Consider the following 140,775-nt stretch of genomic DNA (forward strand, 5'->3'; position numbering starts at 1 on the left):
TTTTAACATTCTTTATTGATAGAAATTTAAAATTGTGATGGGTATTCTGCCCCTTTTACTGTGATACCCCTGAATAAACTCTTTTGTGCACTCCACAAATCTTTATTAAAGGGTGTCAAGAAGAAAGATATTACTGAAAGGATGTCACATAAAGTCATGTTTGCAGTTTGCAACATGCCATGGGGGACAGAGCCAATATGCAAAAATGTTTTCTGGTCATTTAAGAACAAGATTACACTTTTTGACCTACATGCAAAACTATCTATCTCTGGCCAAAAACAATCACTATGACTGACCCTAAAAACACCATCCCTACTGCAATGCCATGTTGTGACTATGAATCTGAAAATATGATTTAATATTTAATATTAATACTTTAATATTTTATCAAATAATATTTTGGTCTGTTAAGGATTGTCCTGTGAATACCAGCCCTGTAAGGCGATGGTATTAGGACAAAATCAAAAAGGGTGAGCCAAGCTCTGACATTATTGAACAGCAAAACTCTACACACATATGGAAGTAATTCACACAATGTTTGCCATCTACACAGTTACTGTAACCACGGTGATGCGGTCCCTGTTGTCCTCCTTTCAGACTGGGAAACTGCTTCACTCGGCGTCGTAGAGACAGCGTCTCTGCTGGGAAATCTCTGGAACACAGTTTGCCTCTGCAGGCCTCAGAGAGAAAGTCAAGCAATGCTTGTACCTTAATTATCCTGTTCATGAATGAATATACCGGATACACGAACAGTATTTCATTACGTACTTGACTTAGTACATATGATCGATGATCGTATGACACTCTTGGATCCAGTTAGAAGAGTTTATGTCTGTTTGCCAGCAAAGAGACATTAGCGCACTGTGTCCCTCCTGTCGAGGTCGATTCCTTGGAAAGGGGGTGCTTTTATACAGACAGTGGCATCATGGGAAGTACCCCTTTTCCTGGCTGTGCCGGAAGTAGGTTAATGCAATTTATTTTGAAAGTTCCAGAAAAGTCTGTACCGGACTTCATGTTGTAATCATGAAAGTGGTCCCAACAGCCAGCATACTGCTTTAGGGATTTTTCTTAAGGGTAGGAAAGCTCGTCAGATGGATGATGGATGAAGCTATATACAGGAGAATCTTCGAAAATAAAAAGCTGTAAGAGGCTACAAAAGACTTGAGACTGGGGTGGAGATTCACTTTCCATCTGGATGACAACCTTAAACATATAACCAGAGCAACAAAGAATGGTTATGGTCTCCATTTAGTCAGACTAAGCTTAATCTGTTTTGCAAAGAAGAATTGGCCAAAATTTTCACTCACTTATGTTAGAATGCCCCAGTCAAAACCCAAGCCAGAATTCAATTGAGAACATTTCTTAATCCCATCTCAGAGTTTGAGGTGTTTGCAAAGAATTGGCAAGTAAGAGCTGGTAGAGAAATACCAAGCCCAGCCTTTTATTATTCAGATTGGTTAAAAGGTTTTCTATCTAAGGTAACCAAGCAAATTGCATCAAGTCAATGACTTGCAGCATTCACTCCTCCTGGATGAGCATGTAGCGACACTGGCTTGCATTGACTTTGCAGCAATCCCTCATACTGAGCATGCATGTATCGACAGTGGAGAGGAAAACTCCCTTCTAACAGGAAGAAACCTCCAGCAGAACCAGGCTCAGTGTGAGCGGCCATCTGCCACGACCGACTGGGGGTTTGAGAGAACAGAGCAGAGATACAAAAAGAACACAAGGCACGAATCCAGTTTTTCTTTTTATAGGAAAGAAAAATAAAACATTAATGGTTATAGCTCCTAGAGCTTCATCTAGGAGAGAAAGGCAGCTAAGCAGATGAACTCTGAGCCAGTTTTCAAGAGTATGAAAGAAAGCACATACAATTAGTCTCAGTATCAGCTCAACTAGTAGCTACAGGTCCTTCTCAAAAAATTAGCATATTGTGATAAAGTTCATTATTTTCCATAATGTCATGATGAAAATTTAACATTAATATATTTTAGATTCATTGCACACTAACTCAAATATTTCAGGTCTTTCATTGTCTTAATACGGATGACTTTGGCATATAGCTCATGAAAACCCAAAATTCCTCAGTCAGTCAGTCAGTCATTTTCTACCGCTTATTCCATAGTCCAATTGAGCACAGTGATACCATGGTCAGTAAACCATTTACCAGTGGTTTTGGCACTGTGAGCAGGTGCCAGGTCGTGCTGAAAAAGGAAATCTCCATCTCCATAAAGCTTTTCAGCAGATGGAAGCATGAAGTGCTCCAAAATCTCCTGATAGCTAGCTGCATTGACCCTGCCCTTGATAAAACGCAGTGGACCAACACCAGCAGCTGACACAGCACCCCAGACCATCACTGACTGTGGGTACTTGACACTGGACTTCTGGCATTTTGGCATTTCCTTCTCCCCAGTCTTCCTCCAGACTCTGGCACCTTGATTTCCGAATGACATGCAGAATTTGCTTTCATCTGAAAAAAGTACTTTGGACCACTGAGCAACAGTCCAGTGCTGCTTCTCTGTAGCCCAGGTCAGGCGCTTCTGCTGCTGTTTCTGGTTCAAAAGTGGCTTGACCTGGGGAATGCGGCACCTGTAGCCCATTTCCTGCACACGCCTGTGCACGGTGGCTCTGGATGTTTCTACTCCAGACTCAGTCCACTGCTTCCGCAGGTCCCGCAAGGTCTGGAATCGGCCCTTCTCCACAATCTTCCTCAGGGTCCGGTCACCTCTTCTCGTTGTGTAGCGTTTTCTGCCACACGTTTTCCTTCCCACAGACTTCCCACTGAGGTGCCTTGATACAGCACTCTGGGAACAGCCTATTCGTTCAGAAATTTCTTTCTGTGTCTTACCCTCTTGCTTGAGGGTGTCAATAGTGGCCTTCTGGACAGCAGTCAGGTCGGCAGTCTTACCCATGATTGGGGTTTTGAGTAATGAACCAGGCTGGGAGTTTTAAAGGCCTCAGGAATCTTTTGCAGGTGTTTAGAGTTAACTCGTTGATTCAGATGATTAGGTTCATAGCTCGTTTAGAGACCCTTTTAATGATATGCTAATTTTGTGAGATAGGAATTTTGGGTTTTCATGAGCTGTATGCCAAAATCATCCGTATTAAGACAATAAAATACCTGAAATATTTCAGTTAGTGTGCAATGAATCTAAAATATATGAATGTTAAATTTTCATCATGACATTATGGAAAATAATGAACTTCATCACAATATGCTAATCTTTTGAGAAGGACCTGTATGTCTAGGAGAGACAGGGTTAAACACTGAAAGACAGGGCCAAGTGTATCATCTGTATAAGGTGAGCATTAAGTTGTTGGCAGCAGCAGCTTGGCCCATGTCCCCCTCCAGGAAGGTGTAACAGTTAAACACAGAGCCAGGCCAGATGTAGTTTCTAGAAAGACAAAAAAAAAAAAAAAAAAAAAAACAGAGAGAGAACAAAGAGTTAAAAGCTGAAATAACAGCAAATAATGCAGAATTGGAGAGTAGTATGAGAATGAAGCTGAGAGGGAAAGTGGTCATTATGTTCTCCAGCACTCTAAGCCTAAGCAGCATAACTACAGAGATAGCTCAGGATAACATAAGCCACTATATAAGCTTTATCAAAAAGGAAAGTTTTAGGTCTAGCCTTAAAAGTAGACAGGGTGTCTGCCTCACGGACTAAAATTGTGAGCTGGTTTAACAGGAGAGGAGCCTGATAACTAAAGGATCTGCCTCCCATTCTACTTCTAGCGACTAGGAACCACCAGTAAACCTGCAGTCTGAGAACGAAGTGCTCTGTTAGGAACGTATGGAACAATCAGATCTCTGATGTATGAATTGGCCAGAAGGAGAATTTTAAATTATGTTCTGGATTTAACAGGGAGCCAATGAAGGGAAGCTAAAAAAGGAAAAATATGATCTCTCTTTTTAATTGTCATCAGAACTCTTGCTGCAGCATTTTGGATCAGCTAAGGGCTTTTAACTGTATTTTGTGGACATGCTGATGGTAAAGAATTACAATAGTCCAGCCTAGAAGTAACAAATCCATGGACTAGATTTTCAGCACCACTCCCGGATAGGAAATTTCTAATTTTGACTCAGAAGTTTTTAGTTCCTTAACAGTTCCCACTCCCCCTTTTGCAGCCGGAGTCGCAGCAGCAAGAGTTAAACTCTCAAGAGTGTTTGTCCACTGAGCTGGTGAGACTGGTCCGCTTCTCCATGACCGGTGGGGGCTTATTTAAGCCAATAGGCAGGGAGGAACACTAATGTAATTTCGCTGTGACCGTGGAGGAGCAGCACAGCGCTCACAGTGCCCAGCTGAAGTGACTGCGATACGGCGACGGTGCGTAAAGATCGTTTCTTGTAGCCAGTTCCTGGGCTTTCAGCTTATCGCTCTGCACAGCTCTTTGTTCTTGTACAACCACCGCAGAGCAGTGGAGCAGCTTTTCTTTTTTTTGTTTTGGACTTTGCATATATTGCAGATGAGAGGCTCTGTGATCTACTTTCGCTACATCAGGAGTATTAGTTCTGGATACTCGGTTTGCTGCGACTAAACTCTTCTTGGTGAGTGGACAAATGCATTTGATCGCATATTTGCCGTCTGCGTAAATAGATGGTCATATTAAATGGCAAACTGCACAAAAGCAGACTAAATGCGTCTTCGTTGTCATGGTAAAATGAACAGTTCACACCTTCGTAGTCAATGGCATAAATATTATGCTTCTTGTATATGCTCACAGTATACTGGTTTCTCAGTCCCTTGTGCGCTTTTACGCAGCACGTCTCCAAAGAGACACGAATCCCTTTCCGTGCGCGTGCCGTAAGAGTAACTTCATACCCTGACGGTGAAAAAACTCATTTCGAGCCGTCGGGATTGCAGGAGTGTGGACACTGCCCCTCTCCAGATGTATGGACTCAGCTGTCGGCTGTCACTTTGGTGACAACTGGTCTGCGCTTCTTGACCGCTGCCTGTCCGTCACGGGTCCATAGCTGTCAGGAGAGCTGTCGAGTGAGGGGGAATGTGGTCTCACAACACCACATCGGCCACAAGCAGTACAGTATGAGAAGTTTATTTTACTTTTTTCAAACTCTAACCATGATAGATCGGGTAAGAACGACATTAGAAGTAGAGGGGCTGTCAAAAAAGACATTTTACAAGACTTGTAATCTAAAATGTTGCTTTTGACTGTTTTAGATCTCTGCAATAACATTTAATAAGCAAATACATCACTCTTTTCTACCCTTTTCAGATCTGTTGATATTCCCGCGCTGTTTCTGAAACTGGGCCAACACTAATAAAGATATGTATAAACAGATTTAGTTTCTTGAAATAAAGAGAAAACCCAACCCAGCTACTCCACTGGATTTATGACTCCTTATAGACCTCTTTATGAACAGAGGTGAACATATCATAAAGTGTTTCCTCAGGGGGTCACTGGCTCACCCTCTAGAAGACATTTACATCCCCAGTTGAACCTGCAAGACACACGAAACGGGAGCTATTATGTTTAACCAAGGATGTCTGAAATAATATTTTGTTCTTATTAAGCCGTAGCAAATATCATCACAAGACATTTGGACACTTTGTAAAGCAGCCGTGTGCAGACAATACAAAGGAGGACACCTACAAAAATAACCTTTTAATGGTACAACTTAAAAGTTATTCATAATTAACGCATTTTTAAAAAGTTTATCTTTTTTAACTTGGTTCAGGAATATTTCACATGAGGAGAGAGTTTAAGTGAAGCAGGGTGAAATATGGTGAAGACAAAGAACAGGAACATGGTGTTAGTGTCACCTAGTGGGCGAATAACAGGTTGACAGCTTTACAGTCTTTCAGTCCCAGTATTCATCAAAGTAAATAAGCTCAAAGTTCTTGTTTAACAAGCTCACATTGACCAAAGTGAGTTGAGTGAAGATATGAATTTTACAAGTTCAGCCTGTGGTTGAATAAATGTTATGTGGTTCTACATCCATGGTCTTACAGCTAATGCAGGCTCCGTACAGTCCCACAAAGCCAAATACCGGTTTTATTCTCATCAAATGCAGAGCCTAGCCAGTGCAGCCTGGGTTTCCCATTCCACAGCTGCTGGCTGCACTGTTGCGATGATGTAGCAGAAAAGGCATGCGCTGGGGGAGATGTGAGCTGAGCTAAGTTCTTCTGTGATCTGCTGCAGGTGAGAATTTTGTCAGAATGTTGTGTTAATAATAGATTTCCAAGAGATGGATTTGCAACAGCTCACCGAAGCCATGTTAATGTCTCTTTTTCAGTGTCTTTAGACAAATAAAAACATGCCGTTAATAGAACTGAAGGACTTTAAAACTGAGCTACTTAGGTTTCTACGCAGACAAAAGAGGGAAGTAAAAATAGGTGACCTCATTGTTTTTTCTGGAGACAGAAATGGAAACGGCTCTGTCGCTTCTCAGTCATCTTGATGTTGACAAGTATTTGCTTATTAGATCAGGACCATACAGAGTCTATGGTTTATTTCAACAACAGAGGCCATTTACACCACCTTGCTAAAGTATTCACACATCTTGAACTTGAACTTTTTCCCTGCCCGTTTAAATCAATACTTTATAGAACCACCTTTTGCTGCAATCACCACTAATAATCTTTTGGGTCATGTTTGTACCAGCTTTGCACACCTAGAGATGGATATTTTTGACCATTCTTTGCCTAACACCTCACTCTCATTGAGATTGGATATAAAATCTCTGTAAACATTAGGTTTTGCTGAAGATTCTCAATTGGATTTGAGTCTGAACTTTGATTGGTCCATTCTAAAGGCATGAATCAGCTTTGAACTAATCCATTCCACTGTGGTTCTTGCTGCATGTATCTAACCATAATATGCTGCCAGCCTGTCAATGTGTCTTTAGAGGGACGTGCTGAGTGTGTTTTCCGCCAGACCCTGTTTTTGTAGGCCAGAAAGTTCAATTTTGGTCTTATCTAATTAGACTACCTTTTTCACATGCTTGCAATGTCTCTCACACAACTTATGGCAAACTTTACCTTTTATGGCCTTCTTAAAAATAACTTCCTTCAAGACAATATTTCTTAAGGGCCAGATTTGTCACATGCACATCTAACAAATGCCTTGTGGACAGATTTTTCTACCTAAACTGGGGATCACTGTAACTTCTCTGAAGTTACCATGGGTTTTTTGTTTGCTCCCTTAACTGTCATTTAAGGTAGTTAACCATGCTTTGGTTGGTTTGTAGCTGTAACATACTCTTTCCATTTTCAGGTGACAGACTGAAGAGTGCTTGATGACATATTCAAAGCTTGGGATATTGTTTTATACCTAACCCTGCCTTGGACCTCTGTACAACTTTATCCCTGATCTGTCTGATGTTGGTTGCTCAGGATTTTGCTCACTTCAAATACAAGCCACACTTTTCAGATTAGTGTTTGTGAAAAAAAAAAATACTTTTAGTTGATTTGTCACATAAAATCTCAATAAAATAAATAAAAAATGCGATTGTGTTTAAAAAAAATTGTGAAAGGTTCATTGGTATGAAAATTTGGCAGGGTCTAATGTATTGTATATCCGGGTACAATACATTAGATGAGAAGTTAGATTCATTCAAACTTCACACTTTTCTGTAAATGGAAAAAAATAATTGAAATGAAAAGAGTTTCATACATGAACTATGAGCCTTGTCTTTGTGTGTATTTTTCTCTTGACATGTACAGTGACAAACTTGTCTAGATGTGAGTGAGTGCAAGCACTTAAAGCAAGAAACTGAGCTGAGTTTCAATGGGCAGAGTGTAAGACCTAGTACCAGTGTGTATACACTCGCCACTGTTGATTTAAGTGGTCAGCGTGGATGAAATGTTCATACAGGCCTGTTTGTGCAGGGACAGAATGAATCACCTCGCGTTTTGTGTAAATCGCCTGCAGGCCAAACACGCTGGCAAACTTTCATCCCCCAGACGTTCTCCAGCTTACCGCAGCGTGGCTAAAAGCAGCCCAGGACAGGGCCGAGTGTTGTGAGGAGCTGTCAGAGGAGGCAAGTCTCTTCATGGTTGTGGACGAAGAGCTGTGGCCTGGAGTCGAGTTGCCACAGACAAACTCCAGAGGGACGAGCCCACTCACTGTAAACTGTTTGGGGAAGGGTGGCAGATGGCTGGATGAAATACAGCTTATTTAAAACGCCGGTGGTCCCTGAATGTGTAGTGTAGTCACTGTGCCTTGCGGAACAGATGGTGGCTTGGATGGTAGAAATTTAGGACCGTGTTACAGTGTGGTCATTTAGAGGGGGCATGACTGTTGTGAACCTTGTCCTAACTTTGTACATTCATTGTGTACGAGATTGAGCGGCATTTGCCTAGAGCAGAGGCACACACTAGATCCACATGCTAAGCATTATTCTGAAGTGATTAAAAGTAACTATGGTTACTTAGCGCTTCCAGGCACAACTGTGTTTATGAGGAGCTACAGGATGGAGCTCGAGAAAAATGGGTTTGGCTCAGCAGATTTCTTGTAACCACACAGCATAATTGCGGGACCAACCGTCAGACCACCGCGATGATGAAAGTCATGCTCGACGCACATGTTTCATTATCACCACCATGTATAGGCATGATGCTCAGCTCTGGATGTATACTACTTAATAAGCATTGGTGCAGTTGCACAAAACTGCTTATTATCACTAGGTCTGTCTTTGATAAAGGGGAATAACAGACATAAAGATTTGTCAGCAACTTTAGCGATAAAGGTTTGGGAAAGTTTTTTCTGAGCTAAATTGACAGACTGGGATGTTAAATGGAGGGTATGTTTTCTCCTCTACTTCACTCAGATACATCCAAGCTATGGTATCAACTTATCAAATACATTTTAATACAAAAATAAGATAATCTGAGTAAATACAAAATACAGTTTACAAATAATGCAGAAAAAGTATTTTGTTAAATCATGAAATTACTGTCAATTAACCATATTTTCTGTAAAGCTGCATTAAATTTTGCAAGCCGCATTCAGGTCCGATTAAATCCAGACCTGTAGAACCGAGGAATAACTTAAATAGTATCTGTCTGACAATATGAAGTAGGATAAAAGATCTCAAGAAGCACCACATATATGTCTAGAGCTGAAGAAATTTAAGAACATTTCTTGAGAAAAACAAGTAAAACAACCCATAACAATATCAGTGTAGGCCTCACTTCCCTACGTTTATATCCACTTAAAGATTTACGTTGCAAAAAGAAAGAGACTAAGCAAAACTGGCTCTCATGGGAGAGTTTTTAAGACAAAATCACTGCTTTCCAAAAAGAACACAGTAAAAAAAAGACTATGGACAAAAGTGGATTTTTTGGAAGGTTTGCATCCTGTTACATGTAGTATAATACTTACCTACAGTCAAACATGGTAGTGGTTGGGTGACAGTCTGGCGCTTCTCTGCTGTAGTTGATGAAACCATGATATCTGCTCTCTAGTAAAATAATCCTGTCAGAGACATCTTTTTAATTTTTACCTTAAGCCCACGTGCACTCGGGTTCTGCAGCGGAACAATGAACCAAAACACATGAACAAAACCACTTCTGAATGACTCAAAAAACCAAAGGGAAAGTTTTGGAATGTCCTAGTTAAGGTCTGGACCTTAATCTGATTTAGTTGCTGTGGTATGACCTTAAAGACAGTGTTCATACTTGAAAACCCTCCAGTGTGGCTGAATTAAACAATTTTGCAAAGAAAAGTATGTCAAATTCCTCCACAGTGATGTGAAATACTGACTAGTTTTTTCCCTCAGTAAACGAAATCACCATTTGAAAACTGCTCATTGTAATTACCCAGATTTTTTTCAGTTTGACAGTAAAAATTATTTATTGATCCAAATCATTTAAGTGTGGCAAAAAAGCAAAAACAGAAAAAAAAAGGGAGGAAATATTTAAATAAGCACATATTTACGTCAATATAACCATTTAAAAGCCCTACTTATTTCCCCCATCACATAACAACAGTGGATCCAGCTAAGTGTTTCAGGACCTTTAGGGAGAAATATCCTAAAAATGCACCTCCTACCCCCTCTTCCTGTGGCTCTGGACTCTCCTGTGTTTGCATTATTACAGGGGTGGTTCAGAAATCAACTTTGGTGGGTAGGGGAGTTTTGGACTGACAATAATAATGTTTTGTCCAATTTTTGAGAAAGGATACAGAACTTTAACACACTTTTTTGAGATAAATAAAATCAGATTAGGCTTAGGGACATGTGCGTTGATGAATAAATGGGGATACTGTTGTAATTTCTTCATTTTCTTTTGGACTTAAACCTACCTTTAACCTCTATCAAAGCTACTGCTGTACATTGTATTCGCTTGTATTATAGTCCTTAAAAACAAAATTGGAATTGGTCAAAATGGAAATCTTCAAGCCAGATCTCAGAGAAAACCAAGAATCATTTTGGCCACAGCCTCATTGGCGCATCTTTATTACATTCAGACAAAACATACTTGAGTTTGTTTATCATAGAAACCATAAAAATTCCTTGAAGGTATAGTCCATGGTTGCTGAAGTAAAGTTTTATTAACAGGTTGTAAGCAGTTAATATCTTACCCACAGTGGATAACTCTATTGGAGCCTTTTTTTAGTATCACTCCATATTAGCATGTATCAGAGGAGGAGGGTCAAGACCAAAGTGGACTTGTAACATCTTAAACAACACCACAACCTCAAAAATATCATGAAGATTTATGCAAACACTACTTTATGAACCTTCTAACCAAAGTTATGTTATTTACATTGATGCTGATGATTAGTTACTTGACTAATCCAGGGGGGAGATGGTGTTAAATACATATGGAGAATGGAACATGCAAAGCATATCCAGTCAGAAAAAACTGTCTCGTAGGAAAAAAACGGGAGGTGTAAACAACTGAAATATTATATTTTATATTATTGGTTTTTAAAAAGCTTCATTCTGACCAAAAACACTTTAAATGCACCTTTCTCAGTATGTATTTCACAAAGGAACATGATAATGCATCATCTCCTATCTCCATTTCCTAAATAAATAATAATTTGCCTCTGTTTAAATGAGCACCAATACAAACATAACTTTAGTTTAAATGTTCATAAAATCATGTTCACAAAAACTGTTATGATGTTTTTGACATCTGAGCTGTTTTACGGACTAAAAAAAAACAGTTGGTCTAATTAGTGGCCCAAAAACTGGCACACAGATGTGTATTGGTCTTAGATCAGATGCTAAAATAGGGAAAAATTAAAAAAATAATGCAAAAGTTAATGTGTGAGAAAAAGATGATATTTCTGCTCGATATTCCAACTACAGATTGGTTAATGTTGACAAAAACCACTTGAGGATGTGTCTTGCAAAGCAGCAGGCAGAGCTGGAGTGTGGGCTCTCTGAGTGACACAGAAAGAATTCGTTTGGCCATAACAACCTGATGGGAGCTCCTGGGGAGTGCCAGTTCAATGACTCAGACTTTTGTTCACTGTGCTTTCACTATCTTCCTGTTACGGGGGCTGGGCTCCTAAAGAAAACAAGCAGCAGTGCAACACATGTGCGCATCTGGATCCATGTGTCCTGTCAGCAGAGTTGCATGTTGAATTTTACCTCCTTTGACCTTCCAAAAAAAAAAAAAAAGAAATCTCTTAATCTATTTTATGGGAAAGTAGATTAATTTTTAAACTAAAAGAAAGACATGTATCAATACCTCATTGCAAGTTCCAGGGCTAAAAGAGGTTTGTTAACATTAGATTCCTCAGTGTTAGCAGTTCCAAAAATAACACACTGACTGAAAGAGACACATTACATGAATGGCCTCTAAGAATAAACTCCGCTCTGGGAGACTGCTATCCAAAGTGATAAGATGGCTGTGCTCCTTTTTCCATCCCACACATGCATAATGCCAACAGATGGATGCAAACCTATTTGCAGAGAGAAGCCAATGAGTAACATCTGGTTTGTATATCTGATAAACTGACAGAGACCTCTTTGGTCACATAGGCTAGACCCTAGGTTTAACATGCACACAATAAAAATACCATGCTTTCCAACAGTAAACAACTTTAATGTTTTTTTTTAATAACAATTCACAACAAGGGAAACAGTTAGGTTATTTATATAGGGCCAATTAACAACAACTGTAATCTCAAGACATGTCAAATTATTATCGCAGTCTATTAGTGCAGTCCAAATTCAATTCAGATCAATCAAAATCATTCCAATACAATCCCATCACATAGTCAGAATCAGGAGACAATTACACTAAGTCCAATTCATTTCTAAATATAATTCAGTACAGGCAGATTCTGTTGATCATATAATGCTAGTTGGTAAAAAAAAACTAAACATTTTGTCTAAGGATACCCGGGAGATTGCATTGAGTCACTCATTTTGCAGTATGATTATGAGCTTATGGTATTTATTGCCTGAGGTGTGATATAATTTAGTTATGGTGTGGAGATGGGGTGTAGTGGAAGTTAGGTCACCCAAACAACAACACCAATTTATTCCCCAAAATCTGACACATAATAGTGCTCTGGGGCGACGGTGGCCCAGGTAGTTTGTCCTGTAACCGGTGGGTTGCCGGTTCAAACCCCCATGCAATCTGTCTCAGTTGTTGTGTCCTTGGTCTAGACACTTCACCCCCCTTGCCTGCTGATAGTGTTCAGATGGCCTGGAGGCGCCGATTGTATGGCAGATTACTTCTGTCAGTCCGCCCAGGGTGGCTGGGGCTACTACCTGGCCTACCACTGTCAGTTTGTGAGTAGGTTGATGAATGTGTGGATGACTGATTGTATTGTAAAGCACTCAAACTTGATAACATGGCATACAAGTGCAGTCCATTAATCATGTACCATTTACCAATTACAACAGCCTGCATTGATTAAATATGCAATGTCAGTTTAAGGCTAAGTTATGAGAACTGCTTAATTTTTTCTCTGTCATCTTTAGGGAAAACAAAGACTCGGAAAAAATTGCTGCCAGAAATCAACTGTTGTTAGGGCTGAAAATATTTAACATGACTACCATTGAAATAAAGAACACAATTTTCTTTGTGGCCATGGTGACATGTATGCATCAGATCATGGTACGATTAGACTCTTGTGTTTCCTTCTTTTGTTTTGGTCATGAAGCTATATTATTGGGTAAACTATTGGGTAATGGCAAGATGTTCAACCCATGTTTTATGTATACTACTCCAGTAAATGCTGCTTAGACCATGCCACTTTGGTTCCACAATCCCATCTCCATGCTCTGTAAGCATGCTCAGCCTTGTAGTTATGTAATTGACATATATCACTTGAATACCAAAATTAGCATTCATGGCTGTGTGTTTGTCATGAAACTATTATCTGAAAAGATCTATAGAGAATGTTGTTTTTATTATTATTATTCTTTCACATCATTTGAGCTTCTCATCAGACAACCTAACTGCCTGGTCAGTAACTAACTGTGATGAGGAAGATCAAATACAGACCACTTGCTGTCATGGTCTGTAGGCTTTGTTTTGGATTATAGTTATTGCATTTATTCATATGGTAGCTTGTGTTCAGTTAGTTTTCATTGTTTTCATGTATTTGTATTCAAATCCTGTTTTCTTTTGTAGCATTCACCCCATTTTGTTGCAATGGTGTGTAAAATAGACATACATTCCCTTTGTTTGCTGATTTCTACTCACCTGTTGTTCATTTGTAATTAGTTTTCCCTGTTTATATTCAGCCCGGTGTTTGCTTGGCACTGCAAGATCAGTCATTGTTTCTTGTCTCTTTATTTCTCTAGTCTTCTTTCATGTTAATGTTTGCTTTTTGTCTTTCACCAGTGACAATTTTTGATTTGTGCCATTTGGGCTCAGAGGGACACTAAAAAGGCAAGGGATGCATAAGAAGCAGACAAAAAAAAAAAAAAAAACCTTTTTGTCAATTACATCTTGAACAAATTTTCTATTTCTTCTTTGCATGTGCAGTCAATGGAACCTTCGCACACTGCTGCTGAGAATAGGGAGACTATTTTATTTGCATTTTATTCCACTACAGAGCTTAGATTTTTTCCTGCATTTTCATTGGGTCTGGAGCCGCAGAAGGAGGGGCTCGCCCGGGGCACCATTCATACAAGAGCACCACCGTCTGCCACTATCTGCCTTCAAATGAATCCTTCATTCTTAACTTCACCCCATTAAACACTCAACTGTACACATAATAAAGCCAAACAAATTGCAAAAAATAGATGAAATACTAGCCAGACCTTTCTGTAACACCATTCACACTCACTTTAGATATAGTTTGTCACCTATAGAACATATGCCATGAACAGTTGTGTTATTTGTTTTGATTCATTGTCTTAAATCTTACTGTAATCCAGATTAAATCCACCCTTTACGAAACAAGTTCCCACATTGCACATGCCTATGGTGATAACACATAAACTATAAGGCAGCTAATTAGTTTCTATGAGTTAATTTGTATTTTAGTATTTTTTTTTCACTTTTTTAAAACTTTGCATTTTGTGATAAAACCTGCTACTTAGGTAAAAAATATCTTACATAAAATATGGTTCATTTTGCATAACTACTTGTTAATTGTCATTTACAAAAATACATTACTTACATGCTAAGTTAAAAAATGCTAAAAGGATTTACATTGTAATAATAACATGAGCACACACATCTTCAAAAGTAAGAAATAACAGTTTTAAGATAATGAAATACCTGTCCAGTCATACAGCTAAGGTAAACAACCAAAACCAATAATGTAGTTCCGAAAGTGTATAACTTTTTTATCTTTGTACAAAACCCAGACCGATCTCTTTACATCATCTTTACAAACATCATCTTGTATTTTCTTTCTGGATTTTTTATTGTGAGTCACATGTGGAGGTGAAAGGGTCAAGAGCATCGAATCAACTGGGAAGTTTATGGGGAAATCACAGGGCCTCTCCTCTGCTCTTTATGCTGTTTTACTACCACCTTAATGACTTTAATTGTGTCCATTTAAGCAAAGTTAGAAAGAAGCATCCTTACTTGCAGTTGTCAGAGTTCCTTCTATCCTCTGGCACTGGAGCATGTGTTTAATTAGAACACACTAAAAAGACTGTAACAGAGCATTCCTTCAGGAATGTTAATGATTAGTGGTATCCTGACGGAGCAGCTCTTAAATGTCTGAGCATTGTCGGATTCCTCGGATTGACTGAAGTCACCCAGTTCATGAAAGTGTTTCCACATGTGGGAATTCACAACCTTTTTCTTTTTCTGCTTTCCTTAAAACTTAATTGTTCCCTTCTACAACTCACACCCAAGTATTCCCTGTTTTGATATGTAGGCCTCCTTGGTGTGCAATTCGTGTAAGCCCAGGGCTGGATACTCACAGGAAATGGTTACGTTGAAGGATGAACTGTTCGATCTTTTAAGCAGGGTTCAGGTAAAAATTCCAGATGTGTGTTACACTCAATGAAGTTTGAGGATATTAAACCTGGATACAGACAGATGACTTTTTTTCAGAATTGTTGAAACTTTGCAATACTGCTTAACTTCAATTAAACAGATTTCTTTTTTTAAAGAAAGAGAGCTGGTTGAACATATTGGTTTGAGCTGTTAATGTCCTGCTTTGTACATTTATGTCTGTATACATCCAAGTTTGTCCATGAAGACCACACATTCTGCCAGTCCCATGCTTTTGTTAATAGCAGCATGTAATGTTAAGAGCAGCCCATTCATCCAGCGACTGCTTTGTGAGTAGACAGCCTCAGGCTTTTGTTGAGTTGTAGCATCCTCAAATAAAAGAGCTTCCTCCCTTTAACAGCCCCAGGAGCTGTGTCGCTCCACTTCCTATTGTTCCCAATGAGGTCCAGCTTTTACAACTAGGTGAGAGGGTGTCAAATCAAGAGTGAAATATGACCCATCACAATCAAAGAAATGTTAGGTAAAGCAGTTGGACAATAGAGTACAAATAGCATGATCAAGAACATTTTTTACACTATAAAAACAGCCGGGTAAAAGAAAACAATTTGGTTTATTTTGTTAACACACTCATGGGTCAAAAATGGTTCAATCCAGGGTTGAGTGAATTTGACAGAACAGGGTTGGGTCATGAATTTGACTCAGTATAGTGGGTAAGGTTTAGATTATTTATTAATTATAATTCTATAAATATGGATTAAAAAGTCAAATGCGCAACACGATGGCTTTGAAAGCGTGGACTGGAGGAATCAGTAAGTTTAATTACTAAACCAGTATTATTTAGGTAAAAATCAATGCTTTTTTATTTTATTCTGCATTGAAAATTTTACATAAAGCTGAAATGGCTCTTTATAGAGTAGAATACACATACAGTCACATTTTCTTTCTGGATTTTTATTAGTCACAGGGAGATAAAAGAGTCCAGAACATCAGAGCAACAGTGAAGCTCTTCTCTGCTCTTTGTGACTTTTTACTACCATCTTATTGACTTAAATTGTGTCCACTCAGGAATACTACATAGGTCGTATGTTGGTACTTATCAGTATCAGCTAAGTCCAATCTCAAGTTCTATTTTTCATTCGGACATTTTTCAATTCCGGACTCAGGAGAAGTGCATTAACTTTTGGATCTGCATGGAGTTGGTCAGTATTAGTCTGTAATTCTTAATGCCCCTTGTGAGAAACTTTCAGATGAGATCTAAGCTTTCCCTCTCAGCTGCCTTCAGTGTCAGAGTGGAACAGTTAAAAGGGGTTATATGAGGGTTACAGGGCTAACAAGACCACAGTCTGACCTGAGTTTGTCAGCGCCAATCTAGCTAAGTCAATATCAATGCACTGACTGCTCCACCAGTTGACCTTTTCCTCCCTTTTTCAAGGCGTAAAAAAGGATTGTTGTTACAGTAGGGTGATAGGCTTTTATTGGGCTTTATAGCTGAAGCTTTTGTTGGGACTGTGTTCTGCTAATACCCGTTGGCAAGTCATTCAAACCTTGAGAATGCCTGCATTTTATAGGTAGCTCACACACAAGTGAGAGCTTTTCTGGGCAGCAATCATCAATGACTGTATGTTGGGGGCTGACCTTCCCTTTGCCCCCTTCAGAATACCAGTTTATGAGACATCTTTAAAGCAACACTTTACAAACCAAACAGATTATACAGAGTTTCTGTGTCAATGGAACATTATGATACAGGCTTACAGTAAGTTATAACTTTGACCAGATGTTTGTTTTTTATGGGTCAGTATCTTCTTAGACATGTTGGAACCAGAGAAGAATGCAGCTTCATCACTGGGTGTTGGATTTGATGATCATCATCCTCTCGCTCTTTCATTGTTGGGGCATGCTGGTGTCGGACCTCCTCGCTTTTAGCAAAGGGCATATTATGCTCTTTTTTTACAACGGTGAGAAGGTGCAGACCAGGTGTGAGACGAGGTTCAGGTCGTTGTAAGTTTGACTGGGGAATGGGCCGTAAAGCCCAGAGGCCACAGATTTATGGGTCATCTGCTGTTCTCTAAGGTCGAAGTTCAGGGATCCCAGACTTGTTCAGCTTTTTGTTGTTCAACTATTCAAGGTGAACCTTGAACCAGCCGTGTACGTCAACATTTACAGTGGAATGATCGTGGAGTGAAATTAAGTGTTGATATTCTCAAACAGATTCCTGTGACGGTCTTCAAATAAATGTATGCGCCTTAGTTCACTGTCAACATATCAACATGAACCACTAAGTTTGTGGTTGGCACTTTAAAACCAGTCACATAGCTAAAAAATGCTGATCTAAAACGATTTGTTTGAAAGTATTACATGCTGGCAGCATTCTGCTGTAAGAAAGAAGTCTGCTTTTGTTGTTGCTCCGCAACTCTTTTGCAGATATGCTGGTCAATTTAGCTTTGCATTTCATGAATCTTGCCTTTGGGGGAATCCATTATGTCTGTCTTCCTCTCAAAGACTTGCTAATAGAGCAGGGTGCTGAGTCTTTCTGACCGACACAATGGGCTCAAGTTTGTTTCGAAAGAGTGGCTCTTCTCCCTGGCCTTGGCTGCTGCAATGGCTTTGTCTACATATGTATGCAACACAAGAGTGTATTCTCTAAATGCACACCTGTCATCAGTTTGCTCTGCTAAATTCTTCAGTTTGAAAAAAAAGTTTAATTACAAGGAAGATCGGCAAAAGTAAGACTTATGCAGCTCCGTCAGAAACATTCAGAAAAACTTTAGAAATTGCTGATACGGATTCTTTCTATCTTGCATTTTCACTTTTGTTGTTTAGTTCAGCTGAACCAGAGAAGGTAGTTCAATGATTTTTTTTTACTCAAATGCATCATAAAAATTGCACAAATTATTAATTTCTTACAACTTTTGCTTTTTAGCCGTGTTCAAATTTGTTGCTCACTTTTGCTAAAGTAATTTCCACCACCAAAAGAGAGAAATATCTAAAAAACAACATATGGGTACTAAAGAGAGCACAAGGATCCCAAAAATGCTTCACTCTCAGAAGTTGCTGAAGAGAGTTAATAATCCATAACATAAGGGCCACCAGAGACAATAGTCTCCAGTTCAAAATGTGAGTTCGTAAGTGAGGATTTATTTGGAAATTTATCCAGAGAGCAGGAGGAAACTGGAAGAAATGCTGTCTGAGTACAGTAGCTTGTAGACCTAACAAACCAGTGCCCTACAAGAGTGATTTAAAGGTACTTTATGGTGAGCCCAGACCACAAAAATGCAAGGCAATGTTCAGGTTAGACATTGCAGTTCCTTCTCCGGTTCTGACCAGCAAAGAGAATAAGCACTCCCTTTTCTCTAAAGAACAACTGTCACCAGAAAACTTTATATAAGGAAGTCTTGTGGTAATTTTACAAAGAGTCTCTTTTCTCTAAATAATCAGCCTGTGTTTCACTTAGAGTAACTCGAGCAATGTAACTGTTGTTTCAATGAAACCATCTGTTACACCATTCAAACTGTACTGCTAGTTTTCTCACAATAACATGTATTAGTCATGTTTGGTAGTAAAGTTACTCAGATGAGAGTTTTTTTTTTTTCTTCACTTGGCTTGAACACAGATAAAAAAAAAAAACAATGCTGCTACAGCTAATTATCATTAAAAGAAGGCATATTCTTATCTGATTAACTTTGTGCTGACAAACAACAGCTGCAGCCGTCTGGTGGTCTGGTTGTTCATTCCCTGCTCGAACTATCCCAAATAGCCCACACAGTAACTGTGTTGCATCCTCACCCCCCAGCTTTGTGTTTTTCCTTCTCTTAAATTCGAAATCCTCTGAATCCTGGGTCAAAAACAGTTTCCAACAGAGAGTGTTTTTGAAGGGTGAAGGGAAAAGCTGCTTCAAATAAGTCCTCACTACATCCTTCCTGTGTGTCAACAATAAGCAACCACACACCCATTCAACATTCAACTGTAACTAAACCATCATGAAAAGCGGAATTTGCACCAAAGAGTAAAATCTTTGTCTGTTTTGATTCTCCTGCAGAGGGAATGAAGAGGCAGATATCAACTTTATTCTTTGCAGTGAGATTTATTGGACAGGCTGAAGTGTACATTTTATGGACCATGTCTATAATTAACAGCTGGGGTTAGTCTGAGATACAGTTTAAAGTAGAAACTTCTCTTGCAGGATAAATGAAAACATTTAATTATTTTCATCTGGACATCACTCATCAATCTTTGAGTCAACAGACACCACCCTCTTACTTGGTGACATCTCAGCATAAGAGAAAGGAAAGGCAAACCACCAGATGAACCAGAACCTAAGTCCAACATTTGCTTGAAATAGTGGGGGAAGAATGTCATGTGAAAGCAGTTGTGGTTTTGAAGCGGTCACAGTGGTAAAATGAGCTCTACCATCACCGATGTGCTACTTTAAAGCTCTGTTCATGTGAGCTCCGCCGGTGTTTCTAATTTGCAAGCGTGTGTTTGAAGTGCGAGGGATGGGTTAGCTAACGGAGAGAAACGCCCTGTTCTGCCACACTCTGCCTTGACTGGCTGCTGTGAGGGTGAGGGGCTGGGCTGGGTTTCAGAAGGTTGGAAAGGAGTTGGAAAATGAGGAGGAGAAGTGATGGCTCAGACAGAGAGAGAGAAAAGTGAGGTGGCCATCTGGTTGGACATCTCTGTGACTTCTTACAGTCTGAGCTTAGATATGGGGTGTTATGCGGACAGCTCTGATAGACTTGCTGCTCTTGTCTCGGATTCAGAACCCACAGGATCTTGCATAGTTATGGATCCTATAGGCTGGAAAAGAATCTAGGACTGGGTAGTGGTGATAAGATCTGTTTCCTGAGTGCCTTTTGAGAGTTGGCCGACCCTGAGGTAAGAACAGTTGGAAAGTGACCAAAGATGTGAGCTGTTTTTAAGCAGTCCTTGTTGCAGACACTTGATGAGGTGCAAATTGTTGTTTTGTTTTAAGTGTGTTGACCTGATGAAGTTCTTATTTTGGTCACTGTCAATCTATATTCACAAGTGTCACCGTTTGAAGAGTTAATCTTAAGCTGAACCATAAGAAGTAACCTGCACTGATGTCTTTTTTACAACAGTTAATGTCAGTTCTGGTCAGGGTTGGAGGTCTATTAATTGTATATCCTTGTGGAAACATCATTGCCATTCGTTTGGTTTTGGAAAAATTTACTCTCGGTAGGCTAGATTTTATCCTCAACCTTTCCATGTGTTTTTAACTTGTTGCATGTTAAAGCTGCAAATGAACATCCCCAATTTTGTTTTTTACTTCACGTTATTATGAGCATCTATTTGTTTGCTCATGTTAGGAATATAAAGATAATTCAGTTACAAGTTGGGGATTTACCTGGGATTTGTACACAGGAGTGACTACTGTTTTACACAAGGGTGTTACTGTTTAACAGATCTGCACTTGCCTATAGCGTATTATGCTATAGGGTTTTAACAACTACAACAAATTAGGTGCCAAAAGTTGACAGACTCACCTTTGAAAGTATTTGTGTGGTCAGGGAAATTATGTACTGCTTATTTTTCTATCTTGTATGACATGAAAAATAAACCCATTTTCCTAAGTTTAAGCTCAAGCATGCAGCCGCATAGAAGAGAAATTCTTGTATTTCTCTCCAGTTAGAGTCGATCCAGCATCACTGAGGTAACAGAGGCCAAGTTAAACATGCTAGGCTAGTGCAAAGTGACAGAGAGCACTGTGTTTGGCGACGCACATGTCCATCACCCACTTCCTAGAGGAATATAGACAGTAATTCAGACCAGAAGCTGCTTCACTCTCTCAAGGGTTGTAAATCCAAAAGCTCCAAACGGTGGATTTTAGTTGGTTCTAGTTTAAGTTCTTTGTCCACTTTGTCTCTATGTACTGTTGTTTCTCTGCGTAGTCCTTTGAGAGCTTATCCCACAAAGCGATAAATAACTTGACCAAGTGATGGTGGTGCTGTGGAGTCAGACAGCACATTCTGGCACCAGTCCTCTACAGGGGTCAATACATGTAAAGGGGTTATTTTGTTTCCTGGTAAACCATTTTTGCAGCTACATTGTGGAGATCTTTAGTAGAATTAAAGCCTTCATTCATACTTTACATAACTTATAGGTTGCTTACTCCCATATCTGCGTTGGCTAAAAAGCAAGATTTTTCAGCTAACCAGAATCCAACTTCCTCATCTTTTGTTTAACATGACATTAACATTTTCATTCATGTTTGTCACCCTGCTTTAGTGTCAGTCTGATCGCACCCCCACCGCCCTCCACCGCTACGTTGGCAGATCAGTCAGATATGCAAGGCCTGCAGCCCAAAGCCATGTTAACAAGCACCTTTACAAAAGAGTGAGGACTGCAGGGGTCTGGAAAGTGTGGGAGGAGGTCATGGATGGGGGGGGGGGGGGACAGAGGCCGATGGGAGGGAATTTTAAAAGTACAATCAAAAACCATGGATCCTTTGTTTGAAACAAAACTCTAAAAGACCTCCAAAAGTGATGAGTCGGTGAAAGCCTCTTGAAGTTTGCTGGCTCAGTGCTTCTCTCATTGATAGTGGAGACGATGCATTCTGGGCAAATTCCAAAGAAATGAACTGGAGGACATCTTCAAGAAAAATTAACATGTGGTCAACTAAGAAAAAGGCTTTGAGGTGAATACATCTGCTGGAGAACTTGGCTAAAGTTCAAGCCTCCCATTCCTGTGATTCAGGTCCGACTGTGGGAACCATCCTCACCAATACTCACCCATCTAAAAGTGGAGTTCATAAAGCTGTGAATACTCTCAATTCCAGACAGAACCTCCCTGTAGTCAGGCATGTTCCATGTGCAACCCAAGCTGCTTTTAAGCAAGGCCACATTTTTTGGTCTCATTTGCAAGTCAAGAAATGTGACTAGAACAAGAAAGGACTTTATTTCCTGACCCACAATTTCAGATGAAGACAGGTTATCTCTCGTGTCACACCTTCAAAACAAAAAAAAAGACACGAAAACATCCAGACTCTTGGCTAAGCCCGTAGATTCATTCACAAAGGTGCTATTGTTGAGAACATCAGAGAGGTTTCATTGGGATATGTTATGACAAAATGCGCCTGACCTAAAACACTCAGGCACAATGCAGTTCTAAACGAATCCACAACCACCATCATCCATCACACTTGGAGCTGAGAGAGAATCAGATAGCGTTGAGGCCACCATGGCTGACTTGTCTTTGACGAAGATAAGTTGATCTGATTGGCCAGTTATTGTCTGGACTGTCTCGACTCTGTCACAGCTTATAGCAGCCTGTTTCTATGTGCCTGCACACCTGGATTCATATGTGCATTCCCTCTTCAAGAAGCAGCAAGACATAAATATTTCATTCTTTGAGAAAGAGCACAGATTTGTATGCCCTTTAACTGCGTTCAAAGGTTGCGCTTGAGTGTGTCTGGTTTTCTCAGCTGTCTCTGCGGCTCTCTGTGCCCTGGCCCGCCACAGGGGGGTAATGTTTAAGGGGGATGTAGAGTAAAGGCCAGCTTGCTGGGTCCTGGTTTGAACTCCCATTTGATCTCAGCTAGAAACCCTCAGCCTGTGAGAAATGACCACAACTGGACACACACTCATTAATGCCATGTTTACTCAGTTCTAAACAGCTTGATTAACAATGAATCATATGTAACCTCCAATAACATGCAGGCTTGCTCTGTCCAGGATTCTATAATGACCTTAGGAATTAGGGCTGAATGTACGTAGTTATTTATTGTATGCACTTCAGTGAATCACAAATTCAAAAGTAAATATTACAGAATCTGTTTGTTTCTTTCATACGTCTTGTACTATTGGTTGGTAATGAGCATTGGCAGTTATTTGCAAGGCACAGTGCCGCCACATTTGTTTTGCAATGCTTACACTGTGAACAACACGGGAGGCTGCCTACTGGCTGCAAATAAGCAACTGAAAATCTAATACAGATGCAATTGACAGATATCTTCTTCTTTGAGTCTTCAAGCTGCTCCCTGATGGAATGGCATCCTGAGCAGTGAGCCATACCCACCAAAGAAAGAACTGCCAGTGCTCAAAAGCAATGTTTTAGATTTCAATTATATTTATCACTGCTAATTGTGAGCACAGGTCAAGCTATCTTCTGCTCCGTGGTAATAATATGCTGGACCTTAAAGAATAAGTTCCTTCAGTGAGACTATTGTGTTGGTTTTGCCCCGGGGTGGACACTTCTTTTCACTGTTCATCTAAAGAAATGTATAAGTAACTGAAGTTACCACATAAAAAATACAACAATGGTCAATTCTTTGATCTTCTTCCTTTTTTACTTTGCCTGGTGGTGAACTGTTAGCGTCAACTAACCCCGACCCTCCCCTTCCCTACTACTTCACCTGTCTGGTATAGCTTTGTTCAACTCAAAGATAAGAAGAAGGATCAGACACTCACTGCAGGTTGGAAAACAAACAAGTCAAAGAAAAAAGGGAAATGAAGCCACAGAAGCAGGCTTGTGGACATTCCTCATATGGCGGGCCTGCTTTAAGGCTAGGCTAGTGTTTATACAGACCTAAGACTCAACTGATCAGCCGGGCTTCAGATCCCACGTGGTGGTCCCTTTTGGGAAACAGAATGATGTAGAATTTCAGCAGAGGGAAACAATGACCCATTGAAACCTACACTACATCAGTGATGTGAGACTTTGAAGATGTACTTCAGAATTTTTATGTACAGTTCTGTTAAAAGGTAATACACAGATACCTTACCTAACATAGATAACCCTTTCTGCATCTCCACATAGTATGAATCCAGATGAGTTAAACCAGATGGCTAAAACTAACTGTGAGTTTTAGACCAGACCAAAGTGGACTACTACTGTCTTCAAACAACTTCAGTCACAAACAGGTTATGGTAATTAATGTGAATGCTGTTTTATGAACCTTTAAACCAATGTCATTTTTGCATTGCGTGGTTAATTACTCAGTGACTGGTGATTACATAATAAACAGAGTTAGGAGGCAGTGTGCCACCAAGTATCTTATCATGTGAAACACATACAGACAACAAAACATATGAAGCTTTTTTGGTCAGATTAACGGTGTGACATAAGTAATATGATGTGAAAATTTTAAAGTATTGTTTTGGTGAATGCTGTTTTACTAAATTTTACACCACTAGTTTTCTATCAAGTAATCTTTCTGGCTGGAAAAATGTTGGTGGTGCACTGGCTTCTATGTCCATTCCCTGTTTTAAAACTTGATGATAGTTTTAAATTAATAAAATAGCATTTGCATTAGCAGCTATAACATTTTTGAGATTAGAGTTGTTGTAAGATGGTAGAAGTCTGCTGTGGTCTTGGCCCCTCTCTGACTAGCAGTTTGCTTCTGCCTCCAGGACCAACTATGGTAAATTCATAATAAATGAAGACAGTATGAAGCCTGTTCTCAGAGTGGTCATAAATATTTAAATGTTTCATTTGAGTATGGTACTGCTTGTTATTGTTACTTTGATGACACTGGTGATTAACTCATCAGGTTTTGGGAATTATCGTAATGGTTTATATATCCGCAAGACCCACATGAGAACGTCACATATTAAGCTGCCACCACAATAACTGTGAGAGGCTGTAGTTAGTTATATGAGTGTCTTTATGAAGTTAGACTCATCGGCAGAAGTGAGCCAAGAAACGCTGGCTCAGATACTAAAATGGGCTTTTGAGGGAAAGCTGTGGCCATGATTATAGACTCAATGAGTGTGATTCAGCTGGTTAACCTGCGGCTGAAAGGAACTGAATTATATGACATGTGTACAGTACTCTAACTTCTAACTTTTCATGCTATTTCAGTGAACAGAGTCTGATGAGCCTGGCGAGTGCAGTGGGACCAGCCATCCACATCCAGCGTGGGACACACCAGAGGGACTTTATGATGGACCAGAAAGTCAGTAAGCTAACTTCTGGCTTTCAGCGCAGCTCCACGTCTGATGACGACTCAGGTTGTGCTCTGGAGGAGTACGCCTGGGTGCCACCTGGCCTTCGACCAGAACAGGTAAGAAGAAAATGGCCGATAAGAGATGCTTGTTTTCTTTAATTGGTTTAGCATAGGCCATCTGACTAAGAAATAACAACACTCTCTTAAGATGAGATTTCGCCACATTGAATAATGATCTATCCTCCCGATGGAGAATAAAAAGAACCCTGACCTGATTCTAACTCCCTTATAGCCCATTTAACTGTCCCAGATAAATGGTATTTAGCACACTTTGTGAATAACACATCAACTCTCAGGAGAATGGTACCTCTGGGATGGACAGCACATTTCATGAAGCCTGCTTGGCTCTTTTATAAAACATACGCTAACAGGCTACCACGGACAGGAGGAATACAGATAATTGAAAAAAATATTCCTACCTCTTGAACATTTTCAAATTTTGTGACTTTACAACCAAAAGCATCAATGTATTTTATTGGGATTTTGTGTGACCAACACAAAGCAGCACATAACTAGAAGGTGGAAGGAAAATATGCCAAGGTTTTAAAAAATCTAAAATGTTGTATATGTAATCAGCCACCTTCACCCTAACACCCCTAGAAAAATCATTGCAACCAACCTTTAGAAGTCACCAACTTAGTAAACAGAGTCCACCTGTGAGTAATTGGATCTCATTATATGTATATACAACTTTTCTTTTAAGGCCTCAGAGGTTTGTTAGGGAACATTAGTAAACAAATAGCATCATGAGGACCAAGTAACACAGCAGACAGAACAATTAGACAGTTGTTGAGAGGTTTAAAACAGGGTTAGGGGTGTAAGAAGAAGGTTATTAAAAGTGTCATATAAAGTTTGCCAAAAGCCATATGAGGGAACACCTCAAACATGTCGAAGAAGGGGGTCTGATCAGTTGAGACCAAAACTTAACCTTTTGGCCTACATGCAAAACAACATGTGTGGCAGAAAAGTAATATTCTACATGCTCCTGAGCACACTATCCCCATGTGAATCATGGTGGTGGCAGCTGGGACAGGGTAGCAGAGATGATGGACAGAGCTAAATACAGGGTGATCCTAGAAGAAAACCTGTAGGAGGCTGCAATATACTTGGAAATGGGGCAGAGGTTCACCTTCCTGCAGGGCAATGACCCTAAACATACAGGCTGAGCTACAGTTAAATGGTTGATGTGGTAGAATGGCCCATTCAAAGAACCTTTTTGAAAACTACTGTTCATAGACTATCTCCGTTCAATTGAATTGAGTTTGAGCTATTTTGCAAAACTAGTAGAAATACACCCTTGGAGAGTTGATGTCATAATAAAAAGATGGTTGTACAAAGTACATACAATATAAATGCAGGCTGCACTTTTCAAATTTTATTTGTAAAACATTTGAATACTTGGTATCATTTTCTTTTTATTCCACTGTATGTGCTATTTTGTGTTTGTTCGTTAACAAAACATCTCACTGAAATACATTGTCATTTGTAGTAATAAAGTGACGAAGTGGGAATAAGTTCAAGGCATATGAACACTTGCAAGGGGAAACAGGCTCTCTTTCAACAGGTGCTGTTAGTTGTGTCTGCAGGGCAGAACTCCTCTTTATATATTCCACACTTTATCTTTCTTCCATTGTTTCCCTCGTTCTCCTAATCTTCCTGTGCCATCAAACTTTGCTTTTCAAAAAAAAAAATGTTAAAACAGTGAGTGGCAGGTGATGTGCAAGAAAACATCAGAATGCAGCAAAGGAGATTCCAAAGGCCCTAACATGCACAGCCTTTTATATTGGAGAAATGCAGAGGTCAACTGTAATGCCTTTACTGCAGTCAATTGTCTAAATGGGCTATGTATTAGGGGTCATCACTACAGTGCAGAAACAGTTAGGTCTTGGGTGATAACTGACTTCGTTTGCCCCAGGGGTGCTGGATGAGGGGTAATAGTAGCATAAAGATGTGCATAATTTATGGTGTTGGTGTTTGAGGAGGTACAGCGGGTGGTTGTGAATGTAAATTGCCTCATACCCCCAGATGCCCCAAAGCTGCAGGAAGTCCCACAACACACAAAACAGGCACAACCCACCTCTTTATCTGGCTGATTGTAATAGCCCCTCACTCATAAAGTTTAGATTTCATTGGTAAACCCCAGGGTCAGCATCCCTCCGTAACGGGCTGCTTTTGTCCTGCACCTATAGAGACAAGCTTATTACTGGAAAATACAATAGCTAAACTGATCTAACCTGCTGTGGCTGGTGTAGTTTGTAAGGACTGTAAAACCTCCAATGGAATGGTACTAATGACTATTTGAGCTGTCATTTTAAACAAAAATTTTTCAAAAGTCAATTCTCCAAATATTTTGGATAACTCTGTCCTATATGCGTCTTTTCCTTCCTTTTACCTACCTTTGCAATTTTGTTCATTACTTTTCCAGCTTTTTCAGGTATGAAATGAAGCCATTGCTCATTTAGTACAAACTATATGTCAACTGTACCGCCTTAGGTAGGTTTCATATCCACTTTGAAAAGTTATTTTCAATAATCTAGTGTACAGTTAGTAAATGTGATTTTATGACCACAATTATTGAAACAGTCTAGCCCTAAATTATTCATGCCCCTGGCAGATTTAGTTTTAAAATTATTTTAATTCAGCCTAAAAGTTTTTTTCTGTTTGAATTTTGATAACATGTTGAAATTTGTTTGTACCCTTTTAAGTAATTTTTGAAAATATATTCATTGTGTTAGAGCAATCAAACTCTTCTTATAATTGCTGACCAGACCTCTGCATATTTCCACTGGCATTTTAATAATTTACCTTTAGTGATGGGCTCAAAGGCTTTGAGGTCAGAAGGGCTTCATGCCATCACCCTAGTCTTCAAGTCAGATTATCTATCAGATTCAAGCTGGTAATCTGGCTGGGCCACTCCAAAACATTAATATTACTTAACATCACAGGAAACATTTTGGTTCTTTAAATTGGTGTGAAGTCACTCAGTTATTTTCATTTGATCAGGAGTCATAATCTGTCATATCAATTGGCCTAAACAGACTCTATGCAATAATTTGTTTGCAGGTGCAGTTATATTTCTCCTGTCTACCTGAGGATAAGGTCCCCTATGTGAACAGTCCAGGAGAGAAGTTCAGAATCAAGCAGCTACTCTACCAACTGCCACCACATGATAATGAGGTAAGAGTATATTGTGTTCAAAGTACAGCACAGGTCATCCCAGAAGGTCATTATATTTTTAGTAATTCTAATGATGTTGAACCCTTACTATCTCTGTGCCATCTCACAAGTGTGAGCCCCTAGTACCAATGCTGAAATCAAACCAGGGGATTTTTGTTCCACAATCTTGAAGACAGGTAGTGTGGGCACAATGTGACACTAAACTTAATGACTTTATGATATTTGCTGGAAGACCCCACCAGCAGGATTCCGGTCACAGCAGTGGTTTTTACGAGGAGCACTCAGCGGGAGACAGGGCTGCTGGTTGAAAGAGACTTTATGTGATGCCACCTCTGCAGTGGCACCATGGCTCAACTTGACTGTTTCTCTTCCTTTGTTTTCTACCCTCTTGAATCTACTCTACACACAGGCCTTGTTTGTGTAAATGTCTACTTTCTCTCTTGTTAGGGCTTAGGGGAACATCAAAAAGACCAGTTGTAAAAAAAATAGATTCTCAAACAGGGGCTGTGGGTGGGGAATTGTTGTGGGGTGTAGGAAGGGCAAACTGGGGTCAACATTTGCTTTGTTCAACATGCTCTGGTATTCTTGCTTTCTTTTCCCAAACTTGCCTAAGTTCATAAATTTTATTAGTTGGCAACATTACTGGAACACCATATTAACATAAGCATCAAATAAACGATCACATCAGAGCAAAATTTATATTGCCTTTGCTTAGTTATTGTTAGACCGTGTGAATAAGCATCAAATTGTTTTATTATTCATAACTTATCACCTTTTCCAGGTTCGTTACTGCCAGTCACTCAGTGAGGAAGAGAAGAAGGAGCTTCAGATGTTCAGCCTCCAGAGGAAAAAGGAAGCACTAGGAAGGGGAGCTGTGAAACTGATACCTCGCAATCTTCAAAATGGCATTTGTGAACATGTGAGTCATATGAATCATATGTGGTAGTGGTTAAGAAGTTACTTTTTCATCAAGAACCAAGTCACTACTCATCAAAATTGACTAAATCCATACAAAAGTTGTTGTAAAAAAAGCTATATCACATTGCAACCAAAAAGATCAATATATTTTATTAAGATTGTATGTGATTAGGCCTACAAAAAGGTAGTGCAAGGAAAACATGTTTTTTTTAAATATTTTACAAATACAAATTTGTGAAAGTGTAATGTGCACTTGTATTCAACTCAGGTTCAGACAAGGCAGATATTGTAATCACGCCCCTTATCCACAGGTGTGAAGTGCACTTTACTGGAAAGAATTTGTTACATTTGTTTTAACTGCGTACCAAAGCCAAATATGTGACATGCAGATTTTTTTAAGTTTTAGTACTTTTAAAGTACAACTGCAATGAAATTTGATATGCTAAAATCAGCCTGTTATGCCTTTGATCGCAGTGTGGTGACAACATTAACGGTGGAGAAATGGCAGTGTTTGCCTCAAGGGCGAGTCCTGGGCTGTGCTGGCACCCAGCATGCTTTGCTTGCTCAACATGCAATGAACAGCTGGTGGATCTGATCTACTTTTTCCATGATGGAAAAGTCCACTGTGGAAGGCACCATGCTGAGCTGGTCAAACCACGCTGCTCGGCCTGTGACGAGGTAAAACAACGGGTGAAATACAGTAAAATACAACTACAGGACTTTATTATGTTGGTATCCAGAATTTGACTCTCAATATTTGTTTTTGTTTTCACCACAGATCATCTTTGCTGATGAATGCACAGAGGCAGAAGGGCGCCACTGGCACATGAAGCACTTCTCCTGTTTTGAATGTGAGATAATTCTTGGAGGGCAGCGTTACATCATGAAGGACGGTAGACCCTACTGTTGCGGCTGCTTCGAGTCCCTCTATGCAGAATATTGTGAAGCCTGTGGAGAACACATTGGTAGGACAACATATTTCTCAGTTAAACCGCTTATATTCCTAGGTTTCCCAAAAGCAACACATTCTACCTTGCGTAATATGTCAACATTTCGTTTTTTTAGGTGTTGATCATGCTCAGATGACCTACGATGGACTCCACTGGCACGCCACTGAGAACTGTTTCAGCTGTGGCCAGTGCAAGAGTTCTCTCATCGGTTGCCCTTTCTTGCCACACCAGGGGCGCATTTACTGCTCCAAGGCCTGTGCTCTTGGGGAAGACGTGCATGCCTCCGATTCCTCTGACTCCGCTTTCCAGTCAGCGCGCTCTCGCTGCAGCGTTCGGTTGGGCAAGAGTAGTCGCTCAGCTGACCAATGCAGGCAGTCACTCCTCTTCTCACCCTCCGTCAACTATAAGTTCCCTGGCATTAGTGAAACTGCTGAGGACACCTTGACCAAAATGACCCACATGAACTTATCAGATGAGCATTTGTGGCAGGAGCGTGGAGAGGAGGCAGAGGTAGAAGACCAGGAGGAGGAGTGGGCTGAACATGAAGACTACATGACCCAGCTCTTATTAAAGTTTGGCGAACATGGAATTTTTCAGCAAACCAGTGACTCTAGACCAACAGATTTCTGGATCGCTGAAGTGGATGTCAAATCAAAACAGGAGTCATCAAAAACTGGCAGCGGTGGAAGAGCAGGGAGGGGAGGCCTCGTCGGTAAAAAGTACCAGGCCGACATGTACCGGACACAATCACAGGATGGATTGGGGGACTCTGCTTATGGTAGCCATCCGGGACCGGCAAGCAGCAGAAAAATCCAAGAGCTGGAGCTGGATCAGAGTGCTGGAGGAGGTCTACCAGGAGAGGAAACGCAATGGTGCACCACCTCTTTAGAATGCATCACAACAGAGTTCAAGAAAACAGAGCAGAGTGTTCGGGACTCTGTGGAGTCTGTTGCTCTCTCCATTACTGGTGAGTAGACACAAAATAACATTTCTTGACAGTCTTGTCTTCATCTTGAAACCATTTGTAATTGGTTTGTCTCTTCTCCAGGGGCTTCAGTATGTGGAGATTATAAAGCAAGGCCTCAGGTGTATTCCCTCCAGGCCCTTCATGACTATGAGGCAGAAGACTGTGATAAAACCAGCAATATGGGTACCCTCAACTCATCTATGTTACACAGAAGTGCAAATTCCTTAAAAGGTCTTGAGGAGGAGGTAAATGTTACAGAAGTAGTTGAAGTCCCCTTGCCGGAAAGGCCCAAACCACATGTTCCTGCCCTGAGGAGGGCGCGCTCACAGTCTAGACCTCAGCAAGTTAAGTTTTCAGATGATGTGGTGGACAATGGCCATTATGGCAACCTTCCATTGCATCAGCCCCCTATGAGTGAACGAACTCGCAGGAGAGTGTATCACTTTGATAACCAGGGGCACAACCTTCAATCTGGTCGCCATAATCACCACCACAGAAGGCGTCGCAGTCGCAAATCTCGGTCTGACAATGCTCTTAATCTTCTACCCAAGGAGAAAGCACCAGTGTGCTACAGGATGGACCATAGAGGCAGTTCACTTGGGCCACAGGGGCACCAAGTTTTCCAAGGTCAATCCAATCCTGCTGCCATGTTGGACTACAGACTACAGGGCCCACCTAGGGGAAGATTCTTGGGATTGTATGGGGAGGATGATGATGACTGGTGCTCTACATGTTCTTCTTCCTCCTCTGATTCAGAGGAAGAGGGCTTTTTTCTGGGACAGCCTATACCTCAGGCAAGACCTCACAGACATTACTACACTGATGACTTAGCCAGCCCTGTCGCAGGCAAGTCCTCTCCTCCTTATGACCAGTGGACCAAGTCCAAAAAGAAAAAAGGACAAAAAGAAAAAAACTGTATCATTTCATAGGCTTTGCTGAGCTTTATGTAATGCTGCCAATCACATTTGTTTCTTTCATTAACCATTTAAAGTACAATAGTGGTTTGCTTGCTATTTAATGCCTCACAGCACTTTCTTTACCAAGGTGGTTGTGTTGGACACTATACGTCTGTAGCATTACAAACTACCAGTAAAGTATTTTATTGTAATACATATTTATAACACACAACCTAAACAGTGCTTATTTAAAATGCTATTGTGATATATAGATCGCTCAATGGAAAAGGAGATGACTATTGATAGGCTTTGTAACAAAATAGCATAGATCCCAAACTACTGACAGCTGGTTCAGGATCATTTAATGTGGATTTAATAAGTAACCTGTGACTCTTCAAATGTGTTGCTTCCAGGCTTAAGTGCCCACTTCAACAGCACTGTGTGTATTACACTGCTTCACTGAGGAGTGTACTAGTGGTTTCATTGTATCGTAACCATTAAATGTATACTGTATAAATGTACAAACCGGAAAATAAGGCCATAATTGGTAACAGTAATAAAATATCTATATGATGATTTGCTTGTTGCTACAGAAATATTAAATCCTATAATGTAAAGAAATGGTATTTGTTTATTTTAAAAGTTAATGTATCTGAAACACAAAAATGCAAAGGTCAACTTCAATACATAACGAGACAAAATAGATGAAGACTAAAACACACGCTCAGTGTAAACAGCAATTCAATTGTACCCTAATTATTGGTTGGAGTGACTTGTGCTTGCAACTGAACAAGCAAATAACAAAAAATCATTATAGTACATCATTGAAAAGTTCCGCCACAACTTGAATACCACGCCATCTTTAGTAGTTTGGCAACAGAGTTTATGATACAAACACAAGTAAAAGTTCAAAGCTGGTATGAACGTGACTCTTTTAAATTTGAATTGTTTTTAATTATTTAATACTGTATGTTCTTTATTGTAACAACATTTTAGTCAGTCATTTACAAAATATCATCACAACCTTGTAGAATTATGATGAACAGGATATGTGAAAAACATATGAATAAAAGATCAAATGTTTTAGTCCTCAGATTCCCAGCTTATGTCCAAGTGACTTCACATTGTAAATTTAGCAGTCTCCTATTACTATCTCAGGCTGTCGTGTTTGGCTGCTCCAATATCTCGTCCAGCTCCATCACAAAGCTCTTGATGGCATCTAGGCAGTGTTGTCGGATCTCCAACAGGTTCTTATCCAGCGGAGCTTGCAGCAGACCGTCCAAACTGGGTTCTTTTTCTACCAGCATCTTCACCACTGTACGGAATGTCTCACAGTCCTGCCTGTAATGCTGCACATCAAAAAAATAATAGTAGGTACAAGATCATGTACACAGAGGAAAAAAAAAAATAGTGACACTGCAGTTAAATCATAATCTAATCTTCATTGGTCAAACCTAATATCCAGTCAAGCATACCTTTATTTAATCTGAAGGCTAATCATTTAACATGTCACATTCAGTTGTGATAAAAATGGAAACAACAGATTTATTATGATCTATGTGAAATGTGACTATAGCTTTTTCAGGATTTGCAAAATGACAGGGTTCCTGCATGTTTTTATATCAAAACTCCATAATCTTCCAGACTAAATTCTTCTTAGAAAATGTATTTCCATTTCAAAATTGTAAACACCAAAATCATCACCAAAGGTATTTCTAGAGATGCAGGCTTTAAAACACAGAATTAGCTAAACTCAAAAAAGTTAGATGATTGATGCATGGCTAGATGATAGTGAAGACATGGATGGATAGATGAAAGATTGATTAGTACCAAATGGATGAGTAGATAGATGGATAAGACATTTAGATTGTGGGACAGGGAATAAAGCCTGGAAATAAAATAATTTTTCCATACTAGCTTTTCCTTTGCAATAATTATCCTGACCTAAAAAATGCTTAAACCAGCTAAGAAATCTAGAACAGAAGATTGTGCACATGTAGCACACATTCACAACGCAAACATTACATCTACACCAAGGTAGTTAGGATGATAGCTGCATTACAAAAGCATAAGTATCAAGATTTATCCCCAACTAAGCAAAAACCGTTGACCTTTACAAGGGAGTGCTTCAGTCACCCAGCTGTTAAAATTCAATGAACCGCCTCATGTCTAACTACGACCCTGACGAACCCAGGTCTGCTTTATGGACGTATTCCATGAAACAGGTGTGTGAATGAGAATATATGAGCCTATTCAAGGGCATGTCTGCCCAATAAGAAAAGGAGCACAAGGTGTCAGAGTCTGTTTGTAGCATTCTTTCACACCACTTTGCCACAAGCTTTCACATCCTCCACAGTTTTTACTGCCAACCCAAAATGGTTGTTAAGTTCTTTATACAGAGTTCCAGGTGCAAGCTTGCACATGTTTATCACCTGGGGATAGAAAGTGAGGCCCTTTATTGAAGCTGACAAGAGGTTTAGGGCTACACCATCAGGCCAAAGAGGACTATGTGATATCAGAGCTTAAATTAACTCTTCATTTAATATTTATTACTCAAACCTCGTCAATAATTATAAGGCTATTTGCCTTGTAAAAGGTACTATTCATAATATCCAGAATACTTTTCTAACCTTTTACATGCCCTGCTGATAGTACTTGGTTTGGTCAAAAACAACCAACTAAATTTAGGAATTTCATTCAAAGAATACAGATGGCTGAAACATAAATGTCTGTCCTGTTAAGAACAAATAATATTTTATGTAGGACGTTCAAAATAAAGGTCAAACTTTGAGAGGAAGCTCAAAAGGGTGGGCCTTTAAATACACAAAGAGGGACAAAGAAACACAAACAACATGACGTTTAACCTGGAACAACGAGGATGGAAACTGCTCACCACATGAGAACCCTCCTCTGTGTTTGTAACTAAAAGAAGCAGCCAATGTTAAAAAATAGACTATTTAAACAACAGAACCAGGCTACAAAGGCAAGGATGAAAAAAATAACAACTCTCTGTGCATGTGTTTTTTCATATAAAAAAAAATTAATCAAGTCACCAAAAGATCACACATTTCAAATTACTCTTGTGCAATATGTCTGCAAAAACATTTCCTTTTTTAAGCCATCTTTGATTGTTCGCACATGCACACATCAGTTTATTCAGGCTGGCCCAGTGAAACAGGACCCGGCAGGGTTATATGTGCCCACGTCCCACATGCTTGCTGAGTCAGCTCTGTGACCACCTCCCTAGGGGGTTAAGAGGCACAATATCACCGAGTTAACCTTAACCCGCCCTGCTTGATATATATCGCACACCCTTTATGAAACAGTAGAACGGTACTTCTCAAAATGTAACATTCTTTAAGCAGAAGTAGGGACTAGTGCTGACTTTCTGTGTAAAGACAAATATATCATATGGCACATTTTTCTTTTAAATCTTTTGTAAATATCATGATGCTGTGTTATTCTCATTACCCAAGATTTTATAGCTATGTAAGGCCATATGGCTGGAGGACAACACTCACTGTACATGCACGCTGGAAAAGGCCAGTTCAATCAACTCTGACAGAAATATCCCAGACTGGGAGAGATGTTTGGACTCACATGCATGCTTTCATGTCTGAAGATCATGTCAAGCGAATTCACGGCCCAATGTAATGACAGTGTTTAGCGTCACCATAAGGAAGAGGGGCACTCAACACGTGTGGCCATGTGAGCTCAGGGTCAGCTTCACTCAACAGCATAGGTCTCCTCAGTTCTCCCAGTAAGCTAAAGGGAACGGCTTACGCAAGATTGCTGGTCATCTTGATATTTTCACAAAATCAAGTATAAGGACAACAAAACTGGTTTTTGGTTTATGGATGAAAGAGAAAACAGATGCTAAATGGGAGGCAAACATCCTGTCCTACAAACCAGTATCCCCTAAATCACTTTACTGTTGATTGTATGTTTGCCATCTTTTTAAGCAACATTTTCTAATTTGTTCTCCCAAGCTACACTGCTAAGAGTAACAAAATTTGCAGAATATTACTCCCCCTATAAAGTGCCTCATATACAAAAGCTTTCATAAATCTCAAACTTTTTCACATGTCACATTACAGCCACAAACTTCAATGAGTTTTGTTGGGTTTTTATGTGATAGACAAGTATATTCGTGACGACCACACAATCGAGGCATGTGAAATTGCCCCAGTACGGCCGAGCCGGGCTCCCACCCTGGAGCCAGGCCTGGGGTAAGGACTCGTCGGAGAACGCCTGGTGGCCGGGTTGCTCCTTAACGGACCCATCCAGGCCAAGCCTGAACGAGAGACGCGTGGCCATCCCCCAATGGGCCCACCACCTGCAGGGGGAACCATAAGGGACCGGTGCAAAGAGGATTGCACAGCGGACGAAGGTGGAGACCTCGGCGGCCTGATCTCTAGATGCTTAGGCTGCCTCTAGGGTCATGGAATGTCACATCACTGGGGAGGGAAGGAGCCTGAGCTTGTGCGGGAAGTCGAGAGATATTGACTAGAAATAGTCGGGCTTACCTCCTGGCACAGCATGGGCTCTGGAACCCATCTCCTCGAGAGGGGCTGGCCTCTCTTCTACTCTGGAGTGGCACTACCGGGAGAGGCAGCGAGCTGGCGTGGGTTTGCTTGTTGCCCCCCATCTCAGCCATCTTGTGGTGGGGTTTACACCAGTGGATGAGAGGGTTGCCTCCTTGCACGTTCGGGTTGGGGACAGGTCTCTGTCGTTTCGGCCTCCGGATCGAGCAGTAGTGCGGAGTACCGGGCCCTCTTGGCATCCCTGTCGGGGGTGCTGCATAGTGCCCCTCTCAGGACTCCATTATTCTGCTGGGGAACTTCAACACCCACGTGGGAAACAACAGTGACACCTGGAGAGGCGTGATTGGAAGGAATGGACTCCCAGAAGCCGAGTGGTGTTTTTTTATTGGCCTTCTGTGCTAGTCACAGGTTGTCCATAACGAACACCAAGTTCAAGCATAAGGGTGTACATCAGTGCACTTGGCACCAGGACACCCTAGGCAGGAGGTCGATGATCAACTTTGTTGTCGTGTCTTCAGATCTTAGGCCGCATGTTTTGGACACTCGAGTGAAGAGAGGGGCTGAGATGTCTACTGATCATCACCTGGTGGTGAGTTGGATCCGCTGGAAGAGGAGAAAGCCGGACAGACTTGGAAGGCCCAAGCTCATACTGCGGGTCTGCTGAGAACATCTTTCAGAGCCCTCGGCCAGGGATGTATTCAACTCCCACCTCCGGGAGAGCAAAGCGTGCCACGCCCCAGGCTGTGGTAGAGCCACCGAGGTTGTTAGAAAGCTCTACGGTGGCAGAGCTTTGGGGGTGGATGAGATCCACCCTGAGTACCTCAAGTCTCTGGATGTCGTGGGGCTGTCATGGTTGACACGCCTCGTCAACATTGTGTGGCGGTCGGGAACAGTGCCTCTGGACTGGCAGACTTGGGTGGTGGTCCCCCTTCATTAGAAGGGTGACCAGAGGTTGTGTTCCAACTATAGGGGAATCACACTCCTCAGTCTCCCTGGTAAAGCCTATGCCAGGGTATTGGAGAGGAGAGTCTAGCCGGTAGTCGAACCAGTCAAACCTCGGCTTCAGGAGGAGCAGTGTGCTTTTCGTCCCGGCCGTGGAACACTGGACCAGCTCTACACCCTCTGCAGGGTACTCGAGGATGGGAGTTTCATGGGAGTTTGTCCAACCGGTCCACATGTGTTTTGTGGACCTGGAGAAGGCATTCGACTGTGTCCCTTGTGGTGCCCTGTGGGTGGTGCTCCAGGAGTACGGAGTCGGGGGCCCTTTATTAGGGGCCATCCGGTCTCTGTATAAGCAGAGTAGGAGTTTGGTCCGCATTGCCGGCACTAAGTCAGACCTGTTCCCGGTGCATGTTTGTCACCGGTCCTGTTCATAACTTTTATGGACAGGATTTCTAGGTGCATGTCCGAGGCCATGTTTCTCGACGGGAAAACGTGGCTTGTCCTCTTCAGGTTGGAGGGGAGTTCTTGCCTCAAGTGGAGGAGTTCAGGGCCGGAGATTGACAGACGGATCAGTGCGGCTGCTGCAGTAATGGGGGCGCTGTGCCGTCCGTTGTGGTGAAGAGAGAGTAGAGCTGAAAAGTGAAGCTCTCGATTTACCGGTCAGTCTACATTCCTACCCTCACCTATGGCCATGAACTTTGGGTCATGACCGAAAGAACGAGATTCCGGAAACAAGCGGCTAAAATGAGATTCCTCCGTAGGATGGCCGGGCCCTCCCTTAGAGTTAGGGTGAGGAGCTTGGCCATCTGGGAGGAGCTCGGAATAGAGCCGCTGCTACCTCGAGAGGAGCCAGTTGAGGTGGCTCGGGCATCTATTCCGGATGCCTCCTGGAAGCCTTCCTCGGGAAGTGTTCAAGGCACGTCCCACCGGGAGGAAGCCAAGGGGACGGCCCAGGACACGCTGGAGGGACTATGTCTCTTGGCTGGCCTGGGAACGCCTTGTGCTCCCCCGGAGGAGCTGGAGGAGGTGTCTGGGGGAGAGGGACGTCTGAGTGTCTCTACTGAGTCTGCTGCCCATGTGACTGGATGAAGCGGAAGACAGAGAGTACGAGTACGAGTCAAGTATAAAGTAGCACATAACCAAGTAGTGAAAGGAAGGAATACATAGTTGGCAATTTTATTCTTATTTATTATATTATAAATATAACTCTGAAAAGTGTGGCATACAATGTTTAATTTGACTCCCGAGTTAATTCTCTGTAGATAGAAATCTGTAGTCAAGAAATGCTCCACTGGTAAGAAGAAAAAAAAGGGAATGTCGAAAAGTCGAACGGAGGTGGCAAAAGACTGGACCTCAGGTTCACTATGACACCTATAAAGAGAGACTTATATATATAGACAGATATAACTTACAACTGAAATTGCAAGGGAGTTTTCTTTTCTAAAATCACCAATAAAAACGTCAGTAATGCTTGTACCTTGTTTGTCACGGTTGACAGGTTAACAAACTCTCCTATGTCTGTAGCATCTGAACTAAACTTATTTCCCAGCTTCTTTACTGAGAAAATTCAGAGTATTATAAGGTTAGTCTGTACATCAATATCAAGTTCAGCACCAATGTTGTATCCAACCAAAACATATTTTTACAAAATGACATAATTCTACCAGGTCAACTACAAACTCTTTGAAGAAATTATACATCAATTAAGCTCCTCCTCCTGCTGTCCCGATATTTTACCCACAGCTTTCTTTAAGACAGTTTTGTCTGCCATAGCGTCTGATTCAATTCAAATAATAAACTCATCTCTTTTGTCAGGTGTTTTACAAACAGCAGTTATCAAACCACTTTTAAAAAGGAATAATGTGAACAAGTTGCTATTAGAATTACAGGACGATCTCAACTCGGACATTTATCAGTAAGGTTTTTGAAAAAGCTGTGTTTCAACAGTTAAACACGTTCTTAACAATGAGCAGCCAGTTTGACCTCTTCCAGCCAGATATCTGTGCTCAACAAAGTACAGAGACTGCCCTTGTCAAGGGGTTGAATGACATCTGCATAAATGCAGACTATGGAAGAACCAAGGTGCTGGTATTATTGGAGCTCAGCGCATCATTAGACACAGTTGATCAGAGTATATTACAGGAGCGACTGGAGAACTGGGTCGGTCTTTCTGGTACAGCACTTGCCTAGTTTAAATCTTACCTTCTTACTTTCATTTTTCATGCCACTGCAATGTACTTTTTTCATCATGTAAAGCACTTTGAATTGTCTTGCTGCTGAAACGTGCTATACAAATAAACTTGGCTTGCCATGGATGGGGAAAACCACCAATTTGACTTCCTATAGGTTTCTTTCAATAACACCTTTCGTCTTGCCAATGGGCAGATCTATGGAGTGCACCACTAACAGTGGTCTTGTCAGAGATTTTCCCACTTGAGATGTTGATCTCCTCCAGAGTTATTGTGAGCCTGGGTAATGTCCTCCATTCTCATCTTGTCAGTTTAGGTGGTCTTCTTAGGTGCCATACTCTTTTAATCTTCAGGTCACCACAACTTGAACCCTGATCTGTCTGCTCTTTTCCTAAGTCTTCATGACGCTGTTTGATTACTAATGTTCTCTAACAAACCTCTGAGGCTTTGACAGAAAAGTTAATATTAATAATGAGATGCAATTACACACAGGTGGACTCTGTTAACGAAGTAGGGGACTTCAGAAAGAAATTGGTTGCACTACTTTTGCTTAGGGGTGTTAGGTTAATAGGAGCAAGCCAAATATGTTTGTTCTGTTTTGTGTTGGTCACATGAAATCTTAATAAAATACATTGAAGTTTGTGGTAACGTGACAAAATGCAAAAACAATTCAAGGGGTAGGAATATTTTTTCAGTTATCTGTATTCTGTCTGTCGGTGGCAGCCTGTCAGGGTCTGTCTTACGTATAGACGGTGTTTACTATTTAGGTGACTTCTGAAGGCACACTACACTGGATTTTGTAAGGGGTGTCAGAGTGAAGGGGTATAAACACAAATAAACAGAGCATTTGCCAGATTTTAATCAGATTTCAAACAGTTTTTAAACAGTTTTAAAAGCGTTTATTCTTTGTCTTCAGCTTCACAGTTATGCTTTTTTGTACTTTGTATTGGTCTATGACATAGAATTCCAACATGACAAATCATGCACATGTTTAAGGAGTGTAAATACTTTTGAAAGGGACTGTACACATTTATAGGCACTTCAAAGATTCAACACAGCTTCACAGAATTTAAAATGGCTTGAGCGGGGGATTAGGGATTTTCTCTGGTCTACTCAGTTTGTGCTACAAATAATTTTTAAGCAGTTTGAAATCATTAGACCACCAACCGCAAACAGCCGCAATTTTTGTAAAAACCCCTCTCATGTTACTCAAAAGACAAAGTGCTTCAGACCCTTGAATGCTATTTAAGAAGTGAGAAAAAGGTTAAATAGAGTTTCTGCTTAACTAACTGGGACTGTGAACCACAAGCTGACCTTACAGCTTAATAGAATGGGGCCACACAGGACGGACAGAGGCCCCAGGAGGAACAGCAAAACTGGGGTCCTCAACAGGAACATCAAAAAGTGGGCTTGTACCCAAATCGGATGTTTGTGGAGGTCCAAATTGTGAACATGCTGTGAGGAGTGTTACTGGAATACCGTGTGGGGGTTAGGCAGATCAGGATACACACATGGGGTCTCACATGGACTTTTTGTGAGTTCAAATGAGCAACGGCGCAGGCAGGGGTCCTGCATAATAAGGGAAGTAGGGTAATGATTTGAGGGCTGGTACACATTAGGGGATATTAAAGAGCTGTTTTAATCATTCAAACTTCAAACCGGACCTCTGACTGGTTGGCCTAAAAGTCGAGGTGGACATGTTTCATTTGCACTGGATGAAAGGGGTTCCTGAAATATTATTCCCACGCATTGTTTAGTTCATCATATCTCCTTTGCTTTACAATTGTGTATTAAAGTCAGAAAAAAGAAGGACAATTGTGTGGTGTTCGTCCTTACAACTAATTGCCTCGACTCTTTCGCACCGAATTAAGGAGGCGGTGGTCCAGCTCTGCTCACCACCTTATCTGCCCTTCCACAACAGCAACATTAATTTGTGTTTAATTGGGCCAGAGGTTACAGTAAAGACGCAGTCTGGGTTACAGCCTCTCACCACGTCTGTGGAGGCCGCTAGAAATGAAAGGGTGAGCCTGTGTGCACTAATGCCAAGAGATGCACCGCAGTGTGGGTGGGCCACCTGCCTCCTCCAGGGCAATTCCTGCCCTGCTTTAACGGGAACAGATAAGTGGTACTGTAGCACAAAGTGACGAATGAGTGGGAAAAAGGGCAGCTCTGAATAGCAGGCCTCAAGAAAACTCACAATCTCAGGAGCTGAGAACTTTCCTGTCTCCTCATCTGACTTTTTAGCAACACAATATGCTTCTCACATAGGTACGAGCTAGTTATTGGCATCAAGATATACAAAGGTTATAAAAGGTTTTCAGAGCTGCTAAAACGTTCTGTTATACTCGTGTTATATGTTGTGTTTCTGGGCTATTTGTACCCAACTTTTTATGTAAAAGATGGAGCCCACAAGGGGAATATTTCGTACTCATCTGACAAATTTAAAGCTACTATAACTGGTTTGATCAGCTGTCATAATTTTTCAAATTTTCTCTGGGTGAACTGTCTCAAATAGGGAGGAATGGATGGGATTTGAGCATTTCTATAAATAAATATCTCTGTAATTAATTAAAATGCATTAATACATGGGTACAAAATGGTTTGTTTACAAAATTGACATTCGAAAGGTCAAAATGGCCATGGCTATGAATGCACCTAGGAATTGGTGAAGAGACAACTTGGGGTGAAGCCTATAAATGCAGCAATCCTTGTTCACCTTCAAAATTTTCATTACAAAAATCTTCAGCGTTCATTCATCCTCTAAAAAAGAAATCTGTCCAAGAACAAACATATTTATATATATTTATATGGTATTTTACTTCATTAAGCATTGAGAGTTCTTAATAACTGCACTAAAGTTTTTTGTTTTTTTTACTATAGCTGAGATTCAGTGTTGTTACTTGCTTCTAAGTCACTGAAGTGTTAAAGGAAAGAAATCAGTTTCACATTGTTATTAATAGATTTTCTAACATATTTCATGAAAATGTTATTTCAGATTGTGTTTGGTTCTAAACATTTTCAATAGGAAATACATAAAATGTGTCATTGTTTTGGAGTAAATGTTCTTACCTTCTCAATTTCAGCAACTTTAGCCTTAATGGCCTCCGATCGACGTGCCTTTAGGTCCTCCTCTGGTGTTAGCTTTGGCTCCGTGCTGGCAGCCACTGCCTCCTCCGTCTCTGCTGCAGATGCTGACGGTTGTTCCTGGCAGGCCAGAGGTTGAGGGTTAGAGCAGAGGTCAACAGGTTTAGAAATGAGCTCTAATTTCAAAGCGTTTCAAACAGAGACAACTCTGCTCTCTTACAGGTGACGGCTTCTTGTTTGCATGTGTCTCTTATTATGCAGTCTGCATGCTAACAGAAAAATCCAGGATAGGAACATTTTAGGAATATCTTTCTGATAATAACATCCTGACAGCCACAAATCAACATAAGTTATGCAAGCAAGTTATATTTATACCTTAAGGAGATTTTGTTTTTGTTAATTAGGATATATTACTGAAATCTTTCGCAGTTTTTTGCACAGAATAGGATTTGGCACAAAAGGGTAAATATGCAAAGACTTCATACTTTTAACAAAGTCAGTGTTCGCATAAATTTATAAAACCTTGTCCTTAACCATTCCTCACATATGTGGACTGTCTGAATTGATAGTATAAAAACATTTTAAAAGTTTGCTCGTTGTTTAACTGATCAGTGAAGTCATAGCACATTTACGGTAATTTGATGAGTAAACGGTCTTTATTTGAGTAAAATACAACATTTTTAATACCTTCCCAGATGAGTATGGTTCAGGCTGAGGCAGAACAAATTAAAATAGAATCACTGTTGAGGATGAATGAAATTAGCCGGCTCCGTCTGAATCTATAGGTTTGAACAATTTTAGAAATCTCAAGGAAAAGTCGGAGATTTTTGCCGCGGCTTTGTATGAACTTTAACAAAGAACTTAACTGGCCCCGCAAAGTAAATCTGCATTAATGTATCTTATATTTGTAACAACATTGTTTAATTAATCAAACTAAATATGACTCCTTTTAGTTTAGTTTTAATAATAAGATCCATTAAATTTACTTAATAATAATAATGAAAATACATTTGGGATATGACTTTTCTGTCTGTGTCTCTCCACACAAATTGCTTGATGTCTGTAAAAGCAAATAGTTGGATTTCTTTGTAATCCCCATTGTTTAGTGTGATAATTGGTGATATAATCATAAAGGGAAATGTAGGTTTTCTGCTGTTCCATTAAGAGCAATTAATCACTGCAAAACTTATAGGACTGTCTAAAACTCTTGAGACAATCCTGACTGATGACAAAGCCATCCATTGTAATTTTTTCAATAATATAGCATACAGTTTATGCAATATTATTCTAAGCTAAGAAGGTCTGTCAAAGTTTTTTTTCAGACTTTGTTTCCACTTATAATCTGTCTAGTGCCTCGCCATTCCCAGAGCAATGTTTTAATTTTAGTTGTTTGACCCAGTTAACTTGAACCTAAAATCATTTCGGCATAAAAAGGCTCCAAAAACCAACCAGTGCTGACCAGTGTCAACATGCGACAGCAAACTTAGAAATTTAACAAAAAGAAACAGTTTTAAAGTGGATCTTTAGTAACCTTCTTGTTAGCCACAAAGGCAATTTTTGTAGTTGAACCCAGCTAAAAAAACATATGGTTAACATATAAGAACAGAAAATGGGTGAAAAAAGCAGCTGAAATCCAAAGAAACCCTTTACACGATCCTTAGAAAACCAGTAGAAAAAATGATTGACACCTTGTTTAAAGATGACATGAGGGTCTGACTCATTGGAAGAACTAGAGGTGGTTTAAAACTTTTGTACATTGCCATATAAACTTGTACAGAATGCTCATTAAAAAAATATTTTACCTTAGAAGGGACTGGGCGGTGAGGAGAGCCCTCTACAGACCTGCTGGGAGTGTAGCTCTTCGTTGTGTTGGACTTGTCTGAAATCATGAAAGTATATAATCATTCTCATATAACAGTTATTACAAAGGTCTGACAAAAATTAAACGACTACAGTCAGGGTGGCCACTGCGCTCTTTCATCTACGTTTCTCCCTATTAAATGAAGCCTGAGGAAACATCTTCGTGGGTCGTCGTCTGGCATAAATATCACATTAAACGCAGCATGTTTCTTCATATTTGGACTGCAATGTCTGTTATGGCTTCACCTTGTTTTTTCACTTAAACTACATTGTTTGATATACGTCAAAACAGCTCATTTATCCCTACACAATCAGAAAGCCATGGCAAGAAGGTGGAGCTGCAAACGTCTGTCATCTGTTCATAATTTTTTTTGTTTTACTTCAATTTTGGGGCCTCCCGTGATAAAAAAAAAAAATAAGCTTGTGCAGTTCAGCTGTTTGGAAATTGTCCCAGTTTGTCCTCATTTAGGCACTGCTTTCACTTTAAAGAAAACGTAGACACATGCCCACCATTTTGTCATTGTTTTAAAACCATCAGTGTTTCATTGTGATTAGAGTGAGGTAATAACAAGTCATTCATGCTGGTCACACCATGCTTTCACACGTAGGCTCTACCAGGTAACTGTGGAGGCAACACCCTTCAGTGTAAAAGCTGTTACTGAGAGAAGGTGACTCAATAAGCTCCCCTCAGCATCAGTGTGGTGTTTATTAAATATACCTTTATTCTTACAGAGCCATATAGGAAAGTGAGACCTCAGCAAATACCAAGGAGCTGAAGGTGTTATAGCTCTGTTTTTATGTTTTTGGGGAGTCCAATTCTATCTTTTATGGGCGGTGCTGATTAGGAAGTGTTGGCAGTTGTGTTGGTGGTCTCACAGTTAAGATAGGGGCCAAATGATTCTACAGAGATCACACAACTAGTATTGCTAATCACCCTAAATCCAAATATAAGAAGCTGAGGATAGTTTAAAGTGTCAACTCCAATCATTTACTTATTCTGTTAAATTATTAGCGAAATCTTGTTTAACTGCAGAGCTGTGTAGCACAGGCTGCTCTCTTTCACACACAATGTGATGTCACTTCTGGCCCTCGTGTAAATAATGACTGAGCAAAGAAAGCCAACTGAAAGATTTAGTCAGAAAGAACTTTTAATCATTTTAAAATGATCTTGAAGAAAAACAAAAAATGACAGAAGTGCACCATAACAAAAAGTAAATTTTGATGTACACCAAATGAAAAAGAAACACGTTAAGGAGCTGTAATTTTTTTTATTACAGTGATATCCTTTAATTTCTGTTAGTTGGGCTTTAATTGTACAGATACCCCTGTGCAGTGTAAACCTGGAGAATTGTACTGTGTTTATATATTTTCAGAGATGGCAAGAGGAAAAAATTTGCAACTTTAGCTCATTTTTTAAGAAATAATTTGACTTCAGTATAAACATTTTATTGTCAATAAAATAACACTTTCAACTTGTCCAGAATGTACAAAAAAAAGTACAAAAGATGTATTGTTGCCATTTATGGTTCTTAAAAAGAAATCAGTCAGCTAAAATTGTAATTATCAGGGTAGAGCTTTTATGGTCAAAACTCAGCCATGGAATCTCTGATCAACACACTCCTAGCTGAGCTTGGTACCATCTTCTGCAGGTTACTGCAGACATGTGCTAAACGGATAGCAAATAAATATTTTGAAAACCTACCAGTTAGTGTTTAGTCGAAATGGCCCTTATAGCAGAAAATTGACTTTAAATGTTTGTGATTAAGCACACATCGTACCAAAAACAATAAATCGCTTCTATGGCTTATTACTGATAAGACATATAAAGTAGCAGCAGTTCCTGGCTCACTTATGAATGTTCTATCTACATGTTTAAATATGAGCAGCTTTTTCAGTTTTGAAGTGTTTAAACAAACGTTTGCAAAAGTTACTCAACTTATTTCATTACCACATCTACCTAAAGTTGTGAAGCTAAAAGAAATGGAAGTTAAATAACAGATTGAAAGGGATTCTGGAGATGCCGTTGAGGCTGCATATTTACTGCTTGGTTGGTGAGGAAAAGGTCTGGTTCTCCATCCAATGACAAACCACCCCAATAAACCAAAGGTATCCTTTTTTCCCAGCCTTTAACAGGGCCTGTGTGTGTGTGAATGTGTGTATGTGTGGTGTAATTAACATCCCAACATGTTACAGCCCACCCTGACCCTTCACATTACACACCTCCTCTAAAAACAGATGCCTTACCTGGAATGGCTGAATTCCTTTAGTTTAATTGTGTGTTTCTTAAAATGGGAATGTTTTGTTCTACTGTTGTAATCACAAAGGGATAACCAGTTGCACAGATTCTTTATCAAAAGTGTTATATTATTAATCATAGTGCAGTCATTCTATAACATGTTTGCCCTTTCCGTCTTTTAAAGCTGTGCCTTATAACTGAGTGTCAGATGGTTCAAAGTTGCAGTTTGTTATGAGATGTCATAAAAGCCACTGGTCACTGGGTCAGGAGGTCAAATACATTAGTGCCGGGTCTAAGCACAAATTTACAATCAAAGATGAAAAACAGAGGAGAAGGGTTCATGATGAGTTCAATCAAGATTAACACCAGTTTGACTTTTGTGGTGTTTTGGTAGGCAGGAGAGTTTCACTCTGAAGTAAATTAAATAAGAAAACCAAGATTAGGATAATAGTGTGATCTTCATGGTGCTGGAGAAATTGTTTAATGCAAGCCAAATCTGGGATACGTATTTTTTCAGTGGGTCATTCAGCTGACCACAGTTAAGAGATTTTGAGTGAGGCATACGTACGCTTTTGCTGGTAGGTGTAGCCTTTGTCCATCTCAGGAGAGAAGCTCCTGTTGCTGTTTGATCCGGATCGGACAGGTGGATAGCCTTCCCTCCTTCCAGGAGAGCGATCCCGTGTGATGACCAAAGATTTAGAGGATCTGTAGTCATCATAATCCTCCCTAGATAAAAAAAAGAAAGAAAAGAAAATAGGTAATGTAGTGAAAACTGGACTTCTTTACATCAGAGGCTGAGGGATTTCTGTGGGACTACAGCATATTTCTGGACGGGAACACTGTGAATCTGTCAAAACACAAAGTTAAATAATTTCTTCTTGGCCCTTGTGTGTGTTAACTTTACACATCAGTGAGATTCCTGATGTTTAAAGACGTTATGGACGTCTTTAAACATCTAATTATAGGGGCTGGGAAATGCACCTTTAACAAGACATGACTTCAGTTTGAGAGTCTGATGCAGTATTTCAAATGTCAATAATACCAATAGGACGGCTTATACTTAATGGTCTTTTTGGTGCCATTGTAAAGTATTCACACACTCTGAAATGTTTCCCATTATTTATGTTACAGCAAAATTAATTTCATGTGTTTCATTGGAATTTCATGTCGCAGTCCAAAAGAATGACGCAAAAGATGTGAGGTGGAAAGAAAAATGATCAGGCAAAAGTGTAGCAATAATTTTTATTCAGTTACAATAAGCTCAATGCTTTGTTGAACCACCTCTCTCTGCAGTTACAGCTACAAGCCTTTTGAGGTATAAGCGTACCAGTTTTGCACATCAAGATACTGAATTTGTCATCTGTTCTTATTTGCAAAATTGCTCAAGCTCCGCCTTGGATGGAAAGCATCTGTGAAAATATTTTTTTGAAGTCTTGCCAAAGATTTTCAAGTGGATTAAGGTCTGGCCACTGGGCCATTCTAACACATGAATATGCATTGACTTAAACTACTGCACTGTAGTTCTAGCTCTATTTTTACAGTCTGTGAAGAATCCGGCCCATTCTCAAGTCTTTTGCAGCCTCTAAGTCTCTTCTACGATTGCCATGTATTTAGCTCCATCCATCTTCCCAACAACTTTAACCAGCTTCCCTTCTCCTGCTGCAGAAAAACATCACTACCACATTTTACCACGTTTGCCATGTCCCCTACATGGTTTGTAGCAAACTACAAACAGGATGTCTTAGGACTATCTGTCAGCAATAGTCTTCTTCAGGCCACTGTTCTAGAAATGCAAGTCTTATGGATTACACAACTAATAGCAAACCTCTAAGGCCCTCACTGAACAGCTGAATGTATATTTAGATTCAATTACACACAGGTGGACTATTTTCTAATTAGATGACATCTAAAGGAAATTGGTTATCTTCATAAAGTGATAAAATGTGAAATAGTTCCAGTGGGTCTGAATACTTTTGCAAGGCACTGTATAAATAGGGGAAAGCTGAAAGCTAAACAGTAATTTCCCTTCAGAAGTGGGAAAAAAAAACACTATCACTATTTATCAGTCTTGATAACTAACCAAATATTTGTGAACGCTGTTACTCACTACCCATGAAGCTACACACATGCCTGTCCTGCCTGGAACCCACCTTGGAGGAGGACCATGCCCTCGACCTCTTTTTCGCAGATTATGACCTCTGCTCCTGTTCCTGAAATCGGGAAATTAAAAAGTGGAGCAGTTTTATCAACAAGTGTCCGGTTAATGTGCACTAAATGCTGTGGCCTACATGAAAAACAAGCATTCTGAGGACAATTCAGAGATAAAATTTAATTTTTTTTTTTTACCAAAAAGAAGCACTGCAATAGTTGATCAAATCTAATACACATCTGTGTGTTTAGTTTCTTTTTCAAAACTGACTGAGCCTAAAACATTTTTAAAAATAAAAATCTGTATCATTTCTACTTATTCTGTTTGGTTGTCTTGGGAATCCCAAAACACGATAAACAGTCAAGCAGACAACAGAGTATTTAAATGTGCATTTGAGGTTAAATTACTCCAAATTTGTCAATTATGTTGTCATGGCATTCCCTTGGCCCAATACTTGTGCTTGATGGGCGCGTCACTGCCAAGGACTACCGAACCATTCTTGAGGACCATGTGCATCCAATGGTTCAAACATTGTATCCTGAAGGCGGTGCCGTGTATCCGGATGACAATGCACCAATACACACAGCAAGACTGGTGAAAGATTGGTTTGATGAACATGAAAGTGAAGTTGAACATCTCCCATGGCCTGCACTGTCACCAGATCTAAATATTATTGAGCCACTTTGGGGTGTTTTAGAGGAGCGAGTCAGGAAACGTTTTCCTCCACCAGTATCACTTAGTGACCTGGCCACTATCCTGCAAGAAGAATGGCTTAAAATCCCTCTGACCACTGTGCAGGACTTGTATATGTCATTCCCAAGACGAATTGATGCTGTATTGGCTGCAAAAGGAGGCCCTACACCATACTAATAAATTATTGTGGTCTAAAACCAGGTGTTTCAGTTTCATTGTCCAACCCCTGATTGTCCAATCGCTGATTCGCTCATTTCGCTGTCAATCAAAAAGGGATTCAGCCTCAGACAGATCATCCAATCATCATGCAGAAGCTGAGCGTCCGAGCCAGCCGAGGCCAGCCCACTGCCCCATAGACCCCCAGAGATGCTGAGCGTCCAATGGGCGGGACAAAGCCCAGCATTTTTGCTTCGCTATTGAACTCACTGTTTAAAGCACTGTGAAGCTGCAGGAATGAGTGAGAGGAAAGCCGCGTCGATACCAGTGATAAGAAGCTGATTCTGAACAAAGGTTGAGTGCGTTGTAGCGCATATTTAGTCAATGACATGAACACACAACAGTATATATTTGATCACTTATTTTTTTGGCATTTTAGGGGAAGCTGAGCTTCCCTTGCAGTCTTAGAGCAATCACCACTGATATATATATATATATATATATATATATATAAACATGTTTATTTCCACAATTACCTATGAACCATTTTTTTTTAAAATAGCAGCAACATATTCTTTACTTTGCAGAATATTAAAAGGAACCTAAAAGAAAAGTAACGGTGAATATGTTTCTACTTATTACAATACTCCAGGCTATTTACATCAAAAGAAAACTATAGGTTCATAAATCTCTATCCTGCTAATGATTGCTTCAGAGAGCAGAACTCTGGCTACATCTATTGGTCAATTTGTTGAATTACAAGATCAAAGCTATGGAAGGTCTAATAACCAGGTTACCTTGAGCTTAACTGATACCTCAAATCATCTCGGCCGTAACTCTGCTGGGGGTAAGGGCCATCCTGGAAAGTGAGAGAATAAAACAATTTTTTTTTTATATATATATATATAAAAGAATATCATCACAGAAAATTCTGCAAGTTTTGATTTTATGATGTGTTTGAAAACAGTTCTAAGACAAAGAAAAATAAAATAAAAAAAAGGTTTGATTAAAGCAGAGATGGGAAGAGTATGCGTTCTTTTAGCACACATTCAAATTACGATACTCATTCTTTCAAACTGTGGTCATGTACTTTGGGTTGACTTACATTTCGATGTGGTGGAGAATTTCTTCGGTAACTGCCATAGTTTGGGTTTTCATCATAGTACTGATTGTCGTCAGGTAGATAACTGTCTTCGCTGTGATATCCTCTTCCACTCTGGTAGTTGCGAGGACCCCCGTACCGCTGGTCATCATATCCTCTGTCAACATCCATACCCGGCCGAGGTATAGGACTCCTCTTCTCAATAATATTGACAACTCGATGAACTGTCACCTGGAAGGACAATACACCAATTTTGAAATGTATAATGCATGCACCACATAACGTTGCATGCCAGCCAGCAGTATGACACCTGAACAGACAACCCCTATGCATACCTCTCTTGCATCCTTTGGGGCAAAGCGCTCTTCATATGCCTGTCTGATGGATTTTCGACCATGCTGATAAGCCACTACAAAAAAACAAAAAACATAAGGTGAGTGCTTATTGTAGTTGTTTAATGGTTGGAATCCAATTCACACTTTTAACAGTGATTATAAATATAAGAAAGAAACTTATTTTCAACACAAATAACTAAAATAAATTATACTGCTAACCCTCTCATGTCTCCACCTTTCTGCATATTTATTGAAAGTAATATGTATTTGGAAATGACCTCCATTAAATTAATGGATTCAAAATTATTAATGTGAGATGCTGTTATTTACACTTACTGTCAAGTTCTCTGTTCCGTATGTTCAAGTTGCCCCACTTCAGAATAACAAACCTAGGAGATAAAAACATAAATAAAAATACACATATAATGACAAAACCAACTAATGCGCTTATCAAAGTGTGAAACACACACACTAAGTGTCCCACCTCAGTTCAAAACATTTCTATTTAAACATTGTTCTGATCCATAAGATTACGCGACATTACGGTCTGTCAGTGGTACACACACAGCTGTGATAGTCAACATAAAAGCATTATGAACATGAATTTCATCTTAAATTTAAGCTTTTAATCATATTTTGATCTGTAAAATTCAATCATGGAATGACTGCACAACATTCAACTTGACTGAATTTTAAAAGCAACAACTGAGAGCAAAAGTCTTCGATTTTCTTCAGTCCATCCAGGGTCAGAAGTATACCTATAGCTATATAAACATACATTCAGCTAAATCTTCTATTAAGCGGTGTTGAACATTCTAAAGAATATTAACTTGAAAAAGCCAAGGCCTATTAACTTCTTGTCAGTCATCATGAAACAGAGCAGCAAATGATTAGTTTGAAAGAACTCAGTGGATGATCCAAGGAACTCGGTGAAGAGAATTGTAGATTTACAGAATTTGGGAAAGACGTTTTGAAGCCATTTCTATAACTGTTCTTGAGTAAAAAGAAATTTTAGATATGTCTCCAACTTTCCAAAATCTGGACAAAGATACTAAATGTTACCACAGATGAAAGGAAAGGGTGTTCAGGAACAATCAAAGAGCCACAAATGTTCATGTCTACTATAAACTATAAACTGCTTGAACAACAGTGCGACTGAAATTTCAACTGCCAAGCGGAAAGGCCTACTGCTTTCTGGAGAAAGGTTTTATGGTAGGACACGCTATGTTTGAAGACGTATGTAGGAACCAAAGAACATTGTCCCAACTGTTAGGCATGGTGGTGGTAGCATCATGCTGTGGGGCTGTTTTGTATCCAGAGATGCATGTGCATCACAAAAAGTGGATGGAAGCCGAATTCTTCAACTTTACCTCAAATTGAACGACAGATGGTTCAAATGAGGACACAACTGGGTTTTCCAACGGGAACACTCCAATCATGCATAAAAACTGGTTTTACATGAGATGACCTCAGGTTTACTAACCACCTAAAACTCTGACCTTTAATCTTTCGTAGGTTGGTGGACTACACTTAAAAGCCAAGCCAATGTCAGTAAGTGAGACAGATCACTTACCAATTCTGATTAGAAGAGTGATCAGACATCCAACCAGAACTTTGATAGCTAATAAAAGCATGGGGTTGAGATGGAACTTGCTAAGAGACATTTAACCAAATTGTAGTGGGAGTTTTTGAGACTGTATGTATAACTTTTACTGTGTGACTAGAGATCCTCAATAAAAATGTCAAACTTGTGAACCCTAAATCTTTTTTTTTTTTTTTTCAAAATTAACTTATATTACATCTTGCACCACCATTCCTCTAGAAATACAAACAGTTTAAATGCATCACTATAATCCTAAAAAAAACAATGACACCAAGGTCTATTATAAGTACATTCAAAATCCTGACCTGAACTGTCTACATATCTGAGCTCTGTTTGTAAATATGTGGAGATTTTAAATCTCCACATAAAAAGCGAGGGACTGTTGTGCACATATATTTATATTATATTGTAGATATGTTTATACTGTTTAATTTGTATTGTATTGCACTGACTACGCCAAAACAAATTCCTTGTTTGTCCAAAAACGTACTTGGCAATAAAGCTTTTCTGATTCTGATCTTCAGCCAAAAAAACATACACTGCACATCTGAGTCTAGCAAGGAGCAAAAGGGAATGTCAGCAGTCTCGACCAGAGCATATGTGAGGCCACCTCTGGCTTTGTATGAAGGATTTTGCTGGGATAAATTGCCTAGGAACATGCTTTAGCATCATTAGCAAACACATCCCGCTAATACAGCACAGAAGCAAATAAGGAAGTTATGTGCAACTCACCGAACAATGAACTCTCCTCCCGGCGAAATGCGTGTTACATTTTCCTTCTATCGATCTGAATGTAAAGTCTATGTTGCTTATTGCTGAATCTTCCCCTTTTGTTTATAATATAGAATACATTAGAAACACTGCAAAAGCAACATCGAGCAATGCTTTTCCTCGTATTCTTCTTCTTCAGTGAAAAACGTGCTTTAGAAAAAGACAGGCGCCCTCTGCTGGTAGCTGTGGGAAATGTTCCAGAATGTAGGCTCAGACATACGTGACGATTTGGCTAGTTTCGAAAGAGCAAAAAGCGTGTTATTGCAAATCGTTTTTCCATAAATGCGTGTATCTAGTTAATTTTGAAGTGCTTCATTTATAATATAATAATACTCCTCCCAAGGTTTATTTAGCTTCATTAATTTAATTTAATTGAAAGGTAGCCTACCTTTTTGACTTTGTTTTAGCTGAGGTGTAAAATAAATTGTTCCTATATATTTACTTGTATTTTCCTTTTATTGTTATATATATATATTTTTTTTTTTTTTCACAATTTCATGTTTATATAATTCCAATTAATGTATTGATATTACTGAATAATTTATAATTTGTGAATAGATGTCTTATTTTGCATTTTTCAGTCTCTCCTCATGATATAAAAACTGTTTCCTCCTCTGCAGTTTTGCTTCTGAAAGTGACTAGGAAGTTCATGATGCATGCATTTAAATGTGTGTTGGAAGCCCAAAGGTGCAACAATACACTAAATAAAGAATTAATTAAATAAATATTTATGCATGCAAAAATGTAAATAGAATGGGAAATTTAATAAATATTTTATCGATCAATACATAGCCACAATATACAACTAAATGATTAAATACAGAAATCATCAATTGAAAACTTCATTATATTGTAAAATATCAAATAGGTACTTAAGTATTTATTCAATACTTCCTATCCTACAGCTCATTGTTAAATAAATTAGGCACAGTTACTTGTCAAATAGACTTCATAACATCATACCTGCAGAGCAATGATCTTACCTATTGCACTTTCAGTCCCACCCAGAGACTTTTGGTAGGGGAAGCTGATGCATAAAAATATGGAGGCCAAAAGAGCCACAATTCAATAAATACATGTGATTAAATAACTATGTATTGATTAAAACTGGATATACACACGCAATTAAATATATTTAAATCTATTTATATTTTATATAAATAGATTTATATGATAATTTAAATATGACAACTTGTAAAAGGTGAAAAAATATGAAGATCCTAGATAAAAACAAATTTGAATTCTTATGTTTATTGTATCTTCTGTCAGCATTACTCATCAAAGTCAGTTAGCAGGACTAAAAGATGATTGGTCTGCAGTTGTGTTGCTCTGCAGGACAACCAGCAAGATGATAGGGTCTATCTGAGGAGCTGTAGCTTCAGTTTAACTAATTTCACAAGAATTATGAATTCTTAAAATATAAAATCCAATATTTAATTATTGATTTCTAAATTCAATTACTTAGTGCATTATTGTAAACATGCATTGAACCATTAAAAAAATTCAGATACAAATATTTATGTATAATCATATATAATAATATCTATATAAATTGAATAGATTTTTTATATTTATTGACGAAAATATTTTAATTTTGACACGTGTAAATATTAAATAAATAATTTATCTATTGAATTGTGGCACTTTTGGCCCTCCATATCGGGAAGCTCCCTTGATGTGTTGATTCAAGCTCTACCGCATGTAGGCAATTCTTCTCAAATTAAAACCTCGTCTGCTCAGTTTACAGCGCGGTTAATTTTATCATCAGTGTTGTCACATTTACTGCTGTTGTGATTACAAGAAATATGATTCGCTGAACGCGTATCACATGACCACCACCCTCGACTGGAGTTTTCACGACAGCTGAGAAGCTATTAATGCGTGTTTTTTTTTTTCACCTGTAACTTTGATCCTTCTTAATTCCTCAAAGGCCTAGTTTTGTAGAATGGGAGATAAGAAGAGTCCCACAAGGTAAAACCTTCGCTGGTATGTTTCAATGATGACTTTAACGGGCTTTTAGTGAACAGAAAGCGCGGTGAATGGATGGAGCTGTGTGGTACTTGAAGTGTTCATGGCGGCAGACCGCTGCTGGAGTGTGAATGTGTGGGGTTGCTTTCTGTGTCTCGCTGACCGGTTCAGACCAGAAAATGGTTTTCCACACAATTAAATACTGTATTTTTTAAAGTTGTTCGTGTTTTAAAAAGCATAGCTATCGTTGTAAAAAAAAATTCCCGGTGCCCGTGTTTGTTTGTTTTGTTTGTTTCTGAAGGCCAAAGCGGCAGTCCAAGCCGTTCACCGACGATGGGTACTGGGACTGCAGCGTGTGCACGTTCAGGAACAGCGCTGAGGCGTTCAAGTGCTTGATGTGTGATGTCAGAAAGGGGACGTCAACGCGGTGAGTGTATCCTACTTCTAGAGCTTTGTAACCTCGATAAAGCAGAACTGTGCGAAACCCGCCTTCACGTAGCTAAAGATGCGTGTCAGCGAGTTAGATCGCATAAAGCAGCACACCTAGGTTGTACAGGTCCTTCTCAAAATATTAGCATATTGTGATAAAGTTCATTATTTTCCATAATGTCATGATGAAAATTTAACATTCATATATTTTAGATTCATTGCACACTAACTGAAATATTTCAGGTCTTTTATTGTCTTAATACGGATGATTTTGGCATACAGCTCATGAAAACCCAAAATTCCTATCTCACAAAATTAGCATATCATTAAAAAGGTCTCTAAACGAGCTATGAACCTAATCATCTGAATCAACGAGTTAACTCTAAACACCTGCAAAAGATTCCTGAGGCTTTTAAAACTCCCAGCCTGGTTCATCACTCAAAACCCCAATCATGGGTAAGACTGCTGACCTGACTGCTGTCCAGAAGGCCACTATTGACACCCTCAAGCAAGAGGGTAAGACACAGAAAGAAATTTCTGAACGAATAAGCTGTTCCCAGAGTGCTGTATCAAGGCACCTCAGTGGGAAGTCTGTGGGAAGGAAAAAGTGTGACAGAAAACGCTGCACAATGAGAAGAGGTGACCGGACCCTGAGGAAGATTTTGGAGAAGGGCCGATTCCAGACCTTGGGGGACCTGAGGAAGCAGTGGACTGAGTCTGGAGTAGAAACATCCAGAGCCACCGTGCACAGGTGTGTGCAGGAAATGGGCTACAGGTGCCGCATTCCCCAGACCTGGGCTACAGAGAAGCAGCACTGGACTGTTGCTCAGTGGTCCAAAGTACTTTTTTCGGATGAAAGCAAATTCTGCATGTCATTCAGAAATCAAGGTGCCAGAGTCTGGAGGAAGACTGGGGTGAAGGAAATGCCAAAATGCCAGAAGTCCAGTGTCAAGTACCCACAGTTAGCGATGGTCTGGGGTGCCGTGTCAGCTGCTGGTGTTGGTCCACTGTGTTTTATCAAGGGCAGGGTCAATGCAGCTAGCTATCAGGAGATTTTGGAGCACTTCATGCTTCCATCTGCTGAAAGGCTTTATGGAGATGAAGATTTCATTTTTCAGCACGACCTGGCACCTGCTCACAGTGCCAAAACCACTGGTAAATGGTTTACTGACCATGGTATCACTGTGCTCAATTGGCCTGCCAACTCTCCTGACCTGAACCCCATAGAGAATCTGTGGGATATTGTGAAGAGAACGTTGAGAGACTCAAGACCCAACACTCTGGATGAGCTAAAGGCCGCTATCGAAGCATCCTGGGCCTCCATAAGACCTCAGCAGTGCCACAGGCTGATTGCCTCCATGCCACGCCGCATTGAAGCAGTCATTTCTGCAAAAGGATTCCCGACCAAGTATTGAGTGCATAACTGCACATGATTATTTGAAGGTTGACGTTTTTTGTATTAAAAACACTTTTCTTTTATTGGTCGGATGAAATATGCTAATTTTGTGAGATAGGAATTTTGGGTTTTCATGAGCTGTATGCCAAAATCATCCGTATTAAGACAATAAAAGACCTGAAATATTTCAGTTAGTGTGCAATGAATCTAAAATATATGAATGTTAAATATTCATCATTATATTATGGAAAATAATGAACTTTATCACAATATGCTAATATTTTGAGAAGGACCTGTAAATGTTAGTGTGCCAAGGGTTACATTGTTTTATCTTTGTGGATTGCTCGTTCATGGTCGTATCTACCCTGATCCCATTTGCGCTTTTATTTCGTGAACCTTGATGCTTTTTGAAAGAAATAAATTACAGTATTTGGAATCCCCGAGCACTTCTGTATTTTAATTGGTAATATCTTAAATGCACGTAAATAACACGGAGTATCTCTTCATCGTGGATCTTGTTTTCATAGGCAGCAAGCAAACATTCTGTCCTCAAAGTCAATGTGTTTGCAGCAGGTAAAATGGACAAACACAACTGTTTTTGCAAGTTTGGAAAGGGTCAAATTATGATCGCAAGATGACTGCAAGAGTATCTTATGCCTGGGTTACAAGGCAAAATTTCAAAATTGTAGCCTGAGAGACCCACACGTGACGATAAAATATCGTAGATATGACAGGTTTGGTTCTACCGTGTGTTGTGTCCAGCCACACGGTAAGCACAACACACCGCACACAAACATGTTTCACTCCTGAACATTCAGATGTCATATGGGAAATCTCTCCGACCCTCTCAACATCAAACGTGAGTTCAAAGTAATTCCCCTCCATGTTTCTGTCACCTCGCTTTCTGATTGGCTACACATCACATTGCTGTGTGTTCGTATGTCCTCAGGGGACATCCCACACGGTAGGATATCGTGCCAAGACAATCCAATATGTTGAATATCCCCGATTTGAGGTCAGAGGGGTCCTTCTGAGCAGACTAGATCATTCTCAACACGCCACACACTGCAGAAATATCTCATAAGATTATCTTAAGAGCCATCCTGATAATCGGGCATGTCGGAATGGGAAGATTGGGTCAAAAATGGTCATAAAAAGCCCGACGTGTGAATCAGGCATAAATCAAGTAGCAGCTCTTTCTGCCCCCTGTCCACCGTCATCAGCACCATCAGGCTCATGAGCATCAAGACTAAGCTATAGAGCAGTGGAAGAAGGTGGCCTGGTCTGAGGAATCGTGTTTTCTTTTCCATCAAGTATGGGTCGGGTCCATGTGCATCTCTTTCCTGGGGAACACAAGGTTGCACTACAAGTGACTTGAAGAAGGCAATGGGACAGTGGGATCATTTGGGCAGTGTTCTGCTACGTTAACAAGCATGTCATCTTTCAGCAGGATAATGCATCTTTCCTCATGGTGGAAATGATTCAGAAATAATTAGAGGATTTCACGTGGCCTCTAGATTCCCCAATCCAATTAAGCATCTGTGGGATGTGCTGGACACCAGCCCAATGCTCGCCTCGCAATTTACATGGCTTGAAGGATCAGCTGCTAACATCTTGGTATGAGATACCCCTGTGGACCTTCATGGTTCTAGTAGAACATCATCTACTGAGGATGTAAATGCTGGAAATATTTCCCAACAGCTGGTTCTTTCTTGTTAGTAGAGGAGTATTTTTCAGCCAGCTGATCAGCAGTGTGCGGCATCAGCTTAGAGAGAGGGAGCGCTGCACTATTCCATGCTTAAGACAACTAGTCACTCTGGTACTTTCCCTGACCTCTCATTTAAAGGTAAACAGTATGAGGTCAAATTTGAGTGGTTTTAAAACTTTTTGTAAACCTTGGCATACCTTGATACTTGTAACCGGTCCATGCCAGGTTTATGTTCCATGTCATTGTAAGTAGATTATCATCCTTAAATGATCAAAAGACACTTTACCTTTATCCATCTGTTGCTGGCATAACGATGTAACAGCAGAGGGTCAACTTCAACATCTACACTACCGTGCTGGTTGCACGCTGAGGCGGGAAGACTACCTGAGGACTGTCTTAAAAAGGTTGTTGGAAATGTGTTTCTGCTGTTTGTTATTCTCACATCAGACTCATTGTATGATGTGGTGGCCTCCCTGAAAGAGGATGTCCCTTTGCTTTCATTTGCTTTCATTTGCTTTCATTTGTATTTCTAGCAGGAAAGCTTTAAAGCATTCTTTTAAGTTATTAGTCAAGAAGGAATACACGTGCTGGATAATCACAGTTTTAATGCTTGTTAGATGTTTTCTCAACACCACATCAGCCTAGGATTTAATATTTACAATTTTTTGATTCTCACCAAAAAAAGAGGAGTAAAATATAACTATGATCCTTCTTTAAAGAGATTGTTTGAGCACAGTAATACTACTTAATGAGATAACAAGCAAGCTGCATTTGCTATGTGCTACGTTAAGCAGAACAGTTGTGTTCGCCCTCCACATGCCAGTAATAATTCATGTTAGCCTAACAATTGTCTTTATTTTTTTTTAAATTGAGCGTGAAATGAGTTGGTGTTGTTAGGAGCCCTTTGCTCTATGTGGTCTATGTGGTCACAGTGAATGCACAGAACATCCACAGTGCTGCATTGTTAACAACATGCTCACCAACTGGTAGATTTAGCGATGTACAGTTGTGTTTAAAGTGATGGCAGCGTTTAACAAAATAAGTCAGGTCAGAATCCATATATTTTATCTACATACATGCAAAAGCAGGGGGACCACTTCAATTTCTATTCAAAATGAAACATCTGGAAAATTAATTTATCCCTCAAGAGAAGGTGAGAGGAAAATACTTTGTGCATAAACTGAAATATGCCTGAAGATTTAGCTTCCCTGTGAATCACTGAAGACACATTTAATTGTTTAAGCAGAGTTTCTGAGAACTATTTCACGTATGTGTTGCAAGGAGTAGACCAACTTCTAGCACCTGTGAACAGGTATTCCAGCCTAGGATAATTGGACTGCATTTGATGGGTTTTTGCCTCCGAAACATGTTTCATTCCCCCCACAAGTTTAAAACTGGATTAAGGCCTGAGGATTAGGCTGGCCACTTTAACATTAGACGTGTTGGTTTGGAGCCAAGAAGTTGTTTGCTTACTCGTGTGTCTCAGAGGTATTTCCTCATCAGCATGACCCCGTCATTATATTCAAACTAATCTATGATCCCTGGTGTGTAATAAGTAGGCCTAACAGTAGCATAAAAACCCCAGAGCAGCCACCATGCTTTAGTGTGCACTGGCTTGAATTTAGGGTTTTAGGGGTCGCCTGACAAATTGTCTGATGCTCCTCAAGCCTTAGTTTGGAAAATTCTAACCTCTTTAGCACAAGATTTTTCCAGCAGTAAGACTTTGTGTGGGCCTTCTTGCAGACAACTTGGCTTCACGTCTGTGTTTACTTGTTGTCACAAAACCTTAGGGTAACTCATTTTACTCAACTTTTTAGGAATTCCCTATAACTAGCATTGTTTTTTGCCATCATCGCTGTATAGGTAACTGACTCCTGTTTTTAGTTGCATAATAAATGAACTCAGTCATTGTTCTCTGTACTGCTTTTATTTTGAAAAATCCCTTTCCAATTAATGATCCCATTACACAGATTCAGTAGCAAGACACACATGACACAAAACTACAGTCATTCTAGGTGGCAACTTTCTGGCTTTTTAAAAAAAAAATTTTATTACCTCTGTTTGATTTTCTGTATCATTGTAATGTTTTTCCTTATGTACAGCGCCTTGAGTGCCTTGTTGCTGAAAGGCGCTATATAAATAAACTTGACCTGACTTTAAGAAACACTGAAAGAAATCAAGAAAATCATTGTGGTAGACAGTAACAGCCACTGTTTTAGCTCAAGCAGAGGGAAAAAATATGAAATCATAACAGTAGTCTTCATCAATCTGGCATCAACTTTCTCTGATTGCTTTTGCCGGATCAGCTTTGCAGGTTGGACCCTTGTCATGGACCATTTTCTTGAACTTCCACCCTCGATTTTCAATTGGATTGAGATCCGGATTATTTGCAGGCCATGACATTGACCATATGTGTCTTTCTTCAAGGAATGTTTTCACGGTTTTTGCTCTGTCAAGATGCATTATCATCGTGAAAAATTATTTCATCATCCCCAAACATCCTCTCAATCGAAGGGATAACAAAAGTGTCCAAAATGTCAACTTAAACTTGTGCATTTCTTAGAGATGTAATGACAGCCATCTCCCCAGTGCCTTTACCTGACATGCAGCCCCAATGACTGTGGAAATTTCAGGCAGTCTTTATGAATCTTATTGGAACAGCACCAAACAAAAGTTCCGGCATCATCGCCTTGCCCAATGCAGATTCGCGATTCATCATTGAATATGACTCATCCAGTCATCCACAGTCCACCATTGCTTATCCTTAGCCCACTGTAACCTTGTTTTCTTCTGTTTAGGTGTTAATGATGGCTTACATTTAGCTTTTCTGTTGGTAAATCCCATTTCCTTTAGGCTGTTTCTAACAGATCGGTCACAAACGTTGACTCCCGCTTCCTCCCATTTGTCCCTCATTTGTTTTGTTGTGCATTTTCTGTTTTCAAGACATATTGCATTAGGTTTTCTGTCTAGATGTTTTTATGTATTCATTGGTCTACCAGTATGCTTGCCTTTAACAATCTTCCCATATTTGTACTTGGTCCAGATTTTGGACATAGCTAACTGTAAACAACCAGCATCTTTTGGCAACATTGCATGATGATTTACCTTCTTTAAGAAGTTTGATAATCCTTTCTTTTGTTTCAGTTGACATCTCTCGTGTTGGTGCTATGATTCATGTCAGTCCCCTTGGTGCAACAGCTCTCCAAGGTGTGATCCCTCCTTTTTAACTGCAGACTAACGAGCAGATCTGAATTTGATGCAGGTGTTAGTTTTGGGAATGAAAATTTCCAGGATGACTCCATAATTTCTTCCTCAGAATTCAGTGATTCCATAATGTTTTCCCTCTTCTTGAGCTAAAACAGTGACTGTTACTGACTGCCATGTTTTTTTCTGGATTTCTTTTAGGGTTTCTTAAAGCCAGAAGTTGCCACTTAAAATGACCATAGTTTTGTGTCATGCCTGTGATCTGCTTTTTTTTTTTTTGACAAAATTAAACAACTAAATGAACATTTTCCGAGACGAGTGATTCCATAAATTTTTGCCAGTGGTTGTAGTAAAATATTTGCCACGTGTATGTATATATGTATATTTTTTAAAAACAGTAACTGATCTGGTTCGGGATCTTGGATTGTTATTATTTTTGAACACAACTGTATAACTTAAAGGAAAATGCTGATATTTTTTATTTATTTATTTTTTTTGGTCCCCGTCAGAAAGCCACGACCCGTTTCTCAGCTTGTTGCACAGCAAGTAAATCAACAGTTCGCATCACCGACGCATCCCAAAAAGGAGAAGAAAGAAAAGTCCGAGAAGGACAAAAGTGACAAAGATACGAGACTGAAAAAGAAAAGCCAAAAGAGGATGAGGTAATTGTTAAAAAATGTTGGAAAGACTTATCCTTTTCTGTAGTTGTATAATCAGAAATCTTTAGTATCCTTTCTAAGCAGTTTTCATTGATCTGTTTGTTTCCTCAGCAGGCCCAGGTTAAAGAACATAGACAGGAGTAGCGCCCAGCATCTGGAAGTCACAGTTGGAGACTTGACTGTAATTATCACAGACTTTAAAGAGAAAGTTAAACCCACATCTTCCTCAGCGAGCACCGCCTCAGCAGACCAGCACAGCCAAAGCGGCTCTAGCTCCGATAACACTGAGCGAGGAGTCTCCAGATGCTCCTCGCCCCACGGGGAGACTTCGTCAGTAAACGGAGAGACTCACTAACCCTCACACCCCCAGTCACCACGACACACTGACCTGCACTCAAAACAGTCTCAGTCAGAGAATAAACTTCATCATGCACATTTTTATATATATAAAACCTTAAATGCCAAAATGATAGCAGTCACTTTTATTTTAGATAGTTTATTTCACTGCCTTCCCCATGTTTTACCCTACGTGGTCAATTCCAAGCACTTCTGCCGCTAAAACTGTCACGATGAACAGAAAATAGGGCAGAAGCATTTAAACCTGGATGTCGGTGTGTAACCGCGCCATGTTTCCTGGTGCTTCAGCAGTGTCACATCAGCTTGACAAACTGGTGTTGGGCACTGCACAGACTAAATAATAGGTCATGGAAGAAATGTGAAGAAATCATCTCAGAATAATAGTTTATTTTTTTTCTCAACATTATTTGCACTTGTTGCCAATCCTGTGTTTGTAAGAATTTTAGCATTATTTTCATGTTGCCTTTATAACACTGTTGGTTACCTGCCTTTTCCGGCACACATTTTATGCCATTGAATGCAATAACTGTTTTACTGTCTAACATTTGAGTACAGTTTTACTAAGCAAGCTTTGCCGTCAGTTGGTAGAGTCCAGCATGATTTAATCTATAGAATGGTTTATATTGTAAAATATTGAATAAAATAATTGTAGATATATTAATCTTTCTGATTTTTTTATATGCAAGAATGTTTAAATTACAATTACTTGTGATCTGGTACTTTGGTATTTCCTTGTCCAGCATTCATCTTCAGGTTGTGCAGCTTAAGTTCACATCAGTAACTTTCTTAACCTCTGTACTTCACGACTAAAATGCCGATCATTGGATTTATTTTAATGTGAATAATCCCTATCAATTTAATATGCCTAGGGTTATTATTGTGTTGCAGAGGCCAAAGACTAATATGAAATTACTCAACATAAGCCCAGATCATTGTGACCCCACCTCTATGTTTACAAGTGCTCATCTCAACAGTTTAGAATATCATTGAAAATGTTATTACAGTAAGTCATTTCAGAATTGGAAACTCGTATATTATTTGTCATCCATGTTGAGCATTTATGTTTTTACATTTTTTGAGATGTCGTAGCTATTGAAAATCCAACATTCACATTCTTAGAAAAAGAATATTACTAAAACCCAATGAACAATAATGTTGTCATTGACACCCTTCACATTGAGGGTAAGCTGGCTGTTAGTGCCGGATCCCAGCATATTAATGGAAAGTTAAGTGGAAGAAAGAACTGTGGTATAAAAAGGAGCACAAGTAACAGGGATAACCACAGTCTTGAGAGGATTGTGAAGAAATGCCCATTCAAAGGTTTGGGGGAGATTCATAAAATGTGGCAAGTAGCTGGAATCAGTGCTTTAACTGGCACCATGCAGAGATATATGCTGGCTAGAAATGTTGTATTCCTTGTAGTATGCCTTTCCTGAACCAGAGACAATACCAAACCTGTCTTACCCGGACTAAGGTAAAAAAAAAAAAAGCTCAGTCCAAAGTCTTTTTATTTTAAATTAAAGCATTTTTTTTTTTCATTTCATTTGGCAATCAAGGTCCCAGAGCCTGAAGTGAAGAATGGGTAGGCACAGAATCCAAGTTACTTCAAATTCCCACTGTCAGTGATTATCTCCAAAGGCATGATGTCTTCTGATGTTGGTCCACAGTGTTTAATCAAATCCAAGGAAAGTGCAGTCAATTGGCAGGAAATTATAGAGCACTTCATGCTTCCCTCTGCTGACAAGTTTTATGGAGATGCTGATTTTGTTTTCCAGCAGGTCACTTTGCCACCTAGCCAAAAGTGCCAATATCTGCATTAATAACCATGGTTTCACTGTGCTTGACTGGCCAGAGAACTCCCCTGACCCAAAGCCCATAAAGAATCAATAGAGTATTGTCAAGAGGATTATGAGCCATAGGATGTTTACCTCCATACAACGTAGCATTAATGCAGTAATTCAGTGGAAATCATTTTCAGTAGGCCCTAAACTCTGATAAATTGAGTTTTGTGTGTTGTGCTGTATTTTTACTTGTGCTTTATGGGTGTTTATTTTGTACTTTGCTGTTATTTGCCAATGAGCAGCTCCTAAAAATCAGGATGTCCTCACTGGGCATTTTTTACTGGTTTTCACCAATCCAGAGAACTAAACCTGGTTCTTAGGTGGAAACTCGGCGACTCTGTGGACTTTACCAGATGAGGGAAACACTCAGGTTCAGTCATTAAGCTACATCAGCAGGGACTGCGCACCCTGCTCTTGTCTTTACGCCTGGCAAACAAAACGGACAAAGATCTGCCGCCCTCTGTTTCACCGAAACCTGCCTCACTGGACATATCCCAGACTGTGGAGGTCAGTTGCTGGGCCTCCAGCTGTTTAATATAAATGAAGGTTGGTGTGTTGATGTCACAGTGTTAGGACAATCATGCAACCCTGATCTGGAATCTATTTTAATAAACTGCAAATCATTTTGTTCACAGGGAATTCTTATTTTTTCTGGACGATGTTTAGGTCCCATCCCAAGCCTGTGTATGAGAGACTGAAAAACATCTGGCTGACCTGACAACAGACAGAGGAAAAAAAAAACAGAATCTCTCATCGTTGGTCTCGGTGAATTTCAACAGTATGCGTCACTCATGAACTTCCTAAATACAGAAACCATCTGAAGTGCCCCAATAGGGACACTAACACTGGACAAGTGCCACAGTTTTAAAGGATGCCAACTGTGGTGTGCAGCTTTGGGACACTGAGCACTGTCTGCTTCATCGCAAACCTACCTATGGGAAGAAACTAAAAACCTCGAGTTAGGACTTTGAGGATATGGACAGTCAAAACAAAATTTACAGGCCTGCTTTGACAGCAGAGATTTTACGTTTTTTTTTTTAGTTCTAGTCACTGTCCCGGACAAACTTAGTGTGCAGACCAAGATGTTTGCACATACAAAAAAAAAACAACCCATGGTTCACTCCACATATGAGGAATCTGCACTGGACCAAGGAACCTGTATAAACAGGCCAGGAAATACCTGACTAAGGAGATCCCCCTCTAGGGAACGCCAGTGTGCCCAAAATTAAATAAATAAATGAAACATTATGAAATAAGTATGAAATATTTGATAAACATATAATGTGACAATGAAATTGTTAAATAATTGAATGCATATTAAATTCTCAGCTCATTATTATGAAATATATTTCCTTTTCCCTTTAAATTTAGCTTTGTAATATATTTTGTATATTACATTTGTACCCAATAATTGAAATTATTGTCGAGGCTATTTTTATGTAATTCCATCTGTTTTTTTTTTTTTTTTTTTTATTTCAAAATGTCATTTTTAAAAAAGCCAGCTTTTATTTTAAAAGGGTAATTTCTCCCCATGGCCTATTTATTTCATAAAATGCCACTTTTCAACAGAATGACTTGACCTGTCAATCAGGGTGGAACCAGTTTTTTGATTGGCTGCTCCTTTACCAAGACAGAGGCAATCCCACTGTATCAAGTTATGGCTGAAGGTGCAATTCAAGTAGGGCCGGTGATGCATCTGTCTCCGTGTCCTCCGTTCTCCGTGGAGCATTGGTCCACTATGGGGAATTCCTCTTCTAGCGGGGAGAAAATGGCTGAGCGCGAAGGGATAAACCCACTAGTGATACCTTAAAGGGCGAAGCCTATACGAAATATAACTAATCGCTATGTAAGGATCAGCCGATGAGAATGCAGGTGGCTGACAATCAGTTGAAAAGAGGCGTTATGAAATAAATAAGCCATGGGAAGAAATCACCCTTATAAAATAAAAGCTGGCTTTTTGAAATAAAAGCTGACCTTTAAAAAAAATGACATTTTCAAATAAAAACCGCTGGAATTATATAAAAATTGCCTCAAAATAATTTGAATTATTAGGTAAAAATTCTATATGAAAATTATTTTATATAATAACGCTGTTTTTTTAATGAAAAATGAAATATATTTCATACTAATGAGTTGAGAATTTAATATGCATTCAATTATTTCACAATTTCATTGTCACATTATATGTTTATCTATTATTTATTGATGTAGATACTTGTTTCATAATGTCACACACGCAATGTGACGACCCAACAGCTTCTACTGCAAGACATCCTCTACTGGACTCTTGCCTTGCTCTCTGTGCCAGCCTTCGCCTGCCGGTGATCACCGGGTTTCTGACCACAGGCAGCAGCAGACAAGGCCGGCCAGCATTGTCCCTCACACAAGGTCCATCAGCTCTGGCGCTCCCCAGGGGCGTGGAGGAGATGAGTCTAGGTGACAGGACAGGAGGTGAACCAGCTCCACTAATGCAGCGAGAACCACATGTAGCTTAACCTTCTAAAGATTGTGGACATAATTGTGAATTTTCGAAAGAAAAAAAAAAAGTCTCCTCCCTACGTTTATATGTCTGTATGGTGACACCGTGTGAAAACGACGACATTTCTTTGAACTTTGAAACTATTAGGCCAACAAGGATGATCCTGATTCTGCTATTAGCTTGTTAGTCAAAGCTGGTTGACTTTGTGTACAGTACACACCTTATGAAGGTCTGTGTGTACAAAGGTTAGTGTTGGCAGACAGTCCTTGTATGAGGAACACGTGTACCAGTGGTGGGCGGAACGGTAAATTGTAAACACCAGCTACTACTTAGCTTTACTATGCTGACTTGACTGCTATACATGCTAGTACCACACATGGTACCTAGCTAAAATCGGATAAAATGTTTCTTTTTGTACATAATAACTGAAGCGCAAAATGCGATGCTATCTTCACGTTTATCTCCTGTCCACGGTATTCACCTTTTTCTTCTTGCTGTATGTGTACAGTCAGCTTGATTCCACCTTGGAGGACAGGGACGAGTGGGCCGGAAGATGGGGCAGGATAGCCGGCAGGAGCAGCCATGAGGGCGGGCACGCTCTCAGGAAAAGACCGGGCGTTTTAGGCCTTCGGGACCGAGAGTGGGGACAGAACAGGTACTTTTTGACAAATTTATTTTAGAGTGACATAATTCGTACTAATGAGCTTTGGATGTTAGTTAATCCTGCTGGTCGTTAGTTTTTGACTCGATGCATTCACCGTTAAGCTAACGATTAAAGTTTACGAGTCATAAAAGCTTTACAGGTAAATAAGCGGACCAGGCTAGCAATATTCAGTTTTTTATTCGTTGCCATTTTGCGCCCATACGTCTTATCCCAACTTATATATGTTGTTTCATATCAAATTTACACAAGTTTGCTAACACTGTAATTAAGACTTAATGTTACTTATAACTAATTATCTCATTAACGTCAGCTTAAGGTTGGATTTAGAGGACAACCATCTGTTGATGAACTTTAGGAGACATTTCATCAGCGATCTGATCTCGAAAATCTATGTTGAAGAAGTTTACTAACTAAAGATCAAAAAGTCCATGTTTTTATTCTGTCAGGTGTAAATCACTGTCAGTCTCTTACTGGAATCCATATTGGAGACTGCCTGCTGATGATGTTTGTGGAGTGAACTGCTTATTGGAATCACCTCTTAGGTATGATTTGATTTTGTGAACATCTGGTGATCAATTTTAGAACTGAGAATGTCCCCAGACATGTTCAGCTAACACACTGTTCCTTGTGATCATTTTTGAACTACTAATATCAGACATACATGAAAGTGTCAGAAACAAGACTCTGTTGCTATATTCTATACTTAGGGGTTTGGTTTAGTGGGTCACTTTATTAGTCAATGATTTTTATTTAAAGATTTTTAAATATAAAAAAAAATCTAATCAGTATATAATTATTGTATGACCTCTCACATCTATTGCAATGAAATACATGATAACTCAATGAAGTCACACCTTAGTTACCCCTTATTTCAGCGATAATGCATGGGCTTGATTTTCTCTGTTACTTATTTCTATAAGAATAGGTACAGTGCCTTGCAAAAGTATTAATATGCTTTGAATGTTTCCACATTTTGTCTCTTTACCAATAGACGCTTCAATGTATTCTATTTGATAGACCAACACAATGTAGTGTATAAGTGTGACATGAAAAGCTGGTGTTCAATGAGCATGCATTTGTATTCAGCCTGCCTAATCAATACTTTGTAGTACCCCATATCACTGCAATTACTTCTGTTAATCTTTCAGGGTATGGCTTTACCACTTAACCCAGTTTTCTTTGCAAAACTGCCTAAGCTCACACAAATTAGATGCAGAGCAACTTAAAATGTCAATTTTCTAGTCATGCCCCAAATGTTCAGTTTGATCTATTCTCGCCATTCTAACAGTTTGCTCTAAACCATTCCATTGTTGTTAGGTCACTCTCCTGCTGGCGTTTAACTCTCCACACAAGCCTCAAGTCTTTTTCAGCCTTGATGAAGATGTTTTCTTGCAGTAGTACCCCATTTTAGCTCTATTCATGCTCTAATCAACTCTGAACAACTTCTGTTTTTGCTGGAAAAGAGCATCCCCACACCATGAGGCTGCCACCACCATGTTTCACATCGGGGTTGTGTGTTCATGGTGATGTACAGGTATTTTGCATGTAGGTCAAAATGTACAGTTTTTGGCCCCATTGACCAGAGCAATGTCTTCCACATGTTTGCTCTGTAACCTACATGGCAAAATGTATATAGCGCATTTAGCAATGGTTTTTCACTTGGCACGCTCCAGTGAAAGCCAGAGTTGTAAAGTGGCAGACTAATAGTTGTGCTGTCAACAGATTCTCCCACCCGAGCTGTGGGTCTGTGCCTCTCCTCCAGAGTTACCACAGGCCTATTGGTGGCTTCTTTGATTAATGTCTAGCCTATCAGTTTGTGTGGGCAGCCATCTGGTAGTAGGATTGTAGTTGTAGCATATTCTTGATGATGGACTGAACAGTGTTCCAGATGATGTTCAGACCTTCTGATATTTCTTATAACCTAACCCTTCTTTAAATTTCTCCTCTCTGATAAAGTTCAATTTCATTGAACTTGTGACAGTGAGAATATAGGATATTCTATTCTGTTCTCTGATCTGTATGCTGTGTTCCTTGGTCTTCATGAAGCTGTTTGTTCTATAATGTTCTCCAACAAACCCCAGAGGCCTTCAGAGAACAGGTACATTTGAACTTACACACAGGTAGACTCTATTTACTCTTTATTCTGAAGGCAAGAGGTCAGACTTGATTTTATTTAGGGGTACAAATGCACTCCAGACTTCTGTTTTTTTATTTTAAATTTTAAAAATGATGTGTTTTTGTCCTATTAAGTAGCAGTTCTGTGTTGTGTTGGTCTGTCCAATAAAATCCCATTAAAGTACATTTAAGTTTGTGGTTGAAAAGTGAGAAAATGTGAGAAAGGCAAAGCGTTATTAAAATTCCTCTAAGGCACTGACTCGAAGAGCTTGTTGGCTTAAAAATTAGACGTAAGATGTTGAGGTTTCTCCCTATGAAATCAGTGCTTCAATTATTATGATAAAATTTTAGGGGGTGTATGATTAAATTAGCCTAATTCTCACTTATATTCAGAAAATTACATTTTTTTTTTAGAAGAAGAGTTTTTGAGGCTTGCTGTAAATGCCTGCTTATCTGTGATGTTGTTAAAACACAAATATAATGACTGGTGTAATCACTCATGTCTTGGCTCTTAGGGAGAAGTTGAGCCCTGCTACAAGAGAACCTAAAAATGAGAGAAGTGACCTAGCTGTGGTGGCCTGTGGCCCCAGGCTGGAGGAAACTCTCACCATGCTAAAGTCTGCCATCCTCTTCAGCAAAAAGCCTCTGCACTTCTACATCTTCGCTGAGGATGAGCTTCATGACGGCTTCAGAACCGCTGTAAGTGTGCGTCCCAACAGCAGAGAAACTTTGGATGTAGACACCCCATGCCCAGAAGAAGATTTAAGAAGATTTAAAATGCAACAGAATTCTTTTATAACCTTTATTTTCCAGACAAGGGAAACAAGAGAATACATTTTCAGCATCTCAATACACTTAATTGTAGAAATAAAAACAAATCTAGAAAGATGATGGTTATCTATCATCCTGCTACTTCGCACCCTTTAATTCCTCCTATTAAGTTTTTTGAATGTTTGGGATCTGTCTTAATGAATTATTACTATTTGAACGACACAGCAAAAATCAAACTCACTTGTCTTATTTGTAGAAGGTCTTTGCTTCCCCAGTTGTTTTATTAAGCTCTAAAACAAAGAAAACATGTTAAAAGTACTTGTAAGAGGATTATTTATGAGAGATTGTTTGTGTCCTTATTTTATTCCTCAAGTTGGAAATGTGGCCTGTGGCAATCCGGTCAAAGTTTACATTCACCATCTATCCAATCATGTTTCCTGAGGAGAACGCAAGCGAGTGGAAAAAGCTCTTCAAACCTTGTGCCTCTCAGAGGCTCTTCCTGCCGGTCGGTCTAAAATCATTGAGTCAAAAGACCTACATCAGAAGTTCTTTTCTTTTTAGAAACCCTAACATTTTTCTCCTGTGTGTGTGTTTTTTTTTCTCCAGCTGATCCTAAAGCAAGTGGATTCACTGCTTTATGTAGACACGGATATCCTCTTTCTGCGCCCAGTAGAAGACCTCTGGGGCCTACTTTCTCAGTTCAATGCAAGCCAATTGGCTGCCATGGCACCAGAGCACGAGGAGCCTCGTATTGGCTGGTACAACCGTTTCGCTCGCCACCCTTACTATGGCAAGACAGGCGTCAACTCAGGGGTCATGCTCATGAACATGACTCGCATCAGAGAAAGACTCTTCAAGGTAAAGAGCTTCTGTCATTGGAAGAGTTAACATTCGATTGTTTTATGGTGTTCATTTCTGGCCTCAGATGGACAGTATATGCTCGTTCAATCAGTTAATGGTCAAAAAACTACATGAAAGTTTAATTTATTACTATGTTGACCAAAAAAACGTTTCCTGCTATTGTTCTGCTGCAGTACTCTGATCAGACAGTTGAGGTCACTCTTGTACTTTCATTTTAAATTCTTTAAGCATGCCTAGACTTAGCAAAAACAACTTCATTGATGTAAAATGACTTAAAATAGACTGAGTTGCTGGAAAAGCAGATTTGTTTGTTCCTTGATGTAAAATGGTATATATTCTTGGGCTTGTTGTGTTTTCTTGCTGCAGAATGACATGACAGCTGTAGCACTCCGGTGGGAGGAAATTCTGATGCCTCTTCTTCAAAAGTATAAACTCAATATCACCTGGGGGGACCAGGATCTTCTTAATATCATATTTCATCATAACCCAGGTAGGTGTGACTGCATTATTGTATTGTGTTATGTCATTTAGCTTGGATTTTCTCTTGTTTGTTTTGTAATGGTCTATTATTAAAGAAGCAGGTTTATGTGTTTGTTCTTCTACAGAAAGCCTCTACATGTTCCCCTGCCAATGGAACTACCGTCCCGACCACTGTATCTATGGTAGCAACTGTCAACAGGCTGAAGAAGAAGGTGTCTTTATTCTCCATGGCAACAGAGGTGTTTATCACAACGACAAGCAGCCAGCTTTTCGAGCTGTCTATGAGGCTGTCAAACAGGTAGAAAGACAGCATTATAGTAACATCTCGCTCTCTGCACCTAAAATATTTAGTTGTTTTAACAGTTCACCTATAAATCCTGATGAAGCAAAAATTGAATGCAAGATTAGGTCAAATGAGTGGAAATTTAGAGACTCTGCTTTTTTTCAGAGGGTAGTTGTTCGCAACTTTTGATATGTTGGGCCCCAGTAGACCTATTTTAGCGTGACATCACAAGCATTAGCTCCACTCTTTGGTCTCCCTCTGGTTGGCAAAAGAGAAATATCTGAGAAATGAAATTAAAACCGAGAGGAACCTTCTCTCTTGGGGGGCCGTTTTAATTTTCTGGACGTCTCCTAAGGGCCAACTGGTTGGAACTGCTTCTCTTTAGCCCAGGTCCCCTTTACCTGAACACAGTCTGCTTTAGATTTTAAATGTTGTGGGACTTTAGTAATAATAACCTGTGAAGTTTACTCTAAAAAGCAGTGATCAACGTAGTTTTACTGCCATGATCCAGGTCTGTTTCATCACATTACGGTGTCATTAAACGCCGCTGCTCTCTGCTCTCTCGCCGCCAGCCATATGAGGGAGGGGGAGCACGATGTAGCTCGCAGGTTATCATGCGCTACATTCACTTGCAATGTGATATTTGATATTTACTAATTTAAATGCTAGTTAAGATGGCATATGGGTTTACCTTTTATGCATTATTATTTTTGAAGCATACTTTTTCTGTAGTTGTTTATTCAAAATTAACTTGTTAAAGTCCCAGCCATAAGAAAAATATATAAGATAGAAGGAAGAGCTCACTCAGAGTGTGCAGACCAGACTGTTCGTTACTAACGTTCGTTAGTCATTTCCTTATCAATAGGCACTCCAGGATGTGCGTTTCTATTATGGATGCATCCGCCCACCGCAGCAGAATCAATATTCTGCTAAACACTTCCTTTATCATATTTAAGTTCTCCAAAGAAAGGGGAAATAAATCTTGCCACACTTTACCAGAGAAGTGATTAGATCTGTCAAGTTACAGCGTGTGACGTCTGTTGCACAGTTTTATTCACCTTTTAAGATAAAAGGTTAAATACACAATATTTCTTACACCTTACGCTGCAGAAAGCAGCTTTGTGAGGTGTGAACGTAGACGGGTGTAATTTAACCAGAAAGCACAGCTGTTGTCCCACGGGTTGTGTTGTAAGCTTTCTTGTTTTGCTTTATGATGCGGGATCCTGGATGGTCACAACAGCAATATAATCTGGAGATATTCAGCCCACACTCCCATGTGGAGGGGTACAGCTAGTGTTTGTCATTATTTCATACTTCTCACTACCTGGCACCATGGGCTTGTCTGCCATAAGGTAAAGCAGGCACCGAGCTGAGCTTTGCTGGCAAGAGGTTGCAGCTTTAGCTTGCAATGACAATCAGGTGCAGGTGAGGCCAGATGAGACCAAACGCATGTTGTCACTGGTTTCTGCAGGAGATGAGTCGTAAAGGAGCTGCTGCTTCATCTACGCTGAATGTCTTTTGTTTCGATGCAGTAGAAAGCAAGAATGTATTTTGAAGACAAAACTCAGGAGAAGCTCTTCAGTGACAGCAAAGGAATCGATGCAAAATACAAAATCAAACTTAGTTCATAGTGCACTGAAGGTATCGTTTTGTTTTAAGGCTCTCAACCCATTAAAAATGAAAGAGCCACAGCTACATAATGGCTCCACATACAATTACAAATATACTTTCAATGTAACTTTACTAAATAAAACTGTGTGCTGTATACATAATGTTCTATTCCTATTCCCATAGAGATGCTTCAGATCATAATCTGATCAATTTAATCAGATTCCATTTTATGTCCCCTGTGCCACATCAATGTTTGATCAGCCCAGAACCTTCTTCGTATCCATATCCCTCCAAGCACAGAGCCTCACTTTGGTTTCTGCCTCACCATAAAAGCTTTCTCCACCCACAGCCATCCTGTCCTGCTCCGTCGGCTGCGAATTGAGAGCATCCAGTGTAAAGCAGCCGTGTGTGTTGTAAGATGACATGAATGCGCCTGGCAGTACATATTTAAAGCTTACACATGTCTAAAGAATAACAGGAACCTGTTCAAACCAAGATTAAGGGGATGTTAATCATATTGTTGTGTATGGAAACATGATCCACTGATGCAGGTTAAAGGGGCTATCTAAGCTCAAGGAAAGGCAGGTCATGAGCAGAAACCAACACTATATTTATTTCTAAGAAGCCTATAATAGAAAGCATCAAACATAACAGTGAAAATTTGTAAACTATTACAGTGCTGGTAAGGAGTTTATAAGGCCTCGTCAGCATGAATATTAAAATAATCTTGGTCTTGGTCTGTGTTTGGGATCATTGTTCTGTTGGATCACTCTCATTATGTACAAAATTGTAACCATTTAGCTGTTGATTTTGGGGAAGTTGAAGAATTTGGAGGTAGTCTTTCCATGTTATTATTTCATTTACTGTTTGCAATGGACCAGTATCACTGGTCTGTCAAAATAGACCCACAGCATGATGCTACATCATCGTGCTTCTCAGTTGGTGCAATGTCCTTTCTTTTTAACTCATCACTTTAACACCTCTACACATACCTCTTGGCTATAATACCTCAGTGTTTGTCTCTTCTGACCATAAACGTGTTCTGCAGAAGGTATTTCTTACTTGAAGGTGTTGCTTTTGGAACATTTACTTGTTTCCTGATTGGCCCCCTCTCTGTTCACTTCGCTGTGGACAGTGGTCTTCACGCGTCTTTCAGTTTATGATGGGTTTGAAGGTTGATGGTTCCTGGGTAATTCCTGAAAATCGTAACCAACTTCATGTCATTGAGGTAGACATTTTGGGTCTTGTGGTTAAAAAAAGCACACAGCTAGGTGTTCCAGGGGCACAATGATCGCAAAGACACATCAGAACTGGGTTTGGAAATGAATAAAGCAGCCTAACACTAAGTGCCTGGACTGGATGCAACCTTTACCTCTTTGAAAATTTGTAAACAGTGCAAAGTGTTTAACTTCTTCTCATTTTTAGCAAGTAAGGGACAAATTCTACTCAATTCTAAAAATTGAATTAAGACCCTCAGATCCTAGTAGATAAGGACGTGCATTATAATGTTTTTCCTAGAGTATAAGACCTGTTCAAAATAACCTGTGTTGTGTTACAATCACTGGTAGGAGCATGTTTTATAGCACAGTAAGCATTTATTGTTTATATTTACTTGACAGCCCCAATGAGCTCAAAGGTTCAGTATATTTCACAGGAAGTAAATTGGCCTGAAAGCTCTCACTCCCTCTTCTTCGTTGCTCTGTTTCGATCCTCTTTTTGTTGATGTGAGCACAATGGTCAACATGCAGGCAGCAATTCATGGGAGGAGGAAAGGCGTCATTAGCCGGTCTCCATCCATTACTAGGACAGGCCTAGCCTGGCCACTATCAATGCAGGCAATGTTCTTAGCCATTAAGTAAATGAGCAGGCTTCTCTGATTCTGTGCTGTCTCTCCGACAGCACAGAATCACGTACTGTTCATATTAAAGTCACCTAATCTTAGGATGTTTATAAATAAATAGCTTAATTCATCAAGTAAAAACTGGTCTTTGTTGCAAAATGTATCCCATCATTGCAGAGAACCACAAAGCCTTCCATTCTTTCCCTTTGGTGTGACTTGCCAAAGTTTATTATCCACTCCTCCTTTCTTCAGTTCCCTCGGTACCCTCCCACTTTGTTCCCACTTGTTCCTTTGAGAACAACATCCTAAAGCCTGGAGCAGGCAGTTCTGGAAGAAACTCATTTCCATCTCGCCAAGAGCTCCTTAGTCAGCCCTGCTCCCAAGGCAGGCTCTCTCAGCCGGCAGAGGAGCTCGCAATAAAGGCCACTACCATTACCGAGCCAAGCTCACTGAAGAGTTGTAAAATTTTTAGTGCTGATGCGAGTTTGAGACATCATGATGGCTGTGTGGACAACGTCACGGCCACATCCACATAAAAATCGATAGACGCCTGTTAATGGCACTATATTGCCTGCTGTAGAGTTTGGAAGATAATAAAGAAACAGTGGTTTGAGTAATGTGATGCTTTGCCAAACTGGAGTCAAATAAGACGCTGTAAAATAGCGATTCTTTTTATTTACTGCATCTATAAAAGATTGCTCCTCCTCAATGTGAATGTAAAAAGGCCAGGGTCTTTATCTTCACTTTCAATATGACAGGAGCCTTGGATGCTGTTAACTAGCTGGAAATCTGGAAGTTTTATTTTTGCTGTTCATTTGATGACAAACAAAATATACAATGAGGAAGCATATTAGAAGTGCTGCTGCTGTTGTTTTGTCTCATGCTGTCATTCCTTACTAAGTCCATGTTTCTGTACTTGTAGTGATTGATATTCATAGTCCAATCTCAGTTTACATGTAAATTAGATGATTCTCTTGAATTCACTGTGGACTAATTCATGATGTGGATGCATTTTATAGAAGCCATAGACAGCGTTTACGCTTTATATTTATATGCCACATCAGTGTTTACTGTCTCAGTAAAATGCCTTCTGAACTGTATACTAAGCTGTATACGAGAAGTGGATGCAGGTGGCTATAAATGAAAACCCTTTATTGTGTGAACTGGGCTAATTGAAGCTTACAAACGCATCTCAGTAAATTTAAAATGTCATCAAAAAGTATGTTTCTCTCAGTGATTAAATGCATTTTATCCTAACCGAAATGCTAACTAATATTATAAGGATTTATTACAGACTGATATATTTCAGCTGTTTGTTTCTGTTAATTATGATAATTTGGGCTTAGATCTAATGAAGAACCCTAATCCAGTTTCTCAGAAAATGTGTGTATTACATAAGACTAATGAAAAATGATTCCTAATGCAGAAATGTTGTTATGACCATGTTATGGCCCACACAAATATAGGGAAGACTGGCAAGGTGATGTTTGTCCAACTGCCAGTCATTGACAGCCTCCATTCAGAGGGTAAAGCGCAAAAGCTTGATGCTAAAGAGGATGTCTTTTATCCAAGGTGTGGAGGAAGAGCAGAGAGGCACAGAACTGATCCACTGTGTTTTATAAAGTCATTTCAGCCGTCTCCCAGAAAATATTAAAGCAACTCAAGCGGATTTTATTTTTCCAGCAGGACTGGGCACCAGACCACATGGCAAAAAGTACAGATACCTGCTTTAATGACGTTCATACCACTGCGTTTGATTGGCCCGCAAACTGGCCTGTTCTAAACCCCTGAGATAATGTATGGAGTATTGTCAAAAAGATGGTAGACATCAGATCCAGCAATGCAGACAAGCTGAAGGCTGTTATTAAAGCAACCAGAGCTTCCTTAACATGAATGATGAGTTTTCATTAACTTTCAGCCATAATAATCAAAATTAACACAAATAAACGCTTAAAATGTTGACACATTTTATAATTTTGTTTTAGCTTTTGTATACTATATCAGACAATTTCCCAAAGCAACACACAACATTGCAGTGATATTATATGTAAAAACCTTTACATTTAAATTTAAATGAACAAAATCATTTGACATCCTTTTTAAGTACAACTAGGAGGAACAAATAGTTTCTGTAATAACTGAAAGTCTTACTTCCTTTCTTGTCTGCTTTAATCCTTCCTTTTACCCCTTCATCCTTGAATCCTTCCTTCCTTCCTTCCTTAATATTTTAAAATAAACTTAAGGGACTGTGAACTGGAAAATCGAGGCTGGAAAAGTTGGAAAGTGTTGCATGAAAATGTCTAAGAACCTTGTCTAATGCAGTACATAATGAAACATTATGATATAAGTAATACATGGTGCTGCGCCACCGTCCTGGGTTCGACTCCCAGCTGGGTGTCTTTCTGCATGGAGCTGGCATGTTCTCCCCGTGCATGTGTGGGTTCTCACCGGGTACCCCGGCTTCCTCCCACAGTCCAAAAACACGACTGTTAGGTAAAGTGGTTTCTCTAAATTGGCCTTAGGTGTGAATGGGTGTGTGCGTGATAGGTTGTCCCGTATGTCTCTGTGTTGCCCTGTGATGGACTGGCGACCTGTCCAGGGTGTCCCCTGCCTCTTGCCCATAAACTGCTGGAGATAGGCACCAGCTCCCCCACGACCCACTATGGAATAAGCAGTAGAAAATGACTGACTGACATTAAAAAACAGTAGTATATTACAGTTCAGGTAAATGATAATAAAATGTGAGTATTTTTATGGAGATTTATCTCCTTTCCTTACTTGTACTTATCTAAAACAGATAGAAACTTATATGCAGTTGCTAAGGACACGGTTGCGAAACAGAAGGGGGTTGACACAAAGTCTTAAAATGTGGGCAGCAGTTGGGGGTGAGAATTGGTGAACTGATCCAGAGCTTCTAGAAACAGAACCATAGAATAAAATCACATCTTTCTTGTCAGATGTCCGACAACAGAGTTATAACCCACCCATGCTTCTTCTCATCCTAGTACTCTTTTGGTGAGAACATGGAGACCTCCCTGCTTCAGCCACTGGAGGCAGAATTACAGACAACTACACAGACCTACTGCGGTCGATCCAGCCACCTGTTCACCAAAAAGTTGAAAGAGAGCATCAGGTCCGTTTAACCAGAAGAGACGGCTGGGATCATAAGTTGGCATCAATCCAGTGCTTGATGCTTGCTGACTTAGTTCCTCCTATGGAGACAACCTGGATGATGTAGTTAACACCAAACGGTAACTTGTTTACAATGTGCATGCTGAGATTATATGCTTAGATTATGTGAGTGGAGAAAATAATGAGCAGAATGTGTTGTATTTTTGACATGAAGCTAGTTTTGGTACATATCTGTCTGATGGACACGCAATAAGGACAGATATTTTCTCACCTTCGTGGAAAATACACTTTCTTAACTTCGCCCTGCCGAGATTATGAACTTGATGCTGATAGGGACAACAATCTGTATTTTTAATGACAATCAAGATTTTATTTTGTTTGTTTATGCTTCTAGAAAACTTAAAAATCAATTTATCTGTTTGAGTTTTGTGAGAAAATCAAATGTTGACCTACATAGAGTATTTTATTAGATTTTTAATATAATTCTGCACAGGCTTTTCCTACTGGTTTTAGACAAAAAGTTATCTTTATTAAACATTTCAAATTAAACTGATCAGTATTTATTGGACATCTATGATGTCAACCTGAAGTATTTGAGAGTAATATTTCAAGCACTCCGGTATTCTACAATTATTACATATTGTACTGGATCTAGAGGTTTTTTCGCTGCATGAACAAAACGACACTTTTCTGTTTCTGATGAACTGTCAAAGGGACTGTGGTCTGTAATCACACCAACCAGAATTCAGAGGAATTTAAAGTTGGATGTGATTATAATGTTTGCTTTAAAGCTGGAAAAATATTGAATGTATTGTAAGCATTTAAGAATAAATTCTAAAGTTTTTCTGATGCTTTTGTTATTTTTTAAATCTAGAATATGCTTGTTGTTAAAATGGAAAGTCATTCACTGTAGAAACTGCAGATAACATTATTTAGTTTTTCCTGGTTTTGTACTTACTGACCAGGCTTTGGATAATGCATCTTGTCAGAAAGCACAAATCATCTCACTCTGGCTTCATATACAGGTCCTTCTCAAAATATTAGCATATTGTGATAAAGTTCATTATTTTCCATAATGTCATGATGAAAATTTAACATTCATATATTTTAGATTCATTGCACACTAACTGAAATATTTCAGGTCTTTTATTGTCTTAATACGGATGATTTTGGCATACAGCTCATGAAAACCCAAAATTCCTATCTCACAAAATTAGCATATCATTAAAAGGGTCTCTAAACGAGCTATGAACCTAATCATCTGAATCAACGAGTTAACTCTAAACACCTGCAAAACATTCCTGAGGCCTTTAAAACTCCCAGCCTGGTTCATCACTCAAAACCCCAATCATGGGTAAGACTGCCGACCTGACTGCTGTCCAGAAGGCCACTATTGACACCCTCAAGCAAGAGGGTAAGACACAGAAAGAAATTTCTGAACGAATAGGCTGTTCCCAGAGTGCTGTATCAAGGCACCTCAGTGGGAAGTCTGTGGGAAGGAAAACGTGTGGCAGAAAACGCTGCACAACGAGAAGAGGTGACCGGACCCTGAGGAAGATTGTAGAGAAGGGCCGATTCCAGACCTTGGGGGACCTGCGGAAGCAGTGGACTGAGTCTGGAGTAGAAACATCCAGAGCCACCGTGCACAGGCGTGTGCAGGAAATGGGCTACAGGTGCCGCATTCCCCAGGTCAAGCCACTTTTGAACCAGAAACAGCGGCAGAAGCGCCTGACCTGGGCTACAGAGAAGCAGCACTGGACTGTTGCTCAGTGGTCCAAAGTACTTTTTGTGGATGAAAGCAAATTCTGCATGTCATTTGGAAATCAAGGTGCCAGAGTCTGGAGGAAGACTGGGGAGAAGGAAATGCCAAAATGCCAGAAGTCCAGTGTCAAGTACCCACAGTCAGTGATGGTCTGGGGTGCCGTGTCAGCTGCTGCTGTTGGTCCACTGTGTTTTATCAAGGGCAGGGTCAATGCAGCTAGCTGTCAGGAGATTTTGGAGCACTTCATGCTTCCATCTGCTGAAAAGCTTTATGGAGATGAAGATTTCATTTTTCAGCACGACCTGGCACCTGCTCACAGTGCCAAAACCACTGGTAAATGGTTTACTGACCATGGTATCACTGTGCTCAATTGGCCTGCCAACTCTCCTGACCTGAACCCCATAGAGAATCTGTGGGATATTGTGAAGAGAACGTTGAGAGACTCAAGACCCAACACTCTGGATGAGCTAAAGGCCGCTATCGAAGCATCCTGGGCCTCCATAAGACCTCAGCAGTGCCACAGGCTGATTGCCTCCATGCCACGCCGCATTGAAGCAGTCATTTCTGCAAAAGGATTCCCGACCAAGTATTGAGTGCATAACTGTACATGATTATTTGAAGGTTGACGTTTTTTGTATTAAAAACACTTTTCTTTTATTGGTCGGATGAAATATGCTAATTTTGTGAGATAGGAATTTTGGGTTTTCATGAGCTGTATGCCAAAATCATCCGTATTAAGACAATAAAAGACCTGAAATATTTCAGTTAGTGTGCAATGAATCGAAAATATATGAATGTTAAATTTTCATCATGACATTATGGAAAATAATGAACTTTATCACAATATGCTAATATTTTGAGAAGGACCTGTACACCTTTTGGATCTGTAGGAGCTGGAGATTCCTATCACGCCTGTACAGCTAACAAATCCACGGTAAATTGTTGATGTGTCATGTTAACCAAAAATGTGGACCAAAATCTCAGAAGCATGTTTACCTTGTTGAATCTATACCACAAAGAATCAAGGCAGTTCAAAAGGGAAACGGGTATTGACTCGGTACCAGCAAAGTGTACCTAATAAAGTGGCTGATGAAATCGAAGATTATGCTATATACAAACTATGCAGCTTGTAACGTTATTTAAAAGTTCTTCCTGCTGTTAAATATAACTTCTCAAAATGATGGGGAATACGGTTCAATGGTTGCTTACTTTCACAGGTAATTTATGGGTAAAATAATAATGCCCAGCTGTAAATCCAAAAGTCTCTGTTTGCCCCTCAGTCTGTATAATTTTGTCTTTTCCATCATAAACACCTTGCCTACTAGTTGCCCATTTACTCACAAACTCAATCCTAGAAGGGTGCAGTGAGCTGAAAAGGGGAAAATCAATGTGAGAGGAGTTGAGAAAGAGTTGTTAGATGGCCAAAAAGGAGCTGATGTGTTTGGGTCGGTAGCCTCTGGCTCTTCATTTCGCCGGTGCCTCGATAGATGTGCCTCGAATAGGCAACGCCTCTGTGTGATGAATTTAAAATGGACTCTATGCTAAAAATCAGCTTGATGTATCCCTTTTTTGTCAAGGAGTTGCTTAGTGTGCAGCAAGTGTGGAAAAGCTTTCAAATGTTTTTGGAAGGAATTATCACTCCCCACATCTTTAGTTAACTCTAAATCTATAAATCAATGGCAAATGAGTGTAAAACAAAACTGCACCAAGTCCTGCAGATTTATCAGGAACTAAACTTGATTGTATTGTAGGTTTGCTGTGAATGCCTGTAAGCGTATTTGCTCCTCCAGGTCTAAATGCTTTAAGAGCTTAATAAAATACAGGCTCTAAAGAAGGCTTGCAAATTAACTTTTAGCTTTACAGAATTTGTTGGATGCTATTAAAGCATTGCCAGGCTTTTTCCCACATATAACATCTTCATGAGATTATGCACCAAGAGAGGCCAATTTATCTCCCATAATGAGCTCATACATCTGCAGAGAAATGCCCAGTGATGGTGAATATCTTTATCCACAGCCCTTTCAAAGATAAATGTTTTATTTCTGCTTGAAGATGCAAAGTGTTTTCTGTGTTTAGGTGGACAGGCAAATGCCGCTTCAGCCTGCATTTACTCCCCCCTGACTATAATGGTGATTGAGAGCCAATGGATTATTCATGTTAGTTCCTGCACTACTTGGATCCTGTGTGGTATTCAACAGGGATTTAAACACCTGAAATCATTGAAAACAGCCAGAGTCAAAGTGGATCATGGAAATCAGTTATGTGTGGTTATAAAATAAATTACAGAGTTGCAGTGATCATCACTTTTAATTAACTTATGCAGCTTTTTTAAAATTTTACACAAATTATTCCCACCCCTTGAAAAGTTTTGTTTCTTATTTTGCAACCCTAAATCTGCATGTTTTGGTATTTTATGTGATAGACCGAAGCAAAGTAGTGCATACTTATCATATAGAAAGGAAAATGATACATGATTTTCAAAATGTTGTACAAATACCAATCTTAATTTTTGACTAGGCCATTTTATTGCTTGTATAAGATTTGATCTAAGCCATTCTTAGCCATTTGTAGCTATGACTATGTATTAGGTTTGTTCTGCTGGAAGGTGAACATCGGCTCTTTTGCTCAGGAAAAGTCTGCTTTCACGCAGCATGATAATGTCACTGCCATGTTTCACAGTAAGCACTGACAAGATCGCTTTCTTCCACACGCTTGCTTTTTCTAGCAAATCGGATGACCTATGGCTTTTAATAATGGCTTTCTTTGTACCACTCTTTTATGTAGGGCAGATTTGTGGTGTGTACAACACGTAGTTGTCCTGTTGATCAGGTATTCCTTCCGGAGTTGTGGATTTCTGCCAATGCTCTAGAGTTTTCATAGCCTCCTGGCCTCCTTTCTGAATAATTCTCTTCTCCACCCTCCTCAGTGCATGTCAAAATGCTTCATTAACCTACATTCATACCAATACTCTGAATCAACACAAAGACATAGAAGAATAACCACTCATTTAATATTTTTTATGTTTTAGGCATGATGTGTTTTACCACAGTACCAGCAAATTATGATTAGCAGCTGAAAAACATTTTCACCAGGGAAGGAGGCAAATCTGTCGATCGTGGTCATCCACACTTCCACCTGTTTTTTTCTGGAAACAGCGGACGTGCGACAGCCGGCTGACACACCAAGCCGATGATCAGGAATCTTCAGAGTGTCTGTGGGTGTTCGTCACCAGTATGGCAGACCCGGTCTGAATTTGTGTTGGATCTGTCAGCGAGAGATTATTATGTATGTTCCATTTGGTGTACATATGTGTCTCATATATAGTAGTGAATGACTTCAGGTTTAGGGACACTATTTTCTACGCTGCAAGGCCTTTTGTTGTTACACATTAGATTGTTGCAAGTTTTTAATGTTGCCATTTGCAGTTTTTTTCTCAGATACAGACAACTGGATGAGATGGAGGACGGGGCATTGTTTCTTTGCTGGCTCTTGCTGAGGGCTTGATATGTTTTGGCTTTATATTTAATAACACAAACATAACATTGGAATCACTGAAAACTATGTTCCACGTCTTTCCACTTTGTGTCGTAGGTCGTAGGTCTGAGATCATCCTCCAAATTTTGTTGGTCGTCATAACATTAAAACATGCTTGCCAGATCCATGCTTGCATGCAACAAGTCAGAATACATACTGTGAACATTTTGATTTCTTTTTTTTTATCAGTAAGAGATGATGAAGAATAGAAAACTGCTAAAGCTTGTAATCTCCATATGCTGTTTGTTGTTGTATTATTTTCCAATCCGTAGCATTCTTGTTTTCACAAGAAACCACTACTCACTGATTACTATTACTATTAGGTACTCTGTGCTTTTCACATGAACCTGAAGATTCAGTTTGAGAGGGCGGAAAGCATGGACAGTGGTCGGAGGGACAAGGCACTCAAGCTATCTTCTAGAACAAACGAAGAACAATGGATAAATGGACAGAAAGTATACATGGATGGTTGGTTGGATTGGTTGGTTGGATGGATGGTGTCTTTCTCTGATCATGATTATGTTTTCCAGGTGGTGCTTTAGTTCATTCCTCAGGTTCAGTTCCTTGATAATTGTTATATTCTGTTCATGATTCATTTTAGTTTTATGTTCTGTATGTTCCTTCGGTTAGATTGTTTTCTTGCATCTCTTTTCAGCTCATTCATGCCACTCCCTGCCGCAGTTAGCTTGTAATCAGTTTCATTCAGTCCACCATGCCAATCATTCTCCCTGTTTCACATGTACCATGCTCCATAGGCTTCTGTTCTGTTAACTTGTCGTTGGTTTATACTTTGTCATGCTAAGCCTGCCCATGTTCATGCCTGCATCTGTTTCCACCTGTCTGTTGTGAGTTTTTCTGTTGGGAATTAAACATTTTCTTACTTATCATGTTGCCTCTCCTCGCCTGTCTGTATTTGGGTCCTACTCCAAGAACCACTCCTTCCTGAAGCACTTGTTTTCCTTCCACTCAACTTTTTATTTATATTCTTGTACACACAACTTCACAATTCTGTCAAGGCTAGAGTTATCCCTGTTTTTGTATACCGTTTTCTATCACAATTTTTCCTTCCACTCAACTTTCTGTTGTTATGCCTGAATACAGCACAGAACAACCAGCTTCTTTAACAATGATCTTTTGTGACTTGTCCTTGTGGAGGGTGTCAGTGACTGTTTGACTCTGTAGGTCATTAAATATCAGATTTCTAGTTTGTTGTATTAAAATTTTGTGAGAAACAGAATTTTGGGTTTTCATTAGCTGTAAGCCATGATCTTAAATGTTAACAGAAATAAATGCTTGAAATATATCACTCTGCGTATAATGAATCTACATGTTTGCCTCACATCTTGAATTGAAATTACTGAAATAAATGAACTTTTCTATGATATTCTAATGTTAAAAAGTATTTTATTAATGGTGATGTGGTATTTATTTCTTAAATGTAGTTTTATAAGTAGATGTCTTGTTTGTCCTAACTTTGGGTAGGAGAAGCAATTTACTTTGGCAGTGTTAGTGTATCAAGGTTAAAGAAAATAATAATACATACGGCATTGTTCACAGGAATGTGAATTGGAAGTCTCTGTGTTTATCTGGTGGTTGAGGCAAGAATCCAAATCAGGCAGTCGTTAACTAGGTAGACAGACAGTGTAATAAATATATAGCACTGTGCATTGATAAATGCCCAAAACTAGTTATTTCTTAGAGACATTAACATTTGATTTCTTATAAAGCACTTTGGATTAACTTGTGTATAAATGGTGCCAAATAAATAAACTTGCCTTGATACTTATTTGCAAACCAAACTAAAAAAGCTGAAAATCATTCCTTTGCATCCACTTATCCCCCATCTTCCTTTCCTACAGCTCAAATAATTTAACCAGTGAACATTTTGATCAATAAAACATTTTCCAACATTGCTGAGACAAGTATAATGGCACTGGTGAATCAGGGGCTCAAAACAATTATTGTGATTTACTATGCAGCATAAGTTATGCATGGATCATTTAGTATAATGCTGAGGAGTGAATTTGCCTCTCTTAGCAGAACAAAATTAGAAATATCCATAAGAAAATAAAATGAAAGGCTGGTTCAGGGTCTCCCATCAGAGAGGAGCAATGACACTTTGCTATAAAGTTCAGCTTAGAGCCTTACTCTGATGCAGGCTCTTTCTGACTGAGTTGAGAAATTCATCAAAGCTTTGCCATAACAGATTCAAGGTCACATTTGATGACGTGCTCAACTTTTAAATGATAATAACATTTGCTAAATGGCATTTTTCACAACACAGAATTGAAACTGTTTACATACTTGAAGTTAGGATACTAATGATGCTAGTATGCATATGAAAAGATCTTGAGAGACAAAAAAAATAAATTATTACCTTCATTCATCTGGACACAGATTCTTCTGACTATGTTGTACTGCTGCCTTGATGTTTCCATCATGCCAAGTAGCTTATGCACATTTGTTGTTCTTCTTCCCAAGTAAGTATGATCCTTGATCTAACCAAAATAACCAAGTGACCTCCTCCTGATAATTATTATCATTTATCCGAGTCACATAACCACAGGGTTATATGAGGGCTCAACTATTGAGTCTACAGTGATAGCAGTGTAGGAAAATATTACTGTACACTGTAGATAGCTGTTGCCACTGAAGACGTTAGTATCTGATTTGAAGCAGTGCTAATTTAGTTGGGTATTTTGTGTTTTTTTTAAAGAGTTTGAACTGCATCTGTCAGCTCGTCTGTCTGAACGAGTATCTTGTGAATCTTCATGTTTTTGATAAGATATATTTTTTCCCACTGATGGGAGTAGTAGGTGTGGGTTTGGTTGTTTTTAGGGACCAAAAAGTATTTAAAAGCAGTTTTAAGCACTAAACCATCTTCCTATGCTTTTACAATGGTAACCACTGGCCAGCAACTTTGTACCACCAATAGTTCAAATCATGATTTAGAAATATTTTTAAAAGATTTCAAATATGCTTTTGACAGAAGCGTCATTGTTATAATGACACACTCCCTTGTGCAACACTTGGGAGATGAAAGTTTTAATAAATAATCAGTACTCTGAGCCACTCGAGACAGGTGGCTCCTCTCCTCTCACTCTGCAGCCATAAACAACAACTCAACTAGAGCCAATATAAAGGCCCACAGGGCTCTTGCATCTCTCAATGAGTGCAAAGCATGTTTTATGGATGCATGACATTCAAAGATTCACAAATAAGGATGCTATTACTCAGTTTCAATTTTACATTGGCTTTTTATGACCCAGTTGGAGCAAATGCTTTTGAGATTGAGCATTCAGAACGCACCAGTATTACTGTCTGTACAGCCCCTCATAAAATAGGTTATCAATTTTTTCCCCCAGTAAAATCTCCCATCAGGAAGTTATATCTGAGTGCCGGAAGCCCTTAAAACAAGTTGAAATCAGTGTCGAGCAAGCTATTATTGCTGAATAATATTCCCCTTGATTCAGTATCCCACACTTTCCTGATTAGTCAAAATACACCACATACACAGAGTTTAAATGAAGTGAGCGTTTGATTCACTGAAACTGATTGAATGTGCTTCTACACCCATATGACAGCAGCCGGAAGCTAAACATTGCCTTTAACTGAACTAAATATCACAATAGTATACAATAGTTTTTATTGTCTGTCATTTTCAATTTTGATTCAAATCTTTGAGTATTACTTAATTCTATCTAAAGTGCAAACTTTGCTTTGCAAACTTGTAGTTTGCTCCTTGTCATTTTCTTCATATGTTTAGTCCCCTGAGTCCTCAACCTAATATATTGTGGGTTATTTAATTTTCTCTTGCATGCATCCCTCCTCCAGTGGCATTTCCTAATGATTGTAACTCTCCGAGGCCCTCACACAGAGGTTGCATCAATGACTATTGGAGCAGCTTGACCTGTGAGTGGTGCCTTTAATTGTTTTTCCCAGAGTTTGACAGCAGACAACAGATGATGGATTTGCTGGACCACCCATTTCTAATGTGAGATAGGACGACTGTGTATATGCTAATCAAAGCAGAATTTGGACAAAATAAGTTAGTGAGATTTTGTTTTCTAATGGTTGTATTTATAGTTATTTTTATACCAGGAAAGTGGCTCATTTGCATTTGAAAGTACAGCGCCTTCCAAAAGTATTTATATCCCTTGACATTTTTTAATTGTCACTGTTGTGTTTTGAGACAAATTTCTGACCCACTATGGTGAGAAAGGTCTCAGGAGACCATGATCAAAGTTTAACTAACTAATTGAAATACAACAGAATGGATATGTCTGGTCCCAAGAGGGTTCCTTTCACACAGAAAGAAAAAGGGCGGGAGATGAGCTGAGCGAATAAACATGTAAATATTATTGAGGTGAGTAAATCAGAGAGTTAATTTTATTGGTCTGTAGATTTATTGGAACCATGGAGGAGTGAGCAGGGTCTGGGGGTGTGTTTCGGTATGGAGGGCAGACAGGTTAGACTTGGAGGTTGCAATAGAGGGGAGCTTGATGTTGCCTGTCTTGAAAGGAAATCCGTGACAACGTGGCTCGAGAAGGTTTGAGCAGCAAATCCAGGAAGCTTCACTAAGAAGAGTACCAAGGACAGAACTTGGGATATAAGCTTGGGAAGATTCAGAGAGAGTTTGGTAACCATAAAGACTGGTAATCACAAGAGAATCAACACAATTAATATCATGGAGGGCTAGAGGTACCGCACCGGTTGACACTTAGGTGTCAAATGATCGGCAGCCGGCTCCTCTTAAGCTCCAGCTGGTCAGCTAGAGGAAAAGCAGGTGTGCACACCGCTCAGCCAAAAAATTAGGACTGTGGCATAACCTGGCAGTCAGGGAATCTGTTGAAAAGACATCTTTTAGCCGTGCACTCAACAAATCTGCTCTTCGAATTGGTTTGGGTTGAAGGGATCTATTTTTCAAAAAAATCCATAAAAGATTCTGTTTGCACTGACAAAAAGATAATCATGGTTTAAATAAAGCAGTAAAAGATACAGCTTTGCTACAAGCCATGGAGGGGAAATAGCAAAAGTGAAAGAACTTTCTCTGGTCAGTTAAAATCAAAAAGGGACTTTTTGACGTACATTCAAAACATAATTTGTGTTGGAACACATTGCCCTGAATATAGCATTCCCAGGGTGACACATGGTGGTGGCAGTACCATACTATGGGGATGATTTTTTTTTCAGCAGGGACAGAATAGCAGTTCAGAGTTTAGGGGAAGATAAATGGACCTAAACACAGAAGGAAAATTTGCTAAAGGCTGCAAAATAATTAAATATAGATTTCCAAAAGACAACAACCCTAAAGCTAGAGCTAGATCCAAGACTGGGATCAAAATTGTTAGTATGTCCCATTAAAAGTCTATACCTAAATTGTATTAAGAGTCTATGCTAAGATATAAAAGTTGATGCAAACAGTTGCTCTACATTGAATCTGATCTATTTTGCAAAGAAGAATGGACAAAAACATCTATCACTAGATGCTGGTAGAGACATCTGCTACAAGCCTCTCAATTGTAATTTTAGCAAAGGAAAGTTCTACAAAGTGTTGATTTAGGGAGGCTGATTACAAATGCATGTTGCACTTTTCAGATATTTTTTGTAAGACATTTTGAAACCCATCTATTGTTTTACTTCACAATTAAGCCCTTCTTTGTGTTGGTCTTTATCTATTGTGGTTGTAATGTGACAACATTTGAAAAAGTTCAAGTGGTGTGAAAACGTTTGTACTGTTCCAAATCTTCACTAATCTCCCCCTTCCTCCTGGACCGTTGGTTGTATTAGAAATGTGTTAAATGAGCTGCGGGCTTAAGGAGAGGACATTGCTTGTCATGTGAAACCTTTTATTAAATTCTAATCTCAAACTAATTTAGCATTGTGTTTCCTCCCCTCCAAGGCATTAGTAACTCTAAAACAGATAAATCAGAAATGTTACAACAGTAATACAATTTAAGGTTATCTTCAAAATACACAATAAACAATAAACTTTCAGCTCCCCAATAAAACAAAGATTGCTCAAAGATAGACATTTTTCAGATCCCCCTTATTATTTTCAAGGACACTTTGTCCACCAAAACACTAAGATGGTTCCTCGTCAAAGCTTCTGTATGTCATTATCATTATTTATGCATGCTTCGGGGACTAAAGGACCTCATTTTTCAGGGAGAAGATTGATAGTACATATAGGAACATTTGATGAAGACCAGAAAATCTGATGGAATATTTTTCAAGAAAACTTCATAGTGACAGAAGCAGAAGTGACTTTGTAAAAACTTTGTAAAGGTCAAAAAGAAGAAATACAAACTCTATTTTTTGTTTGTTCCTTTACATTTCTCATGTAAAAATTCCAACCATTTCCAAACTAAACTCTCAGGTGTTTGCATATGTTTATGCTTATTTTAAAATGCTAAATACTAAAGTTCTCAATAAATTTGTGGCAGATATTTCAGAAGAGGGAGGAGTGAAGGAATGAGAAAAGGAAGGAATCAAGAAAATAAAAAAAAACAAAGGAAAGACAGAAGAAGAAATGACAGAAGGTCACAATATTTAGACATGGGAAAGGTAGTAATGTCTGGACACACAAATATTTTTCAACACTCAAACACTTTTTTTACTATACTTACCCAGACTTGGAAAACACTGAAAATATTTCCATACTTTTTCATACTGGGTGAGAACCACGCACAGATATATCAGGACAAATGTACCCACATTTCTCTGACATGAAGATCACACTATTTTTCAGATACAACCAATGATTAATTTAGTTTCCCTTGATTCTTTTTTGTGTCAGTTCCAGGGGTGGAAGATTCATTGTTTGTGTCAAGAAACCATTTCAGAAACCCTCTGCAGAAATCATTTGGATAAGGCAGCAACTGTTTAAAGAGCTCTTAGCAGATGACTGAATGTATTAACTTTCTGTGTATTCAATATGTGGCGCTGGTTTCATTTCAAAGATGTCCATCGCAACTAGGGAGAAGCTAGATTTAATTAAAGGGGAAAATCTTGATTGTCAAGGGACCCAGACTGAGTCACTGACATGTGCCTGTAGGGTCTGACTTCACTCCACTTCATTATCTTCCTCCTGCATGCATGGATTTTCTTTTACCTTTCACCCAGCAGACATTCAGTGGCTCCGTCACTCAATACTCTACCTATAGAAGACTGCTGTGAAGATCAATTGAATCCTGGCAAGTCTAAAGAAACATTTATGCTTGTAGTTTTAATCATTTCCCCTTATCTGTTGTTGTTGCAGTACCACCGTGTACAAGGTTTGTCCTGAATTCTTATTGGATATGTGCTTAGTCTTTCTCTAAATTAAAGGAATAAATTGACACATGATGGACAAAGGGAAGCACCTTTATCTTTAAGATTTGCTGTGTCACATTGGAGGATGATCTAAGAAGCTTTTTGGATCTTACCCAGAAATGCTGGTGTAATAATCCTTTCACAAACAAAAATGCATGGGTAGAATTTATATTAATTTTCAAATAAGGTAATGAATGTCATTATAATTACCATTATATAATAAAAATTAGCCATGGTAGAAAATTTTAAAATTAGGTTAATATGCCACTTTAGCATCCAGTTAACCATATCAATTAATATAGTGGCATATCCAATCTATTAAAAACAGAATAAATTATTGAAGGTCTCATCCCTTAACATAGACCATTGATATGGTTGGAGAATGTCAAAAAGTAGTCCCTGCCCACTGATAAAGTTCTCTAAATAAAAGAAAATCCTGGTTCAGGAGTTTATCTAAGAGAGCTTAGTTAGTATTGGCTGTTTCTGAGTAGTGTTTGCTAGCAAAACCCAAGAAAACAAAGTGCTATGCTGTAAAGATCTTAATATTGGAAGGTAGTTCTCTTACTTTTTTTGAGCTCTAAGTCACTGCTTCTATATAAAAGATTATAGTGATAATGGGAGTACTATGGTTCTTACAGAAAGGATTAAAAAAACATTAAGGGGTTAGTTTGGAGATTTTAAAGATTATTATTATTGTTATTATTTTTATAAAGTTATTTGAAGGCATTAAAAATACCTCCATTACCTGTGGTAGAAATATGTCATATCACTGTGAGCTTTTGAAATATTCAAGAATTCTCCGAACACGTGTGTAGTAAACAGCTAGTCAGGCGTAAACTCCGTCAGCTGACTTCAGCCATTTTAATTCTCTCAAAATAAAAATGTTCACATCAACAGGATACAATGCTATGCAGATATTAAGTCTACACTTTCACAACAGACCATGGTTATGGTCATGCTGTTTTTCCAGACACTGAAAGTCCATATTTATATTTGAAGTTACGTTGGTTGATTGTGCAACTGTATTAGCCAGATCAGCTGCAACTCACCAGTTGGCTCTAGCTCAACCAAGAACAGAGTAAACTTTTGAATTTTGAGTCAGTGGAGTAGCAGCATGGAGGACAGTACATTCCTTGCTTTCTAGTATGGGAGGCCCCATGAGACAAAACTTACAATTGCTCTTACATACTTACATATACTCTCTCACAAACATAACTATTCACTTGCATAAAGTCAACCAAACTCTCCTACAAACACTATCAAACTCTCTTACTTAAACCACCAAACTTTCTTACATATACCACCAAACTCTCTTACATGTACCACCAAATCCTCTTACTTAAACCACCACACTCTCTTACATATATAGTTGGCAGCACTGTTGCCTTGCAGCAAGAAGGTCCTGGGTTCGATTCCCGGCCTGGGGTCTTTCTGCATGGAGTTTGCATGTTCTCCCCGTGCATGCGTGGGTTCTCACCGGGTACTCCGGCTTCCTCCCACAGTCCAAAGACATGCCTGTTAGGTTAATTGGTAACTCTAAATTGCCCTTAGGTGTGTGAATGAGTGCGTGCATGGTTGTTTGTGTGTTGCCCTGCGATGGACTGGCGACCTGTCCAGGGTGTACCCCGCCTCTCGCCCATAGACTGCTGGAGATAGGCACCAGCTCCCCCGCAACCCACTATGGAATAAGCGGTAGAAAATGACTGACTGAATGATTTTAAATTATAATTCTTGATGAATATTAATTAATCAATAATCATAATCCTTACATAAAGGGTGTCCCTGGGTGGGCCTTAAAATGACAGATACCACTGTTGCACGAAGTAGCACATTTGTGATATCCTGAAAGCTCTGTTGTGAGATTTGGTAAAATTTTGCAGTTGTGAGCTAGAGGATGTATCTTGACTCATTGGCTCAATTCTACTGCAGAGAAGTAATAATATACTCCTAATAGTATTAATAGTTTTTCTAAGGTGCTTTTGTGGACGCAAGGTGGACGTTTTGTGTAGTTTATAGTGAAATTCAACGTAAATTGCCAGCTTGTCAAAGCAACCCCTGCTGGCTTAGAGCTGTAGCACAGTCAGCTTGTTGCCAGAGCAACCAAAAATTCCTTGCACAGTAGGAGGCATCCTACTATCTGCCGTTGGTGTAACTACAGCTGTAATTAACACTCCCAGTCAGGGAGAAAGCAACACCACGGTCTGGTGGCCATTGAGTGAATTACAGTTGCAACAGGATTTTCTCCGCTGCAGACAGGCGTTTAGTGCCACCTTGTGGTCACTAGTGGAAATTACAGTTGCGGCCACATAATTTAACTAATTTAATTAGTTTTATTAACACAGGCAGATAATCCCATCATCGATGATCAAAGGACATAGCTTGAGCTAAAATCAAGTTATTGATCATTCATTGCCACTTCTGCTCTGAAATATATGCATTTTTGCTGGGTTTTCTTGTGTGTGTGAAGCGTGTTTTAACCAGACTTGCATAACTAACTTTAGTTGTCTAACTTGGTAGGTCCTGCAAGAAAGTAAATAACCCATAGTATGCATCACTAATATTCATTTGAAGCTAAGAATAGCGTCGAATGTTTTAGTTTTATTTATCCCACCTTTAAAATTTTATTTTAAATTTGGGTTTTGTTTCAAAAAAATATTTTGTGTTTGTTTTGCTTCATCAATTCCATTAAAGCATAGACTTGGGTAAGCCACAGTTTGAACGGTCAAACCTGTGTGCCCATTTTAAGCAAACCTGTACACCTGTAAGATATATATATATATATATATATATATATATATATTTATATATATATATATATATATATATATGAATCACACAGCTAGCTGAGTGCTTAGTCTGTTTGTGTTGCTGCTAATTGATTTTAGCGATCATTCAAAACTAAACAGCTTAGTCTGTTTGTGTTACTGCTAATTGTCACTACTGGTGGTAATTTTAGTGGTCATTCATAGCTGAACACCTTGTTTGTTGTTGTGCATTTTGGCCAAAGATGGAGAAAACATCCCAGACTGCAGCTGGAGATGTGAGTCAGGAGAGCCCCACAGAAATGCAGGCACAGGAAGCAATTGGAGCTTTGATTTTATTGTCATCAGAAGAGCGTAAAGCTCTTAATGATTATAGCATTGAGGAATGTGAAGCAAGGATACAGGAATTGCTCCAGGTCATTAAAAACCCACCAAAAGACACACAGGTGGCTGATGTGTTAGGACAGCTCACTCTTTTATATCAGCGAAGGGTACTTTTGGAAAGAGACTAGTGTTTTAAAGTACAGTTTATGCTGAATAATACTTTGCAGACAGCAGAGGCAACTAGGTGTGAACTGTTAGAAGTGGAGAGGACTGGGGGGTGGTCATAAATCCTGTCTCACAGGTTGAAACCTCTAAAGCTGAGCCACACGTGCAACACCCTGAGAGAACCTTCCACTCAGAGCTGGAAAACGTAGAAGCTGCTCTCAAGAGACAACCTTCCCAAGCTTGTGGTTTTGCCCACACATCCACAGAGTCCAGAACAGGTATGAGTAGGCAGATTACATTCAGTGGTGCGGTGTCCCACTCCACTGTAGTAGACAGCCATGAACAATACTTGGTGGTGGACTCACTAGAAGTAAATGGTTCAAGTTTTAGGGGTGAGCAGCCTTCACACTTGACTTGCAGGACCCTGCTCTGCGATCCCTCACCTCCGCCAAGGCGACATGAGAGCCGTCTCGGGGACTCAGGTGGTTCATACCGCCCTCAACCGCTGCCCAGGACCCGATTCCCGGGAGCACAGGGCCCACCATTGTACCATGAGCAGCCTCCAGTGCCTCCCCCAAGGGTGAAGCGTGATGCCCTGCACGTAACCGCACGTTACGACATTACTATGTACTGTAGAACAAAAACCCTCACCATGCAAAAGATCCGTAAACACGCTCAGATGGGGTGGGAAACAAGTGCAAGCCCTACTAATGGATCAGAAGGTGAGGTTAGAGTTTTACAGGTGCACACAGAAGAAGACAGTGGTGCGTTAGAAGGCAGAAAAATGCCTTCAAACAGAGCCCATGTTAAGAACAGGTTAAGGGAACAACGTATGTTTGGTCAGCTGGACCGGGGTGGTGGTACTGAGTACCAGCCACAGTCAAAGTTACCGGACCACTTCCGGTCGAACAGATGACCTGACCATCACGTGAGGCCCAAAGGTAAGCCTGATGGTAAAGTTTGGAGTCAACATGCAGGATGGAACCCGAGGAAAGAGATGGAGGATGCCTTCCGCAAGTTTCTGACAGAAGTAGTGCACCAGGCATGTGCCCAACCTCCACCATCATTAGAGGCAGCTGACCATCTGGTGAAACCGGATCCAAAACCTCCGCCAGCACGACTAGGCGTGGACCCAGTCTCCACAGCCATCAGAGTCTACCTGATCAGATGGAGAGACAAACCTGGGAAACTCAAAGAACCCCTTGGGACCTCTCCAGGAGAAACACCACAAACCATTTCTCCAAGGTTCTTAGGTAAACTGAACCAAAATGAACATACAGGTTACCTATACTATCTCACTAGTATAGGAGGACTGGTCAAACTGAGGTTCCATTTTAAAACAGGATCAGAGATCAGCCTGATGTTCTCGGTCTTGTTTGAGGAGGTGAGTAGAGCCATGCTCTCCCTCAGTAAACCATTTCAGGCTGAAGCTTGTGATGTAAGCATCATCAGCTGGGTGGAGATGGACATCACACTCAAAGACATGACTCTGGTGCACCCCATCTATATGTGCACGTTGAACACAGAGCTTTTTATTGGTGGCCAGGACCTGCTGGACAGGCTGGCCCCACTCATTGACTGCCACCAGGACCATCTCTGGCTCCAGGCAGAGGTGCAAACACCACTGGGTGCAAGCAGCAAACCATCCTTGGTGACAAACCAGGTTGCCAGCTTAGAGGAGCCCAAAGAACCTCTCAGGTCCTTGTCGGTGCCAGACATGGGCACCTCTGTGACACAGCTGTACCCAGCCACTCAGAAAACTCCTCCATGCAGTCATGCATAATTTCTTTGCTCTTTAAAGAACCCAGGTGTGAAAACTTGCAACCCCTAAGTGGTGGAAGGTGTACACCTGGAAACCATGTTCATACCAGAAGTGCTTCTAGCATTCTAGCTAGAGAAATTATCAACTGGTAGAGAGCTGTATGACTGCGTGTGCCAAGAAGATCCCCTTTTAACTGAGGCACAACACAGCCACACACTCCTCTTAGCACACTCTCCTTAAGACAGCCAGAGTGTGCACCTCCAGTGTGCAGATTGGCATCAAACAGCTCTCCAATGCTTTCAGCATTGTTCCAACAGACCAAAGGGGGTCACATTAGCCTACGCCCATTACTCTTCTGTAGGGGGCCATAGGAGCTGCAAAGCCACACTCCACATCCTCCAACAGATGGCGTTCTGGCCTCCAACGTCTCATGACACTCAGGTCTACATCCAAGGATGCTTAACCTGCTGCCAGTTTCAGCCATCCCAGCCAATCGGTCAACCTCCGCTTCAGCGAAGGTGGGTTACATTACTTTGGTTCCAACTTCAGACCAACTGGGTTGAACCAGCTCCAAAATTAGCAGGAGGTAACAAATTCCTCTTAAATGTGACATGCAGCTTCATTAAGTCAGCACCAAATGACACTGTCATCCCAGCTGGTGCTCTTTTGCTGAACCAGAGGAAGTTCTACATAAACTCTCCTCCCCAAGAACAGAGCTTGTCTCCATGTCAAGGAAAGGAGAGACCAGTGCGTAGGAACAATTTAAAGAGGTGCATGTTTCATAAACTCACACTAACATGCACTAACCACTAATAACTTTATTCAACAGGAACTTTTAAAAATATAACTACCTTTCAGGTATACACAGTGTTAAACTGCAAGTTGCACACTATTTTTCCATTAATCTCTGCATGCACTGCAGACCCTCACAGAAGTGATTAAGAATGATTTAATGGACACACACGCTGCCAGAGATTTCATGCAAAGTCTTATTAAGAAAGGTTAGTTCATCTGTAGGCGGCCTCACCGAGGCATGGATACCTACTTGCCGAGTTCTGCTGGGTTTAGTAGAGAAAATCCTAAAGTCCACCACAGCAGGCACCTTGTAACCTCTACAAACACACCTGGCTGATAGCCTAAGTAGTGCAGTTCCATTATTATTATATTACTTTTCTTTCCTCTCCTTTTTCCGATCTAAAATGTCTCAGAAACAGGAGTTATGTTAAATCCCATCATCATTTGAAAGAGCTAATTTGTTTAAACCTTAACCCATGTTAAACATTGGATTCTGCTAAGATAACACAATGCATAGTTGGTTACAAACCAGGATTAACTCCCTCACATTGATTTTCCCTTGGTTCATAGTGCTACCTTTGCCAATGCCACAGGCTGATTCCCGTGCCTGACTGAAATTGGACGACTAAGCTATGACACCATTATTTGGTTATCTTGTTTTTTGTTTTCTTTCTTTTTATGGTTGTTTCACTTTGTCTCAGGGTTACCAAAGATGATGACCAAAAGAATGTGATGATGATGTGAATGTATTGTTTTTGTATTTTTCTCATTGAATGACATAGACAGTTAGTCACAGCTTAATCCTGCCCAGGCTAACCTTGTCCTGCCCAGTCATATGCCTTTGAGAAACAAACTGAACTGTGAACTCCCGTTCCTGCCAAGAGGAACTCAGGGACAGTATTTTTGTTTTTTTATTTTTTCTTCTTCATGGATCATGGATCATTGAGTTTCAGCTCCTATGATGGATGGACCCAGTAGCTTCAAAGACTGCGATTAATCACACCCTTCGAACCTAGGGGGGATGTTGGGGCCATCCATTTTGGTCGCACATTTTGACACACGCAGCTCAACAGACGTCGCAGCTCTGACGTCACCAAGAGTGTAAAACCCAGAGGAGATGAAGTTTCGGTGCCATTTCCAGCCTGTCTCACAGGACAGCGTAACGGAGGCTTTTGAAGGCTGCGGAGAAAACCCAACCGGAGGAATGACAGTTGCACCTGTTGCAAAGCCTAGTATTTTGGCAAGTTTGGATGGTCCTTCTTCTTCTTCTATAAAACAAACAAAACAGCAAGTATAGAAACAGAAACACTGCAATTTTTAGTTGCTTAACCACAAACAAACTAAAAGAGAAAACAAACCAAAGTATAAAACAACTGGGAAAGACATAAAATGATAAGACAGTCAATTATGCAATAGACTATAAAAGGAGAGTAAGAAAGAACATAAAAATAACAAGACTTTTTGGAGTGTAGTGACCATAAAGTATAAGGACAAATCAATTTAACTAACCCCCCCCCCAAAAAAAAAACATGTATTGCAAATTTCTGTCTAATTATAATGCAACACCTAAGGATTTTTAATATGTGTTACAACAAAAGGCATTATTTAAGCAGAAATAATCACCTTCAACATCTTGCAGGTAATCTCTCCAAAATGGAACCACATGTTCCTCTGCGCTTCTTTTGTTGCTTCCCCCAGAAGACAGTCGGATGTTGAAAAGTTGATCCATTATTTCCGAAGTTAGGGCGGGTGGTTCATGACACGTTAAGGGTTTAAAACTTTCTGGGTACATTGTAATTGCATCCAGTACACCAAGTGTCTTCAGCCCATCCCTGAATCTATCACAAAGATATAAATGACGGGAAATAACACATCCTTTAAATTGGATTGAAAATCATATCATTAATCTGACCTGAGGTAAAATAATAATCTTAAGCAATCAAAAGTATAAAAAAAGAAAAAAAAACAAAAAAAACAATGACTTTAGTCTGCAATGTTAACCCCTTATGGACAGGTGGCACTAATGAACCTCATAACTGTCCCAGTCTAAATACAGCCAAGGTAGTTCATGTATATGTACATTTTTTCTTGGGATCTTACAGGTCTTCAGAAGTTGAAAAAGCAACCATACAATAACAGCATTTCATGTTATGAGATGTTATGGTTTATTAAAAAGTCAAAAAGAATTATAATTTATCAATTGAGAGGCATGTGTGTGGTAAAAACATGAGTACATTCTCAGTGCTTCCAAAATGTTAAGGTTAATATTTGCATAATACTGCTGCAGGTACTATGTCTACACGGTTTTAAGCAAAGACATCTTGATTTGGCTAATAAAAAAAAAAAAAAAAGGTAGCCATAAAAGGTTGTTTTGTGAAGACCTAATGAGTGAAAGATAATTTTTACACTAAAAGAGCATGTACTTTATTATTTACAAGGCTTAACATAAAGACTTAAATAAAAACAATTTTATTTCTGTGCGACTGCTATCAAAACTTCAGTATTAAATATGTCTCGAAAGTGACTCGGATGCACAGATAACTGTAAAAAGGTTTCCCTATAATATGAACCTGCCTCCTGGCTCTGCAGCCAGGATAGAAGAAATCGTATGCCAAAGGTTTCACTGACCGAGTTCATACATGATTTCAGCTTGTTACCCCTTTCATTTACATGCACTGAGTCATGCAGTATCGGTTATCTAGCGAAAAAGACAGATTAAATGCGACATAACCATTCAGACTGCAGTTGCTTTTTGTTGAAAATTGGATAGATATCCAATTCAGGACCACAAACAAATGTGATACGGATTACTTAAGAAAAGAATTGGTTCAGACAGTTACAAAAACATCTGATCTGTGTCGCATGTGAGTCACATTTCCTGGCAGGCCGCTAGTAGTAGGGGTAAAAGTAGTAGTATTAATTAAGGTAGTGACTTAAACAACAACAACAAAACATTACCACCCGGTATGTGTATTATACAAACCTTTCAAATGCCCCAGTCACTCTGTGGACCACCTGAAACGTGAGAATGTCCTGAACTAAGAGCTCTTTGTCCTCAACTTTCTCGAGTTGCCCGAGACATTCAGCATTTGCCAGATAGTCCTGCAGTGGTTCAGTGGCACTTATCAAATCTTCAAAAGAAGTGCATTCTGACACTTAACAATAAAATACCAGAAGGAAAAATATAACTAAATATAGGTTTGCAAACCAAAAAAACCAAAAAGCCAAATGTTCCTTTTTGTACTTATGAGAACCCCGGACACCTTAATGTATTTCAATAAACATCCCCATACTCTGCATTTTAGCCGCAGGTATTTAAGAGGTAGCCAAATATTTTGTACTTGTATGTCAAAGTAACATTCTGGCATGTATTATATACTTTACATACACTGACACAAAATAAACAAACAATATAAACTTTATAAAAAAATATGACTTGAGACATAAATTTAATAGGAAAGTCATATAAACAGACAACAGAATGGTAATTCATCTGTGATATTTATTTTTCCTTTTACGTTCTTAACCTTCTCATAGAGCTCATTATCAGCAATGTTGCTTAATACAAGCTTGACAGAGGAATTGCCACCACGTAGTCGTGAATACAACGTTGGTGAAATAAATCCTGGTGGAGGACCCCCGTTCACCAGACTTACAGCAATGCCCTACCCAACAATAAAATATCGATCTTCTCGTAAAGTTGAAAAAAACACAGATAACATAACACAGGGCAAAATGAATGGCATGATGAAGAATATAAAACATCTGCAGAAAAAAAAATTCTTCATAAACAATTAATGCAATGACACCTAAACAGCTTACCTGAACTGTCTAGAGCCAAGTTCAGTTTTCCATCACTTCCTTCAAACATTGGTGACTGTGCTATGGCCTCCATTAGCAAATGTAGAATTATCTTCGTGGGCCACCAAGGTCCACAGCCTCTTCATGCAATCCTAAATCATCTGAAAACTTAATGCAAATCTGGTACGTTGGATTGTAGGATAGTCTTCTGAAGCCTTGCAGAGCTCTATCCAGAACTGACGACCGGTTAATATTAAATCTACATCTTTGGCTGCGATCAATTTGAGATGCAAGTTCAAGAAGCACCTCTTTTGCAGATCTTGGGTTTGGCTTGTCAGATATCCTATAGTATGGGAAGGTGTGGGAGAGAGAAACAGAACAACCACAAGAGCACAATTTGACAAATTTGTTATCCCTAGATGACCATAGATTGTTACTATTACAATTTAAAACTGAAAAGCTCATGTTTTTTGTGCCTACTGCTTTTGATGTACTTCCTTTGAGTATTATGAAATTATAGCATAATGTGACAAAACAGAGTGAATTGCAGGTTATGAGCATAAACACATAAGCACAGCATTTAAAAGATATTTAAGCTCTCAGTTTCCTGCAATTTCTATTATAGTTTTGAACACAAGCATAGGAAAATATCTGAAAGTTTCAGTTCAGAACATGCAAAATACATGTACAAGAAATACTTTAAAACGATTATTTTCTTCATTGTAAACTTTAAACAAAAGGTCCACAAACTCTCAGAAATTGAATGGTTTTATTTTGATACTAAAATAGAAACTAATATTTCTAACCAAATAATATGTTCAATTCTAAATTATGAAACAATGTGATGTTAGAATGTTACTTACACCTGACTCTGAACACTGGCCATTATTGGCTGATTCAATTCTTCCTCATCAGAAGAAAGGTCAGACATAGAGGTCATTATTGAAAGGTAGGTAGCATAGTTGTCACGGGAGTCAGATGGAGTTTAGTTTTCTGCTTCAACATTCATAAAGCTGGTGACATCATTCCTTTGTGCTGAAGAAAACTGGTTAGCTGTGGTCAAGCTGTCAGTGCTCTCTGGTTGGGCTGCAGAGCGCTGGTTAGTCCTGGGCCTTCTAGTGAAAGGGTAATTTGAGACCTGTATCAATGAAGTCTGGTTTCCTCTGGCCCTTGTGTTCATAGGGTAACTCATCTGACTTGCTATGCTATGGCCAGTAGTTGCTGATGGGGCATTCGCTTCCACAGAGCTGTCTTCTGAGTCTGTGCCATCAAACTAAACCAAACATAAATACATTTATAAAATGTTGACATGAATTATATTACCAAAGTTTGAACAGTAGACTGAAAAATTATGCATAACCTACCTAACATTTTAAATATCTTACCGTAGAAAGGAAGATTGGTTGGCGGTCTAATGTACACCGACTTTGACTTGAATATCTTATGAATCATAAAGCCATTCAGTTCTTGACCTTCATGCAACTTTGGTGAAACAAGTTTGTTTCCACATGTCATCAAAAGTTCAATACTAAAAGAAGCATTCAAAATATTGTGATTAATCCTGAACTTATAACTGCACTGAATGCATCATTTTAATATTCCAGTATTCCAAAAATCATACCTGACATCATCAGGAATTTTATCCTTGAAGGCTTCCTTTATCTCTGCAATGACTGTCCTGCAGTCCCAAGATTTCTTCATCTCAAAAGCACTTAAATGAGTCCACTTTCATGAAGCCTTCTCTTGGTTTTGTATTTGCAGATTTCCTTCCATGTGGAGTTTGGTAAAAGTATGACATCTTTGTTAAAAGTAGGATGATTTGTGATTGTGGGCCTAAAAATGAAAGCAAATATACATTTCAGAACACATTTCCCAGCAGCAATCAAGAAAACCATGGATAACAAACTGACTAAAAATAATCTTGTTTTTAAAAAGCATTTAAACAAATTTACACAAATAATTAAAACTCCTCAATGTCAAGACATAGAAAGTTTTTTTTTTAAATAACCCTGTTGGACCATTTGTTGCTGAATATTGGACCATCTGTGCATTGATGGACGCCACTATGCTGTTCAGCATCATCAGCCATTTTGTACCCCAGGATAGTCTGCTACTACAAATCCCAGGGGGTACCGCGGCTGGTAGGACGGGTGCGTCGCAGCTCTGATGTCACAGTGGGCTATATAACATACTCAGAGACCTTTCAGCTTTGCTTCCAAGTTGGATACCGAACCATCATCTGGGGCGCAGCACTCTGGAGAAGAAATCCCACGTGGACTTTCATTCATTCTCCCCCGTTGGCCAACAAGAAGAAATTCATGAAAGATGTTTCTGGAATAGGAAGGCCAGAAATTTCACTTTACCGATCGAAGACGTGAGTTTAACACGCAACAGAAGAAAAACCCCACGGAGGGTTCAAGGAAACTAAATCGCCACCCATGTTTTGTTCCAGTCGACTGTTGACAGTCCATCATATCGTTCCTTTTCGCCAAGGAGGCCAGAGGACGAAGCTGACCACTCTCCTGAGTTATCCACGGACCCCCCCCTCTCCGTTTGTTTTTTTATTATTTCTATTAGAAATAGCTTGGGCAGGATAGAGTAGGATTTTCGGGCGACTTAGAATCGCCACTTATAGTCTAATGTGTTCGAAGTGTATTTGCATACCAAGTGTTATTGAATTTTGATGATCGCTGGACTCTGAAGCCGCCGAGCTTCGCAAGTTGTGTTTTTACTGTGTGAACACCTGAGCGCATGTGCGCTGTAAAACATAACTGCTATAATAACCTTATGGTGAAAATCAACCATTTTCTTTGTCTTCAACTTCATGTTTTATTGGTTGCCACCAAAAGTTTTATAACTCTTTGTGTGCTGTAATGGAAATTCTTTTATTAAGTGTTCCAAAGTGTGTGACCTTTGGGTCACCTCACTCCTGTGAACATCTGTGTTATTGGAGAAAGCTGTAAAAGCCATTATCAGAAGTTTAATGGTTAAGGCCATTTATTACGGTGATCCCTCGGGGTGAGTAGATGGTTGTTCCTAGGTGACCTTGTCACCTATGAACCCGAGAAGGGTCTGGGGTCATAAAACACAGACTCTTTGAAGTTGAGATAACACTGTCATGTTCTGGTATGAATACTGTGTGTAAATGTTGATCGGGGCTCTGTTTCACTGACTAACCTCAGTGTCAGGGTCTTCAAATGCTGAATGCCTTTGAATAAAACTTATAAAGACAAAGTCCAGATTTTCTCTAATTATGAGTCAACTTCTACCCACTTTGATAAGAAAATTCCACAACAGTGCGCTGAGCTCCCAACGTTGGGGGAAGTTTTATGACCCTCGACGCCTGGTGGGGAGTTACACTCAAAGCTTCGCTTAGCACCATATTTTCTCTTGTATTTTGCCATAACTGTCATAACTGCTAGTTTGATTTCATCCACACTCAAGGCTGTTTTATTGTGTTTAGTTAGATAATTTTCCCCCTTTTGAGTAGGACTTTGCATGTTTGATTAGGTGAAGATTATTGAATCGGAAGAGCGAGCTGTATCAGGGCTGTAGATTTAATAAATAATCACGTAGATAAAGAAAAGGCGTTTGTGTTTATTTTGAGCAAGAGTGATTTGTCAGTCAAAATAAGGTTAAAGTTTCCCACGTTTCGGCAGAAAGGGTTGATTAAACAGTGACATCTAGTAATAGTTATCAATTATTACTGAGCTTTTAACAGTTGTAATTATCAAGGGCTTTGAGCCACAATTACAACACCAGAGGACATCTCTGGTTTCCATTCATAAATATGGATTTTTGGTTAAGAAATTAATTTTCTCAAATTATGATTTTAAATTATAATTCTTGATAAATACTAATTAATCAATAATCATAATCCCAACAACCCAAGATTCAGAGCAGCGAATTAATTATGCAGAACTCTGTTTTGAAATCTGTTATCCAAGATTTAGAGTTCATTGGTGTTCCTATTCTTTTCGAAAGCAATATTATATAAGGTTTATTATTTACTTCTTGCAAAGCTACGCTGCCATTCAAATAAATATTGAAATTAATGGACTTTACAGAATCTAATTTATAGAAAACTTTTCAAATGCTAAAATATTAGCTGCAATTGCAAATGTTTGAAAGTTACAGTTTTATAAATTAAAATTCACAATAGCGGCCATTGTGAGGGTCCTTGCAGAACAGCAGATAAACAACAGTAATACGAATCAAACAAATGTGAAAGAAATCACACAGAAATACCCACAACATTCTCAAGGACCCACAAACACACACACTCACAACCACATAGTCACATACACTCTCACAACCACCAGCATAGCAACTGCATGGCACATACACTTAACATCAAGTAGACACATACAGATGCAGAGTTCCTGTGCATATCTCTGTGAGGATTAAGTCCAGAATAAACGAACCTTTATTCTTACTGAAAGCAAGAGCAAGATGTTTTACAATAAAGTAAATATGAATAGCTAAGTAACTGAGGCAAAGTATTCAAGCTGATGAAGCTTTAAACGGAAATGCAAAATGTCAAATTTTTCCTAATTCTTGATGTAAAAGGCAAAAAGATAACTGATCAGTATTTCTCAGACCATATTGTGAATTAAATTGGATTAAGTACTTCTAAATACAGAGTATTTCAAAGTTTGAAGGGATGAAGATTAGTTTCTGTGGCATGGCCATAAATAACATCAGCGTGTTCTAGGACTGGCAGCACCAGTTGTGTGAAAACTCTTTTACAAGCTGGAAGAGAAAAACATTCTGCCGAACGATAATGTGACAATTTTAAGGCAAAAGGCTTTCAAACAATATTACATTTAGGATTTTAGCTCGACCAGTTAGACTCAGATGTTTTCGACTCCAAAAGAAGATTCTTCGAAAACGTTACAACAAATAATTGCAGATTAAACTTGGAAAAACCTTCACTCATTCAAGACTGACAGCTGGAGGAAAAATGCTGTTAACTTTATATCATTTGAAAAGAATAAACCTACCATTGCCTTCTGACAAAATTAAAATTAATGTCCTATACTAAAACTTTTTGTTTTCACCAAAAGTGGTAGTTGCATTAAATGATAGAGTTGATTTAATTACAAACAATAAAATCCCTGGCGGATTATACGTACCGATTTATGTCAAGTCAAGTCAAGTTTATTTACATGGCGCTTTTCAGCAACAAGGCACTCGGGGCAATGTACATAAGGAGGAGCATTGCTGTGGTACGGAAAATCAAACAACAGAGGTAAGAATAGAATAACGCATAAGAAAATGAACGGAAAGTTGGACTGAAAACTTAACTAAAACTTATAATGTTGAGATGGCACCGTCATTATTTATGCATAAATAGGTTTATTGTGGTAGGCAGAAGTAAAAATTAATTTTTCTACTTTCACTACTTGATGCTGCAAAACGGGTGACAAGAGGCCAAGTATCCATCGTTTTTGTGTCAGACCACCAGGTGCTACAAAGATAGACTATACTTTCCTTTTTCTGAACAAAATGATTCTGTTTATAACTAATCTACAGGGCTTGGACAATGAAACTGAAACACCTGTCATTTTAGTGTGGGAGGTTTCATGGCTAAATTGGACCAGCCTGGTAGCCAGTCTTCATTGATTGCACATTGCACCAGTAAAAGCAGAGTGTAAAGGTTCAATTAGCAGGTTAAGAGCACAGTTTTGCTCAAAATATTGAAATGCACACAACATTATGGGTGACATACCAGAGTTCAAAAGAGGACAAATTGTTGGTGCACATCTTGCTGGCGCATTGGTGACCAAGACAGCAAGTCTTTGTGATGTATCAAGAGCCACGGTATCCAGGGTAATGTCAGCATACCACCAAGAAGGACCAACCACATCCAACAGGATTAACTGTGGACACAAGAAGCTGTCTGAAAGGGATGTTCAGGTGCTAACCCGGATTGTATCCAAAAAACGTAAAACCGTGGCTGCCCAAATCACGGCAGAATTAAATGTGCACCTCAACTCTCCTGTTTCCACCAGAAGTGTCCGTCAGGAGCTCCACAGGGTCAATATACACGGCCGGGCTGCTATAGCCAAACCTTTGGTCACTCATGCCATGCCAACGTCGGTTTCAAAGGTGCAAGGAGTGCAAATCTTGGGCTGTGGACAATGTGAAACATGTATTGTTCTCTGATGAGTCCACCTGTACTGTTTTCCCCACATCTGGGAGAGTTACGGTGTGGAGAAGCCCCAAAGAAGCGTACCACCCAGACTGTTGCATGCCCAGAGTGAAGCATGGGGGTGGATCAGTGATGGTTTGGGCTGCCATATCATGGCATTCCCTTGGTCCAATACTTGTGCTAGATGGGCGCGTCACTGCCAAGGACTACAGAACCATTCTTGAGGACCATCCAGGTGCATCCAATGGTTCAAACATTGTATTCTGAAGGCGGTGCCGTGTATCAGGATGACAATGCACCAATACACACAGCAAGACTGGTGAAAGATTGGTTTGATGAACATGAAAGTGAAGTTGAACATCTTCCATGGCCTGCACAGTCCCCAGATCTAAATATTATTGAGCCACTTTGGGGTGTTTTGGAGGAGCGAGTCAGGAAACGTTTTCCTCCACCAGTATCACGTAGTGACCTGGCCACTATCCTGCAAGAAGAATGGCTTAAAATCCCTCTGACCACTGTGCAGGACTTGTATATGTCATTCCCAAGACGAATTGACCGCAAAAGGAGGCCCTACACCATACTAATAAATTATTGTGGTCTAAAACCAGGTGTTTCAGTTTCATTGTCCAACCCCTGTATTTGCCTGTTTATCTTCTTTTACTCCTTAATAAGCTGGTAAATGGACTGAACTTATATAGCACTTTTCCAGTCATACAGACCGCTCAAAGCGCTTTACACTAGCGCCACATTCACCCAATCGCACTCACTAACACTCACACATTCATACACCGATACACAGATCAGTAGGCAACTTGAGGTTAAGTGCCTTGCCCAGGGGCACATCAACATATGGTAGGAGGAAGCTGGAATCGAACCCACAACCTTCTGATTGCAAGACAACTACTCTTCCTACTGAGCCACATGTGTGTTATGTGTTGTGAAATGAAGATGGTGAAAGAAAGAAAAATGCTGATTTCACTACCCAAGTTTGTGATTTGTTGTAGTGGGATGGCTGTATGATCAAATTATTTATTTTCAGGCATTGCCGGTCACAATGCTCATGATTTCTCTGGAAAGGTTGATGAAGAGTCGTCCCATTATATTGCCCGAGTGATATCCCTAAACATTTATTTTTCTCCTAGGTGAAGAAGGCCTGAAAAAGTGGCTGGGACCAGCCTGACAAATGGGTCCATTGACAAATTATTAATTAGAACATGAGATCTCTGGGGTTCAGGAACAATAGGAATCCAAAGATTGTGTTTGAGGGTTGAAAACGTGTGGTTGAGAAGAGTGTGACAGGAATGAATGAAGGCCCAAGGTATGAATGATGAATGATGTGGGCCACATGAGTGAAAGGTTCATGAATCGAATGGTATGTTTTAGTTTCTGTGAGCTCATTTTTGTTTTGGGTTTTGATTCATAGTTGTGTTCGGACAACTAATGAACGATTCAGAGTGCACCAGGTTTTGTTTTTCATTTGTTTTTCTCTAATGTCGGTGTTCCCTATATGTGTTCAGATGCTCGCAAGTTGGAACAATTTTCTGTGTTTTAGTTTCAGAGGGTGAAAAATTAAATTTCTTATGAATTGTCTTGAGGTGAAATTGGATCTAAATTCTCTTTGGGATGGGAACAGAACCAAATATAACCTGTCATTCTGCCATAGGGTCCTGGTTGAATAATTTGATGGTTAAAGATTTGGCCACCCATTCTTCTTTAAGAGGGGAGGCCGAAGCCGGCATGTGTTGTGTGTCTTAAGTGTTTGTCTAAATTTCTGTTTCAATGTTTGTCTCAAATGTTTGTCTGACTAACCTTAAGTCTTCAGAGAAAACCAAAAGAAATAATAATAATCATAGGATGGAAAAATGGAAATGAATATATTGTGGAAAAAATGACTGGTTATAGTAATCAAATGTTTAACAGGAATAAATAACTAAATAATGGTATGATTAAGGTTGTACAGAATATGCAAATTACTTTTATCTAGTATTGGGGGTAGAGGTTACGGGGAAGAACCCTAAAGGTCTAATTTAGGTAGATATAATCAAATTATCAACATGTTTAAAAAGTAGGTTGTCCATAACACTGGACACCTTCATGGTAAATGATGTGAAAACTTTGTTCTGGAGATGATTTCAAAAAATTATTATGGAAAATAACGGCTTAAACAAATCTAACTTTGGCTACTAGTTAATGGACAATAAAGTAGCAACTATCTGGGTTACAATATAAATATGATTTTTGGTTAAAGGTGAGAAGATGACTGTTATATTATCTACATATAAGATTCTCATGAAAACGGGTACTGGAGCATTTCCTGTTCCCAACAAGCCCTAAAGGAAACTGTTATTGATTTTATGGGTTCTGACAACAGAGTGAAAGGATGCAGAGATGTGCTTGACACTTTCACCAGGTCTGAGAAAGATAATCACACAATCAAAAAAACTATTGGCTAAAGTAATACAAAAATGAAGTGGCTGGATGCGCTGCCCTTGGTGATGTTTTACATCAGATCATCACCCACTGAGCTCATGGGTTTAACTCCCCATCAGCTGCTGGCAGGAAGAACCATGCCCTGTCCTTTCATCTCCTCTCTTCAGTCGGGTTGTGCACCCAGTCTGGATTCACAGAGAGAGCAACTGACATGTCCAAAGATTTTAATCTGCTGTGAAGTTTTTGTCTCATAACACACAGGAGGCTCTATCCAAAGAACCAACAGGAAAAACAAATGGAACTCTGGATGAGGGCAAAACTAAGATCAGCTGATCATATTGCAGGAAGGGAGAGACGTCCTCCGAAGGAAACCTCAGAGAAATCAGAAAGCACCTGAGGAAGAACATATGAATAGGTTCGATTGGATATCTTTTGACTTAACATTTCATTTCCACCTAACACGTCAAAAATGTGCTTGTGGAATTAAATTAATTTATTCCAGTAACCATAACATCATAAGGTAAGATTAACTCATCTTTTTGCTCTCAACTAACAAAATACAATTATGTGGAACCTGTTTCATACATTTTGAGTGGGCTGGGTTACTTCAACAGAGGGAACATGATAAAGAAAGAAACAATAAAAATTCTATTTGTTGCGTTAAAGCTTGAAGGAGTATGTCCTGGTAAATTTGAAATGAGGTCACAAAATCAAAAATCACAGAGGGGAGAAGGATTTCTAAAGTAAAACTGTATAAATAATGAACAAACAAATGTGTACTTCTGTGAATGTGGGAAATTGTGGAATAATTTGCATGAAGGGTTAAATGAGTGTTCATCTATTTAATCAATTTGAATAACTTCATGAATAGAAATTATAACTTCCTTTGTGCTTCTGAGTTATTTATTTATAGATGATGATGTTTGCAACTTAGATTGTAAATTAACTTGATACAAGGCCTTGAACTTTTACTTGCTGCTGAACAGAACTGATTCAGGGGGAATAATTGCTTTGGGTGTGACTACCTATTGACTGGACAGAAAAGATGTGCCCTGGTTTCCCTCTCCATCCAGGATGCCCTGACACCGATTGGCTTACTTCGTCAGGGGGAACCTTTCAGAAAATGTGTTTTTGAATTTGATATGTCTGCTAGAATACAAACTGCTTCCTGTTAGAACCGATTCTAATCTTTTAAATGACACCACGGCAAAACAGGAGAGACAGCTGAAGGCTGTGTAAACAGGATGTTGAAATTATTTCTTGTCAAAATAGAATAGCTTTGGATATGATCCTAGCAAAAGAAGAAGGTTGTGTGGTGTTTTTGGAGAGGCTTGTTGTTCTTTTATCCCCAACAATTACAGCACCTGATAGATCTCTGACGAAGGCCCTAAAAGGATTGCAATCACTGTCCATTGAATTAAAATCGCACTTAGGAATCGATGAACAATTCACAAACATGTGCGAGACATGGTTTGGAAAATGGGGAAACCAACTGGTGAGTATATTCACTTCATTGCCTGTTGTGGTGATCGCAGGTTGTGTTTGCTGTTGTGCAACGTGTATTCGAGTTCTCATCCTCAGGTGTATTGATCGTGCGATTGGTTCTAGTGATACCAGAGGTTTGAGATTACCAGAATATCAAATGGATGTGGTGCCAGAGCACACACTGATGTTGTCCACTGAATATTTAAGCACAAGTGATGATGTGGATCTCATGGAACCAAACCAAAGTGCTGGAGAAATTATGATACTGTGCTAGGAGGAGAGGGACCGGACCAAACGACTGCAATAGATAATTGAACAGGGTTTACAATTCAGGGTCTACAATATACTGATACAAATTGTGCTGCTCATTTCCACTGTGCTTCTAGCTTTTTATTATTTTTGTTGTTTTAATTTTTCAACAGGGCATTATTATCTATTTGCGATGTTTTAATCATTTAATTTCAGACACACATCAGCATAGGTCTGTTCTATGGGAAACAGAGGGGGTGCACACACTGAGGGCTGCAGGCAGTTGCCGGAGAAATGGCACTCCGTTTGGGGGGGGCGGAGTTACGCGACGGCCGGAAGGAACTGCCTCCCATATTCTAGCTTAGGCCCATATGCACTAGACACATTGATTGATGTAAGGTGGGTTTTTCCCACATCAACAGGGGGATTGTTATGAATGTATGATTCTGTGGCCTTTTCTAATTATCTCTTTGCCTCCTTAATTAAATAAATCTGCCCTTGTTGCTTATCTGCCGCACCGCTCACTGCTACAGCTTACACAACATCCTCAGGTGCATGACTACAACCATGGGTTTCATGGACTCAGGGGGTCCGGGAGTGACAACCGCCTGTCAGATGCCGATGGTTAAGGGGTCGGGCCCCTCAAATCAAGGGTGTAAGAAAGAGGGGGCCGTGATCAGGCTCACTGGATTGACAAGAAGATAACCCATAAGTAAAAAGGGGGGCCGCCGTCTGATCCGATATTCTTTACAGTGATTTATGTGACTTAATGAATAATGTTGATATTAAAGGAATCAGAATATTTGATTTAATGATATGAATGATGTATCAGATAAGTTAATGACAGACTGATTAAGTGAAATTAGTAAGTTAAACACGTCATGAATGAAAGTATTAATAGCATCTCGCAGTTTCTTTTTGGTTATGTGTTCACCTTTCCATAAGTTACTTGTTAGGCAATAAATGGAGGTTGCTTTAAAGTGAAAAGGTTTCCAATTGTGGTAAACAGGTACATTGTTTTTGAGAATGATGAAATATTTTTGACGAAGATCCATTTGATTAAGCCACTATGTGGCCTGCTTTAATGATAATAATAGCAGTTGCTAATTACCTACAATTGGGCGTAATCTGCCCAATATGAACATATGATTTTATATTCCATTTTAAGACTAACCTTTTCAGGTAGCTGAACCTGCCAAAAGACGCTTGGGGATGGATGTCGCTCACCTGAGGCTGGGGCACTGGGTTTGATAGTGGAGCAGCTGGTATAAATGGGTAGATTAGAAAGCTACAGCACACTTAGATTAAGTATGGACACCCGCTACTACACAATCTAACAGATAGACACCACAATGGTGACACACAGTCTACTGATACTCACTGAGGGAGTGCACATCCATTGCATTGGAGTGCCAGATATAAAAACTATATGTGACCTTCTATCGAGGCTCTTTGTCATCCTCTAAGAGACGGCGACGGTCCGAGACGGGAGCCTCAGCGCTGATGTCTGTAATCATTCCTCTGCCTTAATTTAGATTAAAAGAGCTAAAAGTTAGAAACTGGTTGAGAGTTGTTCATTTAAGAGTCTTTAGATAGAATGAGTGATCGCTTCTGGGGTCCAAGTATCGGAGGAGCTCCGAGGCGTCTGACCGCCAACAAGGTGCGGTAGCTTGGACATAAGAGAGTTTGGTTGTGTTTGTGTGAGAAATTGAGATTACAGTAATGTTTGTCAGAGGGTTGGATTGCCTTTATGCAAGTGAATAGTTATATTTGTGACAGAGTATATGTAAGCAAGTAAGAGCAATTGTAAGTTTTGTCTCAAGGGGCCTCCCATATTCTAGGCCTTAGAGGTATCAGCTGATTTACTAAAAAAAAGCTGAAGAGGTGGACTGATACAGCAAACATCTGAGCAGCCTGCAGGCCTTTGACTTCTTGTAAATATGTATATAATTTCCCATAAAGCTCAAGGGGATATGACATTATTCTACAACAGTGGACCTACTGCTGGTGATTACAACACAGAACCTTGCCTCACAGAATCCAAACGTACCCCCTAATTAAATTATTTAAAGGGAAAATACATTGTAGACCCTGAAAACCAAAAAAAATGTAAACTATAAACAGCAACATCTGACAGCTCAAGCAGGGGATCAGCAGTCAGACCATAGTGGTTACTGTATTTACCTTCTTTCTGAACCAAATAATGGGTGATGTCTTTATGCCATGTTAAATCAGGAACTAATCTCTCCAAACAATCCTCCTGCATGTTTACCTACATTAAACAGTTGCTACAGCATAGTTTTTTCCTGGTCTCTAACCTGAATAAAAAAAGAGAACATTTGACTGCTCCAGACATCAGTCTGACTGCTCATCATTATTTTAAATCCCCCTCCTTCCACCGAATGACAATTACAATATTGTAGTGCAGTGTTGTAGAATTATCTTCTTTTCTATGAGCCGGTGAGACATAAACACATAGATTTTACGCTAAACAGTGTGGAGGTTTTCAAGCTTGCAAGGAGAGAAATCACACAAGATGGTACATAAAGCAGAAGCAAAGGTTCTCTGTCTGTGCATCTGTTTAAACAAGAGGAAATTGCTTCACGGATTTCTTAGAAATCCAACATGATAAAAATGAACCATTGTGGAAGTCACAGACTGTGTGTGCTTGTTCTGTATCTTATCAGTACGGAGTGCTTCTCCAGTCACTACCCAATCATACTAGAAAGACAGACTGTTGCAGTAGGGAAATCTTAACATTTCAAATTGACGTTTTTGTCACAATGGTAGGGAGTGCTGGACCTGCCACAAAGAGCTTTTATACCCCACCGTTGGGTGTTGGTTTGTTAGGTCTTCAAGCCCTATTTACATCGTTTCTACTGACTTCCTCATCCGGATAAATCTCTGAACCTTTACTTTGTGAACTTCACTTAATGAAATTTGAACTGGAGTCTTTGCTGTCACTACTCTTTCTTACGGAGACATGGAGTTATGCACTAATGCCTGAGTTCAGTTTCCCAAATGTAATATCATTTTTTTTCAAGTTTTGGCTGTGTTCTTGGTTGCCTTGTGCTTGGCTTTATACTTCAATACTTCTATACATAGTTCTTGACTATGAACATAAACTGAATAAAGCTATGAATGAAACTATGAATTACAAGCAAAACCTAACTAAAAATGAAAGTTGTAAAAAGGATTTTGTCTGCCTTTAAAAATTTTGAGTTGCGGTTAGAGTGATTAAAAGTTTCAATTGAATGTTTTTTTAAAAAGAAGATCAAAAAAACACAAGAACTTCTAAGCATAAAATAATACGCTGAATTTTGTTAAATAATGTTAGCAAGCACTATACTGATTTACTTGTGTTTTCCTCAGGTTTTTTTTTCTAACACTATTTCAATGTATGGACAAAGTCTATATTTATTAATCACTTCAAAGCTGGGTCTGACTGGGTTTTGTTGCACATCAGTGCCTTGTGAAAATACTGTGGAAGGAGTGAGGAGTAGAAGCTGATCCTCTGTGGATGGTTCTTTGAGATGGAAATGGAGGCAGAGACAAACCAAACAGGTGCGTACATGTCAGGCTGGAAATGATGGATACAACACACAGCTTCCATAGATACTGCTGTCACTGAGCTGATTCTGCAATGCTAGCCTGTCATGTGTAAGAACAAATTTTTAAACTGCTGAGTGGCAACGATTTACCTTATTAGGATTACTAAAGGGAAGCAACATAGCTGATATAACATCCTTTTTTCCACTGAGAAAGTACATCAGATGTGTATGGACGTCTTAGAAATGGTTGCTATAATATCTATATATAATGTCTTTAAGCTCAAGCTGCGAACTGCACAAAATAGGAGACTTTTAGGGGCATCCAAAGAAACATGCTGCTCAAGATCTCCTTGTCAACCTCATATGTACCATTAATTTAATGGAAACATTTTGGTGCTTGCTGCCCCAAAACCTATGGGATGAAATTTTAACTTTTTCTTGCAGAAAGTAGGCTGTGGTAAATAAGTATGTAAATAAGGAACTTCAAATTTGTAGAAATTACTTGCTTTTATCATGGCTCCCATTCAGTTGAGTCATTTTAGATGGTTAATACAAACTTTCTTAGCTAAAACAAAAAGACCAGAAGATTTAATATCACTTAGTTCTGCAAACATATCATGCTTTTAATTCCTTCCTTTTCACACTTAAATCATTCAGTTATGGTCTGTATAAAGTGGAACTACAATGTTTTGGTCTGAATTCCTTGTTATTGCAGCTCCACCGGCTCCTCTTTTACACCTGTTCTAAGGTGTGTCTCAGAGCAACTTGGTTGCCGTCTCTTTAAATGCTATTTAGGCACTTCACACCCCGCCTCCCTCCAGGTCACAGAACGTTCCACTCCACCCTGTTCGGCCATTTTGGTAGTTTGATAGCAGAGATACAACTATCAAGCAGCGCAGAAACAAGACATTAACAACAAAAACAATGCAAAACTGCTAATGCAATAACACTATTTAAAGCAGGTAGTACGGTTCTGTAATCAGCATACAGCACTAACTTGAGCAGAAGGCATGATGCTACTGCTATCAAAATAATGGCCAGGAGGTCATATCAACACACAATAAACTAATGTCTAAAATAAAGTTTGTAATTTTAGCGTTATTTGCAGCTTACCGCATTGGTGTGTCTGCCGGTTGCATAGACAAAAGGAAATGACCCTTTAAGTAAATGAAGTCTTTCAGCAAATCCTTCTTGATACTGATGGAGGTTGCTGAAGACACTTGTCCTTGAAGTACTTTCCGCAAACAAAGACGAATTTTCTCACTGATGAGGGTAAATTTCCACAAAAAATAAAGTTCAGCCAGGTACTTTGAAAAGGTTTTAATGGTCGGGGCAGTGTAGTGAATTGTGTGGGTTAATACACCCAACAACCAAACATTTAGACTTTTCCACTTGTAGCTTTGACATACTTGAGCTTGAACTATAAATTGTCACAAAAAAAAATGGTGGATTTGTAAAATTGGTTTGCTGAAGGTCCATGACCTTATTTAGCTGTTCCCAGCAAATATTGCAATGTAATAGTTCAAAATAACGTAACAGAAAACAGAGAAAACTGAACAGATTGAAAAATATGACCTAAAAAGAATATAAAGATATCTAGGCAGCACCTAGAGAGACTAAATTCAACTTTTCTGCACTCCTACAGACTCCTAGTACACAACAAAATGTATTTAAGGGCTAAAAAGTGGATTGTAGATGTCCACTTTAATACAGCTTCTTTTGGTCATTTGTCATCAGATCAGTTGAATCATATTAGAGTAATTCAATTCAAAAATACTTTATTAATCCCAAAGGGAAATTAAATGTTGTAGTAGCTCAATACGTTTTAACCATTTTAGATCTGTGTTTAGTGGCATAGTGAGGAGCTTCATATTCTGTGTTTAGTCTACATTGTTTGTTAGTAAATTTTCCTCCCACATACGGTGCAGATATTTGTTAAATCATAAAGTATTACGCTCCTAGGTTGTTTCTCTTACTCCCTCTCACTTATTACAAACACTTTAATCGACTTTCACTTCCAGTTTCAGTCTGATAAAGAAAAGTAAACAGCTTTCTCCTTACTTAAATGCCAGAGTTGTCATTTGCTCCATCTGTTTAGCTACCTCACCACATGGAGAATTACACTCGCAGCAGGATGAATAAATTTACACTCATGCCAGAGACTGTCAGGAAATATGGGCATGTCTTTGTTTTTATTTTAAGCTTCTGTTTTTGTTAAAAAGCAATCGGCATACAGCTCCAACAGTGTCTAAAATAAGTTCCAATTTTTTCATTTGCATAAAAATGTTTTAGAGTGATACAGTGCTCTGTGTATGTCTTTCGTGTAAACAGTTTGTGTCATGTTAGGCAGATTACTTATTATTTCACTTTTATACTGACATACAGCATCTTCCGAAGGTTTCACACCCTTTTAACTTTGTCACATTTTGTCAACCACAAATTTTAAGAGACAGACCAAACCAAAGAAGTACATTATTCTAAAGCGGGACAAAAAGGAAACATTATTTTCAAAATGTTTGACAAATAAAAACTTGACAAGAGTGCTGTGTATTTGCATTCAGCGCCTGAGTCAATGTTTTGCAGAACCACCATTTACTGCTTTGCAGCTCTTAGTTTTTTGGGGAATGTATCAACCAGCTTTGCATGTCTAAAGACTGAAAGTGACTGACAGAATAAATCTCAGTTTTCAAGTCTTGCCAGAGATTATAAAGTGGATTTGGGTCTGGACTTTGACAATCTGCAATTTTAACAGAGGGATCTGTTTTGAACTGATGACCTGTCCAGGCTGTACCCTGCCTCTTGCCTGTGGACTGCTGGAGATAGGCACCATCTCCCCTGTGACCCAGTATGGAAGAAGCAGGTATAGAAAATGGATGGGTGGATTTGTTGTGATCTTAACTATTCCATTGTAGTCGTGGCTGTATGTTTAGGGTTGTTCTACTGGAAGGTGAACCTATTCCCAAGCCTCAAGTCATTCATAGCCTCTAACACGCTTTCTTCCAGGATGGTCCTGGATAATCTTTCCATCATCAACTTCTTGCACATGTTTGCCGTGTCCCCTACATGGCTTGAAACAAAAGTTAAAAGGGATTTTTCATGGCTTTCTCTGAAAAATGCCTTTGCTAAAGCCACTCTTCCACAAAGGCCTGATTTGTAGAGTGCATGGCCAATGAAGGTCCTGTCGACAGACTCCAGTTTCCGGATGATGAATTGACAGTCCTCTATAAGATGTTCGAAGTTTGGGATGTTATCTGTAACCTCACCCTGATTTAAACTCCCCCACAAGTTTCTCCCTGACCTGTCTGGTTTGTTCCTTGGTTTTCATTAAGCTGTTTGTTCACTAGTTTTCTTTAACAAACCTCTGAGGCCTTCCCAGAACAGCTGCATTTATACTAAGATTAAATGACACACAGATGGAATCTATTTACTAATAAAGGGACTTCTGATGGCAACTGATTCCATGGATTTTATTTAGGTGCATCAGAGTAAAGGGGTCTGAGTACAAATGCATTCTGAACTTTGAAAAAAAATATTTGTAAATAATTTCACATCATAATTATGCACTTCTATGTGTTGGTCTCTCACATAAGACCCCAGTAAATTGCATTTTGTGCCTTTAAGGTGACAAAATGTGGGAAATGTTCAAATGCTATAATTAGAAGTGCAAGGAACTGTATCTACAAAAGACATGTGACATCTGCAGACCACAAGTCAGATTTCAGTTTGTGTTGTTTTAATAAAATTGCAGTTGCTTTGCTCAGATGTCCTGTTATTAATAGGAATGTTTTATTTATTTTGACAGACGACAAATTTCATTTAACCAAATATGTCAACTTAATACTTATAAATTTTGTTTTTTACTCTTTAATCAAAGCCTCAGTTTAGAGGTTTCAGATTCGTCAATGTCAGTTGGTCTGGTGCATTTTTTATTTTAATTTTACTTTGACTTAAACATGTTGGTTTGAATGCATCTGTTACCTCTTAGTAATGTTTGGTGTTCTGAGCATTAATGCTATTGACAAGAAAGCAAACAAATAAAACACAAACACAAGAGAGATGACATGTAGCATAGTTGCACTTGTAATGTGCATTGCTTTCAGTCTGATTGCCATTGTTTTTAAACATCCAAACATAAAGTTAAAGACGCCCACATTTGGCTTTGTGCAAACATTTTGAAATTCTTTTCACTACGCTGCACTTTTCTTTTAATTCAATACAAAAACAAATTTACAAAAATGGGAAGATGTGAATGTAAGAACTCAGCAGGTTGATCTATTTAACACCTACAATATTTTCATGCAAATAAAATTATCATTGTGGCCCTTCAAAGCACACACAGGTTCAAGTTATCTCGAGCTATGAAGAAATACCATTCAAGTTCCTAATTCAATTAACATTTTGTAGATATGCAGTCTTTGTATCATAAATACATGGCACAAAGTGCACTGTTGCATTTAATCTCCTAAAGCTCAATGTCCTTTCGGTCTTCTGACTCCAAGTCATAGTAATGGAGCTCCATGCAAGTTAAGAGTAATGATTCAGCTTGTATAATATGATTGCTCTCTATATCTGGGAGGCTTAAGGTGTGAAATGACAAGAACATGCCACTGAAAAGAAGCCATCTATGACAGAGATGCTAATCAACAGAGGAGGCTTGATTATTATGTTAAAGACTGTGTGACATATAATTTTTTTGCACGTTCAATTTTTTTGTTCTTGAATTATTCATGGTTGCCGTGAGAGCACAGTCCTACACTGGGATACAAAAAATAGTCAATGTAATTTCAGTTGCATCCTTATGTTCAATGTATTTGCTGAATTTTGAAGGGAATAAAGGAATAATTCTAAAAGTAAGTCTTGTGGGAATTGTTCAGATCTGCCACAACTTTAAGCTTTTCTCCTCAACTGTCAATTATTATTATTCAGATCTTGGTGTCCCAAGTGAAATCATATAATCAATGGATGTGGCAGAAGGTTTTTTTCCCACCTCATCAACTTGATCTGTTATCCAAAGAGTTTAAATAACCTGGCAAAATAGTGTAATCTTAACTGTGTTTGAAAATAGGAAAAAAGTAGGTTTTACCAGTAGGTTGTAATGTGGCACAGGATCTTACAGTATCGAAATGTTTCTTGTCAAAGTGAAATCTATTAGAATGAGTCCTGAATGTGAGTTCTTTAAGCTTAACCTGCTGTATCTACAGTATGTTTGAGATTTGTATTTTTTTAAGTCTTCTAAATTTGGTATCCAGAACGTTCCGAAACAAATTAAAAATGGGTTAATTCCTAATAGATGCAATTATAAATTTTATATATAGTCTGAGTGAGAATTAATGTGTTCTTGGGCGCCCTCTGCTGGCATAGGGGAACTCTAAATAGCAGCTTTGATTGCTTATGACTTGGGTGTTCTGTATGATCCAACCTATACAAACTTCTAATCAGGCTTGTTAACAACACTCGTTTACAAAAGTAATGAAGAAGCCTCCAGAACTACATTGTTAATGTGGTAGCATTTTGGGTATTCTTTAAAAAAGAAAATCGATGGTGGCGTTGTGACAGACAAAATATGAGAATACTGAAACTGGCTAAAAATTAGCCATTAACAACGCTAAAGTTAGTTTCTGGTTTGAAGCTTATGATCGATGCTACACTAAAGAGCTTTTTAATAATCTCCAGTTAAATATCTACAATACTTAGACTCTGAACATACTTCAACTGTTTCAAAAGCATCTGTGTTCAGTGTTTAAGATTTTGAAGCATTTATTCTTTTGTAAAACAGAAAAAATAAGCATTTGAACAGTTTTTTGCCATTGCGACCTGCTTAGACATATACATGCATTAACACGACCAGGTCAGGGGTGGTTCATCAAGAAAACCAGACAAATTCCTTCCTAAAAAAAGTCAGATGATCAAAACTGCAAAGGTACAAAATGGTGAAGGGGCAAAATGAGTGGCAAACATTTGCACAATATTTGCATGTGAAAACCTTAAGAATTACAAGTTCTTGATATTTTATTCTAAAACTCAAGTTGTCAAAAACTAAAATGTACAACATGCACAATGAACTATTTTATTTTATTTTATTTATATTTATTTCTTTTTACAATAAAACATGTTGAAAGCTCTTTTTAGCAGCAAAACATATCCTGAGGTAGCAAGACTCCTGAGAACCTACTTTTTAGTAATTTTGACACTGGTGAAACTACTGTGTGTGGTAGTTCTTTTTTGAGCCCAGCAGTGTTCTCCAGCCATGCTGCAGGTAATTTAGAAGTGTGCTGAATTATTTATTTAAAACATTTCAAAAGAAACAAAACATACTCAGTATAATACATTTAACCACATAATGGCATACTTGATAGAAATATTAATCAGCAAACAAGTGGAAAATTGCTCATCTGGAAAGAAAATCAGGACCTCTTTATACCATGTAACTCACATAATGGACTATCTATACCCTAGGCGGTGAATACCCCTGCTTACTGAGACACTTGAAGTCTTACAGCTAGCATAATGATGATGGGGATTCAAAGCTAGTCAGTGCATAATATTTTAATACCAGGCTTTAATTAGATTCATTGGCTGACATAAAATTTTCTTCCTGCATGCTGATTTATTGGCCACCTTCAACACTTACAACAGTGAATAGAACCCAGATCGGAAACTGTAAAAATGAACACAAAAGCACAGAAATAACAAACTTCATTAAAAATTTAATTGAATTCCCCAATAGATATTAGAGGACAACAGAGAGAGAGACTCATAGCAAGACTCTTGAGTGTAACAAAGCCACAAATTGTGCTTCAGCTGCATCGCTTACCTGCAGAGTTATTAAAACTCAGAGAAGAACATGTGAGGCTACTCATTGGCAAATTTCGTCTGGTTTAGTGGTCAATACTAATGCATTGCATGCACACAAACACATATGACCAGATTTCAAGTTTTGAGAACATTTTCAAAGCATTCACACACAATATAACATGAGCTGTTACAGCAGGCTTACATTTCAAATGCTGGACCCAGGAGTATTTATGGAAACCATCATTAAACCAAACCAATAACCAGACCAATAACTCTACTGTTTGTTGGCCCAAGTAGAAATCTTGTGGATGGCCCACAGTGTCAGATGAGGTTAGTGAAAACACCCTTGAACTTCATGATGAGTTGAAAACGCCTGCTCCTTATTAACTCTCTCCTGATTAGTTGGTTGCTGATTGCGGCTGTCTATTTAAGCCTTGACAAGTAAATCAACCCTAAATGTTATTACTTCTAAATTTAGATAATTGAAAAACTGAACTGAACTGACTCACAGGTACATTGGGTGGTTTACCATTAGAATTGTTACTTTTCAAAATGGCCTTAGTTCGGAGACTGCATCCAATCTTAACAGTGGTAGATTTAATGTACACAAAGAACATACTCAAGATAAAAACACATTTACTTGTGTTTCGTTATCTTTATGTGTTTTATGTCCTGTTTGATTCATCTGCTGTTGCGTAGCTCAGACATCAAGCCTATCAAATGAATAGATTAATCTAACTTAAAATACTCATAGTAGTGTTAACCAGTCTAACTTCTAATTGAAGAGAAATTATAAAGGGACCTGCAAATGAACATAAAGAGTATTATTAACTAAATAAAAATTTATTTAAGATACACTATATTGCCAAACATATTGGGTCGCACCACCAAAAAAATGAATTTTGAATGGCTGTTAAGATAGTACACTTTATATAATTCAGCTTATTTCTGTCTTATCTTTTAATTTTTTTTTAATCTATTTAATGGTTTTTCATATAATATACGGGTAAAAATCTTTGAGAAGCCGACAATCAAATGACAATTGTCTTGAATGTGAATTGTGTCAAACTGAGTGCCTGTTAAGGTGGCTGACTTTGTTCACACTTCCTCAGTTTTAAAGGTAAAATAAAACTTGTATATTTATTACTGTTTCTTTCCTTGGAAAATAATATTATTTCAGTGTTAAATATTTAGTCTTGTGTCTGTGGTGTGAGTTAATTAAACAACCAGTTCTGCAGTAGTGGAAATCAATTTTGTCTATGTTGTGAACAGTAATTACCAGAAGATAAGCTCATAATTCCCCCGGGTTTCACTCAAATGTGTTCACAGCAACAGGCAGGTCAAAAAAGGTTAAAGCCTCACAACGATCGAAAGGTAATTAACTTGGAGAAGCAATGACAACTTCTTAAACAAATGATGAGCTCAGATGAGTTAGGCAAGTTATTTTACAGAGACGTGCTGCAACAAAACTTAGGAACAGGGATCGGCTGTTTACTTTTGGCAAACATTTAAATGAACAGACAGCTCTAAGCTAAACGCAACCAGGCACATTTCAGAGAATAATCTAACCAGTGAGGGCACCTTTACACCAGGATAATCTGAGGGACATTTATTTTTACCTTTATTTGTATGTGTTCACTTTCACACTTCACAACAACAGCCGCATAACATAGTCAATTCTTTTTATTATTTTTTTTACACGGCCATACTTCAGCAGGTAGTGCGACTAGAAATCCATCATGTTCACTGGTAAAGATCACTGGTGACACATCGCCTCCAACCTCTTTTTCTCTTGTACACAATTATTGAATTCTGTGTAAATAACTGTCTAGTGTAAACCAGACAATGGTTTAAAGGTTCACAGCTTTAGCAAAACCTACTGTGATGTTTTTGAGATTTGAGTTGTTTTAGGACAGTAAAAGTTTCATTTGGTCTTGGCCCCTCTTAGACTACTGTTGTCTTTAGCCCTTGAGACCAACTAATCTAAATTTAAACAAAATGAAGATGCCATCAGAGTTATCTCTTGTATAGTATTAACTCTGTGTTACATTGTGATCTAACTTTACTGAGCTGGATCATCTACTGGTTAGCCACCAAACAGTTAAAAAAAGACATTTAAAAAAGACAACAAATTTCTAGGTACTGCATCTTACTTAGGGTTTTTACAGAGTTCCATTTTCAATAGTAAAGCAAAAACCCCAGAGCCTGATTCCACAATGCTGAAGCCAGTGTAGCCAAGACATGTATGTCCAAAATGAGAACACAACTGTTAAAAACTTGTAAAGTCCCACATTACATCCACTGCACCACACTTTCTGTTATTGGCAAGTTGCTTATTTATTTAAAATTAAAAGGGAAGCTTAACTTAGAATATGATACTGACTTTAAGCCAACCTGAAATCCCTGTTGGGTCAAGCTATTTAATTAATCCTAGAAAAGTGATTGAAATAATTTACCAGGCTGGTAATCCAAATGCCAGTTCTATAAAATAAACCCATAAGATCCGTGCTTTGAAAAAAAAGATATAACCTAATGAAACAAAATGGTAATTATTAATTGAGTTATCAGATTGGATGTGGAAGGAATCTTAAAAATCATCTTGACTTTAGCCTCTCTGTTTTTCATTGTGTTTCTGTGTTTCCATCTTGCTTCATTGCATTTAAAAAAAATCACAGACTTCAGGTAATTTAAAAACTCTTACTCTTTCCATATCACGAGTAAATTACGTCCTGCTATGAGGTAAGACTTCTTTCACACACGTATTGATTTAAACGGGTCTGCCAATCATGTTGAATAGACCTTGCCATAGTTTCTCATTAACAGGCTTCTTTTGATGAGAGAAGAAAGCACCTTACAGCAGAATCTTCAGAAATATCTTTTAAATTTTAACCACTTTAACCAGTTTTTTTTCATGTGTGGCTTTCCAAATAGACAAATAGCAAAAAAAAAGGATTGCTCTTGGGTAAATGTTGGTTTATCAAGGCCTCTGTTATATCATATTTTCCTAAGCAGATCTAGACATCAGTTTTTTTCCCCATACTTTATTACACCGTCTATACCTCTCACTTTAATCTGATATCTATCTAATTTCCCTGGGAATGCATTTGGAAAAGAGCATCGTCTTAGACAATCACTGTCCTGCATATTGTACTCGAGAAGCATGTTACCAGTTCTGTTGGAGTCCAGGACCTTGTGAATTTCCATAGATAGGTTGAATAAAGTGATAATATCTGCAGACAGCGCTTTTGTTCAGGAGCTGTAGCTGACAACAAACAACAGAGCAGATTTTTAACAAAGACTGATTGTTCCTGGCAGTTTCAAAACTTCCTAACATACCTTTGTGTCATTATGTTTTAATTCTGTGTTAAAGGTGCTAAACTCTTGAGGGCAGTTAATACAGAATCAGAGCTGTTCATACAGTGTGGGCTGCATTTATTGGCACCCCTGGTATAGATGAGTAAAAAGCCTTAAAAAAAAATCAGCTTTTGCTACAGTACTATAATCTCAGACTAAAACCTTTTAGAAAATCCTACTTTAATTTGAGTACCTTGAGAACAAAACAAAAGAACCCCTCTAAATTAGGAAATTGTTGTGCTTTACAAATCCATCTTGCTACACTTATTTGCACATCTGTTGTTAATACATTTACAGGACATCACTAAGTTCCCAGAACTTTAAAAGAGGAACAGGCCACAGCATCACAGATCCTCCACCATACTTTAACACACAGGAAAGACAAATGTTGAAAATCATGGCAACACATGCTCAGTGTGCATGATTTACTGAAAGTATACTATTTGTTTTTTTATCTGTGGTTTTTGTTGCCCCTTTATTCTTCAGTGGGCTTTACTGGTATTTTATTTGGCTTAAGAATATCTTGTGTTCAGAAAACAATGGACAAATTTGAACTTTAAGCGATTCTGTGCTGCAAAACTGCTGCCTCATCCGCTACAACTGCCACAAATGATTTGCAAGCAGACGGACTGAAGATGGGTCCACTCATACCAGTTAGCCCCAACATGCCTGCATATGAGATACAATCCATGGTTAGTGATTGAGTATAGCATGAAAAGCAAGATGCAATGTAGCGCATGAATGAGGGAACATTTAGAATACAGGACCGGATTCAGTTATGCACAAGACTCAAAACCCTAATCCTTTAAGAGTGTTTAATGTATTTAACAGTGGGTTTGTATGTCACCTGTATGACTGCCATGCAGGCGTGTCAACTGCATGAGGTGACACCAGCAGGATACCATACCGAGTGACAAATATTCACAGGAATTAATCAACTGAAAAGTAGCATAATGGAATATAAATAGTCATATCCTTTTGAATTTTGAAGATGATCATTTTCCCCCATTACTGCTTTTTTAGCCTGAGCCTCCATGTTAGCATCCATAATGGTTCAGTGATTATCAGTCATATTCTTGCTCAAACATATAAGCAGAGGTGGGTAGTAAAAAGTTACACCTACTCTGTTCCATTTATGAACAACTTTTTGAAAGAAAATTACCTCTAGGAGCAATTTTACTGAACCATATTTTTCTTTTCTATTTGCTGAGCCTATTGTGCCATTTGGAGGTCACGTGAACACACAGTAAACAGTAGATGTTGTCACTGGATATACTTTATGCTGCTCTAACATGCATACATTACCAACTGTAAGTATTGATTTCAAAAGTATTATGTTCTGGAAAACTGCGATTTTGAAATGTATGTTTCTTCCACCCGATTTTCTATGATTTATTTTTACTTATTTTTTAATTTATTATTCAAAGTACCAGAACCTGCACATAATTTTCTATTTTGTCTGTATGATTACATAATTTTTACAAATTAAATCAGATTAAACAGTACTCAGTATAAATAAGATGAAAGAGTTAAATTTATAAGTTATCAATGATTGTGTCAAAAAAAAAATTCTTAATGACATTTAGACTGTTTCCCCACTGAGTAATTGTACTCAAATTAAAGGTTGGATTTTTCTATATTTTTGCTGTGAGATGATGCTACCCCAATGACAGATTAATTTATTTTAAGTCTTTAACACATCCTCACAAGTAAATGTGGTGGATATTATATATATAATAATGTTCATTATTTAGAATTAATGAGAATAAATTAATGTTCTTTTAAAGAAAGACATATCTATGGTTTGATATTACTGTCCAATGAGTAATTATCACCATGCCAAATTGCCAGTGTTACTGCCCATACATCACTATGAAAATCCCTTTTTTCATAACCGACAGAATTGTCACATATATATATTTCTAAACAGAAGCTTGCACAAGCAGGCCATATTCTGTTCCCCATCTGTTGTGAAATTGTTTGTGGAGCTGCTTAATCCCAGTGGAGAACTCTGACAGGTGCCTTTCCATATCTGCCAATGAACCCGTCAGCAAACAAAGGTTGAGCTGGCTTGTAGGAGAGAACAGCTGCTGAGCGCCAATATACCGGCTCAGTGAACTGCCAAGACCTCTGTGGCTCAGCCCCTCCAGGACCTCCATACAGGCTTGAGGTCTTAATCAGAAATCTGGTCTCAATACCACAAGCACCTGTGTTGCTAATTTAGGTAAAATGCATGGGTACAGGCAAAACATTGAGCTCCAGCTTATATATGATCTAGTTTTGATGAGAAATGTGGTGTAATAATGTTTTTTTCAAGTTTTGACACATTAGTGAACAAGGTAAATTTGCTCTGGGTGACTTAATATTTGCGGGTCTCGAGGTGTTAAATTAACAATTTGGTGAAATAAAACTGCCTCTGTGCTAAAATGTGAAAGGAACATAATGAGTTATTTCTTCCATTTTTAACCTGCTGTGGGCAACTTAGTACTGAATATTTTTACTTTAGCCTGACTTGCTGTAATTGTCCAGTGAGTCTCTTAAGACTTTTAAGTGTTTCCCTGCAAGGCCGCAACACCTTCAGGCCATTACACTGACTCAATTAGCTCTAACATTTGCAACATTTTTGGCAGTCCTGCTTTATTATTTTTTTTACACATATCTTTCAACCTTCCCCAGAAATACTGTCTCCGATTACAGTGTGATTTGCATAAAAATAATATGTCTGTGATGGTGCTCAGTCTCCCAGTCGCTCAGAAACGACTTTATTTTTTGACAAACTCACAGAAGCCTTTCTCTCTAATCTTTCTAGAAGGGCCTGGTTGGTGGTATGCTGAATTGAAGGTAGTTCTTTTGTATACAGGTCCTTCTCAAAATATTAGCATATTGTGATAAAGTTCATTATTTTCCATAATGTCATGATGAAAATTTAACATTCATATATTTTAGATTCATTGCACACTAACTGAAATATTTCAAGTCTTTTATTGTCTTAATACGGATGATTTTGGCATACAGCTCATGAAAACCCAAAATTCCTATCTCACAAAATTAGCATATCATTAAAAGGGTCTCTAAACGAGCTATGAACCTAATCATCTGAATCAACGAGTTAACTCTAAACACCTGCAAAAGATTCCTGAGGCCTTTAAAACTCCCAGCCTGGTTCATCACTCAAAACCCCAATCATGGGTAAGACTGCCGACCTGACTGCTGTCCAGAAGGCCACTATTGACACCCTCAAGCAAGAGGGTAAGACACAGAAAGAAATTTCTGAACAAATAGGCTGTTCCCAGAGTGCTGCATCAAGGCACCTCAGTGGGAAGTCTGTGGGAAGGAAAAAGTGTGGCAGAAAACGCTGCCCAACGAGAAGAGGTGACCGGACCCTGAGGAAGATTGTGGAGAAGGGCCGATTCCAGACCTTGGGGGACCTGCGGAAGCAGTGGACTGAGTCTGGAGTAGAAACATCCAGAGCCACCGTGCACAGGCGTGTGTAGGAAATGGGCTACAGGTGCCGCATTCCCCAGGTCAAGCTACTTTTGAACCAGAAACAGCAGCAGAAGCGCCTGACCTGGGCTACAGAGAAGCAGCACTGGACTGTTGCTCAGTGGTCCAAAGTACTTTTTTCGGATGAAAGCAAATTCTGCATGTCATTCGGAAATCAAGGTGTCAGAGTCTGGAGGAAGACTGGGGAGAAGGAAATGCCAAAATGCCAGAAGTCCAGTGTCAAGTACCCACAGTCAGTGATGGTCTGGGGTGCCGTGTCATCTGCTGGTGTTGGTCCACTGTTTTTTATCAAGGGCAGGGTCAATGCAGCTAGCTATCAGGAGATTTTGGAGCACTTCATGCTTTCATCTACTGAAAAGCTTTATGGAGATGAAGATTTCATTTTTCAGCACGACCTGGCACCTGCTCACAGTGCCAAAACCACTGGTAAATGGTTTACTGACCATGGTATCACTGTGCTCAATTGGCCTGCCAACTCTCCTGACCTGAACCCCATAGAGAATCTGTGGGATATTGTGAAGAGAACGTTTGAGAGACTCAAGACCCAACACTCTGGATGAGCTAAAGGCTGCTATCGAAGCATCCTGGGCCTCCATAAGACCTCAGCAGTGCCACAGGCTGATTGCCTCCATGCCACGCCGCATTGAAGCAGTCATTTCTGCAAAAGGATTCCCGACCAAGTATTGAGTGCATAACTGTACATGATTATTTGAAGGTTGACGTTTTTTGTATTAAAAACACTTTTATTTTATTGGTCGGATGAAATATGCTAATTTTGTGAGATAGGAATTTTGGGTTTTCATGAGCTGTATGCCAAAATCATCCGTATTAAGACAATAAAAGACCTGAAATATTTCAGTTAGTGTGCAATGAATCTAAAATATATGAATGTTAAATTTTCATCATTACATTATGGAAAATAATGAACTTTATCACAATATGCTAATATTTTGAGAAGGACCTGTAGTTTACCATCTCCACAAAAAACTCCACATATCTTAGTTATCGTGACCAGGGACTTGGTTGGTCATCTTTTTGGCTAAGTATCAATATTCCTCACTGTTCGGCTCTACAAAGACTGTTTTGACTTCTTCAATGACTCCCTAAACATTTATTTTTATTGGAGCATCGTTTTATTGTAAAAATCCAAGTTTTAATTGAAGAAAATGGAATCACTCCTATGTAAACAAATAATTGTTTTAAACAATCTCACTGGAGCTGTTCTTATCTAAAAACACACACACACAAAAACAAAAAACCTAATTTAAGGATTTTATGTCAAATACTTTACTCTTTAAGCTTATGTGTGTTGATAATTATTATTAGTGAACATCCTGCTACCCTGGGATATACCCAAGTCAACTTTTGCAACACACGTAGCAGGATAAAATGCAGATGGAACTGTTACTAACTGCAAAAGATGTTTTGATGTAAGTTTATGCTCTAGCAACAAAACTGATTTTAGTTTGCACTTAGGTTTTGCACATCTTTGCAAATGAATGTGAAAAGAGATGGTGGAAGCTAATCTGTCTTAGGCTATGCTTTAAGCAAATGTGGTATTAAGTATCTTGTACCATGCCAAAGATTTAGCCTAATAGTCTTTGACTCACAGAACAGCTATTCTGTCAACATCATTACTTAGGTTTTATTCTAAGGGACACCATCAGCTGTTAGAGCTTGTATAGACAAACGAGTGCCATAGCTACCACGCACTATAAAAGGAGGTATGAGTGAACACCAATTAAGTTGCGCAAATATCACAGAGACCATTCAAAGAAATTGAATGAAACAACAGTAAGTGAACATTTTGATAACAAATGTCAGATTAGTTATCAATAAACCATACTTTTTTATGATTTATTTATTTATTTTTTAAATAAAACACTCTATGAAAATGTCTTTTCATATAAAAACAAATTAAGATATGTTTGAAGAATTAAAATATTTGCTGAAATGGCCAGAAGTTCTCAAACTTTAAATGCTTGAGGGGAATATTTTCTTGATGAAGGCAATTGGTTTTAACATAAATGCTAAAAATCTGAGCTATAAAACCAAAACAATTAATTAAATGATGCTAAAACTCTTTAGTTAAACTGAGTGGAACTTTAGCCCTGAGGTAATGACTGAGTGTTTCTACTGTGAGTAAATGTTCTCAATGCTCCTAGTATGCAGTTTCTTGCAAAAAAAAAAAAAACCCCAAAAGAAACATGCATACCCCATGAGCTTTTCCAAATGATATAATCTTGTATAACCGACTTGCCTTCAAATTTCACCTAATAAGTACACTGAATGCACTTGTGTGTAACTTGATATAATAAATACAGCTGTTCTATAAATGCCTAAGAGGTTTGCTAAAGAACATCACAAAATAAACAGCATTTCCAAAGAACACACCAGATAGGTCAGGCATTAAGTTACTGAGAAACAGGGTAGGTTATAAAACAGTAATCAAATCCTTAAACATCCCACAGATCGCTGCTCAACTCATCATCTAAAAATAGGATGGCACGACTGCAAACCTACAAAGACTTCACCAAGACAGGGCAACTATTAATGACGCATTCCTCAAATCTGGCCTTTATGGAGGAGTGGAAAGAAGAAAGTAATTTCTGAAGCTTTAACCAACACTACACATCACCCTGAACACACCATCCCCAGTGTTAAACATAGTGGTGGCAGCATCATGCTGGGGAGATGCTACAGTTTAGCAGGGGCAGGAAAGGTGGTCAGTGTCGATGAGACAATTTTGAAAACCATGCAGCCTTTATATTTTACTTCACAACACATAACATCCCAATGAAATGTTATCACATAACATCCCAATGAAAGAAAAAAATGTTTGCAAAGTGACCAAAGGTGAATAGTTCAAGAGAAGTAACACTTTTGCAAGGCACTGTATATGCTAATATTTAAAATTTTAGGTGCAGTTTCAAACATGGCATCAGCCCAAAATAATGTCTTTTCATCAACATCCACACTAAACCACTCACAATTACTATAAAATGCAACCTTAAAATAAGCATGTGGAATTTAACTGCATGTTGCAGCCTTTGAACTTCAAAAGCCTACATCCACAATAACAAGTCAAATTATACAAAACCATCAGACACACTGGCAAGGTCCATCAGCTTTCAATCCATTTGGAGGTTCCAGCCAAGGTACGCAAACCTGTAATGCTACATGAAAGCTGCAGGAGTCTGGGGACCTGGAAAAAGAGATGGGGGAGCAGGAAGTAGGACATGCAACAAAAGGGTAAAATAAGCCTAGAAAATTCCCTCAGGGGGGCTCTGAAGGTATCTTCACTCAAACAGTTACCGCACACAAATCAGCACACACAGGCACACGGCACAATGACTGTTGTGATCCATTAGGGGAATGATAAGAGGGATGTGGAGCTGGGAGGACCATAGATCTGGATGCAAATTCAAATTCTGGTTCCTGACAAAATGAGAGGAGTATTCTTTAGAGGAAAAGCCTGCTGCTCAGGCTGCAGCGGGTGGCTGCACCACGGTGAAATAGGAGGGCTGGTAAACAAGAATTTAAATGATTCCGAGTTTGCCTGCATGACATTTCTGCCGTGTGAGATTAATGTGGAAGGAGATTACAGGCCTCTCGATGGGGCTGCACAAATGAAACAAAACCCAGGAAGACTATTAGAAGGCTGACAGGTGATGTCAAACAAGACAGAGCTCACGATGTCTGCAGTGAAATTAATATTTTATAGCTTTCCATCAAAGGCTGTGCAAATCTTGAATTGTGGATGTACAATTGAAGGTATGAAATATTTCATGCAAGACACAAAGAATTATGCTGTTTTAAAACCCACAGTGGCCAAACCACTTGTTTTGTAATTCAAATGGCAATATCAGAAGGAACTAACATGGCAAACAGCATCTACAGTCCCTTGCCTAAGTGTTCATTCCCCTTAGACTTTTACACCATTTTTGTTTTCCTGTAACAAACACAAATTTCAGTGTATTTCAGTGGAATTTTATATAGTTGTCAAACAGTGACTGGAAGACAAATAATAAATAACATAAAAAGAATTAACAAATACAAATTAGTTCATCTTCCCTGAGTCAGAACTTTACAGAACTTCCTTTCGCTGTGATTAAAACTGCAGGTTTTTTTTTTTTTTACTCTACCAGCTTTGCACATCAAGACTGAATTTTGTATCCATTTTTATTTGCAAAATGGCTCAAGCTCAGTCGGTTTGATGGAGAGTGTCTGTGAAGATTAATTAGTGTTGCTACTGATTCTCAACTGGATTTAAGCATGCATTTTAGTGGGCCTTTCCAACACATAAATATGCATTGATCTAATCCATTTCATTATAGCTCTGGTTGTGTATTAGGGGTTATTGTCCTTCCAAAAGGTTAACTTCCATTCAATCTTATGGCTTTTGCACCATCTAACATGTTTACTTACAAAATTCCCGTGTATTTAGCTTTATTCATCTTCACATCAACGTTTTGTTAAACATTTGGTAAAAATGTTACAAACATGCATTATAGTCTTAGTCTTATTCCAGTTATGCAGTACTCTGTGTTGGTCTATCACATAAACTTGTGACAGATACTTGTGATACAATCTGTCATTGTAGTGTGACAATATGTGAAAAAGTTAAGAAATATAAATATTTTCATAAGGCACTTTACCTGAAAAACCATGAGAGCATGGAAGGTGTCAAAAAGAGATCAGGAAGACCTTTAATAATGTTTTACATTACTTTCCATTTAATTCAGGAATAAAATATTTTGAAGAAATTTAAAATAATTTTATATAGGAATATATGAGTAAAAGGGGCTGATACAAATGCACACAAAACCTTTCAGATGTTCATAAAAAAGGTTTTGAAAACCATTAAATAGTCCCTTCTATGTCCTAACTATGCATTATTTTGTGTTGCTCTACATCATAAAATTCCCAGTATAATGCATTGAAGTCTGGTATGTGACACAATGTGAAAAAAAACTAAAGAAGGTTTCAGAGAGGTGGTCAGAAAGGCCCATGATAATATTTTTACTAAACACTGATACAATAAAATATAAAAAAGTTTCGTACTACTTCTTCAGATGTCTGAACACAGTTTGTATATTAAAGTCTTGAAATTATGTTATATTCTAGCATGTTGATGCAGACTGACAGTCGGACAGGATCAAACAGATGTGGATTGACAGGTGAATTTAATTTGCACATCTTCTCCCCTCATTTAATACCGAGTGCTGATTTTGATCTGACAGATACATCAAATACCACTGGCAGCTCCACCCTCAATCCAAAAGCTGCAGAGGGGGTGCTGCTTTCATTACTTTTATCATTTTGCTAAAGCAGGCCATGCATTCATTTAGATAACCTAAAATAGATGCCTTCCCAGAACTGGATGACATGCTTGTTTTCCTTTCCTAGGTTCCCTTTGGTTTAGTATGTATGGTGGAAGTGAGTAGGCCTGCAAACTGTACCTGCACTACTTGCTAAATCATCACTACATGATAGCAGCTGCCTTCATTGGGGATATTTTCTCATGTTGGGTCACTAAAATGTTCCTATATGATTGTTGACAGTTGAGGGTGAGGGTGAATGTAAATACCTGGTGAGATATGGTAATGTCAAGCTCCATCAAAATATCGCTGAAGGTCATTGAGGATGGCAACAATGGCTTACCATCAAGCATCTTTGTATTGTCACTGTCAGAGATGGAACTCGTTCGTTTAAGTTTGCAGAATGCAAAACATTGTACCACTGTGAAAGCCTGAATACTCACTGTAATTCAGTGCTACTTAAATGATGCCACAGTTATTTAAAGCAGATTTTTATTAAAAGATTTTTTGAGGATAAAGTAATAATTCAGCTGGTGTTTAGAACATCTTTACAAAAGGATAATATTTTAGATCAAGTGGCATTAGGAAAGCGTAATTAAGTAATGACTGACAATTAATGCTTGCTTGGTCATCAGCAGTTTGTTCGTTTTAAAAACAAAACATAACATTGACAAAGCTTACTAGCTTTGTCAAAGCTGCTTTAACTTGTGGGGTACCCCAAGGTTCAGTACTTGGTCCTTTGTTATTTAATTTTATAAACTCCCCATAGTAGGTATATTTCAGTCTTGTAATGACAAGAAAATGTGTTTATGTGTATAGGTTTTTAAGCAACACCAGTTTCAATGGTTATCCACCTTGCTTAACTGCCTATACCTCTGATAAGGCACTGTCTGACTTTTAATTTCCTTTCTCCAAATTTTATCAAAACTCCAACAGACCAAAAACATGGATGTTCAGTCAATTGGTCTTTCTAAAGGTGTAACTGTTTGCATGCATGTGTTGGTTGTGTGTGCCATCTGTATCTGCATTAGTCCTACGATCATGGACCGGTGACCTGTTAAGGGTGTACCGTGCCTCATAACCCCTGGTCGTTGAAAACAGGCACCAGGCAGACTGAAACCCTTCAAAGAATGAGCCGATAATTTAATAGCTAAATTGCAGTTAAACAGAAAAAAAATGGCATATCCCCACTTAAGATGAACTCAAACGAGAAATTCATAATTTGGGAGTTTTTGATTCAAGCCTAACTCTGGATTTGCATGTGACCACCTTGAAAGTGTCCCCAAGTGCAGTCGCAAAAACCATCAAGCGCTACAAAGAAACTGGCTCACATGAGGTCCGCCCCAGGAAAGGAAGACCAAGAGTCCCTTCTGCTGTGGACAATAAGTTCATCCAAGTCATCAGCCTCAGAAATCGCAGGTTAACAGCAGTTCAGATTAGAGAACAGGTCAATGCCACACAGAGTTCTAGCAGCAGACACATCTCTATAACAGCTGTTAAGAGGAGACTGTGTGAACCAGGCCTTCATGGTAAAATAGCTGCTAGGAAACCACTGCTGAGGACAGGCAAGAAGCAGAAGAAACTTGTTTGGGCTAAAGAACACAAGGAATGGATATTAGACCAGTGGAAATCGGTGCTTTGGTCTGATGAGTCCAAGTTTGAGATCTTTGGTCTTTGTGTCTTTGTGCGGCGCAGAAGAGGTGAACGGATGGACTCTACATGCCTGGTTCCCACCGTGAAGCATGGAGGAGGAGGTGTGATGGTGCTTTGCTGGTGGCACTGTTGGGGATTTATTCAAAATTGAAGGCATACTGAACCAGCATGGCTACCACAGCATCTTGCAGCGGCATGCTATTCCATCCGGTTTGCGTTTAGTTGGACCATCATTTATTTTTCAACAGGACAATGACCCCAAACACACCTCCAGGCTGTGTAAGGGCTATTTGACCAAGAAGGAGAGTGATGGGTTGCTGCGCCAGATGACCTGGCCACCACTGTCACCGACCTGAACCCAATCGAGATGGTTTGGGGTGAACTGGACCGCAGAGTGAAGGCAAAAGGGCCAACAAGTGCTAAGCATCTCTGGGAACTCCTTCAAGACTTTTGGAAAACCATTTCAGGTGACTACCTCTTGAAGCTCATCAACAGAATGCAAAGAGTGTGTGGAGCAGTAATTAAAGCAAAAGGTGGCTACTTTGAAAAACCTAGAATATAAGACATATTTTCAGTTGTTTCACACTTTTTTATTCAGTATTTAATTCCACATGTGTTAATTCATAGTTTTGATGCCTTCAGTGTGAAGCTACAATATTCATAGTCATGAAAATAAAGAAAACTCTTTGAATGAGAAGGTGTGTCCAAACCTTTGGCCTGTACTGTATATCCAGACTTTTTGTTAATTTTCTTCAGTTAACATCTTATCCTATTTTAATATGTTTCTGAGCAATAGACCTTATAATCAGACATTCTAGGCAAGCTTGTCAAAACCTCCCCACGTAGAGAATAAAACACATTGGTCGTATTTGAGAGAAATATTAACTTCTTTGTTGTATTCATGTAATTCATCTAATATTTTATTTCCACAATATGACCACACTTGAATGGCTAGGGCCATGTGTCTTTTGAATGGTCCAAAGAAATATTACCTAAGCTATTCAGCATACACTCTTGAATGGAATCTAATTTACAACGTGCCCACAACACCCTTTTTTATAATATGAGGTGAGAGTGTGCATTTGTGAGGGACAGATGGAGGACTATGCAATAGAAAAGGAAAGGATATTAAAAAGGGCGACTATTCATATGCACTTGTGCAAAGCAACGTGGTGGTTTTATCAGGTAATATAAGCTGCACACAAAGCAGAGCCACTCAGCCAAAACAAAAAACCAACCTGTGATAAAACACTCATGTTATAAACACACAGTGACAAAATCCTTTATAGAAGCCAGTTTAGTGCCCCAATTTTTATATGAATATACACATAGACAAAGAGAGGGAAAAATGTAAATCAAAATGTCAGAATGTTTGCTAAAATCGTGTTGTTAAATTTTCAGGTAAAAGTACTTTTTTACTTAATGTATCTAAATAAAATAAAAAATTAATAAATACTAAGACCTGCTGTCTTTTGTATTTTCTAAGTGATATATAGACTGGTGGGACTAATCTGATTGCACTTAAAAACAGATCTGTGCAGCACAAAACGTAAAAAAGGCATTAATTTTATTTTCTTGAACTGAATCTTAGTCTGCATGTGAAATGTTTGTCAAGTAATTTCAAACTGGTTATGGATTAAAGACCAAAATAGCCACTATGACTGTATATCAAAAGCAAATTAAGACAAGTCATGTTCAAGTCAGAGGTGGATTAGGTTATTTTTAGAACTTCTACATTGATTAAAAAGTGGAATTTCTAATTCTCAGGATTATGTATCTTATCCATGAACACATCAAAAAGCAGACTTTGGACTGTATTGGACTGGCAAGAAAAACTTGCAATCATCCCTACCAAGCCACAGAAGCTCAATTTATTGGTGTCATCATATTGGAAAAATAAACATGCACATTGTGGGTGTAATGTGACAAAATGTGGAAAACCTCAATTGGTATGAATACTTTTGCAAAAACCTGTACATTTATGCATCAAAACAGAACACAATAATTTTACCTCTAGGGACACAATTGTTAATGGACAACTAACACTTAATCTTTTTGTTTGTGCTGGATTGAAGATAATATTAAAAAAAGAATAAAATTCAGGAATGTAAAGTTCTTTGAATTCAAAAACAGCACCACCAATGAGGATGTCTTTAAATACCGTAAAACCCATGACTCAAGTGTAGGTGAAATTATTCCCAAACTGAATATAAACAATAGGCTAAACAATAGCCATAAATTAAAACAAAGTATTTTTGACCACTAGGCCAGTTTCCACAAATGGCCACCAGTTACTTTGATTAAGTGTATGACCATCGTTAAAAACCTAATAGCCTCGGGTTCAAATTACCTGGATGCAACCAGCTGATGCTACCTATTATAATCTGCACATTGCAGTTCCATATTCCTATTCCTATTCCTATTCCTATTGCCATGTTGGCCCTAGAATTTCTTTTTTTTCAGCAAGCTGGTTCATTAGTTTGTTCATTAGCAAACCTCTAATGTAGAATGCTAAGATGCAAGCTGAGGACCCTAGGCATATTTGGGAAACTAAACAATGAGAAGTTCTGAATTAGTTCAGCCAAGATGAATATGTAATGCAAAAATCACTTGTGCAGACACATTACAAAAACAAATGCATAAAGAAACAACAAATTTGCTTCACTTGTGAAAATGTGAGTGCTTATTTAACAAGACTCTTATCTCTCTATCTTATTTAATTTTACAACAGCCCACAGTGAGGCTAAAGCCATCTACTCATGAAGCTTTTGCAGTCAAACATGCTGTTATGTAGCATTAAAGCATCAAATGAGCGAAAAAGAAAATATTCTAACATTTGCAGATATATTATTTACTACATTATTCTCTCTACCTGTGACATATTCTCTCTGAGGCTACTTGCATCATATGGTTTCTCCACATTCATAAATAAAATAATTAAGGTGTACACTGTACACTTTGCGACAACTTCATTTGAGGCACCTCATACAGTATTGCCATGCACAGAGTCTGTAATGTATTGCAGTCTCATTTGTCTAAAAAACTCAAACTGAAGTCAGTGTGAATCTCAGTTATACAATAATGATGAAATAATGTGAAAACAGCAGGCTTGTGTCATGATCTGAGGAAATTTGAGTTTTGTTTTGGATCATGTTCATGATTGTTTTCCATTTGGTCCTTTAGTTCATTTACTTTAAGTTTAGTTTTTTGTTCTGATTATTGTGCATGCATTCTATGTGTCACTTTTATTCCTTACTTATTCTTGTATAAGTTCATCATGCATTTTAGTTTATGTTCTGTAAGAACTTCCTTTGGTTAGATAGTTTTATTGCTTCTCTGTTCAGCCCTGTCATGTTGTTTCCACTCCCTGCCACAATTAGCTTGCAATCATCTTTATTTGGTCCACCTGCACTTTGCCAATCAGTCTCCTAGCTTCACCTGTATATATACTCCTCAGTTCTGTTCATTCGTTGCGGGATAATTATACTATCACCTATGCCAAGCGTGTCCACTACTGTTTTTTTGGCTGAGCCAAGCCTGACCATGTCCTCAACTGTTGCTATGCTGAAGCCTTTGTTACTGCCTGCTTCTGCTTCATCCAGCCTCCTGTAAGTCCACTTTTGCATTAAACCTTTTATTCCACATCTGCTCTGGCCTGTCTGCATTTGGGTCCTACTCCTGAAACCACCTCGACAGCTTGTACATAACATGGGGAGTACTGAGCACTACCTTCACTGGCGGTTTGGTTTGTAGCTTTGATTGTTAACATGCTATTCATACCATAATATATACCTGGCTGCAGCATGACACATGCTTTAGGATAATCATAAGGACTGATTGTTGTTTCTCTTCTGTTAAAAGTCCTCACCTACACAAAAATCTTATGGTCTTAGTGTGATTAAAATAAATCTACTATGTAATTGCTTCTTCACAAATCCTACCAAACATAATTTATACGGCAGTGCAGAAGAAATTTTAATTGATTACTTCATAGCACAGCAGCAGATGCTTATACCTTTACATACTTTATTAGATGTCCTTGCTGTTTCAGAGCTTAAATCTCCAGGTACTTAAACAGCAGACTCTAGATACACCCAAGGAATTTTAAGCATAAAGGGACCATAAAACTGTTCTCAAAGCAGAAGAACATGCTGCCAATCATTCAAAGTGAGAATTACAGACACAATTCTCACCAAACATCTTTGAAGAAATGCAATGTTTCCATAGTGTAAATTGCATAAACATATTAAATTATTAACATCCTAAGCAGCAAACAGTGACTAACTGTGAATTTCTGTGCAGTCTGCTGTTGAATATAGATCACAAACCAATCCACAGGAGACAAATTCCTGGAGCCAGTGTACTACTGAATGCAGATA

At 39.0% G+C, this 140,775-nt stretch overlaps 4 protein-coding genes across 15 annotated transcripts; 3 read left to right on the top strand and 1 right to left on the bottom strand.

Moving 5' to 3' along the window:
- Positions 1–4,167: 4,167 nt before the first annotated feature.
- Positions 4,168–32,795, top strand: prickle1a (prickle homolog 1a). Of its 6 annotated transcripts, none has more exons than XM_047391284.1 (9): positions 4,168–4,546; positions 6,032–6,159; positions 25,167–25,368; positions 28,375–28,488; positions 29,270–29,407; positions 29,881–30,084; positions 30,185–30,371; positions 30,472–31,323; positions 31,405–32,795. In XM_047391284.1, the coding sequence occupies exons 3-9, from the start codon at positions 25,180–25,182 to the stop codon at positions 32,250–32,252; spliced, it is 2,532 nt and encodes an 843-aa protein (XP_047247240.1). In that variant the 5' UTR covers positions 4,168–4,546; positions 6,032–6,159; positions 25,167–25,179; the 3' UTR covers positions 32,253–32,795. The 6 variants fall into 6 exon arrangements, with proteins under 6 accessions (XP_047247240.1, XP_047247229.1, XP_047247268.1 ...); XM_047391303.1 differs by lacking the exon at positions 4,168–4,546 and adding an exon at positions 4,833–5,040; XM_047391273.1 differs by lacking the exon at positions 6,032–6,159.
- A 37-nt stretch (positions 32,796–32,832) lies between these two features.
- LOC124883884 (periphilin-1-like) lies at positions 32,833–54,053 on the bottom strand. 3 transcript variants are annotated; one of them, XM_047391338.1, is made up of 10 exons: positions 53,845–54,053; positions 51,846–51,898; positions 51,510–51,583; positions 51,178–51,405; positions 50,888–50,931; positions 49,225–49,284; positions 47,643–47,800; positions 44,781–44,857; positions 42,964–43,098; positions 32,833–33,568 (listed from the first exon to the last, which is right to left on the bottom strand). In XM_047391338.1, coding segments are annotated over exons 2-10 (972 nt in total). In that variant the 5' UTR covers positions 51,847–51,898; positions 53,845–54,053; the 3' UTR covers positions 32,833–33,373. The 3 variants fall into 3 exon arrangements, with proteins under 3 accessions (XP_047247294.1, XP_047247284.1, XP_047247305.1); XM_047391328.1 differs by having other exon boundaries at positions 50,870–50,931; positions 53,845–54,052; XM_047391349.1 differs by lacking the exon at positions 49,225–49,284 and having other exon boundaries at positions 50,870–50,931.
- Positions 54,054–55,567: 1,514 nt separating this feature from the next.
- On the top strand, positions 55,568–64,265 carry LOC124878193 (YY1-associated factor 2-like). Of its 2 annotated transcripts, none has more exons than XM_047382041.1 (4): positions 55,568–55,854; positions 56,153–56,278; positions 63,098–63,250; positions 63,362–64,265. In XM_047382041.1, the coding sequence occupies exons 1-4, from the start codon at positions 55,829–55,831 to the stop codon at positions 63,600–63,602; spliced, it is 546 nt and encodes a 181-aa protein (XP_047237997.1). In that variant the 5' UTR covers positions 55,568–55,828; the 3' UTR covers positions 63,603–64,265. The 2 variants fall into 2 exon arrangements, with proteins under 2 accessions (XP_047237997.1, XP_047237987.1); XM_047382031.1 differs by having other exon boundaries at positions 55,575–55,854; positions 63,359–64,265.
- Positions 64,266–68,179: 3,914 nt separating this feature from the next.
- LOC124861349 (glucoside xylosyltransferase 1-like) lies at positions 68,180–80,530 on the top strand. 4 transcript variants are annotated; one of them, XM_047355005.1, is made up of 9 exons: positions 68,180–68,235; positions 68,433–68,579; positions 69,035–69,130; positions 71,219–71,402; positions 71,848–71,979; positions 72,081–72,332; positions 72,702–72,825; positions 72,941–73,113; positions 79,555–80,530. In XM_047355005.1, the coding sequence occupies exons 1-9, from the start codon at positions 68,195–68,197 to the stop codon at positions 79,690–79,692; spliced, it is 1,287 nt and encodes a 428-aa protein (XP_047210961.1). In that variant the 5' UTR covers positions 68,180–68,194; the 3' UTR covers positions 79,693–80,530. The 4 variants fall into 4 exon arrangements, with proteins under 4 accessions (XP_047210961.1, XP_047210980.1, XP_047210952.1 ...); XM_047355024.1 differs by lacking the exon at positions 68,180–68,235 and having other exon boundaries at positions 68,243–68,579; positions 72,941–73,054; XM_047354996.1 differs by lacking the exon at positions 68,180–68,235 and having other exon boundaries at positions 68,244–68,579.
- Positions 80,531–140,775: the final 60,245 nt, after the last annotated feature.

The sequence above is a fragment of the Girardinichthys multiradiatus genome, chromosome 2, assembly GCF_021462225.1.
Source record: "Girardinichthys multiradiatus isolate DD_20200921_A chromosome 2, DD_fGirMul_XY1, whole genome shotgun sequence".
Classification (NCBI taxonomy): domain Eukaryota; kingdom Metazoa; phylum Chordata; class Actinopteri; order Cyprinodontiformes; family Goodeidae; genus Girardinichthys; species Girardinichthys multiradiatus.

What these genes read in the sequence shown, in the direction of transcription:
- LOC124861349 (XM_047354996.1), top strand. Translation starts at nt 68,362, where the DNA reads ATGCGATGCTATCTTCACGTTTATCTCCTGTCCACGGTATTCACCTTT. An exon ending in ATGACGGCTTCAGAACCGCT is followed by an intron (nt 71,403 to 71,847) that starts GTAAGTGTGCGT and finishes TTATTCCTCAAG; the next exon opens with TTGGAAATGTGGCCTGTGGC. An exon ending in TCTATGAGGCTGTCAAACAG is followed by an intron (nt 73,114 to 79,554) that starts GTAGAAAGACAG and finishes TTCTCATCCTAG; the next exon opens with TACTCTTTTGGTGAGAACAT.
- LOC124878193 (XM_047382031.1), top strand. Translation starts at nt 55,829, where the DNA reads ATGGGAGATAAGAAGAGTCCCACAAG. An exon ending in AGAAAGGGGACGTCAACGCG is followed by an intron (nt 56,279 to 63,097) that starts GTGAGTGTATCC and finishes GGTCCCCGTCAG; the next exon opens with AAAGCCACGACCCGTTTCTC. An exon ending in AAAAGCCAAAAGAGGATGAG is followed by an intron (nt 63,251 to 63,358) that starts GTAATTGTTAAA and finishes TTGTTTCCTCAG; the next exon opens with CAGGCCCAGGTTAAAGAACA.
- prickle1a (XM_047391284.1), top strand. Translation starts at nt 25,180, where the DNA reads ATGAGCCTGGCGAGTGCAGTGGGACCAGCCATCCACATCCAGCGTGGG. An exon ending in CTGGCCTTCGACCAGAACAG is followed by an intron (nt 25,369 to 28,374) that starts GTAAGAAGAAAA and finishes ATTTGTTTGCAG; the next exon opens with GTGCAGTTATATTTCTCCTG. An exon ending in AGCCTGTGGAGAACACATTG is followed by an intron (nt 30,372 to 30,471) that starts GTAGGACAACAT and finishes TCGTTTTTTTAG; the next exon opens with GTGTTGATCATGCTCAGATG.
- LOC124883884 (XM_047391328.1), bottom strand. An exon ending in ATTCTCCACCACATCGAAAT is followed by an intron (nt 50,932 to 51,177) that starts GTAAGTCAACCC and finishes CTCACTTTCCAG; the next exon opens with GATGGCCCTTACCCCCAGCA. An exon ending in ACCGCCCAGTCCCTTCTAAG is followed by an intron (nt 43,099 to 44,780) that starts GTAAAATATTTT and finishes CTGGCCTGCCAG; the next exon opens with GAACAACCGTCAGCATCTGC.